Source organism: Camarhynchus parvulus, chromosome 12, assembly GCF_901933205.1.
Source record: "Camarhynchus parvulus chromosome 12, STF_HiC, whole genome shotgun sequence".
NCBI classification, from domain to species: Eukaryota; Metazoa; Chordata; class Aves; order Passeriformes; family Thraupidae; genus Camarhynchus; species Camarhynchus parvulus.
In genome coordinates this window covers 6,166,208-6,300,544 of record NC_044582.1, presented here as the reverse complement: position 1 = coordinate 6,300,544, position 134,337 = coordinate 6,166,208, and the positions used below count along the sequence as shown (strand labels likewise).

Below are 134,337 nucleotides of genomic sequence, written 5' to 3'. Positions count from 1 at the left end.
TGAGCCTTTTGGAGCATTGAGAGTCAAGCCATAAACTGAACACTGACTCGCTCCTAGATTCAGTCACCAGCTTGTTTGGGGGGTTTTGTTTGGTTTTTAAAATGGGAAATCCCAGTGCTTTCCTTCCACAGTGCAAAGTTCCAGAGGTCCATATCACAGCTGAACTGACAGTGTCAGCTAACCACTCATGAAAAATCCTTGATAACACAAAGCATTCTAGAAGAAAATTACCTTTTGCCTCTAGTCTTTGGTTAAGTTTTGTAAAAGAATTAAACCAGGCTAGAACACTGGAGCAAAATCTCTTCTACCAGAAGAGAGCAAAGCAAAGCATTAATTATTTTTCTGCACAGTACACAGAACCTGCCTCAATACTCTCTCCTAGCAAGAACAGAAAAGTATCTCTGAAGTTGTTTGGATGACACTGCTTTATTTCAGAGTACCTTTCAAATCAATTTTGCATTTGAGAGAATATTCCAATAGGTACATTTACTCATGCCACTAGCTTCCAGCATATTTTTAAAAAACCTTCCATAAAACTGGACACCATTCTTCACCTACACATCATAAAACACATTATGCCAGAAAGAAAAGCACATTTCACAGGCCAGTTATGAGACAACTGCAATGTTATAGGAAGAGTAAGAAAAAAAAAGAAAACCCCACACCTCAATTCTCTCCAGAGTGCTTGAGAGCTACAAAGCCTCTGAAAATGGGAACATATTTCATTGAAAAAGCTGGTATAATTTTTAAGAGGAACAGTGAGAGGCATTTGGACAGTGCTCTTAATTTGCTTTAACTTTCAGTCAGACCTGAACTGGTCAGGCAGTTGGACCAGATGATTAAGTCCCTTCCAATGGAAATATTCCATTCTATCCATGTGACACCAGACTTGGGTATGATCTACACCTAACATATTGCAGAAAAAACTACCTAGCTTTGGAAAGAAACAAAGAATTAAGACCTAGACTTATAGTGACAATTCCACTAAATTATGCTTCCATCTTCTGAGGATTGCTGCTTTTAGAAGGTTGTATTAGATATGCAAGGTGCTTTAAAGGTAAATAATTAACAAACACATTTGAAAAGATCTTCAGTACTCTGCAGTTACAACAGAAAGTAAAACTCCCTGTTTAAACAGCTTCTTGACAGGCAGAGCAGACTTCTTTTTAAGAATGAAAATAAACCAAGTCAAAAGTTTTCCATTTATTTGTCAGAACAAATGTCACTAAACGTGACTTCCTGTTCTCCAGTATTCTGCAGCTAGAAACAAATAAGAGCCATATTCAGAAAAGAAAACTCTTTCCAAGAAGTTCCTGATCAAATTATTGTGTCCATTAAGATGGAGGAATGGAGTCTCTAATCACCTGCAGATGTCTTTTAAACTGCATCTGACCAGCTTCCTTGTTCTCTGCCAAAGTACAGCTCATGTCATGCCACTGCACAGCAACCTCAGCACAACTCAGCTGCTGAGGAAGCACATTAATAAACCTTCCCATAGGACTCTATAGATGACTGCCCAAAAATATGGTTTGATACTATCAAAAGAAACTGAACCACAAATAAATCAAGTCTAGTCCTCCTGTACTTGGCTCTGATCATCAAACACAGAGACGGAAGAAATATCTTTTAAAACCATAAAGATGCCTGAAAATCGTTTCCCAGATCCTACTTTTATGGATATTTTTATGTATGAATTACAGTTGATCCATCTTTAGGAAAAGTCTTAAGGCACTCAAGGACCACAAGTTTAAGTGCTTGACTTTTAATGCTATCTGGGGAATACTGTAACCAGATCCTGCCCACATCCTACTCAGGTGCTGCAGTGCAGCTTCTGTGTCTCACTGACCTACTGATTTTTTTAAGATGCTGTTACATCCCACAAACCTACTATTCTGCTATATTTTAGATCTTCTTAAATATAAAAACCCCTTCAGTTATCAGGTTAACAACAGACTGACAGTTTCATAGCAATTCAAAACTTGAAAAATGTACTCTTAACTAGACCCAGAATAACCTGGCATGACAGGTCTGTAAACCAGCACAAGCTCTGAGCTCTAACCCTTTGGTAATTGCACCATTGGAAACAGCATCAGATACCACAACAAAAGAAGGCTTATGCAGACTAAGCCCAAGTGTTTTTCCAATAGCTCCCAAATCTCTTGTCAACTTTCAAATTTTTCAGCAAAGGGAGTGTGCCAGGTTTTGTGACAGCAATCAGCCAGCTCAGGAAGGAAAGCTCCCTCACTTGGAGAGGCACTGATCACTAACAGTTCCAGTTCTCCCTCTCAGCACAGACTTGCAATTCCTGAAGGTGTTACATGTTTCTCTAAAACCACATCTCCTTTACATGCTGTAATTATTTTCTCCTCTCCTGCTTCTTGCTTCCATGGGAGTTCTGTCTACTCAGCTGAGTGAAGCTGAGGTAACCCAGGTGATCCTGGGTTAACTCACCAGCCCTGAAGAGATCAGAATTTCTTACTACCTGCAATTTCTAGTCCACACTGAATGACAACATTCCAGCACTTCCTGATCTTACTTCCCTTCTGGTGCCACACTTTGCTAAGTCTTGCACACCTTGAAGTAAACCCTTACTTACAACATAGTGCTGCTTAAACATAAGTGATGTTAATTCCATACATTATATCAACACTTGGTGCAGTGATTAGTTTCTTAATGAGCCCCACAGACTGGCATTGCTCAATTTAGTCAGTACAATTGGCTAAAACTAAAATAAAAACAAAAAAACTTTTACCTATACACTTTCCAAAAAAAACAAACAACCAAAAAAAAACCCAAACAAAATGAAAATAAACACTTGTCAATTTCACCTTACAAAACAGGTTATATATTCAGAATGCATACCTGACTGCATTTGTCAACCAAAAATATGACTTACAGAACAAAACCACATATCCATCTCTTTATAAAGATTTTAAAATCACATCATTTTGGAAGAGAAAATAAGAACCACCTTACACTCCAGAGGAAGCCCCTAATCCATCTGTACTAAAAGACTCATTCTGTCCTGGAAGATAAACTAGTCTGACCAACAACTTACACTGGTCCACAAAGTACACACTACTCCATGCAATATAAAAGCACTGTACTAGTCCAAAAAGAATCATAACCTGAACAAGGTTCAGGGTTCTTGCCCCAGATAAACCATCAACTCAGAACCCCTGGACATTCAGGCATTTTGGCTGAAATACAGACAAGTTGTTCTTTCTGACAAGGTAAAAAGACATCACGTTATTATCTCCAAAGAGCTACTGAGAATCCTGTCTTAGCTGGCATCTGGCAAAATAAACCGTTTAAGTTTGATGGTGATCAAAAAATGAAACCAGGAGGAGGAGAAGTTGATTCAGCCATACTTACCTTCCTCACAATAGGCTGCTGTCCGTCTATACAGCCGTACCACGCTACTAGTTTGTTCCAGGCTTCGGTGGGCACCAGCACATAATCCAGCTCATCAATGAGGTGTTCTTTCAAACTCTGAGTTTGTGGATCTAAAAGGGAGACAGACAGCAGAGAGCAGGGCATCAATCAGCGCCTTTTCTTCTCCAGAGGCACACACGTACTGCCGGGACACCGAGGAACTCCCGGAGAGGCAGAGCCCGGCCGGTCCCCTCACGGCCAGGGCGGTGCGGCCGCGCGCCCTCTGCAGCGCCCGGCCCCGAAAGCGAAAGCAGCGCGGGGAAGTTCCCGGCCGAGCCCCAGCCCGAGCCGCGGCCCCGCTGCCCGCAGCACTCACCGCCGAACAGGCCCGAGTTGTCGATGGGCCCCGGGAACAGGCCCGCGTTGTCGACGGGGCCCGGGAAAAGGTTGGGATCGCCGGCGCCGAACATGTCCCAGCTGTCGAAGCCCACGTACTTCTTCCATTGCTTGAACCACCGGCTCTCCACCAGGTACCTGCAACACACGGCACCGCCCGGCGCGGCCCCTCAGCGGCGGCGAGGCCCGGCCCGCAGGCCCCGCCGCCCGCAGGGGAGGGGGACGGGGAGGGAGGGGAGGCGCGGGTGTGCTCACCAGGACTCGCCGGGCCGGAGGGCCGTGGCCAGGAGCGGCCCCAGCTCGGCCCGCTGTTCCGCCGGGTCCGGCCGGGCCCGTTCCCCGCCGGCCGCGGCCGCCGCCATGTCCGTGCGCGAGACCCGGCGCGGGCGGAGGTCGGAGCGCGCGCGAGCGCGCGGGCGGGCACGCGCTGGGCTAGTGGGAGGAACCCGCCCCGCCCGCGCGCGCTCCGTGACGGGGTGGGCGGGGCCGCACGCGCTATGGTGGCGGCCGCCATCTTGCGGCGGCCCCGTGAGGGCTCTTGGGAGGGGTGGGGTGGGGTGTGTGTGCCGCGCTGAGCGCCCGTACGGGGGCTGCAGGGGGAGCGCGGGGAGTAGGTGCGCTCCTCCCGCGGGGATAGACCTCGTCCCCGAGGGAGCTTCGTGGTCGAGAGGGCTCCCGGGCCAGCCTCTTTGAGTGCTCAGATAAAAACACTTCTGCGAACACTGTGCTCCCTTCCGCCTCTGCGGCAGCACCAGCCCAGCCTTCCCCAAAGCTGCCCAGGGCGGCTGCTGCCAGCCCGGTGCTCTGGGCTCCAGACACCGTGTACTTCACTTTCTCAGCAAGAATCTCCTCCCTGAATTGTCGCTCAGTGGAGATCGAACCCAAGCTGATACCTTTAGTTCTTCATAAAGAGTTTATTTTTCTTTCTCTTTGACGAAACTGGTGGCAGAACGATGTGGTTGTACTGTGGTTTCAGTTTTAGACGCTCCATTTTCTGACGTGGGGCACACTGGTGAGGGCGTTGGACTTCAAATTGTAGGAATAAGCGGGAGAACGGGTGTGTGAGACTGACTGGGATGTGCTGGGGAGGCTGGGCACTGTCTCAGGAGAGAACTGCTCCAGGAGATTCAGGCATCAATCCCTCCGGTACCATGTCCTGTCCTTGAGAAGGAGGGCTCTTGGGCAGAATTCAAAAAATCTGCCTTGAACGGATGCACCAAAGAAATCCCTTTACCTTATGTGAAAAAAAGGCGGGGGTGCTGTGACTGCCCGTGCCAGGAGCCTTCTGGCAGCACCATGGGCAGGTGGGCTCTGCCAGCCTGGCACTGCTGCAGCAACCAGGGTAACGCGATAAAAGCCTTTTATCTTCCTGACAGCAGGGCAATTCCATTCAGTTAACGCTGAAAGAACCATTTTTCTCCTTCCAGTAAGACTTGAGTGTTGTTACTTCGGTTTTTCTCAGAGGGCAGGGCCCCTTCGGGCTCTAACACACCCTATTATGGCAAGGCTGGATGTGTTTTTAAAATGAGTCAGCTATTCTGAGATAGTGCTTGGTGGCTGACCTCACTCTGCTAATGAATTACTGACTCCTCATAGAAAGTGTGGTAAACAATTAAATGGTTTAATTCAGGCCTTACTGATTCAGTGCAAGAAAATTACATTGTTCCAGTTTCACTGTAGACAGAGGTGTCTGTGTTCTCCTGGCTCCTCAAGCACTTTCCTTTCAGCCATGGACTTCTGCCCTGATCTCCACCTCATCCCAATGGCTGTGAAAGTGGCACTGACAGCCGCAAAGCCCCCTCAAGTACCACAGGACTGAGGCAGGTGTTCCCAGCCTGCCTTATGATGGCAATGATCAAACACAGTGACTGAAAGCTGCCAAGGAGAAAGGGAATTTAAATAGCTGAAAGAACCTTGTACAGGCTGAGTTAGAAAAGTCTCAGGCTGATGTCACTTCTGTTGAGTAGACACTTCTGAACACCACATCTCATCAGCCAGGATTTCAGCAGATAGCCCAGGGTTTGGTGGGCAAAAGACTAGGGAATCTGGGTGAGGGAGAAAGGGGCAGGAAGTATAATTTTTCTTGGAACTAGTTAACACTCCTGACAGCTTCAAATATTTGAACTTGTTTAGGTATTTAAGAAGTTGGTGGCAACTATCAGCAGCTAAAGGCGGGAAGAATCACTGGGAGGGGGGACAAATAGGGGACAAACACTTTCTAGGAAGGAGAGAATATACGAAACTTTGATGTGCAGAAGAATGGAAAAACAAGAACACTAACAGAGGGAATAAGTGTTTGCAATTAAAGTGTAGTGTAGGAGTGTATATGTGACAGACAGGAGATGTCGAAAGGACAACATCCTCAAGCCACAGAAGCAGCCAATTGTGCTAAAGTAGTATTTCTTTTAAGGTTGCCCTCTGAGTCAGTCTGTTTCTCTCTAGAATTACAGAAATAGAACTGGGCTGATTTATAATCCCTGAAGAATTGCCTAGGAGTCTTCATGCCTCCCCTCAGTACAGAGCTGCTGCCTGTGGTGAAATGTTCACCTCCTCTCATCACAGCACCAGCCAAGGTTTGGGGTGAGATCCTATGTGGGGACTGTGCTCCACTGTCCCTGTCACTGCCAGGGAGCTCCAGCCAGTGCCCGCTGTGCTGCAGCCCACTGAACCCCAGAGCCAGCTGCTCCAGGGAATGCTGAAATGAGACTGGGAATAACAAGGCTGGGCAGCTTTCAGCCTCACTGCAGAGTTCCTGCTGGTGTGCTTACACTGGGATTGTTTGTTTTCCTGCTGGCATGGCTCATTTTGTCCTGGAATCGTGTCACTGTGCTGCTTCTGGCACAGCTGGAGCTGTTGCTTTGTTTTTCTGCTAGCACAGCCCCAGCAGTCAGAAGGTAAATAAATCCCTTAGCCATAGGCACAGAATAAGCACAGTGCAAGGTGCAAGAGACCTTTTTTGGCATGATGGAGCTGCAGCAGGTGTTGGGCTCTGCTCCCTGTGGACCTTGGCCAGAGCCAGAGGCTGGTTAGGAACAGAGGAGGCCCCACTCAAACGCTCAAGTTTGGTGAGTCAGGAACGAGGAAGTGCCACAGCTCACGTTGAGAAAGATTTTCAGTGCCCTAGGTTTCTGCTGCTCCTGATCCCCAGTACTTTCCACCTATTTCGACATCCTGCATTAATGAGGGAAGTAGAACTAACTGAAAAAACAATCCCCTACACCATGCATCATCTGCTGCAAAGCTTCAATAGCTGCTGAAAACATCCTGTTTTGTTCTATGAAGCTGTTCTGGGTTTTAAGAAATCCCCCGGTGAGGATTGTGCAATCTGAGTTCAAAGCTCGATGACTCAGGGGTAGCAGCAAGCAGGGTGGTGCTGGTTGGAAGGTTTACCCAGTCTCTCCTCAGTCTTGAGGGATCCTTGGATATAGGTACAGTAACAAAGCCACTGTGAATTTGTGAAGTGAAAAGCTACAAACAAGAAAAAAAAAACCCTACCAAACCCTCAAATCCTGAGTGTTTTTATTATGAAAACTGTGCATGAATGCTTGAAAGCGTTATGCCTTCCCTTGGAGAGTCCAAGTTTTTAGTCTGGGTTAGGATTCCTCAGTCCCATACCAAGTTTATATGCAGTGCTACAAGGCCTTGTGAGGAGTGTCTTGCAATGAAAATGTGCTCACAGAGCAATTGAAGGAGTGAACATTTTCCTGTAGAAGGAGTTGAGCTACTGGGCAGAAGGATGGCAGGTGAAATTTGGCAGAGGCTCACGATTTCCCATGGGAAACCAATCATAATTCCAGTAGATTAGCAGCAGCCTGTAAAACCAGGATTGCTGAGCAGGGCCGATATGTCAGAATTATTACTGAATCATAGAATCATTTAGATTAGGAAAGACCTCCAGGACCATTGGGTACAATTGTAGCAACTTCTTACTAAGTACTTCTCAGCTCCATGGTTGCCAGGAGTCAAAAAACTGTTATGGAAGAAGTGAAAAGAAAAAGGAAATATTTCCTGGCAGATCTGCACTTGGGAGTGTCATGCAATTCCGGTGCCCAAAGGGAAACAAGGACACTCTGAGGCAAGGCACAGTTCCCACAGGCCAGGTGGTTGATTGGGGTGGTATTGCACTGGGAACATGAACAGACTGGTTTGTCACATGATTCCCTGCATCGTGAGCTGCTGGGGACGCACAAAGGTGCTTCGAGTCTCATGCAGTACTGGGCAAGCATGTGAGGATCTGTGCTGGGCCACCACTGATGCAAAGTGGGGTAGAGCCAGTGAGGGGACAGTGGCTCTGGGACAAGGGGAGGGACAGTGGGTGCTGCTTCTGGTCTAGGTCCCCCAGGCTGGAGAATCACTCATCTCCTGCCCTAGCAGTTATCAGCCTCTTGTAGCCTGTTGCTGGCAGCCACATGGAGCTGGGGATTCAGCCAGTGTAAAGTCCCCCCTGGCCATGTGCCAGTGTGCTCCCTCTGCACTGAAGCCTTTAAGGGGGGCCCAGTGAGCACTGGGGCAAGGTCTGTTTGTTCCCCGCTGCCCTCCCACTCTGCCAGGCTTGTTACACATGGGGCAGGACATGGTACTGATTCACAGCTTGCAGAGCTCATGCTCTCAGTTTAGTTCAGCCTGACTGCACAGCCAGGCTCGTGTGCTCCAAGTCTGCCCCTGTGAGCACCCACATGGGCTGATAAACAGGTAACAGACCCACCACGTTTTACCCAACTCTCCCAGATTTATCAAGCCACAGCCTTAAAGAAACTACACAATTTTTATTCAGAGAATCACAGTGAACTACTGAAACTCACAGCTGCTTGCCCTGGCATACCTTCCCAAACATTCCCGTGCAACTTTTGAAAACATCAGGCACACTTCAAAGATTTGGAAGATGCACCATCACAAGCAAAATCTGCACGAGACATTGGGATTTCTGCCAAAGCAGCGGCTCCCTGCAAGAAAAACAGCCATCAGCAAAGGCAAAGCGCAGAGAACTTTCTAGGCAACCTTCTGCAGAAGCAACTCAATGTCGTCCTGGATCTTGATGGTTTCGAAATGCCGGCTGTAGCGTTTGAAGGGCACGCCGTCGGGGCCAATGAGGAACTTCTCGAAGTTCCAGGAGATGTCATTGCGGCACACCGGGGACCAGATGATGTACTGCGGGTTGGTCATCAGCGACGAGGGGTCGTCGTGCGGGAAGGGCAGCGCCTCTTTCAGGAAGGTGAACAGAGGGTGCGCGTCCTTCCCGTTCACCTCGCACTTCTCGAACATCATGAAATTGGGCTTGAAGCCGCTGCCAGGACGAACGTGCTCGAGCATGAGAAGGATCTCATCGTTGGTGCAGTTTTCCTAAGGAAACAAAGGTAAAATCGTCCCGAGCCCGGCCCGTGAGAGCCCGGCGGGGGGCGGTTCTCCCCCGCTCCTCGGCCCCGCTCCCCGGCCCCGCTCCCCGGCCCCGTTCCCCGGCCCCGCTCCCGGCCCCTCTCCCGGCCCCGCCACCCGCCCTACCTGGTGGCCGAACTGGTTGCAGGGGAAACCGAGGACCTGGAGCCCGCGGGGGCCGAAGCGCTGCTGCAGCTCGTTGAGCTGCAGGAAATCGCGCTTGGTCGTGCCTCAAAGCGACGCCACGTTGACCACCAGCAGCACCTTGCCCTTGAGCGAGCCCAGCGACAGCGGCTTCGCCGCGCCCAAGGGCTTCGCCGACAGCTCCGCCAGCCCCGCCGCACGCACGCCCGCTCCTGCCGCCGCCATGGTGCGCAATGCTGAGGGAGCGGCTCCGCTCCCGCCGCTGCTTCGCTCCGCCCGCCCCGTTCCGCCGGGAGCCGCCTCCGGCCCCGCCCCGAGCCGCTCCCCAGCGCTGCCCCGCCCGGGCATCGCCCCGCGGGGCCGCCCGCACCGCCCGGGCTCGGCGGGGCCTGCCTGGAGGGCTCGGGGGCTTCGATCAGTGAAATGCACAGAGCGGGGTGGCTTTAAAGCCCACAGCTAACAGGGAAGTGTCACCGATCCTCGGAAACCTGTGGAAAAGCGGTAAAACACAGAGTGGTCCCAGGAGTTGCAGCCTTCGTAGTGACAGGGCCACCCGCACAGTGTGGCGCCAAGGCTGCAGCATTCTCCGAGGACACCACTGCCACTGAGCGTGGCGTTGGGGAGAGAAACATCTGCAGTTTGTACATCGGGAAGAGGAATGGGAAAGATGAAAGTTTGACAAGAGAGTCTCACACATGTGTATGCTTGGCAGAAAGATTTTTGAATGTAGAATCTGAAGAAGGAATGGAATTGAGAGCAAGTTTTGATATAGAAAAAAATAATTGCTGAGCCAGTCTTACTGGATAGCTAAGAAGGCAAAGGGTAGGTTAGTTAGAAGGGGGTTTTATGGCTTAGAGCAAAGGATAAACCCACCTCAAACAAGAAGGTCTTTTTACCAAGCAGAAAGATAGCAAACAAGACTGCCGATGTTGCAAGTAGAAAAAAGGTCTCAGAATTTTCCACTGCAAGAAAGCTGAAAAACAACTTCTAGCTTAAACTGTAACATACTAACTTTTAGTGATTGGAGAATAGTAACATGAATATGGTAATTATAGTAGTTATGATAGGCTATAGGTAAAAATTAGGGTGTAGATTTGTTCTTCTGTATTAAGATGCTTAGCAAAGAAAAATACATAATGCATTGTAACCAAAACTAAAGGGTCTCCAGGCCTGCCTGCAGCTGGAGCTGACAGCTGTAGGCACAGGCTCTGTCACCCACAACCCTGGGCTGCTGTAACATATTGGATGTAATAAGCTGCATTATGAAGAGCTGCCTGGAGTCCCACATCCCTCATTACGGCTCTTACAGAAGAGGAACAGGAGGAGCAGAGGAAAGAGGGGCAACAAATTCCCTTCTTCAGAGTCCTATAATTTTTCCACTTCTTTGAGGGTGGTGAAGTCTACACACAGCATTACAGCTTGGTATATCCTCGCCAGATAAAGAGAAGTAGGCTCCTTTCTGAATTTCAGGGGTTGCTTTTTCCCATCCTTGGCTTTTCCATTTCTTGCCTAACTGCTTCAGTCTGTTTGCAGGAGTATTAGATCATGCAGTATTGACTGCTCTGTTCCCCACAGACTGAAAGCAGCTCTAAGTGAGCTGGGCTGTTTCTTGTGCTCACACCAAGCAAGTGGCCCAGCTGTCCCTCCCAGGTCTGTCCCCCAGAGCACCCTGTGAAGAGGCAGGTCGGGGTCAGGCCTCGCGTCCATGTCCATGGGTTGGACCAACGGGACAGTGGAGCAGCACAGCCCAACAGGAACAAAGAGCCAGGGCCTCAGCTCCAGTGCAGCTCCCAGGGGAAGCAGGAGCCCCTGCTGAGCCTCCTGCCTGCATCTGTGCCAAGTGAGCTCCTTTCACAACAGCCCAAGGTCAGACAGCTGCTTATCAGCCCTGGCCACCAGCCAAGGCAGCCTGGGCCCCCACGCGGGGGATGCGCTCAGCCCCCCCCTGCTGTCTGCTCTCTTTTGTGCTTGGGCGCAGGGACTTGTCACGAAATGCCAGCTGTCACCAACAGGCACCACTTACTGCTGCCTCTCTGCTCTGGGTGCCCAGGTGACTGCAGGATCTGGGGGGTTGCTTTGAGTCGCTCTTGGCACTTACCCCAGTGATTGGGAACTGGAATACTTCCAGTTCCCAGCTGTGGCAAGTTTTGGGACTTTCCTGATTATCTTGCATCTTTGGGGACCTGCAGTGTGTTGCAGCAGTGATGGCAGGAGCCACATCAAGTGTCCTGAGAGAGATCAGTGCTGGAAAACGGCTGATGAGCAGAGGCACATGATCCATGTTTGCTCTTGATAAAATAGACAGTTACAGTCACCACAGACTCCTCCTCACCCACCCCTGGGCACAGCGAGCCACAGCTCCTGAAGAAGAAGAATTTCCCTTCAGGGTGATCTCCAGGGTGGGGCCACATCTCTGCTGCCACTTTTGACCTCAGACTGGCACCTTCACTTTTTTATCCCAGGGAATTACTCTGAAGTAGGGGAGTTTACTTCTGGGGCCCTGCCCTTTCCAGAGAAGCACAGGTTAGGGCTTTCCCTTCCTTGATGAGCAAGTTTTAAGGGTACAGAATGAACTTCCTTGTTGGCTCAGACCTATGGCCTGTGCCTGGACACATTCTGTGCAGCCTCCTCAGCTGGGATCCAGAGCAGTGCCAGAAACTCCAGGGGGACCTGATGGGTTCAGGGGACCCCTTTTGGGCTGTGTGACAAGCGACAGTTGTCCTACAAGGTCAAAAAATTACTATTTAACAGCTAAAACAGCGAGTAATCACAAAGGCCACCAAACCACACCTTCTGGCCTCCTGCTTACATCATGTCCCCACTCCTGGTAGGGAACTTCCTCCCCTGCCCAGGGGGCTGGCACTTGGCTCCTCACTTTTCCCCTGCCTCTTCCACAGTTCCTTGCCTGCCCAGATCATTCTCCATTAGTGCTGAGCTCTCATTCCCCAGGTCAGGTCTGGCCATCTGTGTCCTCAGTTTGGTTTCATCCAGAGCAAATGTGGTTTCACATTTGTCCAGAGGTGACAGATGTGGCAGGCACCCAGAGGGAGCCAGGCTGCCAGCCCTCAAAGGCAGGAAAGCTGACTGATAACTGAGATGATGGTGTAAGTCAGCAAAAACTTAGTCACACTGGGCTAACAGTCACTGCTGGGTTGAAGAAGAGCAGCAGATACAGAGTCATAGGCTTTGAGGAACTGGCAACCTCACTCCAAACCTCTGTAAGAGCTGTTCTGTAACTGTGGCCACAGCAAACTGCAACCCCACATCCCTGCAAGACTGAAAACCCCCAGATTTGCTCAACTGCAACCCCCCCAAAAAAGGGAACTGCAAATGAGCCACTAAACTTGTCAACAGGCCAGCAAATTAAATCCTCCCTGGCAGCCCCGCCGCAGCTGAGAACTTCCTGCTCTGTTCAACCCAGTCACCCTGCAGGGGGAGGACAAACACCCAGGAGAGGAAGGAGGGAAGGGTGGGGTGGGTGAGAGCACTGGGCTTGTCAGACAATTCACTCTGGGTGTCTGTGGCTTAAGAGGAAGGACAAGGACCAGAGGTAGAGGGCATTCTTACAGCTGTGTCTGTTTCTCCTTTGCTGCAGGAAAAGCAATCAGGAATTGTGCAGAAAAAAAAAGTTACACAGGTGTTTTGTGTGCCATTATGGGATGCAGCCAGGTGCTCAGACATGGATTGTCAGCAGCAGCTGGACTCCCTCCTACCCAGCCCAGCGAGGAGGCTCTCAGCTCAGCAGCAGCTGCTGTTCATGCCAGTGTGAGCACGGAGATGCCCACTGCTGTTCATACCAGTGTGAGCATGGGGATGCCCACTGCTGTTCATACCAGTGTGAGCATGGGGATGCCCACTGCTGTTCACACCAGGCAGTTAACAGTATACAGAACCATTGCACACATTGAGGGAATTAAGTACATTTTAAATTACTTACAGTTACAATCCCACTGCTGTAACCAGTGTAGCCGAGACCTGCTGTCAACACCAGTGTGAGCCGGATCCCACTGCTGTTCACACCAGTGTGAGCACAGAGATGCCCACTGCTGTTCACACCAGTGTGAGCACAGAGATGCCCACTGCTGTTCCCTGGCCTTTCCTCCCCAGGAGCAGCACAATCCTCTCTCCAGCATGGGTGCAGCACAGGGCCCACACCTTGAGCCCAGCCCGTGCTGCAGGGCTTGAAGGCCTCCCTTCATGCAATGCCATGGCAAACACCCTGCCTCATGCAACCTCTGCCACTGCTCCAGTGCAGCCCAGCTGCTGCAAACCATCACATGCTCCCACAGCAACACTGCATCTGCTCCTCCCTTCCTCTTGCACAGCCTCCTCCTGCTCCTCTAGTCCCAGGCTCAGGACTGACAAATCCAACTCAAGTGATGCACTGTCATCTTGCTGGTATCAAATGCTCCTGGGAAGCTTTGCTGCTCACTGTGGGGGCCAGGTGAGATACTGCAACTCGGCTCTCTGCTGCAGCGTTTGGAAAGCACCACAAGCAGCAGATGGGTGTCCCTTGCTGGGAAATAAAAATAAGTATTAAAGCACTTGCAACTGCTCAGCGAATTCTCTCTCAGCTTTATCAAAAATGCTATTTCTAATTCAGGCTGTCAAATGCTGGGACAAAAACCCAGAGTGAGGAATACAGACACCAGGATACAGGGAGCTTAGAAAACTGCCTTTATTCTATTAGTTCTTGGAAAAATGAAAATACAGAAAGAGTTTAGTTGGCTGCAGAACAGCAAGAAGTTCACAGGTTAGGAGTCTGATCACTACATGGTAACCAAACTTACACAAAAAGTTTCTTTTTTTTTTAAGTTTTGAAACTGGGTCCAGCAATGAATTTAAGGCAACTGAACAGTTCAGAAGCTTTGAGTGTGAGCAGGCTGTCTTTTCTCATCCTACAGCACATTATGGAAAAAACTCCTCCTGGGTGTGCAGACCACTCATATCATTCAAATGGGTCAGACTCTTACAAATGAACAGGGGAAGAGGATCAGCTGCTTTCCACCGGACTTTATTTTCAAATACAGTTTCTTAAAAAACCCAGAACACCTTAACGCAGAGGTTACAAGTAACAGTATTAGGAAATCCAATTATACAAAAAATACTACATCTAAGCTGGGGTAAATAGATTTATTTTTGGTAACATACATTTAAACTGGCACTAATTACACAGTAACTAAAAGGTAACTAACATGAAACCACAGAACCCTCACTTTTCCTTAGCTGAATGGGACTTGGTCATTTCAGAGTGATCACATTTTCAAATTAATGTTTTACACCAAGCCATGAAAATCAGATCTTCCTAAATGTGATAGCACTGAAGCTACTCTTGATTCCATACAGCCATGTAACGGTTGTACTCAATTAGAATAGGACGTTAGTTATAAAGTAGTTACAGACCAATCCTCTGCTGACAGCTTTTTCTCTTTATAGAGACAAGAAAGAAGATAGAGAATTGTCTTCAATTAGCGCCTGGCATATCCTGTGAGTGCAGAAAAGGTTTGTTAGAGGAATGTTGAGGTTAACCTTGGGTGCACAGATGAATTTGATGCAGATTGTTATAAAAATCATGGTTGGCTTCTAAATACTGGTAGCAAGATGACTCGATTTTTAAATCTCTTAAGTAAATTATAGATAATGAAAAAGGCCAGTAATCATACACTAAGATTAATAAACAGCACTTCAAAATTACTCAAGTGCAGGGTGCTGCTTTGGCCATCTTCCTCTGGCCACGCTTTATAAGAGAAGGCACCCGGACTTTTTCTTGCCACGCCGGGCTTGCAAAGCAGCTCTAGTGGCCATTTCAAACACCTCCCTGACACCGTCTTTGGTCTTTGCCGAACACTCCATGTACCCGAATGCACCAATGCGGTTTGCCATGTCCCGGCCTTCCTCGGGTTTGACAGGCTCCTGCAACAGCACAAAACCAGCAGGTGAGAACAGCCCAAAGCCACACTGCTCCTCCCCTTCCCACCCAGTTTCCCAACAAATGCAAAGGAATTTCTGGATTAAGCATACATAATGAACTGGTTAGTTAAAAATCCAATGCCAGAGGACAAAATCAGTTTTCTGATATCTCTGAGCTTGAAAGCTGCAAGAAAAGCTTTTTGAAACAAGCGATCGCCTATTTCTGATGAAGCATTTATGCAATTCTTTGCTACCACTGTAAAAAAGCCTATGAACAAATCCCCAAATCAATGCCTCAGTCTTTGTATATAGGTGTTGCTCAGACAGCCCACAGAAACCAGGAGCCATGATGTGGGTGCCTGTTTAATGCTCAGCTTCAACCACCACACACTTCTGTGTAATACACCATTTATTGTAAGGCTCTGGGAGGAACCTGCCTGCTTCATTTTGGCCAGCTCTCGTCTTGTGTGCTCGTCATTCCTCAGGTCCTTCTTGTTTCCTACCAAGATGATAGGCACGTTGGGGCAGAAATGCTTCACCTCCGGGGTCCACTTCTCTGGGATGTTTTCTGAAGAAAATAAATAGAGACATGACTGTACAAAACCCCACTTCTGGGGAGAGTTTTATTTTAAAGCTTTTACACACTGCCTGAGTCATTGTAACTTGATAATCCACACTGATGCCCTTTTTTCTGCTCTTCATAAGGAAGCAGATAGACCTGTTCTGGTGTTACCAAAAGAGACAAGCCTGTCTGTGGTAATTTGAAGGCTGAAACACATGTAATATTTTGGCTTCTCTCAGCAGCTACCTGACAAGGGCTAGCACAAGAGACTTTGAAGAACAGCATGCAGATTTTTGGACTGGAAAGTTATGGAATATTTTGCTTCAAGAGAAACATTTTATTTATCTCCAGAAGCTAGAGGTGGGCACAATAATGAAGTGTAAGTTTTAACCTCACTTCTTTTCCTAAAGCAACACAAAACAACCCCTCTCAGCTCTCCCCTTACTGCAGCAGAACTGTTCAACACACTAATTACAGATACACAGAAACAAAGATTTGGGGTAAGTAATTTTCAATCTGCTATTTCTCCCTACATGCAGCAAATGAATTTGTTCTCATATACAAGCAACCTCCTCCTCACATCCCTATGTGACTTTAGTTTTTTAGTGAAAGAAGGACTTGGGGGTTTTTTGAAAGCAAAACCTTGACAAGTTCTGTATAGCAGGAAGTGCTGAACAGCCTAAAACATCTGTCTGTGCTTTCATAAGCTCTTAGACATTTAAGATTCACCAGTGGATGTACCTGCAGGCTGCATAACCACTTTTTATCTTCATGAAATTCCATTCAGCTTTTGAAGAGACATTCACTATTATGTAATATGGCATATTTTCTTGCTTGAAGGAACAACTTAGACAAGAGTTTTGAAGCCAGTTTTTGCACTACAGCCAAAATACCAATTCTGCAGCTGCACCTGGAGTGCTCAGGTGTGCTGGCCTCTTAGATGCTGCACACCTAAAAAGCTGCCTGGCAGTTCACTGCTCCCAGGGACCCTGGCATCATCCAAATACTGGTGAGCAGGAAGGGAGGAGAGGGAAGAGAATTTTTACAATCTGGGCAAACACAGAGAGCTGCTGCAGCTCTCAGTGTTGCTGCAGAATTCCCTAATGTCTGAAAACTACACACTCAAAGCAGCAACAATTCTGAAACTAGGAAAACTCCCAAGGGAAAATACATTCTAAGTGCAATTTCCAAGGGGAATATATTGATATAGAGAAGTGGTTCTGATTCAGTTAGAGGTCTACTTACCTAAACTATCAGGACTATCAATTGAAAAACACATAAGTATAACATCAGTATCTGGATAAGAAAGCGGTCTAAGTCGATCGTAGTCTTCCTGTCCTGCTGTATCCCACAAAGCCAACTCAACCTGCAAAATTAAGATAAGGGGTTAGTCAGATCACCAGGGAAGTTCTGATTCAGAAGCCAGGTACACAACAGGAGTGAATAAAATATTTCAGTCAATACCACTCAAAAGGAGGAGACTACAAGTTCTCCTTTGCCAGGAGAACTATTAGGAATTTTACATTCTGTAACTCCAAAAAATCAACTTATTGCTGCTTATGAGTATTTTCTTTATACCTATGACCACTGTCTATTCTCTAAAAGGACATAAAAGCTACCAGCAGGAAAGCAAGACAGAAGAATCGAAAGGAATCAGCTCCAAAGGGCTGGGAACTCTCTGACAACCATCCCAGAAATACCAGTTTTCAGTGAAAGTGGACTAAGAATATGCTTTTTAGGATTATGCACATTTTCAATGGGTTTACAGCTGGAACATTTAGTGACTAAGAAATGTCAAGATTGTACTTATTTGTGCACAAATTTAACAAAACTGATTTGTGTGTAAAGCTTCTTGTCACTAAGAAGTAAAGTACTTAATGTTCTCAATTTTTCTACTTTTGCTGGAGCTAGGTGAGAACACCCCAATAGGATTGTTTAAAACTGTAAAAGGACTAACCAACATTTAAAGCAAAGGACTTTAAAAACTATAATCAAGCTCTTTAGGTACATATACTCTTGCTTAAGATTCTCTGATGAGTCTGCCTTCACAATGGAGTGGGTGACTTCTTGAAACCCTTGCATTCAAAAATTCCAGGAAAAAAGTCCACAGCAGCTCAGATGAAGACAGATGGGCAGAACTGGAACCCAAACATGAGCCTGCATGTGCAATGCAACTGTCTGTTTAAACTGTGAAGAGACAAAGCTTTGAGTTGCACATAGACAAAAATAATCTTCTGTCCTTCAGTCAGAAATACTCCTCCTCTCAGAGTCACCTCTGCAGCTGCAAATGTGAATTCTGTGGCAAATGTTGATATTTTTAAAGAGATGTCTATGACACTAGAATCAGCTCCTAAAACACCATATCTCCTACCATCACCTCTTTGTCTTCGTATGACTTCTGGACATTTCTGGTAATGCTTTTCTACGAAGACAAGAGGTGAGAGGCTGTCAAACAGAAGAGGCTTAAGCACTGCTCTCCTACAAACTTTTGTAATCACATTTTCTAAAGATCAAGAGCTTAGGTAAAATATATCCTCTAGTTACAAAAATAAAATCAGCTGATACTGCTCAAGCTGTTGATGCTATTTTCCTTTAGCTACTGGCTGCATCTAGCTGATAGGGCATGACTCCCTATTCTCTTATTCAGAGATGCAGAGATTCAGGCAGAAAGGAATGAGGAAGTTACACTTGGTGATGAGACAGAGAAATGAATATCATACATATTTCAAACAATAGTCCTTAGAGTCTAAAATACAATATAGAAACTGTAGAACCTGTCACTTGGGGAAAAAGCGTGTCCTAATATTAGTCTAAAAGTAAATTTTCTTTTACTGATTCACATTATGGGAGAGGAAAACTCTTTTTAGATTCAAATAGCAAGAACTATCATCACTAAATCCATAAATAACCCATCCCTGCAACACCAGAAAATCAAATTTAACATAAAGTCCAAAACTAGCTCAAAAACTTCTTTTTCTCCAGTCAGGATTGACAGTCACTGCATCTGAACTGGAATGGACAGAAAAATGTCCTGGCTGTACATGCCCAGAGCCAAGGCAATGTCCCACAGGGACAAAACAGGGAAGCTCAGCACCATCAGCACCAAAACCTGCCACATGCCTCAGTCCCATGGCAGTCAGCTCTGTGTGGTTACAGCACCCACAGAGACACAGGCTGTACCTGCCTGAGAGGGTTTGTCAATAGCTGAGCTTTTAAGGTGCAAAGCTCTTACTTTGTGTGCTTCTGGAGCATCCTGGAAAGGGACAATTTTGCACATCACCCAGCACCCTGCTGACAGAAGTGCAGAAGACAACCTACCCAGGGATCAGCACCTACAGCTGCCCCCTGGAGCAGGTCTGACATGTCTCCTGTATGGTAAACAAAGGACTCGAGAGGTTCCACTGATTAAAATCTGATTTTCAAAATATTTAAAACTAAAATGAAATATTTTATTAGTTTACTGAAGTACAAACTGAAGATGAAGCTTAGTGAGCTGTGGCTACACTTGGGTGCTAAGAATTGTGTTCCTTCAGACAAACAGGACAGGTGATGCTGATGTACACTACATAAATCAACCCTCTTAACCTGTCATCTGTTCTCAGAAGCATGATGTATGTTGCCAGGAGCAGGTATAAAAAAAAACCTCTCCAGGAATTAGTCTTTGTTAATTACAATATCAGGTACCTATTAGAACAGGGACTCTGTTCCAAAGGCCAGGAGCCCCAATGCCCTCAGCATCTTTGCACTGCTCCATCCCCTCCCACCTGCTGCAACATTCTCCTCAGACTGACTGCATGGCTTTTAGAACCTCAGCTGGTGTACAGTTAGAAGCACCTTGTTAGACAGACACTGGATATGAGCATGTTCTAGCAAGGCCAGTATTTTTTTCCACAGGAACATCCTTAATATGTGGCTAGTGCTTATATTGTAAATATATTTTTGACTATGAAGTAGGTGTGAAGATGACCATGCTATTCTGAACAAACACCAGTTCATTCTGGCTCTTAGAGAAGGGTTCACATACCTGCTTTCCATCCACTTCAATATCTGCTACGTAATTTTCAAAGACAGTGGGAACATACACTTCAGGGAACTGGTCTTTGCTAAATACAATCAGCAGACAGGTCTTTCCACAGGCACCATCTCCCACTATAACCAGCTTTTTTCGAATGGCTGCCATAGCTGAAAAACAAAACAATGACTTGTTAATTCAACTGTTACAGCTTTTAACCGAGATGCTAATAATTAATAATCACCAAGTCTTCAATTAATAAGACCTTTTAAATTGATTTTACATGTTCCATTAGAGAGACAGACATATCTGGACTTGGTAAGTTCAGATTTCCATCCTTTTAAGAAAAAACACTCCCCAGCACTTATCAACACACCAGTGAGCCCACTAGATGATAGAAAGGAGAGGAGATGGGCCTGGTTTAGCATTTATTGATCTGTCCTAAAGGCTGAGATGGCAGCACCCAGAGACATTGAGGGAGTGAGCAGCAGTGTCCCAGGGTACCCTCTCAGAAGTGGATTCCAGGTAATCAAATCCAAGATGCTTCCATTGAAGGGCAGTAACATTTTCTTATCACACTGAGCTGTGTTAACTACAAAGTGCCAGTCAGCTGCACTGAGGAGCACCCGCTGCCACCTCAGAGCACCAAGAGAAGGATCTCAACCAGTTCCTCAGATCACAACCACCACTCTGCAAAGGATTTTGGCAGGATACATCTCACTCCTCAAGCCACTTTCCTGGACATTAACCTGCTCCCAGGTTAACAGAGCCTGCTGTCAGCTGGCAGTAAGAGAAGGGGGTACTCAGAAGTGGAGACCCCCGTGGTATTCCATGCAGATCTCTGCTGTGCAATGAACTGATCAATGATTAATTGATTGGTCTGTATCAGGACCATAGAAATCCATGTCCTGCTCATGAGCAACTCTGGCCTCAAAAAGACAGTACAAAAGCTTGGAAAGCTTTAAGGAAAGCCTGGAGTCAGGGTGGGGCCGAAGGAGATGGTTGTTTTGGATCTGGCAAAGCAAACAAACCAGCACTGTGTATGTGCCTGCCCTCTCTTTTCTCCAGGTGTTTATTTGTGACTGCTGCAGGGAGAAGCCAGGGATTCAGGGAGTGACCTGCCTACAGCAGAGTGCAGTGAGGACAGACCCATAAGGACTTTCCTCTCCAGAACACAAAGGCACTCCGGGGGAAGCCGCTTAGTCATCCCATGAAGCTTCCTGGAGATGGAGCAAACAGCAACCTCACCACAATACCTATGACTGCATGACCAAAACAGCACAGAGGGAGCACCCTGTGAGTTCACTTTGCCATGACAAACTCAGAAAAAAGTTCTATGAGGATGACCAGGACTGCTGGCAAGGGGAGAAGGCCTCAAAGAAGCACAGGAGAGATTTAAAGGACACAGCAAAAACTTTGTATCCTTTTCACCTCTTCTCTTGCCTCATGAAATCAAGTAAAAAGGTAAAACTACCATCTAAAAGCAAACTTTGGTACTGTTAGGTGGTGAGGAAGCACTGGATATTACAGAAATTCTGTACTTCTGCTCCAGGCACAGAGAATGTTCCAGGTACCACTTCAACCCACCAAGCAGCAAGAGTCAAGGACAGCCTTGTCAGACACCACTGCTCAAGTGATCCAATTCCATGTCTAAAGTGAGTTTCTTTTACCTTGCAAATATATATGTACACAAGTTAATATTATTTAGCTTAGGGACTTGGGGTAATTTTTACATTTGTGGAAGGTTTTAAATGAGCCAAGCCTTACAAAAGTTTTCTTTGCATTGTTTGAGATGATTTTGAATCCTTTCTAGCAATGGTAGTATTTGAATTTTACAGAACTGGAAATTATCTGTCCTCTGTACCAACTCAAGATCAACTACTTGTAACTTCTATTTAATGTCAGTTTTGGCTAATCTGCCCTTCAAGTCCTTCAAAACCTCTGAAGTAATCCACTCATGTGCTCCACAACATTTACAATGAGAAAATGTCCCTCAGTGTGTACCCTCGCCCTTCTTTGATGTAATATAAGCCCATTACTGTTTATGCTGGTTTTTGTGGCCATAAGGAAATTGATTATTCCCTTTCCCCAGTGCAGTTGAGACTACATGCCTTCATTTAGTCTTCTCTTCAGGCAAAACAATGCCAGTTTATTCAAGCCTTGTCTGTAAATCATATTTCCTATACTTTCCCATTGCTCCCTTCTGGGCAGAGTCCAACTGGCACAAATTTACCCAAGTGTAGATGGAGCCCAAAAGCTGGATGCAGTATTTCTCCTAGGGCTCTGTGAAGAGTGCCCAGAGCTGAAGGATTAATTTCATTGATCTTCTGGGATACCCTGCTTAAACACCAATCTGGAATTGTGTCTTCTTCTTTCTTCTTCCCCTCTCCTGAAGACTGTATCAACACTGTTGATACACTCAGCTTTTAATCCCTGATAGCTCACAGACTTTTTTTCATTCTGATGTCTCCACAGTGAGTAGTTCTCTCTTCACACAGCTGAGTATCCACTGCCACACTTATTTGTCCTTATAGTGACTGATTGTTTATTCTACCTTCAGGTTCTAGCTCTGTCCTTCAGTTTAATCACGGTCTGTTGGATGCAAGTTTAATAGCAGTGATTTCCAGATAATTATCCAGGCCATTGATGAAACCAGCCTGGAGACACAGTGGGTGGCTGACATAACCTGTCCTTCCCTGCCATCCTCCCTCCTTCTCCCTCCTGTGCTGGTGGCTGGGACTGCCTTGAGTTCCCTGCAGTATCACCCAGGGTAGGTGACCTTTTGGCATCACCTACAGATAACTATTTTTCAATAGAGTATCACATCAACTCTATCTTCTTCTAAATACTTCCATCACTCAGATTATTTTTTAAGTATTCCTTGCCAGTTAAATTTTATGCTTTGGCCTTCTACATACCTATGCTTAAGGTCTACAAGGAAACTACAACTGTGTAAAAAAACCCCACAAACCCATTATTTAATGTAGATCTTTCTACAAATCCTTCCCCAAAAAAGCTTGAAAAATTTATGGATAGATATATCAAAATTATTTCAGGAGCTTTATTTTATCTCCTCAGTATCTTTTTCCTGAGAAAAGCCTATAATGAAACTCCCTGCCTGAATGCTTCCTGAGATGTGTTGACATCATTTGGACCCAAGATGCCCTTCAGCAGTGTCTGCTCAACCACTTCCTTCCCATTGCTCAGGACCTGCCCCATGAGGCTCTCCAGCTCACAGTTCTGTGCAGGACCATCACCAGGACAGATCAAACCTGCCCAACAGTCCCCTCCATCTAGTACATTCAAAATCTAGGGAATTAAAATTCCCACCACATCAGCTTCTAGAGGTTCCTTCTGGACCATCACAAAAAGCCTTAACCACATTATCATTTTTTGGTGACCCATGGCATCCTCATATTTTTACCTTTAGTTTCACCTTCCACAGCATTACCACAAAACAATTCCTTCTAGAACAAGTGTGTTGTATAAAATTCAATTCAGGAGGCAAAGATCACCACTTAAAATCTCCAATTTTCAGAAGCAGCCCAGATTATAAATGCTGGGTAGACATAAACACCTCAGGATGCCAGCTCTGATCACAGACAGACACCTCCACCCACCTCGGAAGGAAGTCACCAAACATCACAACCACTTCTTTCTACTTATTATCAATGAACCATAGAATGGTTTGGGTTGGAAGGAACTTCCAAGATCATGTAATTCCAACCCCTGGCACAGGCAGGGACACCTTTCACTAGACCAGGTTGCTCAAAGCCTCATCCAACCTCAATCCAACACTTTCTAATTTAGGAATTCCCTGAATTTCCTGATTTAGAGGATTCAGTGTACAGATCAGCATATTTCAGCTAGTTATTTTTAGCTAAAATAAATACACTCCTCTCCAGTGGACAGCTGTAAGGAGTTGTCAGGTCTGGCAAAGATTCAGAAAAACAACATCTTGGTAGCACAATAGAGAAAAAATGGATTGTTAGAATGGAGCTGCATCTTAGTGGTGCGTGCAGCAAGGACAACACTAACAGCATTCACAGCAGCTGGGTCTTTCTGGTGCACTCTGACATGCTCTGGTTTTCTTCATCAAGTATTCCGAAACATGGAAATACATCAAATTTCTACCAGCAGCATGTGGGAATCAAAGCACTTTATTGGCCTAAAGAGTTTAATTTAAGATGCATATTACATACAATTTACTATTTGCTGCAGCACAGCTTTTCACCAGTGCTAAAAAACCTCTATGAGCTGCCTGAGAGGGTGTAACAAACAGACCAAACCCAAGCTACTACTGCCTCCTGTAACTGAATGAAAGTACATTTATCCTTTCACACAACACACAGAGCAGGGAGAGTCCAATAAACCCAGAAAGCTGCTGGGACTGCATCACTGATGATGCACACAGAACATTGAGCAAGAAATAATTTATCCCAATTAGTGTAGCAGAACGGCCGCAGTGATCTTCTAGGAGAATCTGTGCTGTCTTCTGCAGCAAGGCAAGAGATCTGCAATTTTTCCTACTCTTAAATAAACCACTCTTCCCTCCTCCTTTGCATTTACAGGATTCTCAAAACCAGCTAGTTTGCTAGATTCAAAGTGGAAACTCTCACAACATGACTCAAGTGACTCATCTGAATGGAAGAGATTCAATTATGACATTTCCCCAGTCTCAGCCAGTGTCTTTCACAGGTATTACAGGAGCTTTAGACATCATTTGCTCAATCCCACTAACATCACAGGAGGTTACAACACAAGGAGCTCCTGTTTGCAGAGTTGCCACACTAATATCCTTGTTACAGGAGGCTGCTGTTTCTAAGTGCAGTGAGGCTCCAAGACTCCTGCAGCATAAAGCCCTGCTTGTTAAGGGAATCCACCAAATACTCCAGAAGAATTAGAAATGGGGAAAATATTTTTTCCCATGTTTTAAACATACTCCCCCCCAAGTATTACTCTTTACTGCAAGGGTATTTGCCTCTTCAGCAAGCTATTTATTTTTCCAAGGAACAACTTTTCTAGTGCCACCTCTCTGGCAGGTCCCAAGGCCACACAGCATGAGTGAGGATTGTGGACACTGTTGACATTATGAAGTTGGATAGGCTGACAACAAACATGCCAGGTTTGTCTATCTCACTCTGGATCTCATCCTGGAGAAACTAAGTGATGGAAGAAACAGCCCTTTACCATCACATAGGTATCACAACTATATTTAATTTTAATTACCATTAACTACTAGTAACTTTATGTTGCCTGCTATGCTATAGAGGCAGATCCTTTGCACAATGCAGAATTTTGTAAAAAAAAAAATTCTGGATTATTGCATGTCAGCAAGAACTCAGCAGAAGCAGTTCAGAAGCAGTTCACCATGCAGTAAGGATGCTGCAGGGGATGGGGGGAGAACATCCTTTAAATTCTTTCCCGCCTAATCTTGCTGAAGTCCTTAAAACCAGAATGTTGGAAGGTAAAGGTTTTGAAATCTTAGAAAGACTGCCTTGCTGCTGACTCCTCTACACAGCACTGAAGCAGATTGCTGCTGAGTGAATTACAGCCTGGCACTCTTCTCACTTGCTTTATTTCCCTTCATTCAGTCAGCCCTGCCCTGGGCAGCAGGAGGAACAAGAGCTGGGCTGAGGGACCAGAAGAAGAAACCCTGCTCAAGTCTCCCACCCTGACCAGTGAGGCCCTGCCCTCTACCTACCACAGGGGAGAACTGACTCTGTCCGAGTCCCTCAGCTCCTTCTGCCTCAGTACCTGCATTTACTCCTAAAATATACTCACCTTTGTTCAAGTCTGAGGTGGAGGAACAAAGAGTTTTCCCCAAAGACTCCAGGGATCAAGAGGGGATGAGCAGGCTTTTCTCAGTTTTCTTCTGGCCATTTAGCAAGGTCGGGCATTAACACTGAGAACTAGCAAAGCAGTTTGGAGCCCAAAGTAGATCAGCCCCAAAGCAAACAGGTCTGATTTTAGAGCAGCTGTGTACAGTGAAGAAAGAGACTGAACACAGAGCATCTGAGTGGGTGAAGGGGATCAAAGACTATGACCAGGGAAGGGGTCAGACAAACAGGCCAGGAGGAGAACAGCAGAAGGATGTAACCACTCCTCTAGAGCAGAATCCAAGATTCCCACATCTCCAATAGCAGGCAAGAGTCTCAATCTCCTCCTCCACTGAAGTCCCAATGGAGAATGCCAGCAACTATACATTCTATAATCCTTTTTTGCTGCTCACTTCTCATTAGTGAAAGCACATATAAACAAATACCAGAAATACTGCAGCTTGCTGCTGAAATGCTAATCCTGCTACCTTAAATCAGCTTCCTTCAGCATATGTAGGCCTGTGTGTGCTATCTTGCCATTTTCCCCCACAAAACCAACACAGGATGGCCCTGCTCTTCCATAGCAGTAGTTGAGAAGTAAAAGAAACTGTGACCCAAATTCACCTCTTAAGAGAAGCTGCGAACTGAAAAATCAACAGCCTTGAGACTGAAATAAAAGTAAGAAAAAAAATTATGGAAAAACGTGACTCAATCACATAAAGGAGTCAGATACAACCCATGTTTCTGCTCCAGGGTTCCTAAAAGATCCTGGAAGATGTACATACCCCAAAACATGCAGCAAGTGACCACTTATTTATTGTCTGAACTGATCTGTACAGCCAGACACACTGAGCTCAGAGTGATCTGCTCTTCTGACACCATGAACAACCTGAAATCAAGCATTACTGGCATGGAACCTCAGTTCAATTCCAAGCCACCAGAATCAAAACACTAAAAACATGAATATGGTCAATACATTCCATTGCAATGGTTGAGATTTTCTTCATTCTGTGCAAGTTTGCCTGTAGACACTTCCACTCATAAACCAAAAAGCCACATTATTTAAAGTGTTGCTAACAAGGCCTTTGAGAAATAGCTATATTTATATTCCTTACTGCAGCCAGTATATAAAGCAGTTTGACAGTACTGCAAAATAGACTATTTCTAACTACAGCACTATGTGGGAGCAGTTGGGGAGAAAAAGCGATCTGCTGGTGCTTTTGGGGAGGGTTACTTATGAAATCTACACTTGAAAAAGTTCCAAAGGTGGCAAAGCATAGGGCAGGCTACTGATATTGCACATTAAATTTAACCCAGAGAGAAATGGAATTTTTCTGTTGTAAGAGTGAAGTACAATTGAAAAACTGACACAGAAGGTCAGCATAGTATCCAATGGGACTAAACACTGAACACAGGTCCTTTGGGAAGGTCTTTGGACAAGGCAAGCTGAGTGTTCAGCTTTCTGATAACAGTTCTTTCAGCCTACATCAACCAGGCTCAAGTCTGGCATGTTTTACTACTCAAAAGTGCCTTGCAAATAGAGCTGTACATTTCCAGAGGCAGCTTTAAATCTGGAGCAGCATAGCTGTGCTCAGGCCCAGCTAATAAACCTCCCCAGGTCTCAGCTAACTCCACAAATAACCAGCTCAAGCCTCTTTGCACTACATCACCAGAACTGGGAACAGGGTCAGCTTAACTGCATTAGGTCTTAGCAACACTGGTTGCCAGCCCCAGTGAACCCTTAATGACTGATTAATTTTATACAGTCATTAAGAGTTATCCAAAAGTACACAGTAGGTGTTTAATAGACATGGGCATACAGTGCATCTTCATTAAGGACACAGAGTGTTGTTCATGCTGCCTCTGCAATGGCTGTGATGGGGCAGGAGGTTCCTCATGCAGTATAAAGCTGCCAGTGCAATGTTTTGGAGGAAACCTGAATCAGCTGTCAGCACTAGATCCGTGCTGAGTGTCATGCAGACACAGCACGTCTAATCTGAGATATCATGTGAAGTCTCAAAGTAGGATTCATCCTATGAAATTACAGCCTTTGCCCTTGCCTTCCTCTTCAGGAAAAATCCTGTGTGACAACACACAATTCATCTTCCTCAGAGAAGAAAATTGTTTTGGATTCTAATAAATTTGCTTGAAAACATTTTGCTTTGCTCTCCTTCCCTGTACAGAGCACCTGTCCATGCTTTACAGGAATGAGCCTCAGCACTGCCAAGTGCTCCCAGGAACACACAAACTATCTTCTGTGAAAACACCCAAAACACGACCTGTGCAACCCTTTACACCCAGCACTGTGTCCCACAAGCAGCTCCAACATGGACACTGATCACTGCACCAACTTGTTTCTGTACCTAAACTTACACCTAGAGACTCACAGACCATCTGCTACTGCAGGTCTACACACATGGAAATGGGGACATTGACTTAGGAGTTAGGTCTCTCCACCTCAGTGCCCAGCATTTCAGATAAACTCAGGACTGGATTCTTGCACTAAAGAAGAGGAAAAATGAACAAGAAGCTTCTCCCTGCATGTTCTCCAGCCTTCAGCTCAGGAGCTTCTTGGGTCAGATGTGGTTCCCATGAATTTGGTAACCTCAAACAGATTTCTCCTCCATGAGCTTGTCCAGACTCCCTTTGAACCCATGTAAACTTCCAGCACACACAACATCCTGTGGAGGGAGTTCCCACAACTTAATTACACATTGTCTAAAGCCACTTCCTTCAAATTCAAGATTGTCCCTATTAGTTTCTTTACTGCCTCCTAATTCCGAAATGGAAAGGGAGTGAACAATTTACCTCTGCTCACCCTCTTCCTGCTGCTCACAGAACAGCCTTTCCAGACTGCAGCACCCTAACACACAGAACACAGAGCTGGTTGTTTGTTTTTTTTTTAATTACCTTTACACCTCTGACAGTAGTGCCTGTCTATTCGTGGCATAAGGAGTAACAAAGTGGTAGAGGTGTCACCATCCCACATTATCCATCCCAGCTCCAAATGCCCCAGGGCTGCTGCAGCACCGCTCCAGGAGAGGAGCCTTAAACCCATTCACTCAGGATCAGAGAACCACACCCTGAGATGCGTTTCAAGTGCAAACAAGCCACTGCTTGGTCATTCCCCAGTATATTTCACCCCGTACATTAATTCAAGTGCAGATCATCTTGACTTTAAAATAGTAACAGAGCATGCCATACTATGCTCCTCACTCCAGCAGTCAACTACATTTTCTGCATTATGATGAAGTCACTTCCTCACTTCTTCAGCCTCTACAAATTTCCCATTACTGGCATTTTGCATTTCTTCCTGGTGACCACTCAAAAACACAGCCCAAGAGTCCAACTCCTTCATGTTTTCACTACACACAGACTCACTTGAGCCTCCACTTGCCTTTCACAGTTGCCCTCTTTCTACTAAATTTAATATGAACCATATTGATTTTGTTCTGGATTCTTTTCTCACTGAAAACGACATGCAATTACTGTCAAGTACTAACTGAAGGTTAAGATGAACACTTGCACTTAAAAACCAAACTAAAACAATTAACACCTCTTGTTTCTATTTCCCCCAGTCCAGGCTGAGTGACAGTGCCTTAATTCTTTCCTGAACACTTTGTTACTTATTCCATTATTGTACCTGGGATTGATGTCTTAAATCTGATGGGATTACAATCATTAAGATTGTCCTACTTCTCTTTATTATTACTGCATATTAGCATTCTTTCAAACTCAAACTGCTGCAGTATGTAAAGAGCTTTCTGGAAAAAAAAAATTACATTGCCCCCCTCAATTTTCAGGCCAGAGATCTTCAGAGCTAAGATATATATCAAAACAGAGGTGTCAATTACCAAATCTGGTCAGATTAGGTGTGCAATATCATTCAACTTTTTTTTTTTTTAACTTAATGAGATAATCAGAATACCTGATTACACGGAAGTTCTCTGTGTATAGATAAATGAGTGCCAAAAGATAGGAAACCAGGCAGAAGGAAATGCTCAGCGCTCTCAGAAAAACACCCGTGGAACCTGCACAGCTCAACGTTCATAAATGACCTGAAAAAGCGAAGAAAAATAGCTATACAACAAAATTTACTGGTGATGTCAATAAAGGCACGGGCTAACTGTGATGGATTTCAGAACTTTAACAGGCTCTGTGCCTTGGCAATAAAACTTGAAAGAGAGAAATGTGAAGTAATATGCAATGTAAAAACCAGACTCAACTTTCTATATGAAATGATGGACTGGGAGCTGATCACTGCCACTCAAGGACAGCATTCAAAAGTTATATAGTTAATTCCTTTAAAATAAAAGCTCAATACTCCAAAGTGCCACAGTTTTAAAGATTCCAGTATTAAGAACGAGGAGAAAAGGAACAAACCAGAAACCATTACGATGATGTCGGAATCCATCGCATGACTGCATCTTCTGATGTGTGCAGCTGTGATCCTCCCATGTCAAAAGGCTATAAATGAACTGGAAATGACTCAGAGCAGGGCACACGGATGATTAAACTACACAGCAGTGACCATATGAGGAACAACTACAGCAGAACTGGAAAAAGGACAGTCTGGAAGAGACACAGCCACAGAAGAAAACAACTGGATGCTTCTCTCAAACCCTAAAGAGAGCTGAGCAAAGCTGGGGCCTGAAACAAGGACAAGAGCAAATGGGATGAGGCAGCTTGAAAGCAAAGGCAAGCAGGCCTCCCAGCAGGACACATGGCAAGGCCTCACCACATTTCTACTTTTTAGATCCATAATTTCATAGTTATTTGAGCTCCTTTTTCCTCTCAGTTACTTTCCACAATTTTGAGCTTCTGTTTTCTATTTTCTATGTTCAGTTACTACTTTTCTCTTATTTCATCTGTAGGACGTTCTTGCACTTTTTTTTAAGCATGAACAAAACAGATGCCTTCATTTCCTTTCCAAGCCAGGTTATTTAATTCACATTAAACACTTGGAAGGAGAAAAACACTGCAAAAGAAGGTTCCGAAAGACCTATTTTAAGCATGTTTAAGTCCAATTTTTTAAAAACTAAACCAGCAATATGTGCAAGCAAAACTCTGTCTTAACACTGTCAACATGCATCCTGTTTTGTTAACACCAAACTTAGCAGGGTGCTCCTGATAACTGCCTGCAAAGTTCACCCCTATACTGTTCACCTCCCTATTGGTACATAATTAGTAAATCAACACCATTTCAGAACCCAGGGAAGAAGACTAATTCGAGCATTTCTCCCTTGTCTTCCCCTACCATGACAAGTCCCTCTCCAAGGCTGAAGGCAAAGTTTGGATTTTGGGGGCAGAAAGAAGGATTCTGTCCTCAGGAGCTGTGGCTGCTGTTGCTGTCCTTGCACCCCCCAGAACATTCTTGCTCATTTGCCCCCACTGACTCCATTTTTGCTATCTGCAGGCACAACGACTTACAAGCACTTCTCTTATGCAATGCCGAGTCCCAAGATTACTTTGCACAAAATGAGATTAGGGCTTAATATTGAGGTAATTATAGTAGATCTGTGGATTTCCATGCGTGTGTAATCTGCAAAAAGCTTTGCATTTCAGCCAGTTTTTTCTTGCTGTCCCCTCCTCCCAGACACCTCCTGCATGTCAGATGGGCTGTGGGGCACCTCACGCTGAGCAAGGCAGGCTTCTGCTGGGGTGTGGTGGCTCTGTCTTCAGGTGCTGGCAGTAAAGCACATATGGACAATAAAAACTAACACTAACTTCTCCAGACAGCCACTTGTACCCACAACTGACACTCACCTGTGCTCCTTCCTCCTCTTCTCTCACCACAAGACATCTGTTGAAACTGCACTGGTTCAGATCAAACACCAGCAAGCCCAACACTGCCTGACACTGCAGGTATCTCAGAGTAAAAGGAGCAAATGCACTGATATCACCACAAGTGTATTTTCTGAGTAGATGGCTTGGGGGTCATTATTTCTTTTTATTCTTTATGCCCAACAGCCCAACATTTGACAGTGTTTTCTGCTGTCATTCCACCTGTTTGGTTCTGGAGCCACGTAAATCACTGTCATTCAAAGCACTCTGTGGTCTCAGGGCAGACTGAGGGAGAGGCACCATCAGTTTTGATCTAGACCAGACTGCTTGGTCATGTCTTTGCCAAGCTAAGGAGTTCAAATATTTTTAAGCATCCCTTGTATGGAATCCATTCCTTATCTCTGATCACTATTTTCAGCCTCCTCATCTTTGCTTTTCCAGTTGCAATGTATCTCAAAGCCCATCTTTCTCTGTGCCACCCCACTGTAATCAGTGTGTTGAGGACCAGGAGCCATGATGCTATCCCTGTTTTTATTCCTTTCCCAAAGCCCCTCATACAAACTCATATGATGACTGTTGAACACTAAACTTCCATTTTCACAGAATTATGGCAAGCTCTTCCTTCTAAGTGGCAATAATTAACTTTCACCCCATCAGTGCATAAACAAATTAAGATTACCCCCCTGCTTTGTATTTATCTGGAACAAATTTCATTTGGCATTTTGCTGCCTGTAATTCAGTATGAGAAGGGCAAGCTGCAATTCTTCCTAATCAGCTCTGGTCTTTTCTTCCCTTCATCCTCACCACCTTTCTCACAAGATCATTTATGAATATGCTGAACAGTAGAGATGTAACACAGATCCCTCTTCTTCTCCCAAACTTCCCTTCTTTATGCTTCTCAAGTAATTAAAAACCTCCAGCAGCTATGAGCTGCACCATTTCCTTTGCAAAAGCCACACTGGCTTTCTGCTACTCTAAGTTGTTGGTCCATCTGGTTAGCTTTTTTTTGTTTTCTACTTTTTAAAAAGGCACTGAACTGTGATATCCTGCTGAACTATCTTTAAGAACTGCTACCACATAAATCCTCCTCTATTTCTGTGGCTTCAAGGTATTGAGAAGTTACACAGTGTAATTAGTAATTCGGTCATTTCAGGCCTGAGTTTCCTTTGGAACCCTTGGGCAAGCACCATCTGGTCTTGGCATCTTGTAACTGTATTTATTACTTTGCTCTATAAATTATTTTGCTGACAATTCAAGCAGAGACAGATCTTCCAATGAGTCCTGTTCTCCATAACGAGAATATCTGGCACAGGGAACCTCTTCGGACTCCTGGACTCCTCCACAGGAAACAGGAATAAGTCATATTCCTACTCATGGATTCATCATCAAATATTTCTTTCACTTTTCCATCTATTGGCCCTCCAGAATCCCGAACCTTTCTTGTTTCTGATGAACTTGGAATTTTTATTTTTTTTTAGTATGATGTTTCTCAGAGTCTCTCTAGCAGGTCCTTGTATTTTTCATTTGACTTGCCAGACTTCACGTTCTTATTTACTTTTCTGGTCAACTTCATGACTTAAACTTTCTGAAGGCTGTATTCTTATTTCTAATACTTTCTTTATCCCAAACTGCATGCTCATTCTCATCTGTCAACATTCCACAGTATAATTTAAAATCCTCCCAACGACATTTTCAATTTCAAGCGCAGAAGCCTAGTTCTGCTGTGGTTTACATGGAACCCAGCCTTTCCAAACAGCTCTTGGACTGAGGTTCAAAAAATGAGCCAATTCACTTGGTCAGCACCCAGTCAAGATCCCACTGTGAGACAGCCTTCTCACTTCACACAATTTCAACAGGGCAGACCTGAGGTGAAGAATAAAGAATCTCCAGGTGTAAAATAGAAGAAAAATGAAATGCTAGCGAAGAATGCAAACAGAGATAACTGGTACTTGGACAGCTGCTAGTTCTTTCAAATCACTAACACATGCAAAGACAATCTTCCTCAAAACTGTGAAGATGAGGAGGAGGAATCCCTTTGTACACATCCACACTAGCAACCTGCTCCAAATGTGACAGTTCAGGCCAGGTGAGACAGAACTATTTATGGTTGCAAAACACTGCTAATTAACTGTGCAAAGAGACTGAATTGAGCTCTGTTTCTGATTAAAAAACAACAATAAAAAAGCAAGCAGAAAACCCACAACTGTCAGAGCCTGAGGAAAGCAAAACCTCATATTTGGTGTACTGCCCAATTTTACTGGGTATACTTGTGACTCTCCATCTGTTTGTTTTACAAGGGACCTTGGTCGTGAAAGGTGGTCAGAGAAAGACAGCAAACCTTCTTCTGATTAGTTTAATTAGCTGACTCACTTAGAAGGACTGGTTGTTAGTTGTGTGGATGGCAAATATCTTAATTAAAAGGTGGTCTATAGATATTTTAGTTCAACTTTTATAGTCTCAAATGTCCTTTCCAAATGAAAATATGGTGATAGGAAAAGGACAAAAGAGAGGACGGACAGGGCAGTGTCACTCTACCAACTCCAATCAGCCTTTGTTACTTTATTCGCTCTTCAGAAGGAGTGGTAACAGATCCCACCAAGACCAGAAGGCACCAGACATCCAACAGTAGTGTAAAAGTAGTAGTAACTTAACCAGTGTACCACAGGCAGTATTTTGGGATATTTTTGCTTATTTTTGAGATTTACCAAAAAGTAATAAGCAACTACCTCTTTCTATTTAGGTACCCACTATTTATAGCAGGAGAGGAATTACACCAAAAGGCAAGGAGCAGAGGATTTTCATCATGCACCCAGGTGTGTGCAGGTGCATAGCTGTACCCTGGGAATGGAATGAAGGTCAACTGTCATTTGGCACATTTATTTTGCATTGCACTGTTCTCCATTAGAGCTTCACCCTTATTATGTGTTTTACTAGGACAAGCTCATCATGGATTAATTTAAAATTTCAAGGGCACACTTGCTGTACTTTATCAACATGCTAACTTCCTCAAACTCACCCAATTACACTTCTCCTCCACATTAGTTCAAACTGCATTTAAAGACACTTTGTAAGGCAACAGAGCAGAACAAGAGAGAGATGAGATTTAGTATTCAAGGTAAAAGATGGTGGCTGAGTGGAGAACCTGATGATGCCACAGCAGCAGGGAATAAAATGTTAGAGAAACTGAGAAGGTACACTTGGCTAATGAAAAGGTAGCCAAGGTCAGAAATATCTAGCAGAGAGCAGAACACAGACATGGTGTGAAGAAGAGCCCACAGGGTTCTGGGCAACTTAAATACATTGAGAGAAAAAGATTAAGTGTAAAAAACAGAAAACCCAAGAGTTACTGTCAGAAAAATGAGGAAAGATGATGATACTTCCAAGACCCCTCCAAAAGGTTTTCATTTGGAATTTGCTTATCTGAAGAGCCATCCCCAGCCCTACATCCTGGTGGCAGTTAAGATCATTTAGGATGTTTTTACTGTCAATTCCTGGCTCAGAGAACTCCCCGCCTCTGGCGCTTGGCTGCTGTGGCACTCGGCCAGAGCCTGAGCCTGGTGAACGAGGAGGGACAACATGAGAGCTGCTCAGCTCACTTCTGCTGTGACTGAATTTATTTTGCCCCTCGTGTGACTGTGGAATCATGTCTTGAAAAATTATTTTTGGAAAACCCATGTATTCTAGTGTTAAATAATACAAAGCACCCAAATTTACGGGTGATTGTACAAATCATACACATTTATGTCAAACATTTATGCTGAATATACTGTTAAACATTCCAGTGAACTAATTAAAGTGAAATAAAGCTAACGTTTTTCTTTTTTTAAACTTGCAGCCTTGGTCCAAATCAGTGCCAGAATTAGACTCTGTACATTTGAATGAGAAATGCCAGTGCTGTGTGGCTGGAGACCTGGATAAGACCAGAAGAGGGCAGGAAGAAAGCACACATGTATCAGAAAAGCCTTTAAACAGCAAGCAAATATTTTCACAAACAATCTTTTCAGGGAGGGAAAGACTTAATATTTCCATACTGGGAAAAAATCCGCAAATAAAGCCATCAGAGAACTTAATACTTTGAGTCACAAACAACATTTAGGGCACATAAAATTAACTTTTGAGATTTCTGAGACAAAAAGAAGATCAAGAGAATTCTGCTTCTGGAAGAAGTTCACCATTTCAAAGTCACACAGATGGCAGAATTGACACTTAGGCTAAGCTCTGGAGGGGGGAAAAGGCAACAGCAAACTTAACATTACCTATAGAGGGCTTAGTGTTTAATTTTCTCTAAATACTGTATCACACAGAGAAAGGGTGGGTGGGAACCGCTGCTCCTGAAGGGTTCCCTGCAACAAACAGGTGAACTGTACCAGGAGAGAAACAAAAGCTGGATATGAGGCAGCAACTAAAAACAAACAAACGCCCGTTCCAGACACCTCTTAAAGGGATATCGAAGTAGATGTGGTATCATTGGACTGGGAACAATACTTCATCCTGAGGATCTGTAAGAACTAACTCTCCAGACCTCTGGGAGAAGTTTTTAGGTTTTATTTTTAAAAGCCAAACAGTAGTCTCGGGGTTCCTCTCGCCCCCGAAGGAATGGGTTTCCTGGCAGAAAAGGTTTATGGAGCATTTCGTTTAACACCGGGCAGCTCTCAGCCCGGTGAGGCTGTCGGGGCTCCGGTCGTGTCAAACCACCCCCGGCGTTTCCCCGGCCTGCTGCAGCCGCCCCACTGAAAAAACACCGCCCAAACTTTCCAGTTTCGCTCCAAAGGCCGATTCCTCCCCAAGATAAAAGTTCAACGGCGCACAAATCCCTGGCAGCCCTTCCGCAGGCACCCCGGCGCGGCCCCGTGTGCCGCGGGGGGCCCGGGGCGACCCCCGCCTGCGACCCCGGGCCGGGCGGGGCGCGGCCCCGCCGCTGGTGACGTCACACAACGCTGCCACTCACCGGGGCAGCCCCGGTGCCGCCCGTGTCACCCCGCGGGGCCGGGGGCAGCGCCGCCGCCGCCTCCCTCCCGCGCCGCCCACGGCCGGGCGGCGGTACCGGGGCCGGGCGGGGCGCGGGCGGCTCCCGCGGGAGAGCCTCGGGGCCGCGCCCCTTCCTCCCCTCCCCGCTCCCGCGGCCCGGAAAAGGCCCCGTTACCGGCCCCGGGAACTCACGGAGGGGCCACCCCAGCCAGCCCTCCCCTTTTGTGCGCGGCGGTGGCGGCGAGAGGCCCGGCCGGGCCCGGCCGCCCCCGCCCGCAGGCCGCGGACTCCCGGCGGGGGCGGGCGGGCCCCACCCGGAGACGGCGGCGGGAAGGGGGGAGAGGAGAAGAGAAACCGGCGATCCGCTCCCATCCGCGCCCCCCGGTCGGCCGAGAGCCCCCCGGTACCTGCGGCCTGCGCTGGTCCGGCTCCCGCCGCCTCCTGCTCCACAGGCCCGAGCGCGAGCGGCGGCGGCGGCGGAAACGGGCGGGGCGGGGCGGGCCGTGCGCGCTCCCGGACCCCGCGCGCCCCGCGCTCCCGAGCCGCCCCCCGGCCGCGCGCCCGCCCGCCCCGCGGCCAATCGGCGCGGCCACGCGCGGGGGCTGCCGGGAAGGGCCGCTATAAAAACGCCGGTGCTATTTACATCGCGCCAGTTGGGGAGCGGCGGGGCTGGCTTGTCCGGATGTATGTGTTGCTTTGGGGGAGCTGCCCGCCTCCTTGCGGCCTCATTGGTGCCCGCCACGAGAGGAGCTATCGATGCTGGGCACGGCCCCTCCACACCTACTGGGGGAAAGGTGGCTGTGGTGGGGACCTGAATCGCGATGCCCAGTTTGCCTGTGGGTGATTCGTTTCCCCTTTTCTTCCGGCGGAGTCACACCGCGGGTCCCGTGCGTGGTTCTGGGCCCTCAGCTCAGAAGAAGATTTAAGGGGCTGGAGCGGGTCCAGAGAAGGGCAGAGAAGCTGGTGAGGGGTGTGAAGCACAAGTTGTGTCAGGAGCAGCTGGGGGTGTTTAGCCTGGAGAAAAGGAGGCTCAGGGATGACTCTGCCGCTCTGCACAACTCCTGGCAGAAAGCTGTACCGGGGGGAATTGGCCTCCCCTGCCTGGGAACTCGTGATGGGGTGAGAAGATGCAGTTTTAAGCTGCTCTGTGCTGGGCATCAGGAAGAATTTCTTGACAGCACAGGTGATCAGACCTTGGAGCAGGCTGCTCAGGGAGGTGTGGGGTCACTGTCCCTGGGGGTGTTCAAGGAAAGGCTGGCTGTGGCACTCAGTGCCATGGTCTGGCTCACATCCAGGAGTTTGGTCATAGGTTGGATTTGATGACCTCAGGTCTTTTACAACCTAATTGATTCAGTTAAAAGTGGGTGGGGGCAGTGGTATCAAAGTGCCCTGTTTGTCTGTGGGCCTGTTTATTCCCGTGGAGCAGATGAGCTCTGCTCCTAGCAGGTACTGAGCTGTGCTGTTGGGGCTGGAGAAAGCTGAGGGGCTCACAGGCAGCGCAAGGCAGGGCCTGGAAGGCTTGGACTCCCTGACAGTATCTCCTGAGCATGTCTGTGGTGAGCTTAGTGGCAAGGATTGCCTTCATCCCAGGGTGGAGAGCCCTCTGGCTGATGCACTGGAGGAAGGGTACTACTTCATAGTTTCCTTCCTTGCCCACCTGAGAAGGTTCAATATGTGGAACTGGCCTCAGGGGACCTGGGGTGGGGACATCACTGCAAAGGGAATGTGTGCAAGGAGAGGGGTGATGACAAGCAGCCTTTGTCTCTCAGGGCTCCCTTGTGAACAGGCACAGCAGCCTTCAGCTGGCACTTTGGGATGGCCTGTTTAACCTGGGCACTGTGAGAGAAACCAGTGCTGTGCTGCTTCTGCTGTGTGATCCACAGTGTTTGTCCCCATTCCCTCATTTGACAACATTTGCATTGCCAGCTAACTTTAGCCTGACCTTTTTATGGGCTACTCTGGTGCCTGTAGAGGAAAAGTGCTGCTTAGCTCCTCTCAATAAGCAGCTCCCTGGGACTGGCTTGTTCTGTAAAGCATTGCAAGGGAGGTGGCTTTCTTACCAAGCAGACATTTGATTCAATGGGGTAAATGGTTTTTACAGCTTGGTACCAGTTCTTGATGGGTGACTGGCAGTGTGCACAGTCAGAGGGCCATGATGGTTTATTCTGTGGCTGACCAGTATACCTCCATCTCTGATGCTGAGACAGAAATTCATTTTCCTGAAGTCCATAGGGAAATTACCTGTGATTTGGACACTGGGTTGGTGGGGCTTGAACCAGAAATCAGTTATTTCTAGGCCATAGGTTATTTTCATAATTGTTTTTTATTGCTGTTTGATAGAGATCCTTGTGGCCTACTGGTTATTTTTCATGATCCATTGGGAAATTTGGCTTTGTTTACAAAACACAGTCAGGTGTTTTGATCACAGTGTGTGTGCTTCCTTTTCCTGCCAGTAGCTCCTTGCCCAAGGGAGAGCACTCATTGAATTTGGTTCTGTGGCCCCAGGTCCTGCTCTCTCAGGTGGGTACTGTTGGGTGTGATGTTAATGAAAGTACTTCAGGAGCTGACTTTTCCCAATTTGGTGAATAGGTAGCTTTTAATGGATTCAAAACTGATTTTAATCAAGGTGGCTAACAAGCTCTACTGCCAGCAATGAGGATCCTCAGCCTAGCTCGCTGTAAACCACATCTTTTGAAGGTGTCTGTAGTGTGAGCTTGCCACCTTCTCTTGTCTTGTGTCTGTTATTGTTGAAAACAGTCTTCATCCTGACCTTCGTGATGGCCAGGACCCCAGGAAGTTTTTTGTGCCAAGGGTGAGAAGGTGCTGCACAAGGGCAGCTCTTCTCACACAACATTTGGGGACTTTGTTTATGAATTAAAGCAATGTGTTCTGAAACTATTAGTTTGGTCATAAACATAAGCCCCTCCCTCCCTCTCTCCTCCTCCCCTCAATTAATTTTTTGCCAAGGTAAGGGCCCATACAGGGGAAAAATGGTTTATTAACTGAAGAGCTAAAACATCCCTGAATAACTTTTGCAGATATTCTTATTGCAGAGTTACCTTTTACAATCAGTTCTGTTTAAGTCACACAGTCTTTCAAGTGTGTTTACAGCTATCAGAAAAAAAAAAAGAACTGAGAAGAAATAATAGGATGCAGTAGCTGGTAAGTTTTTTCCCTTAGGGAATATACCATGGCTTATATTTTTGGTCAAGCTATATGCTTGACTGAAGAGTAAATGTAGTTTCTGTGCCAGGAAACTGAGAGCTTCCTTCAAACACCACAGCATTGACATGATTTACTAAGAGTGCTTCCATAACTTGCCCATTAGTTAATTGCATTATAATTTGCTTCTAAAAGTCTTGTCAGAAACTGGGAGTAGTATCTAGAAGTGCTTGCCAACCAAACATGATGGGATGTCAATGTTGTCTTTGTTCTGGGGCTATAAGCTAAGCAGTGTAAAGTATCTGTCTACCACAATAAAAATGTGGGTTTGTGTCTGCTGTAGAAAAAACAAAACCAACCCAAAAATCCCCAACACCTATCCTTCCTAGCTGATTTGGATATCCAGCTCCTAATGTCAAGAGCTTTTATCTGAACCCAGGTGGCTCAGATTAATAAACAATGAAAATTACCAGGTCAAGCCAAATATGCCAAGTGTCTTTCCTGTTTCCTCATATGTGGCCTAATTAAGCAAATGGGAACTCTCCCAATGGTGCCAATAAAAAAAAAAAGTAAAACCAGCAGAGTCCAAACCAAAAGGAGTTCTATTTCTTCCATGTAGGACATCAGTCTTCCTCTCTGCACAGTCTACACCACATTTAGGCCAAGTGCAGGCCTTGATGAATTTAGTTTTTGATCTACCTCACAGATAAAGAATCCTGAAGGGCAAGTCACCTGTCTGAAGTCCTAAAGGAAGTGGCCACCTTAAAAGCCAGTCCTTTAGCCTCCTCCTTCCCTCTTGCTGTAGCAATTAGCTCACTTGTGTCTGCCCATGGGTGGTAGTTTGCTGGGCCCATGGGTGCTTTGATGTGTTGCTGTCATGACAGCCCTGATGAAGGGCGAATTCCTGTGCTCTGGATAGGATTTAACAGAAGAAAATTTTACTGTTCACACAGATAGGGAATTCCAAAGCCTTTGATATGCAGAGGGGGAGCAGAAGCTCCCAAAATTTGCTGGCCTCTAGCAGTGGTTGGGGGAAGGATGCCCATGAGCCCCAGATCAGTGCTGCTGAAGTGTTGGGCACAGGCACCTCCTGTTGCAGAACTACTGCAGCAGAAGAAAGCAGCTCAGTGTTCCTGCTGAGAGAATCCTGGTTGGAAGGCCTTGAGGCTCAGAGGAACACCAGCCCTCCATGAACTGTGTGTCTCCAAGCCTGTCCTCTGCCTCCATGGGTGCAGCAAGCACTCTTTAAAATCCTGCAGCCAATCCATCAGAGCACTCTGGGGTCTGTGCTCCCTGTCCAAGTGTGGGTTCCTGCTGGTCTCGTGTGAAGGTGATTTACTGCCTGAACTGAAAGTTTATTTTGTCCTTATCTGGGAATATGTGTCCAGGAGGCTGCACCTCTCAGGGACCCTGGCTGGCTCTTGGGCTCAACAGCTCCAGACTGCAGTGACTTGCACGAGCTCATCCCTTAATCCTAGTGTGACCCACCTTCCTGTGTTCCACAAATAGGGCACAAGCTCCTCCTGCAGCTCTGAAAATCTTTCCTATATTCCACTATCATCTTGTTGCAAGTCATTTATTTTTCTACACAATTCTTTCTGTTTGTGTCTCAGTTGAAAGCTGAATTATGTAGTTTATTTCACACCAACACGGCAGCTTTGCTTTAAGCTTGTACATGGCATTTTGCTGCCTTTCAGTGAGCAGTAGCTGCTGTGGCAAGAAAATGAAATGGCAATAACTTTGTGGTATGTTCAGAGAAACTTAATTGAATTAAAAACCATATCAGAGAAATGTAGTTTGACTAACAGGCAGCAAACAAGACCAGTGAAGTTCAGTTTATGTTCAAACCCAAAATAATTCCAGAACTTTGAGTTTGAAAATGGAGCAGAACAGAGAAAAATCAGAGATGTTTTGTAGACTCCAGCAATAACTCTATTAGACAAATATTAATGCTTTGTAAAACAAAAGAATATGGGATAGAAAGGGAATATAATATTTCAATTGTACAGTAAGGCATTTAATATTAAAATCATTCTGTGCACTTTGAGATAATTTGTTTTCTTCCTCTTTTCTAAATTTAGAAATACTTGGAAGAGCTCTAGTAAATTGTGCTAGAAATAAAAGTGAAGTAAAACCCCTTTCCCTTTTAGTTTTAAAGGATAAACAGAAGAGAACATAATGCTGCAACTTGACCCTGAAATAATTAAATTTCTACAACATTTTACAATGCCAAAAGTGGTTTTTCTGTGAAGTGCTCATGCTTCCCTTTTCCAGTTTTGTTTCAAGAACCAGCAAAAAACACCTTGGCCTTAAGTGTGGGGCACAAACATTCAGCACATGCAACACTTCACTTAATCCTAGCAGAGGGAGCACATCAAGGATAGCAGCTAAGTTTTCATATGTGATTTTGTCCTGCCATTAAATGCTCATTAAATCAAATATTTCCCTCACAGTCAGAAGCAAAGGACTGGTGGTATCCTCTCAGTGTGAAACTGAGTGGGAAGGACAGACAGACCTGCCAGTGACCTACAGGAGCCTGCAGTCTTGCCTGAGCAGGACACTGCCTGTGCTCTGCTGCCTTCCTGCTGCATCCTGAAGAAGCCAAAGCACAGCAGGACCACAGCAGGACCCCTGGCATGTGCTGACACAGCTGGAGGGCCTGGCCATGCCCTGCTGCTGTGTAAGGTTCCCCCTGATCAGCTGCAGCAGGGCAGGATGAGAGCTGAAGTTCTAATAGCTGGTTGTGTTTGGCTGGGGAGCCCTGTACCACTGGGAGACTTCCCTGCCTGCATTCAAAAAATAGGAGAAAATGCATAATATCCTCGGTTATTCAGGTCCCCTGCTCCGAGGGACACTCGGACAGACTTTAGGCCGCTTTTATTACTTTCTGACAGAGGAGGGAGCTGTCAGCTCAGCGTTGAGCTTTTCAGCAGGCAGAGGTGCCCACCTGGGAGCTGGCTAAGCTGCCTGGGCAGCCCACTGAAGGGACGTGTTCAGCTTGATGTGCAGGAGATGGAGCTAATTTGGAAGTGCTTAAATCTTCTGCTTTAAGTGCATGTATGGAGTGTTTGTGTCCCTGTACAATGGAAACCACAGCCATGAGTCTGCAGGGACAGTGGGAGCAGTGGGGCTGAGAAGCTGTTTGGAGATGAAACATTTGGCAGTGGGACCTTGCAGTTTTTGTTGCTGTAGCAGTGTCCCCTTCTGTTGTACCAGGAGTCCCCAGAAACCTGGACAACACCTTCCCATCCAGAGCCAGAGCACCCTCCTCTGTGCCACTGCAATGCAAGCAGCCTTTTTATCCGGGAGACCTGCCGGGCAGCAGAAACAGGCAAGGAAACAGCTACATTAAACTGGTCTGAGGTTGGCTCAAGCCAACGTGGACTGGTCTGAAGTGGAATAACAACCTGATTCCATCTCCTGTTTCTCCTGGTACAACCCACAGCAGCCTTCCTGCCTCAGCCAGTGGCAGTGTTGCGAGGTATGGCTTAATTACAGCCCTGAAATAAAAAGAATTTCTTCATTAGATGTTGTTTTACAACTGTATCAGTCATCTTCTGTCCAGCTGCTGGTGGCAGAGCTCCAAGTGGGCTGAATGGGGCTGGTTTGGCAGGTATGTGGAGTGGTGGTGGTGGTTGGAGCGTGCAGCCAGGCAGAGCAGGGTTAAGTCAGAAGCCTCCAGTGACGTTGCTAAATTCAGTTTGCCACAAAGATCTTTTTCTCCTTCGTGCTGGAGCTGTGTTTCTGCAGTCTTTCTGCCTTCAGAAACGTGGCTCAGCCCCAGTTTCTGCGAGTCACAGGCGTTCATTTGCTGGCCATTGGAAAAAGGGGAGTGAGGAAATGTGTCTGCGTTACATGTTTGGGACTGGTTTCCACCATGCTTGTCCTCTGGCAGCAGTTAGGTGACAAAGATTGAAAGCATGTCTTCCCACCCAGGGTATTGTCCTTTATTTCTGAAGCCACAGAGATAATCCCTGTCAGATGACTCCATTTTAAATTGCAGTGAGACCCTGAACTGATGATTTAAGGAGCACACACTCTCTTTGTTGTGGTTCTGGGTTTGGTGTGTTGCTTTGTGCCCAAGAAAGATGGATTGTTACTCAGCCAAGGCTAAATGTGGAGGTAATACCAAACGCTGTAGGAAATGGAATCTCTTCCCAGCCCCAGTGAGTCCTCCAATCCCAAATTCTTCTTTCCCCCAGGAACTGGTGCTAGAAACCAGCAGCCTTTCCTCTGCCCCAGTTAATGTACCAGCATCAACTTAGTGTTCTGAACTGGTCTGGATTAATGAAAAACCTTGTGTGTCATGTACAGCAGAGACTGACTCACATCAGCTCACTTGATCACTTATTCCAGGAAAAGTAACACTCAAGTTTGCCAGAGAACTGTCCCTGACACAATGAAATATTTGTGAATTCAAAGCTTTTGCAACTCAGAATGACAATTTCTGGACATTTTCCTCTAAAATCGTTTATACTGAAATGTGAGGATTGTACAGAGAGTCTTGACAGACTCTTCAATTTGAGAAGAGTTTAAAATTGATCACTTGAACCAATAGGAGCCTTTGTTGTAGATAACGCAGCTCAGACTAATGTAGAGTTGCACAAAAACCTCCCAAGGAAAAACCAAGGCATAAACTTAGGATTTAATCTCTCAATTTCATGGAGAGTTTTTTTTAAACAATATTTTAGCCTCAGTAACCCAGGAAAGGGCTGTATCTATCTGCAAAATATTGTTTTCTCAGTGACAGACTTGATGTCGTTCTTTCATGTTGGGTATTATTTTTTCTTTTTTTTTTTTTTTTGACAAGAGGAAAAAGTTACAGAGGCAAACACTGCACAGACATAAAACTTGCCCTCTTGTATGCAAGGAGCAGAAGTTTCATAATTAAATGGAAAAACGAGTTGCTTTTGGGCTTCTGAGTTTTGGCAGAAGCTCCTGTGGGATCTGTGTGACTGGCCCTCCCCAGCCTCTGCACAGTGCTGCATTTCTTTACAAAAATAGGAGCTTTGCTGGTACTGGAGTAAACAGAGGAAAATGCAGGGGAAATGCACCGGGAAAGGGGGAGCAAACTGGGTGTGAGGTGCAGTGGATGGCTCTGAGTTAACTGCTACAGCTGTGTACCTCCTTTTCATTTACTTAGTAAGGCCATATCCCAAGGCTGGAGACCCTCCTGCACTTCCAAAGTGATTCTGTAAGGGTTGCTCAGACGTGGCTGACTGATCCTTGACTGGTAGCAGGACCAGAACTGCCTCATAAACTTCTGAAGTCTTAGGAAATTGATTTATCTGCAAAAACAACAACAAAAAATCAAAATATGCAAAGTTGAGCCTATGGCTGTGACACTTGGAGGAGATGAAGGTCACATTGAGGTGGAATAATGTCAGAAATCCTCTGTGTTTAGTAGCTTTTATTATGAATAGTGTGTCCACTACAACATGAGGTAGTAGGAAGGAAAAGAAAGGGAAATATGACAGTATAAATAATCAGGGTTTCTGAAAGTCCTTTTGGAAGCCTTCCCCCTCCTCAGATTTACAGCAGCTCTCCACAGATGTTCTGTAGCTGGAGGAGTCTCGGAAGTATTTTTGCAAGACAGTTTTTTTTTTTGCCAGAAAGGAGATGAAAATCTTATACCAAAAATGTCTTTTGACTTTAAATTTGGAGCTGTTGTCGCAATGTAATTCTTTAGAGAGCTGCCAGAGAGGTTTTAAAAAGCGCTATTTATACATGTGCATTAAAAACAGGAGTACAACATGGCTATAAGAAATTAATTTTCTGGTTTTGAAGCTAGCAATTAAGGTCGGAACAAATGTTCCTGCTTGTTGTTTTTTCTGCAGTCACTCTTGTAAAACTAAAGGAGAGCCATTGACATGAAAGCTCTGTCGGTGTCATTACTGCTGGGCTGCTTTGCTTTGTGGAGTGCCAGACTGGTTACAATGACATTGTGTAAGGCTCTTAAAATCCTGCTGAGATCCCTGAATCCTGTTAAGGGATTCCTCATTACAAATTCTGGAAGACAGTCTGAATTGTCACTTGCTGTAGAGAATGAGCTTGTTGACAAGTCCACATTAAACCCAGCACTTTTTATGAGCACAGTTTGCAAACCCAGAGAGACAAAGCGTGGTGTGTTCCTGATTCCCTTCTTGGTTCTGTTTGGGTGGAAAATGGAAAAACACTCTGGGTAAGCCATCTCATGTTTTCAGCACGAAAAACACCCTAAACTTAATCTAGACTTCATGTACAAGAGAGGAGGTTAAGACAAAAGAGGAAGGAAGGGCCTGGCTGGCCTGGTTTGTTACTGTGTATTCTGTAGCTCAAATGGAAGATAATCCTCAGGGTAAAGAAGGAAGTACACAGTTGCTGCTAAGGCAATGCAAGTAGACGGCATGCCAGAGGAGGAGAAACAAGAGAATATTTCAATGCAATGTCTGTGTAAAATACATTTTTCACCAGGAAAAGGTGTGGATAGCCCCGTGCTTTGTGTGTGTGTGACCCAGTGCAGTAGGAGGTAGCAATATTCCCAGCATGGGCAAAGGGAGGTGCTGTGCTCTGGATCAAACACAGGTGTCTATGAGAACCATTGCTACCAAGGTAAGAACAGATCCTCCTGAGCACTGGCCCCTGCCTGGCACCTCAGGAGGAATTTGGCCAGACCTGTTTGGCCGTGAGTCAAAGTTGCGCACCCAAGTTCCAAGTGACTGGAGCTATAAACAGCTTAAAATTATTTTCAGGGTAGTTCAAAGATGAATAATGCATCTTTTCAGGCTTGTAAGTGATCTTTTATTCACAGAAAATCAAAGCAATGTACAAAGGTAGTTGCTGGCCTTGGGGACAGGAGTCTGAATGACTCCTTGTCATTCACAGTAGCTACCAGAGATTATGTGACATCTGAAAGGAAGAGATGAAAGCTCCATTGCAATTTGTTAAATAAAAACCACCTCAGTATCTTGCTAAATAGATGATGATCAGAGGTGCAGAATTCCAATCTGCTATTTAGGGCTTTGGTAGCAAAAAGAGGAGCTCATAGGCTACAACCTACAGATGTTTTTCTTCCATAACTTTATGGAAGTTTGCTTGTAGTATCCATGGAAATTCCCCATGACAGAATTACTTGTCCTGCCACTCTGTGTCATGGCATTACTGAGTGTTTTGCCTGTCACTGCCATCCATTCTGTTTGGTTTGGTGGCTAGTTTTGTTTTAGCCACTGGATCCTACAACACCCAGGTTTGTGTGGTTCAGGACTGGGATCTGAACACAAGGTGAGAATCTAAACTTGACCCTTCTGGTTTCCAAAGGCAGGAAGTAGGAAAGGTTATGTGTCTGTCTGAAAAATTCCTTCATACCTTAAAACCTGCATTTAATTACAAGACAATTTTTTGCTAATAGATCCTGGGGGGAAATAGTTTGCTGTTCAGCATTTGTGACCTAAATAGACAGTTAACCATAAGAATAATTTGCATATTTCTTAGCACTTTAAAGTTTGTCTGAAAAGATGTGTATGCCTTTTCTTACTCTGTAACACTGAAATTTTTATTCCTGTCATGAGAAAGAAACATTCCTGTCCTGCAGTGAGAAATGAATGTAAATCTGAGGGCAACCCAGTGGACCAACAGCTAATCCTTCAGTGCATCTCCTCTTTTGTGTTAGCAGAGGCACCAAAAGGTCAGGGGCTGAAGTGCTGCTGAGCTCTTCGTGCTGTTTGCATTTCACAGCCCTGGCCCTTATGGGATGCCAGGTTGTATGTGAGCCCTTCCTGGTCTCACCTTGAGGCTTTCCCATCAACAGCAGCTGCATTTCAACAAATGAATGATCTTTAGAAAATAGACGGATCATACAAGAAGCTCCACATTGGCAAATATTAAAACTTTATGTGTGAGTACCGGGTGCTTAGAGGTGGAATCTGTTATGCAGAGGGGTAAACCTGTCCTGTCTTGTGCAGCCTTTGTGAAGGATTCCCAGGGAGCCTCCTGCTCCCAGCACCACTAACCCTGTGTTTAGGGTGGCCAGTGGCCAAAACTTTACTGAGTGAGCCACGCCCTGGTCCTGGCACACTGGACCAAGCAGCCCCCAAACAGCCCTTTGTGCCCTCACTCTGCCCACACAGCCTAGTCCTGCCCTCTGCCAGCACAGTCCCTGCCCTCTCCAGTGTCTCTCCTCTGAAGGGGACCTGCCAGGGAGCATTTCAATGTGCCTGTGCTGCCTTCCTTCCAGTTTTCCCCACAACTGATGGTCTCCTTCGGTTTCAAGGAACAAAGTGCCAGTCTTGGTTCATCAACAGTAATGCAGAGTTGCTGTTATAAGCCTCCAGGAAGGACTTGGGAGTGGAGCCCATCTGTGTCTGTGCTGATGGAAATTCCTCAGGGCTGTGTGATCTGTTCTGGCCTCTTGCCTGCCCCTCTAGGGAGGGTATTTCCATGCAGAGTTAGTCAGAGCCCTTTGTGTTTTGCCATGTTCCCAAGGTGATCAGAATCCTTATCACACCTATTTGCTTACTGCACACCTCAGGTGACCTTTGCAAAGCTCAGCTCACCTTGTCCAGCAGGTGAAGGCAACTGAGAGAGGAAGGACAATGAAGTATCTTGTCCTGGAGCAGAGGATGGAGGGTTCAGCAGGTGTGAGCAGAACTGGAAAGCCAAGGACTGGGCCAAGGCTGAGCTGAATATCCCAGCACAGGTACCTTGCTGAGACAATGTGGAGTATTGCAGGAGTCAGATGAGGTCACTGCCCAATTGAACTTCATTTCTGCCTGCTAATGCTGGGATGAAGCTGGAGTCCCTCCATAGAGAGGCTACAGGAGATGGAGAAATGTTGGCTGGAGGTTGAGAGGTGGGGCAGCTCGCCCATATCTGCTTCTGCTCACAACCCACCTCCACTTCTGACTGCCACTTAGAATTCAAATGAGAATGGGCTGATCTGCATTCCCTGTTAGAGATGTTAGGGCTCAAACAAATCTGCTGAGACCGAGTGCCTGCTATACCCTGGCACACAGGGCCCTGCTGGAGAGCACATTTTACCTGCCTCACCTCTCCCCAAGGTACTGGTTCAGGGTGAAGGCATGGAGCTGTTAAATGAGATCCAAATTTTAGTGTTTGCTGTTGTAATGGAGAAATGTATGCGTTATGTACTAAATGTTTGCAGATTTAAAGAACTTTGAGGCTGGAGAAAGGAGAGGTTTCTGATGGCCAGAGCTGGCAGCTGCTGGGCTTTTGAGTTCTGTTCCTCTTCTTGCCAGTGATTCACTGCATGGCTCCAGGCAAGACACGTAACCAAGCTGGAATATTTTCTTCCAGCTGCAAAAGAGTTATAATGCCAAATACAAGGAGGGCCTCTGAGGTTTAACTAATTTCAGGTTATGGAAAGCCTCGAGATCCTCACAAGGAAGCTGCTGGAGAAAGGCAAGTATTGAAGTACTGCAGTATTTCACATTGCTGTTCATAAATGAGCACACTGGTGAAAAGCAGTGGCTGGGCTCCCTCTGCAAACAAAACAAAAAAACAACCCCAGTGAAGGGGGTTGGGATGCAGGGAAATGGATGTGAAACCACAGCAGGAGAGGCCACAGCAAGCTCCACTGCTCCTTGTTGCTGCATCTGGAGGTGGCTCATGGACCAACGTAGAGCAAACTTTTCCTGCTAAGAGGGTTGAAGAGGCTGAAGACAGTTCAGAGAGGTGTGAAGGTTGCTCCTTAGCCCTCCTGGTGCTCCCCTTGTTGGGCAGTGCTGTCTGACATGTCTGGCTGATTTTCCTTCCAGCTGGGCAGTGGGAAAACCCCAGCACAGGCAGAAGCCAAGATGTTTCTGCCAGGTTCCAACAGCCCCAGCAATGGAACCTGTGAGCAGCTGCTGAAAACCCTCTCTGGGTTTGTTGGGAAGGGTTTGGGTGCAGCAGAGCAGCTCTGCCCACTGCCCGGACCGGCCAGGCCAGGCCGTGCGCTCAGCGCCGTGACCTCGGCTGCACGCTCAGGGCACCTGTTCGCCCAGCACCCCGGGGAAGGAAGGAAGGGCCCATTCACCGGGGCTCCGCATCAGGCCGCGGGCAGCCTGAGGCGCGGCTCAGCCGGCAGAGACGTGCCGCAGCCCCGGCAGGCTGCAGGACACGGCGTTGGTTGGCGATCAGCAGTGCCCTGAGGAGCAGGGCTGAGGGGGGAGGGGAGAGAAGAGCCCTCCATCCACAGCCCTCCTGCTGGCGCAGGGTGGGGCTCCCGGGCTGCAGGGCTGGGCAGCCGGGGCGGTGTTGGAAGGTTGGGGGAGCAGCCGGGAGCTGTGAGGAGCCTCGGCGGGGGATCCAACCCTCCCTGAGGCCGGGCCGTGCCGCCGCCCGTCCGCCAGAGGGCGCACTCCCCGCGGGGCGCGCAAGCCCTCGGGCTGCCCCGCCCAGGCCCCGCCCCCGCCGGAAGCCCCGCCCATCATGCTGGTACCGCGGCCCTACGCCCCTCCCATCCCGCCGGCCCCGCCCCCAGGCCCGGCGCGCAGCCGCCCCTGGCGGCGGGGGCGGGCGGGGCGGCGCCGGGATCGCTCCGGGCCGGCCGCGCCGGAGCCCCGGTGAGAGCGCGGGGGTGCCCGGGGACCCCGCCCGGCACCGCGGCGGGGGCGGCTCTGCGGAGATCCGCGGGGCCCGGCGGGCAGCGCCGCGCCGATCCGGTCCGGTCCCCCAGGCTGCGGCCTGCTTGGAGCCGGAGGGCGCCGGCCGGGTCCCGCAGCGCTCCGGCGGTGGGCACGCCCGTGGCGGGGGCTGCACCGGTGCCGGTGCGAGGGGCGCTGCCTGAGGGCAGGCGGGGCCCAGGGCTGCGGCTCCCGGCAGGCAGGCCGGACTGCGGGGCCGCTCGGGGCAGACCCCCACCCTCGGCCGGGCACGGGCACCGGGAGGGTCGGCATCCCGGGCGGAAAGGGGAGGTGACATCCCCGGCCCGTGAGGAGGGCTGGGGGGAACCGGCAGTGCCTGCCAGTGCCGGCGGGGAACGAGCCACGGGAACCGGGAAGAACAGCCAAAAATACCCTGCTCTCCTCTGGGGCGGCTGCCATCAGGGCCCTGGGGCTGGGCGTGGGGCTGGCAGCTCGGGGGAATCACCGGGCCGTGATTGAAGTGCCGGGTCTGTGTTGGTTACCGGGAGGAGCGGAGGCGCTGCGGGAGCGGGTGAATCCCTCCGGGAGCTCTCTGCTGCCAGGGCACCCGGGAGTGGCTCCGGCTGCGGCTCCGGTGTCCCTGGGGCCGGCCGGGCTGGGACACCCAACCGAGGCAGGACATCGTCCTCTTTCACCGTTCCTTTCCCGTTTCCATGTTTCTTGGTGCCCGTGCATTCAGCCGCAGAGTTTTGGGAAGAAACCTTGGCCTGCGAGGTCCTGCAGGAGCAGGTTCTCCTCAGGACACCTCCTCCTGTGGGGAGCAGGTCCGAGGTGACCGGGCGCCTTTCGGCTGCACTGCTGCAGCTGTGTTGCCTTTGGTCCCGTGAGTTTGAGAGGAAGCAATGATCCTTATTTTTTCCTGCTGCAGCGCCACAGATCCTGCACCCCAGTGGATCAGATGTCTTGAAGCATTTCTGGGCTGAGCTGGTTTTTCAGGTGAGTGGGGTCATGGTGTGAGATGGTGCCTGGCCCAGGAGCGTGGCCCCACTTTGGGCTCAGCAGGGTTTGGTTTTGCTGTGTATCTGCTTGCTGGGCCAAAGCAGAGCCGCCTGCGCTTCCTACCAGGATGTGGCTTTTCTCTTGTAAAGCTCAGTGAACAAGCAGCAGCCTTGGTGAATGACACTTTGTGGACAAAGTGTGTTTATAACGCACAGAGGTAAAGGTGGATTGTTTGCTTCAGCGCTCACTTCCAAACCTGCCTTCTGTGAAAGTCCCAGGGGAGCATCGCAACCGTTCCCTGTGTGAGCAGAGCTGTGTCTCAAGGGAGTGTAAAACACAAACAACTCTTCTGGAATGGGTTGGATTGCAACTCCCCTGAGTGGTTGCACTTGGTGGGTGAAAACAAGCAGGAGGCATTCACCAGGCTGCTGTGTCCCACAGTCAGCACAAGAGAAAAGATGCCAAACAAAACAGGAAGCCTTTGTTGAAGTTATAAAAACTCTTTTAGTTTACAAAAAGCTATCTAAAAGAAATACCAGTAATTCGTTGTACCCAATGCTTTTTCTAGCTGGGTTTTCAGGTTCCTCTGAACCTCTCTGGGTGCTTGAATCTGGATCTGAACTGGTGTGGTCCTCATTTGGATCATGGCAGGAAGGTTTAGGCTTCTGGATATATTGACAAAGGGGCTGCCCTGCTTAGAGTAGGCCTGATATCCATAAATGATAAAATATTTTATTATGGTTCCCTGATCCTTAGCCCAGTGTTGTGTATGTGTTATGTGTTGCGTGATGCAGGCTCCCAGGGTGGTTTTTAGGTCTCTCCTGGATACAAAACTGTATTTGAACAGTTTTGAGGAGCTGGAGATGATGCCTCTCTGTCCTCCCTTCCAAACCACCTCATTCCCAAGTGGCACTGAAGCAATATAATTTGTACCTGGTGACCAATTGGGACAGGCTGATGCAACGTAGCGCTAATATACAGCAGGCTTCTGGAGGGGTTCCACTCTGTTAAGCTTCACACATAAGAAGAACGGCAAGAGAGTGCATTTTGCTGCAAATAAATCATTTTAGAAAGCTTTTCTTTGCCCAAGTGGTAGCTTGACTGCCCTTCTTTTTCTCCTCTGCTCTTGCTCCAGTGCCAGAGGAGCTATGGTGCACCAGGTGTCCATCATGACCGACTGGGTGCTGCTGGGGCTGATCGCGGCGCTGGTCGTGCTGCTGCTGCTCACCGTCTTCGGCTTCGTCGTCTACTCGGGGCTCTTCACCGAGGTGGTTGTGAGTGCTGGCTCCCCCCCTGTGGGCAGCATGACTCTGGCCTACAAGTTCAGGGTGGGCCCGTATGGAGAGTCCGGGCAGCTCTTCACGGACGGCTGCAGCATCTCCTCGAAGCTCTGCTCCATCGGTGTCTACTATGACAACCCTCACACGGTAAGGTGTGCCCAGCACGCTCCCGTGGCTCCCAGCTCGGGATGCTCCCTAAATGTGCTTCAAGCACGTGCAGCTCATCCTCTGTAGGTGAGCACTGGGGTTCACAAGGTCTCCCAGATCTACAGAGCACCCTGTGTGGGGAAAAGCACCTGAAATTTGCATCAGGATTTGCATAATCCCGATTGAAAGGCATTGGGTGAGCAAAGCTTGGTATCTTCTGGTAGCCTCTGCTGAACAGGGTATCAGCAGGATAACAGAGCTGGTTATGGAGCAGAAACCAGTGTTCACGACCCCAAGGTGAGGCATTCCTTGGCATGTTCTTTGGAAGTGCAGCCAAGGCTCCTTCTGGACTTGCAGCTCTGTGGTTGAAAGCAGATGGTCGCTTCTCAAAAGCTCGGTCTGTTCTCATCCATACTCCTTCTCTCATTTCTAGTGTTCTCATGTGTTTCTGAGCTTCCCTGTAGTTCTTCCATCCCCTGAGAGTTCTTACTGAAAGCTCAGGTGCTGCGTGCTGAGGGCTCCTGTCTGATGAAACAGTTGCTCCATGATGCTCCTGGGCTGAGAGGTGAGCAGAAAGCACGCTGCCTGGTGGCTGCCAGCCAGAGCCCAGTACTCCATGGGAACAGTTAAAGACAAGGAACAAACAAAAGTGCATCAGAACTTGCTGGGGGGGGGTGGAACCTGGCTGCTGATGCTGAATGACTCTGGGGTTTCCAAATAATGGCATGTGGGCATTTGTCTGGGGCAGACAGCCTGGCTCCCTGGTAATTCTGCAGTAGCTCGTGTGACCGTGGAGGAATCCTTGGGGAGGAGGGACAAAAGAGTGGCCAGCAGCTGTGCATGTGTGCTTGGGCTCGTGTGCTGGGGGCTGGTGCAGGGCACAGGGCTTGGGCTGATAGCTCTCACCCAGTGCTTCTGCTCTGGGGGTGTGTGGTCCTGTTTTAGAAACCTTGTTTTGATGGTTGCAAGATGGTTCTCCCAAGGATTGGACCTGCTTTGAGGGAAGAACTTGTCCATGAAAACATAGTGCTGAGTGAGCTGTGACAGGAAGATACTGGAGGTGAGAAAACTGAGCTTGGCTGAGCACAGAGGAGCCTGCTGTGTTCAGCCACCTTGTGTCCTTGTGTCCTGTGGTGCCCTGACTTGTCTCTACCTACCTGGATCATGGGAGGCAGAGAAGACACCATGGTGCCTCTTCCTGGCCTGGGAAAGTTGATGGCAAGGATGACTTCTCTGCTTAGGACGAGCTGGGCAGAGGCAGGGTTTGACTAGGCATGCTTGGACACTTTTGTCTGGAGGAAGTGTCATGTTTGGAGCTGGAGCCATGGTGCCCAAGTGGTCAGAGTGACCATTTCATTGCCACTAATTTGTATCCTTGTGCTGAGGGTCTCACCTGGAGCTGAGAACCCTGATGGTGCTGCTTGTTCTGCCTTGGTCTCTGGGCACAGAGCAGGCAGTCAGTGCTGTGGGAAGGGCTCAGTGTCCGTTCCCAATGCTGTCCTGCTCCAGGGATATGATGTGCACGTGCCTGTGGTTGCCCTGCAGCCTTTCAGCTGACATTGTATCAAGGGCCTTGGCTCTTTGTTTGCTAAAGCCTGGGCTAGTAAAAGCCTGTACTGTACTGGCTCATGGATACTGATAAGGCTGTTTGTGCTAACTCCTGCCCTGGCTGGCACAGGGAATGCTTTCTTTCCCTGGTAGCACCAGGTGAGGCTAGGAAGGATTAACTCTGACCTGACCCTGAAAATTTGGGCTGTCAATGCATGGCCAAACTGCCTCCCCTTCCAGGTCTTGTCTTTTTTTCTCCTCTTCCTATACATGCTGCATCTCTGCCTTCACCCTGTGGCTGGAGAAGGCAGTGGGGCTGTGGGCCTTGTCTCTGGTGGCCATCCAGGCTTTTGGAAGCCAACTGTTCCTCCTTGTGCAAGAGTCTAACCTGCCCTCCAAGGTTTGGCAGGCAGCCCCATGGACCTTGCCCTTCTCTGTACCAGCTGCCTTTGCTCATGGCACTGAGCAGGTGACACTGGCCTGAGCCTCCTGTCCCTGTAGCCACGGCGGTGGCTGGGGCACAGGGGGGCTGTGCAGGATGTAGCTGCAGTGCCTGCAGCTCTGCATAGTGGCAGGAGCCTTGCCTGCCATCCATGAGCACAGTGTCAGACCTGGTCTGCTGGAGCAGCTGGGGTGCTGGTGGGACCTTCCACATGCTGATCTTTGGCTCCCCACAGAGATCCACATCTCGCCCACAGGCAGGTCAGGCCAGGCAGGGTGCTGGGAGTGAGAATGTGTTTGAGCAGATGGTTCTCTTGCCTCTGGGCAGGTGAAGAAAGGGCCAGCTGTGGCTTGGTCTCTTGGCTGGAGACTGCAGTGCTCATACTTGATGTGCTGGCTCAGGTGCAGACACCCCAGTGTCCTCTCTGTGTGCTCCTATCCACTGAGCCATGATGGCTTGGGAGATGCTGGGCACTGCTGGCTCCTCATTCCTGGAGGTTCCACAGGGTGGGATTGCTCACCCAGGCTGCCTTTCCCCTGGGAGGAAGAAATGATTTCCTCCTCTTCCTTCTCATTCTCAGTGCTCTGCTGACCTCGATGAAGCATCCTCTGGCAGAGCTGGCCCGCCCAGAGCTGGCCACTTGCCACGGATGTTGACTTGTCTCTAAAAATAGACCTTTGTCATCAGGCAGCAGAAGGTGCTGGCTAAATCCTGCGTCCGGCGGTGTTGGCGGTGGAGCACTGGAGGGCTCTGGCCAGACAGCCAGCCCAGCCATGGCTCCTGGGGGCTTTGGTGCCCCCAACACTGGGAAGGAAGGGGCTGGTGGCCAGCAAGTGCCATGTGGCAATTACTGTGCTGGTGGGCTCATGGTCAAAGGAAGCTCTGGCTAGGAGAAAGGGTGGGAATGCTGAGCTGGAGAGCAGCAGCAGTATGCTGCTCTTGGCTGGGAGTGGGGCTGGGGGGAGCCCCATGGCCTGGAGCATGTGGGCTGCCTCAGGGTCATGCCAGTCCTCAGGGCAGCCACTGCCACCAGCGTCCCTGGGGCTCCCTGCTGACTCCTGGCTCTCCCAACATTCACACAAGGATGCTCCCAGAGTGCTGCCAAAACCCTGCCAGCCATGTTTTATGTGTTTTAGTGGACGAGATTAATATTAATTTAATCTTCTTTTTTTTCCCTTTTTCCTTTTTATTTAATATTTAGCAGCCCAGAGGACTTCTCCCTCCTTTTCCTACCTCTGTCAGGAACAAAAATAACTCCTCAGCAAGGACTGGATGTGGCGGGTGGGTTTGTGCTCAGCTCCAGCCAAGCTCCTGCTCACATATAGCTGTGGGCACATGCCAGGGACTTTTCCTTCGGTCCATTTGCTCAGCCACAAGCCCGTGCCCAAGTGTTGGATGGATAAGACCAAAATGCTCTGTGAATGCAGAAATAGGTTTTGTTCCAACTGGCAAAGCTGATGGATAGGTTAAGCAATAATTTCCAGAACTCCTCAGTCAGGATGCTTGGGGGACCAGAGGCTTTGATCAGCACTTGCCTACTGGAAAAGATAAATGTGTTAGGGAAAGGCTGGTTTTAAGTGGAGTTTTTCCTTTTTTTTTTTTTTTTTTTCCTTTTTCCTTTTTCCTTTTTCCTTTTTCCTTTTTCCTTTCCATTCCATTCCAAGGAGGCAAATCTGCCTTGTTGCTACCCTTGGAAAGATGTCTGTGGAGGTACATGCTGTGAAAAGGAAAGGTGAAAGGAGGAGGGAGGAAGCAAACATGCCTGGCCTAGCATTGCTGCTCTGGTCCCTCCGACAGTTGCTCCAGGGCTGGGATTGAGCTGTTTTTGTTCAGGACATAAATGGAGATTGAATGTTTAAAGGAATTTAATCGAGATTTCCATATCTCCTTGTTTCATCTGGCTCTTTTCCCAGGGATGCCATTTATGGCTGCGTCTTGCTGTCTTTGGGGTGGATCTGCTTCTCCTTTCCTGCCCGGAGCAGTGATGGATGCTGGGCACAGCCCTGTCTGCAGCTCCCTCTTGCAGCACAGGAGGGCAAGAGCGAGCCGTGAGACTGTCCCCAGCCTGGTGGATGCTGCTCCACAGGCTGCTGGCCTCCTTCCACTTACATCTGCTCCTGTTCCCTCTCTGGAATGGTCCTGCCCTGCCACATCAGAAGGTGTTTAGAGAAAGGCAGGGCAAGGAGTGCAGAGAGGGTGATTACACTGCAGGAGGAAGCTTTGGTGGACTTTAGTACAGCAAAGTTAGGGAAGAGATCAGGGAGCACAGATCCCCTTGTGGTGCTGCACGGGAATGGGAACCTGTAAAATGCTGGCCTTGGTGCATCCTCTGTCTGCTTCACATCGTCCCTGTGAGAGTTTTGTGACACCTTTGTGTCCCTAGGTTATATCAGGGAAAGTGGCTAGGTTGTCCATCCCCCTCCCACATTGCTGCCCAGGGCTGTGGGTAAGCTTGAGCTCAAGTGGTGGGATTCTGTTCAAAACTAGAAATGAAAGTTGTGTATGGGGTCAGCTTTGGTGTTGAGATGGTTGGAGTCCTGTGGGTCATCACTGTGCTGCTGGCAGGGCTTTGAGCACCCCCATTGCTGGGCTGAGAGCCCCGCACCCCTGTCTTAATGGGAGGCATCCTCAAATCTGTAAAGAGAGCATGCTCTAGGTTTCCTGTGTTGTTGGGGTTCAGGATAGAAGTGAATATATTTCTCTTTGTGTTACTATGAACAGCTGGGTGACTGCATGCAGGTTTTACCTGCCTCAGTTTCCCCACCCCAAAACTACCATACTTGGTGTGCCTGCTTTGGAAGGACCTGGGAGCCTCTGTATTTGTCTCCAGCTTAGTGCCAGTGGCCCATGGTGGTTGGTGGCATGTGCACATGGCTGCCAGGGGACTTCCTCAGGAGTGGGGTGGAGGCAAACTTGGCAAGCTGTGACCACATCTCTAATCCCCCTCCCTGAGCTGCAGGGGTGTCCTGCAGGAGGGGATGGCTGTGACCAGTTGTTGGCAGAAAGGTGTCTGATGTGGGATCAAGAGAGACACTTCCTGCAGTGACTGTCACCTGGGACAGGCTTGAGTGAGCAGCTTGGTGGGGTTTAGCTCTTGTCTGCTGGAAGTCCCTCTGCCCTCCAAGGAGAGGAGCAGCACCTTCCCCACTGGGCTGTGCATTCAGGCTAGGAAGGAGTGTAGATGATTTAGGCCTGGATCAACCTGGGTTAGGACTGGGCGCCTGCTTTGGTGTGCCTGATCATGCTGGGCCATTGCTTTTACTGGTTTATGGTCATCTCCTGCCTCCAACCTCAGCAAGTTGAGGTTTTGGCCAGTTCCAAGCCTCTGTCTTCTTCTGATGCTGTCTGTCTGTCCCCTTCCATCAGGTGTCTCCAGAGAAGTGCCGCTTCGCCATAGGCCGCATCCTGAGTGAGGGGGACGCGAAGCCGTCGGAAGAGCAGATCAAACGGTTCCAGAAGTATGGCTTCAAGATCTTCAGCTTCCCTGCTCCCAGCCACGTGGTCATGGCCACCTTCCCCTTCACTACACCGTTGTCCATCCATCTGGCAGTCAACCGTGTCCACCCAGCCCTTGACACTTACATCAAGGTAAGCGAGTGTGGCGTGAGGAGCGTTGCCTGTGTTCAGTGGGCTGTCAGAGGCTTCTCTTCCTGACAGCTGATGGGGCTGCTCTGACGTGCCATGTCTTGATATTTTCCCTTGGGCACTACCATCAAGATCTCCTCCTTTTGCGATCTGGCAGGTAGTTCCCCAGCAGGGATGTCCTTCCATTCGCTCAGTAGGCACAGGGGTGTCTTTTCTGCTGTTTTGTGTTTATGAGAAACAAGTTCTCGTCTAATAACTTGCTGTTTTTCTCCTTAACACAGAGATAAAAGCTGATTTTCTCCTTGAGTTTCTTTCTTGTTGTTAGGATCTGGCAGGTATGTGCCCTTCGGTGTAATGTTTTGTGCTATGGAACTTCTGTTTTGAGTGCCAACCTCACCAGTGGGGCAGCTTGTCTTCTTCAGGAACAGGAGGAGAAGTTAGAGACTTTCTGGCCTGCGGGCTTATGAAAACTTTCTTTCAAGCAATACATTGAAATTTGTGGGTCTTGGCTCTGGCTGGGCAGCTGGCTGCTGTAGGCTGTGTTTGCCCTTGCCCCAAGTGGCCATCCCTGCTGCTTGTGGTCCTTTTGAAGCCAGCTCTGCTGCCTTGCTCTCTCTGGCTACCAGAGCAGCTGTGGCAAGGGTGTTCCCAAGCAGCACATCTGCCACAGGCACCTCCAGATGCAGGTTTTCCAGAGAGCAAGGAAGATCCTGGCTAGCTGGATGATGGAGGGAAGGGACTGTCCTTCCCAGTGGGGGAGGATGCTGTGGAGGGGCCATGCTCAGCCCTTGGCTTATCTGACTGTCGAGTTCTGACGCTTTGGTTTGTTCGTGTTGAAACACACTATTTATAAACTTGCTTTTCCTGGCGAAACTCCCAGCCTTGTGGGGGAACCGTGTGAATCCCTCCAGCCTGCGCTGTGCTGCAGCATGGCTGCCTGGGTGCCAATCCTGGAACTTCAGCTGGGGGCTCTCTGCCGACCCTCTTGTCCACCCCGGCCACAGGGAGCTGCCCACTGCTCCTGGCACAACATGCATTAGTGCTGGCAGTAGGTGACACCAGCACTGCTGTTCCCCACATTGTGGAAAGCAGAACCAGTCCCCTGTTCTCATCCTCTGGCTCCATCGTGTGTCTCCTGCTGGAGCTGTGCCCGTTTCTCTGTGGGGGCATCAGGCAGTGCTGCCAGCCCTGTGACGGGCGTGCACGGCGGGGGCTGAGCGGGCGGGAGCGTCAGCTTGGCCGCGGGAGTGCTCGGAGACACCGGGCTGAGGCTGCCTGAGCTGGGGAAAGGGCCCAGCAGCACATCTGTCTCAGGGGAGATGGAGCTGTTAGAGCTCAAAAGGGAACCACAGGCTGCTCTGGGAGCGCCTGGTAGTGTGTAATGGGAGCGGTCCATTTGGATTTACAATAACTGAAATCATAGGGAAACAGACACCCACAGGCACTTGCGGAGGGAGGGGACACATTCTGATCTTGCCCCAGTCCCAGCAGCATGGGGGTCAGGGTGCCTGTGTCTGTCTGAATGTCCTGCAGCACGACGGGACCCCTGCCCGTCTGGCACTGACTGTGGGGGCACAGGCAGGAGGAGGGTGGATTTGCCATGCTGGGAGGGGCAGAGGGCAGTGGGTGCTGCTGCTCCCTGCACCCTGGGGATGCCCTGCCTTTCTCCAGTGTGGCACAGGGCACTCAGGAGGCTGTTTGCAGCCCTGCCAGCAGCATCCCTGCCTCTTCTGTGTCTTTGCTGCTTCTCCCTCAGCCTGGACTGTCTGCACCCCTGGGGCTGTGCTGGCACTTCCTGGGATAGAGGGATGGGGAGAGAAGGGGGAAACTTTCATGGAAACAGGTGACCTGTGCCCGCTCAGTGGTGGGAATGGGGGTTGCCATGGAGACAGCTTCTCCAAATAGCATCCTTCATCCCACCCCCAGAGCCCAACTCCCTTAAGCAACCCGAGAGAGCAGCGAGACAGATTTGCTTTATTTATTTATTTTTCTTTCCTGTGTGCCTGCTTTGGGAAAGGTGCTGTTAATGAGAGCTGGGGGTCAGGCCTGCCAAGAGCAGGTCCCTCACAGCTCTCCCATCTCAGGAGGTCGGAAGGCAAAAGCCATGAGGCATGAAAGGGGACTCAGGGGCAGGGGTGAAATGCTGGCTCCCATGGAGAGAGGGAATTAGCTGAAGTGCAGGGAGGATGACATGGCTGCCTAGTCCTAGAAAGAAGGTGTGGGAGAGCTGGGGATGGAGAGGGAGCTCAAGGAGGCAGAAAGTTGCAAGGTGGGGAGGGAGAGTGGAGAAAGCTTTGGAGATGCTGAAAAATAGAGGAGAGGAATGGGAGGAGAAGAGGACTGGAGGGGGACATGCAGGGCAAAGGTGCTGAGGATTTGGAGTCCAGCTCAGGGATCAGGGCAGCGAGAGCTTGGGGGGAGCTCTGGGCCAGAGTTGAAAGAAGCTTTACCACAGATGGCACTCCAGCAGCCTTCCCATGGCATCCCCTGGCGTTAACTTGGGGACATCTAGTTCCAAAGGCTGGTGGATGAGGCATGTGGCTCCCTCTGGGCTTGCTGGTGCTGTGCAGAAGTTACCAGGAATGTTTGTGGCTCATGTTTCCCAAGCAGGGGGTGCAGTGGTGCTGGCTTTTGGCAGTCTGAACTTTGTGTTTCCCAGTCTCCCATGGCTTTGGAGGGACAGGAAATGTTAAAAACAAATTTATAACAAGAATTAAAGAAGAGCAGTAGGGTGACAGTCTCCTTTCATTAAGCGTGGAAGGGAGATGAGCTGGCATGGAGCAGGTCTCATGTCCAGGCTGTCCTTGCAGCCTGCATCTGTGCCCCCCTGGCTCTTGTAAGCACAAGAGCTGGCATTTCTGTCAGGCTTTTGGTGCAGGCCTGGCTTTTGGGAGCTGAGGGGAAATGGCTGCAGCCATCCTTGGCAGTAAGAGGACATCCTTCCCCTGGGATGGCAGTGACTTACTGGCTAGAATTGCCTTCTGAGGAGCCCAGGAGGGGCTGCTGGCTCATTACTCTGAACATGGGTTATTTAAGGCATAGGCTGGGGTTATTTATTGTCCCTTAAAAGCATTTCCTCCTTAATAACCTCTGATGTTGCTTCTCTCTGCCTCCAGGCAGGTGTGCCCTGCTTTCCTGGGATGTGCACTCCTGGCCCACAGCACAGCTGCCTGTCAGACCAGGCACTCCCAGCTCCTGGGAGCCAAGGAGAAAGCTCTTCTCTGGTGGGGACCCTTTCTGACAGCTCTGGGAGCAGATTATTCACCTGTAACCTCCTGCCATTTCAAGGAGTGTTCCTTCTGCTTTAGGTATAATGAGCTCTCTGTGGTGCGCTGTGTGTCCCTGCATCTCTCTGCATCCATTCTGGCACCTAGTGGGCACTGCCAGGTGGGTGGGCTTGGCTCTCCTGGCTGTTGGTCTCCTCTGGCATAGAGAGGTGGCTAATTGTAGAGCTGGCAGGTGTCTCCACTACAGCCCTAGAAGTGCCTGCTTCAACATGGCCTCTTTTTGTGGTTTTTTTGGATCAGTTTTGTGGTCTTCAGCCAAGACAGATGTGGAACTGGATGCCAGTATCATCCTGACTGCCTTGCACCCTCCAGAGCACCAGCTGACTGACCTCAAACTCTGACTGTGCCTAACTTGGAAAACTGGCGTTTTATCTCTTTGGATGGTCTTGTAAAAGTATCCTCCAAGTTCAGCTAAACTCCCAGCTTTTTTCCTTCCTCTGGTCTCTGTAATCACAAGTTTCCCACTTCCACAGGCTTGTGAATCACTCCTTTACAATGCAGATCTCAGGCAAGAATGGCTGGCATGGACTCTGTGATGCCAGGAAATATTTGGGAACTGTCAGGTTGGCTCCTGCCTGACAGAGGCTGTCATGTTCCTCCACACCTCAGCTCCCCATAAAAGGAGCTCCACAAGGTGCTGGAAAGATGTGGCTTGTTCCTGTTTACAGCCAGGGAAATGTGTTATTCCTTGGACCATCAGCTTGGAGCAAGCTTTTCTCCCCTTGTCAGCTATGGCAGTTTAGGATGTGGTCACCTCTTGCCTCTCTCTTTGCTAAGCTAAATACAAAAACCTTTTAAAGTTCCCACATTTTCCAATGTTTTCCTTATTTTCTGACCTTAATTTCTGGTTTCTCTTTTGGACCTATTTTCAGCTTAGAAAGTTCTGTGACTTGTCAGTAGCTCAAACAGATGCTTTATTTCAGCAATGGTCATATTGCTGTAGCACATGAATCCCTGGTGGAGACCTTGTCCCCTGCCTGGGTTTGATCTGAGCCAGCTAACAGCAACTTCAGACACGTGCCTCTGCCCTTTGATGGAGTTGTAGTTCCTCAGTTGAAGATGGGAAATGATGCCAAGTCCTGCATCTCCTCTGAGCTGGATTGAATGGCACGAGTGCTGGTTTGTTTATCAGTCAAGCCCGCCCTCCCCACTAAAACAAATCCTGTTTGCCAACAGGATCTGACAGCTGTAAACGAGTGTTGGTTGGCATTAATTATGCTGATCTCCTTTGCTTCCTGGTGATCTGGCCCAGTTGCAGCCATCCGTGTATTTTGTCTTGGCTGACTTTGCCTGGGCAGTCTGTGCTTGTTCAAGTCAGTTATTTACCCACTGAATGTTGGCAGGTACAGGCTGCTGTCTCTCCTGGGACATTTTAGCATCTCCAGCTGGCCAGAGATCACCCTTTGACATGTGGACAGCTTGTCAGCAGGGACTTCAGCATGTTGAAATGTGTGTTTTCTGGGCCTGCGAGCCATGTGTTTTATCTTGTCATGAAGAACAAACATTTCACCCGCATCCTCTGCCCATGTCGTCTGACTTTGCCCTAATTTCAGTGCAGAATTACTGAGTGAACACTCCTCCCTTCTCACTGGTGCTGCTGAGGTTTCCCCTGGCTGACCTATCCAGGATCTGTGCCATCCTTCAGACACTTCTCCCCTACCTGGTGCCCCAAACAGCTCCATAACATGGATACTTCTGTCTGGGGGGAGCTGGGGGGAGCTGGGAGCCTAAGTGGTCCTTTATGGCAGCTGAGCCTCAGCACCCTTGTGAGGCTGCACCTCATCTTTCCCCTCTGGCTCGCCTGACCACACTGCTGAGTCTGCTGCCTTTGCTCAGATCTGTTGGAAACCCTTTTCTCCCAGCAGTTTTAAATGAAGGTCTGTGGAGCTGTGTTCCCATCCCAGGTGGTCTGTGCTTTAAAGGCCATCCTTTTGCTTGGCTGTGTTGGGAGGCTGGGATTGGGGGTTGGGAGCTGATAAAACATTTACAAAAAGAGCTCAATTATTGGGACGTTTTTCCACTTAAATTCTTTCTCCTGGATGATTTAGTTTATTTATTCCAGGCTCTGTGCATGAAGCATTTTTAAATGCCAGCTTGTCGTGTGTGAGCAGCTCAGGCTTCAGGCTGCACGTGCGTGAGAGCTGATCACAGTGGCTGCTTCAGCCAATCATCTGCTGACTGAATTTTCCTCCAGAGGTCCAGGAATTACTAACAGATGCTCAGTCCCGTGTTCTTGGACCACAGCTTCATTTGTCCTCATGAATTCCTTGGCTCTCCTGCAAGCCCTGGGGACCAGAGGCTGAAGACTACTGCCCAAGGTGGAGCCCTTGCTGAGCCAGGGCCACTCAAAGCCACATATCCATCTCTCTAGAGAGAAGGAGGAGCAGGATACCTTTATCCAGAACTTATCACCTCTGACCTGGGGCTTTGCTGCCCACAGTGTCTCATCATGTGGGTCTGGCAAGACTCATCCTGTTGATGTTCTTCTTCCTCTTTGCATCAGTGGGTTATGCTGCAGAATATACCAATGGCTTTCTGGGAAATGGAGCCCTGGATCCTTCTCCTGCCTTTTTCCCATGCCCCAGTGTGACTGTGGGAATTGATTTGCTTAAAGAGGGTGCTGGGGTTAGGAGTGGTGGCTCAACTGCCTGGCTGGGTGGGATGGCCTTCAGTTTAAGCCCGTGTGCTCATGGGTGTAGGTCTTTAGGGTTCCCAGGAAGACAGGAGGTTACCTGACCCTGCTGGGAAGTGATCCTCACACATCAAATAATAACGGGGGGAAAAAATCCTAGAGAGTTATAGAGGATTTGATGTGTCCATCTTCTGTTGATATCAGGGATGAGACCAGAGCTGACAGTGTGACAGGCTGCTTGGCTGTGGGCTGTTGTACATTTGGAGTGAGGATACAGGCTCCACAGAAAGTGTTTTGGGAGCCCTTGCATGGTCCCAAGCTGGGCTGTAGGTCACGTCACGTGTGGCTTGTGCACTATTCATAGACCATTCTTGGTTGTCCACCAGCCTGGTTGATGTTGAGGACAAGGACCAGAGTGGCTTGGTCAGCAGTGCTGGAGAACACCCTTGGCTGGTGTGTGCTCTCTGCCAGGATCCATTGAAGCTCTGGATCTCAGGCTGGGCAGGAGGAGCAGGCACTGTGGGCACTGTAATGCTCGAGCCTGTCCCAAAGGTGACATGCCACGGCAGGGAGCAGAGAGGGACCCCGGGGTGTCTGTGCCTGTGCGAGCACGTTCATCTCTCACTGACCTGCCCTGACAGCTGGTTTTCAGTGGGCTCTCTGCAGCAAGGCTGCCTGCTCACTGCTGGTTGGCACCCCCCAGCTGGATGTCACATCACATCAGTTCTCGCGTTTGCAGCGACTTTTAGTTATTAAATATTTTTAGCAACAAAACCATCCAAAGACGTTTCAGTCCTGCGAGCGTGAGCGACCTCACCTTCAGCGTGGAGCGGGCAGGGGAGGGCAGGATGCCCACGAGGTCAGGCTGGGGGCTGAGCCAGGTGAAGGGGGTTTGGTGGCAGGGTTGTGCAGTGCTTTGGAGCAGGTCTGTTTAACCTGTGTCTGCAGGGACTGCGCTCCTCCTGCGCGGCTAATGGAACATATGGGACCCGGGGCTCTGCGTCACGGCTCCTGCCACTCGCAGCAGGCAGCCCCACTGTCCCTTCCCCAGAGGAATGTGGCAGCCCCAGGCCACTATTCATCTGCTGTCACCTTCTCTCTGGTCCTTGCAGGCAGGCTGTGAATTAACACTGGCCATGCTTCATGTTCAGTGCTGCCTGTGCCGGGCACGTTGGTGTGCACCAGTCAGTGTGTGCTGGTTTCCCAGCCTGTGCTGGTGCCATTGCTGCTGCCTGTGCCTGCACACACCTTTCCTTCTGCAAGCAAACTGTGCAGCTTCTGTTTTGGCTCTGCTATTCGGCTCTTGCATGGGAGCAGGTGCAAACTGCAGCTCTGACAGCATTGCTGCTTTGAGCAGGAAAGGTTTGCTGACCAGCTTTGAGTTTTGGTAGCTTAAAAGACTCCTTCCCTGCCTCTGCAGTTTGTGACATGTGTGAAATCACCCAGGTTTTCCTCAACTTTTTGTTGACTCTGTGCAAGAGCCTGCTCTAGCAGCAGGCAGGGGAGTCCTGATTCTAGGGAAGCAGCTGGTGTGGGATGCAGGCTCCTGCCACTGTGGCCTCCCAGTTCTAATTGATCACAAAATGGGAACAGACCAGGTTGGAAGGGGCATGCAAAGAGAGTCTGGTACAGCCTTTTATGAGAAAGAGAGTGTGGTTATGTAGCACACAATTGCATCTTGAAAGCCTCTGGCTATGGGGCCTCCACCACATTCCTGTGGAGGCTTTTCCAGCTGGCAGATCAGCCCCAGATCTCTGCTACAGTGGGCACTTTCCTGTGACATCCAGCATTTTGACCCCGTTGCTGTCCCAGCTCCTTTTTCAGGAACATTTCCAAAGGCAGCTCCTTGAAGAAGAGTGAACTTCAAGTGCCTGCCCCCCCATGCATGCCAAACTGTGTGGGCATCCCTGATGGCCTGGCAGCCAAAAGCCTGAACTGGTGTTATCTGTCAGTCATTGGTCCTGTTTGGAGTGATTTTGGTCCCAGAAGGGAGTAGGAAACCACCTCATGTTCCCAAGCTGCTGCTTTGGAAAGTTGGGAGAGCAGCCTTGTAATGACTTGCTCAACCTTGCAGAATTCTCACACAGAGATTAATCTTCTCAGACAAAAGATTTGCTTCTCCTTCTTCTTTGCAGTGAGGATTAATGATCACAGGAGAAGGTGGGGATATTTCATATGGCTGTCCAAGGAAGAGAAAGAACTGAAATGGTTTGCCTTGGGCTAGGAGGGAGAGTAAAACACTACAGTGCTTTTCTGTCAGATCTCTTTATTGACTTGATCTGTATGTATACTCTCCCCATGTATTTATAGAGAATCCCAGAGGATGCATTTGGTTCAGAAGGTTTTCTTTGTCAGGCATTGGAGACGTGTCCAGCTCTTTCCAGCAGCGACAGTGTCCTGAACCTTGGGGTCTTCCCTTCTTGACAGCTAGTTAATTAATTCAAGGATGAGATTAATCTGCCTCTCTGCAATTATTTTAGCTGAGTCCTAATGAGTTTTGTCTGGACAGGTTCTTCCCCATAGCCCTCTGAGCCAGACCTTGCCAGCTGTGCCAGGCTTAAGAAATAGCAAAATGAACCCGATCAAATGCGAAACAGCTTCATAGAAATATTGCTCTTTTCCAACAAATGCTGTTGGCCCAGTTTCCCTGGCTGTGAAGCTCCCACTTTGAAACCTGTGGAGCAGGCAGATAATACACTTGAAAGCAGTGGCATTTTTACCTTCAGAAAAGGGACCATTGTGCTATGACTAACTTGCACTTTTTCAATTCTAGTTAGGTATAAAACGGTAGGAAAGGCCCTGCTCTGGGGAGGGCAGGAGAGTGAAAACATTTCTCTTCCGCAGTGAGTCAAAATATGGATGGATGAGTCGCGAGGTTGGGTGGTGATCGGATCACAGGGATGAAAGAACAAAATCAGTTCTTCCTCCTCCTCCTCCTGCCTCGAGCGTGTGCCATAGGCAAGGCACAGCTTTGGGGCTGCACCGGTGGCTGGGGCACCAGTGAGGTGGCTGAGCCCAGCTGTTTGCTCTGAAGCAAAGGGTCACACGGGGAGTCCCTCGGGGTCTCTTTGTTTGACAGGGAGATACACACAGCTCTGTCAGCTCTGCCTGCCTGCAGCAGCTGCTGCCCTGTGGATGCTGTTGGAATTGATGCTGCTGTGTGCTGGTGGCCCTGGGCAGAGGCAGCAAGCTGGGGGTGTCCAGAGTGGCCACTCCTCCTGACAGTGACAGGTGTGGAGTTCTGTAGAGCTGCTCACATCTTGGGGAGGCCTCTGTGGGCTCAGGATGTGCTTTCCCTCTCTCTGTGCTGTTGCCTGCTGGCTGTCACTCTGCCTGGACCCACAGGGACTCAGAGCCTTTGGGGAGTGGATGCAGGGTATGGAGAGGTGCATGGTTCAGTGCAGACCCACACACAGCCAGTATATCCCATCCTGCTTTAAGGAGCAAACACCCACTGCCTGTTTACTGTCAGGACAACTTGGATTGTCCCAATAGGCTGCCAGTTCCTGGCCCTCTGAACTCCTCTGCATTTGCCAGGACTGGGATCATCTTCATGTTATCCAGCTGCCTCAGCTGTTGAGGGCTCCAGAGCAGTTTGCAGACTGGTCTGTGAGCTCCTTGAAAGAGGAAGGTTGAGCTATGCTTAATTATTGGCTTGCAGGCTTTTGGGAGTGTCTGTGAGCCCTCAACTCTAGGATTCCTTTTGTGTCTTTTCCAGCATGTGGCAGTTTATTTCAGCCTGTGCTTCAGCCACACCAGGGAAAATCAGAGCCTGTAATAGAAGTGTTGACAGTGTCTAACTACACCACTCATGCCTGAGGCTGGGAGGGATTACTCCAGATCAGACCTGCCCTGAGGCAGCTGATGAGAGGTCTGCAGCATGGCAGGATGTCCAAGCTTCCTGAGCTGTTTCCCCTGCTCCATCCCAAGTGAGCAACAAGTCATGGCAATTCTTTTCACCTTCATGGCCATTGTGCTGGGTGGGTCACCTGGCATCTCTCTGATTGCATGGGAACAAGGAAAGGCATTTGTTCCCCTGCTGTCAGACCACAGTGGGCAGAGGGGCCAGTCTGCCTGGGGAGCATGAGCCAGTGCTTGTCCTCTGTCACCCTTGAGCTGATTTCTCTCAGGATCTAGTGCAGTGCCTGGTGTTGGTGAGAGATGGAAGGTGCCCATTGCCCTCAAGAGTGATCAGCAGCACCTGATGGTGCCTCTAGTCCAACCCATTTCTTTGTCCCCAGCCCACCCAACATTCACATTTCTTGGGCTCCTCAGTGCTGTGGTGAGTGTGAGGAGGCAGAGGCTCACACCTGGCTTGAGCAGATGCATTTCTGCTGGGTTTCTCAGAGACAAGGTCTCCCTTAGGCAGGATGCCTCTGCCCTGCCGGGTCTGCTAGGCTGGGTGTATAATCCAAAAAAGGATGTGCTTCCAGTATGGAGGAGAGGAACAAACCTTCCTAAGAGGGGAAATGATGATGGGAAGTCAGCTCTCCTGGGTACTAGAGAGAAACTAGTAGTGATGTGGAGCAAAGGCTCAATACAGCTTTTGGGACAGAATCAGCCTCCTCTAGCACTGGGATGGCAAAAGAGAGATGCTGGGGCCATGAAATCCATGAAATGGAGTTACTGATGAAGCTTGGAGTATGCTTGTCTTCCAGGCCACTGACATCTGAATCTTGCACATGTATGTTTTGCATGGCTGCCTCCTCCTAAAGCTCAGCAAGGCTCTGCTGATCTGAGGCTGAGCTCCAAATTAAATGACACCAAACAGCATGGCTTTACATTTCAAAGGCTCAGAGCAGAAGGATGCCTGGGACTTGCTGTCGCTGTGGAGTAATTGGAATGATTTTTTTTTTTTTTGGTGGCTTGTACAATGACCACTGGGTGCTTGCTCCACAGACAGATGGTTTTACCTGCATCTTCTGCTAATGGGAGGAATTATAACAACCCTGCAGGGATGAAGAGGAGTGACAGAGCTGAGTACAGTGGAGACAGCAAGTTAGTAGCTGCTCTGAGTCCCTGGCTCTGGCTGCTTATCACAGTGGTAACTTGTGGATGGGCACATTTACATCACACAACCCCTGGAAATTTCTGCTTCTGTTCCCCCATTCCACACACCACCAACCAGAAAATCTCCTGGTACATTTTAAGTTGCTACTGTGTCTCTTTCCCTTATCTTCACAGGGATGGACTCAGCAAAGGGGCTGCTCGAAGGTCAAAGATGGAGCTCTAAGGCAGCTGGGAGAGTGGTTGGTCTTGGAGCCCCAGTCCCAGCATGGCACTGGGGGCTGTTGCCTTTCAAATGAAACCTGAAGGGGTGTCCTGGCCCTGGGGGAGGAAGAGAATGTGCCGTGGCTGATCACAGAGTGGCCCTGTCTGCGGCTGCCTGTTGGCTTCATTCAGCATTGCTGACAGGCTCTGTTCCTACTCTCTAAGGCTGTAACATAACAACACCCTGGGAAGGCTGCAGGGAGGGAAACAAGGGCCTCATTCCCACTGTGGACACCTGCATTTTTTCCCTGCTAGTGGATGGCCGGTTGCTGTCATTAACTCAGGGGTTTATTTCTGCCTGGAGCTGATGGCAGGTCCTTGACATGCAGGAAGGTAGATATCTATCATCTGCTGGAGCCAGCTGCTCTGCTCTTCATGCTGTGCAGATTCACAGCTTGGGGTAAGGTCCTCCCAGTGATTCAGTAACCAGCCCGTGAGTTGGCAAAAGCTTAACAAGAGGTCAATGTGGAGAAAGACTTGCTCAGGTACATCTCAGTACAGGAATGAGCAAAGCAGAGTGGTGCTGTGGCTGCAGGAGCTGCCAGATGTTGTGGGCTCACAGTGGAGGAACACAGCCATCAGCTCCTCTCTGTTCTTGCATCTTCCTCCTCCTCTCTCACGTGCATCTCTAGGTGCCGAGTTCACATGTCCCGCCCGGGTCCTGCCACCCCAAGAAGCCGCTGCCTTCATCTGCCAGCAGTTCCCCTTCAAAGCTGTGTCTCCTGGGAGCTACTTTGGGACCCATAGCATTGGCTCAGCTCTGGCTTTCTGCTATGCCCTGGGGCACAGGACCAATGTGCTGGGACAGAGCTGCACAGGCAGAGTACATTGCCTGCCCATGGAAAGCTGTGGCTGCTTGGGGAAGGGCAGAATGGGACAGAGGTGTAGATATGCTGCACCTCCCCATCCTCCAGGTATCCAGAGTGTGAGGAGGGGCATCAGCACTGGGAAGAGAAGGGATGTCCTGCAGGTCTCAGGGCACTAATGAGGATCTGGGGCAGCTCTGATGGCTGCAGGTTTGTCTGCTGTGCTGCCATCAGTGGTGGTACAGAGGGCTGTGTGTAGTTTGGGGTGCCTGGGGGGACAGTGCAGTGGTACAGATGGGGAGTTGGCTTCCCAGGAGAGAAAGATCTGGAAAGCTGAGTGGTGTGATCCATCTCCAGAGCATTACCAGCTCATGGAGCACATCTGGGAACATATGGGATCCTTGTGGAAGGACAGAGTCAGGCTGGGCTCTGTCCTTGCCTAACTGCTTTGATTTCTCCTCCTGATTGATCTGCACAGTCAAACTCACGATCCTGTGCTGGCAGAGGAGCAATTGCCAGACTGCAAAGGTCGCTGGAAGCAGCTGCTCCCCTCCCCTGCTGCCTGTGTTGCCGGCAACAGAGCCCGGCTTTGGAGGCGCTCAGCTTGTGTCAGAAGAGCTGGCTTTGGAGGCGCTCAGCTTGTGTCCCTGCTGGCCCCGCAGCCGCTGGCTCCCCGCACTCAGCACACCGCGGCGGCTGCTCAGCAGGTGCTCTGCTCTCCACACCAAGGTAATGAGCCCGCTGGGACCTGCTCTGGGTCCCTGGTGAGCCGGGGAGGAGGAGGTGAAAGCTGCAGAGGAAAGGCAGCCTCGCCTCGCCTTGCCATGCCCACTCGCAGCGGGGCTGATGGAGAAGTGCGGCCAGCACGTGTGGCCGCTGAAATGGCGTGTTTGGGGACACCTGGAGCTGTCCCTGGTGAATCTCCCTGGTGCTGCTGGTTCACCTCCCTCACACCTCCTGCTCGCCTGGCCCGTGTTGCCGGCTCGTCCCGCATTGCAGCAGCCTGCCCGGCCGTGTTCACTCCGTGCCCGCCGGCGCTGTGGATGCGCTGGGGATTTCCCCGGGCGAGTCGCTACCGCCCGCGGCTGCAGCGCTGCGGGCTCCGGGGGCTTCATTAGCCCAGCTCACCATGGGGATTGTCAGCACACAGGAGCCCGCCGGATTCGCTGTCTCTTTGCCCTTTGCCGGGCTTTTGGGGAAGAGAGGTGCAAGCTCTTGGATGTGGGGGGTTGAAGGTGGCTTTGCTGGAAGCCTGCAGGGAAATGCCTCTTGTTCATTTGTAAGCATTCAGGAAGGAACTTGTTCCAAGCCCTGGCTTGCATTTAAAATATGGAGATAGCTGTCGCTGGGGCAAGGGAAGGAGGAGCAGGAGGGGCAGTGAGCCGAAGGTAACCAGTGGCCCATGGGTGTCTGCCCTACAGAGAGCCTGGTTGGGATCCCTGTCACCCAAGACAAGCCTGTGAGTACAGGGTTTCCCTGAGCCAGAGCTCAAACAATCTTTCTGCATAGTTGGCTGCACTTAACTGATAGTGTTGAAGATCCTCCTGTCCTGGAAACTTGCTTTCTGACATCAGATTTGCCAATGTTGTAATTGAGATGTGCTTAGGGATGTCGTGATCAGCTTACCTATTCCTCCTCAGCAAACCAGGCTGAAACCCACTTGATCTCTTCCTCTGGATCTTCTTGCCTTCTAAATGAGGCCAACAAGCCTGACAGTAAGTCCCCGTGGGTGGGGAGGGAGGACTATTTTGTCTGGGAATCAGGCAGTTGCATCGTGGCTTTGCCCTGAGCTGCTGGTGGCTTTATCTGTGCAAGTTCAACAAGGTTAAGTTCTTCAGCTTCCCTTTTTGGCTTTCTCAGTTGTGAAGGGATGGTGTGAGGCTGAGCTTAGCTCATCGTGAAATATATTCCATGAAGCCTGGGAGCTGGGGGCGTTGCAGAAAGACAAAGTTGTTCAAGGAGGTAGGAAGGGACAGGGAGGGTATTTATTCCACTCGTCCATTTTCCTCCTGGGGCCATTGATGTGACACCTGAGTTTGTTGTGGTGATTGAGGCTGTGAAAGAACAGCTAGAGATGCCTGCAATCCAAAGAGCAAGAAGAAAGGTTTGAGGTTTGGAAGGGGCAGCTCAGACCTTGTCTCAGGAGACTGAGAGCCCCCATGTGCTGTGGGCACCAGGCTCTGCTGCTCCTGCTCTGTGGCTGTTGCTTTGGCTTTGCTGCAAGAGGATTTCATGACAGGACACATTGCAGGTGAGGACGTGTGAGAAGGCTGTGAACCACAAGCCTCCAGCTTGTCTGGACATTCTTGTTGTAGAAGGGCAAGTGCTCAAGTGAATGGTGGCCCAGGAGAGAAAGCCATCAAGGTGGGTTGGGAATGTCCACCTGGATGAGGAGCTCTCCAAGCTATCGTGGAAGAAGATCTGTCACCACAAGAGTCTCATGGCAGGGTGGAGCAGGTTGCTCTAGGTTAGGAGTTACTGTCCCTCTGAGCAACATGACAAAGATACAAGTTTTGGAGAGGCTCTTTTTACCTGTGTGTGTCCCATGCAGGGTAGGAGGCTGCAGTGCAGAGGGCTGCCTGGCTGAGGCAGAACAGCAGGAGATGATCTTGGATGATGATCCCTTTCCTGAAAGACCCTGCCTTGACAGGAGACAGAGAAATTGCCACAGCTGCTGCTCCTGGCAGCCTCGCCAAGGCAACAGAGCAGGCAAAGCGGTTTAGCATTGCTCCAGTCATCCGTGGTGGCAGAGATCATTGCATCAACCCCTTCAGCATTGTGATTAATGCTGAAGAAGCATCCTGTGAGGGCTGGGAGGAGTGTGTAGGTCCCTGGAGATCTCTCTCTGAAGCAGAGGCAGCCCTCTCCAGCTGTGGTCCTCCTCTCTCACAGTCTCATCCTCCTCCTTTTGTGTGCAGGTGTTGATCCATGTGCTCCCATAGTGATGGAGTTCCTAGGAACTGGGACAGGAACCCAGCACTGGTTCCTCAGGAGAGGGGAGATTATGTGGATTTACACAGATTCCTTGTCTTGTGATGAAAATCTGGTGTTTGAGCTTCAGAACGGTTAAAATCAAAGTCCCCTACAGAGAGCTTGTGCGTGGCTGTGATGGGAAAGGAGGAGAAGAAGATGGGAGGTGGTGGGGTCGGGTAGGAGGAAGAGTGTGAGAATGTTATTATGGAGCTCTGGGAAGCTGGTGAGTACCATCTCCCCAGCTGGTGTTTTATCCATTGTGGGTATAGGAGCAAGGCAGAACTTGGGAAAGTGGAAAGCACTGAGTCTTTAGGAAAACGAATTTTTTTTAATGCAAAAGTTTCCTTTACTTCTGCAACTCTCTGCCTCAGGACTAATTACCAACAAATAACCGTAACACCAGGGGGGACCCAAGCCCCATGAATTGTGTTTGTTTGCACCATCTGCTCTTTATTCTGCAGGTGACATTCCCATAGTTGGGGGCATTACCATCCATCCCTGCAAGCACACGGACTGATGTACCTGAACGTGTCTGGGCTGGCAGTTTTGTCCAAGGCTTGTCCTGCCCCCGTGCTGGGGGCTCTGACTGCCTGTGGCTACTTTCTGAGAGGTTTTATCTCACTGGGACTTGGTACCTGGCTCATCTCTGAAGATGATGGATGCTCCTTTGTGTGCTGCAGGATTTCTCTTGCAGCTCAAGTGGGTGCTGGAAGAGGAAAAGGTCCAGACTGTGTCAGGGCCTCTAGTGAGGTAGGGCTGGAGCTTATTCCCTGTTGCTGGAGAACAGGATGGAATCTCCATCCCAGGGAGGAGAGCAGTGTTCATGACTCTTGCAGTAGCTGCCAGCATGACCTGGGAGCCTGTGCCTGATCCCTTCCAGCCCTCCCAGCGTGCTGGGATCTCCTGAACCCACCAACTCCCCCGGGCTCATTCCTTTAGCTCTCAGTTTGTCCGTGCCTGGCAGCTGCCACTCTGCAGGTCCTGCCTGGAGGAGCCATGGGAGCCGCTGGGTGGCTCGGCCTGGGAAGCGCGGGCGGGCAAGGTGTAAATTGCATGGCGGGCTGCCTTCGCTGAGGTGAAAATGAAAAACTCTCCCAAGCTATCAAGCCCAGTGTTTCACAGCTCCCACGGTCCAAATGCCCTCCCACTCCCTCTCACTGCTGCAGGGAGGATCTCGGGGGCTGGTTCTCTCCTGCCTGTCCTGGAGCCATGGCACTGCCGCATCAGCAGGGAGGGTGTCCTGGTTGCAGGCAGGATGGGGGGCCTGCCGTGGGAAGGGGGAGGTGTGCTGAGGGCAGGCGAGGATGCTGATGGTGTGGGAGGTGCTAATTGCCAGGCTCTGTATTCTGCTACCTGGAGGATTTGTTATCCTTTGGCGAGACTTTGTTTTCTGCTGCCGTAGTGCTGGTGGTGGCACTCGTTCTTGCTGCTGCCTGATGGAAATGGCCTTTTCCTGATTGCAATAATATCACCTTCTGTTTCTGAAACACCTCACAGCCCAGAGGATTTGAAAGTAAAGCGCACGTGTGTGGGAGCAGTCTCACCAGCCCTGAAGTGTGAGTTTCTCCAGGCTGGGAGGCAGCAGCTGTTCCCCAGCCCTTGGCAGCCTGGTGCTGCTGTGCCATGTGCTGGAGCTGGCTCTGGCCTGCCTGGCTCCATGTGCACCCTGCTGGAGCTGCTAGCTGAGATGTTGGGGTTTCCTTGATGTTTGAGGTATTACTGGTGTAAAGCATGTCTGCCTGCCTCTCCCTCCAGCAATTTGTCTTTGCTTCTGCTCAGCTGTCTCTGGGGCTGATGGTTCTGCCCCAGCCTCTGGCTGCTCTTCACTGAACAGCCCTGAGCACCCCGGCTTCATCCCTGTCTCCCATTGTTAGGCTGTGGCTCAGCAGAGAGGATCAGAATCTGGGTTGGGTTTGGAAGGGACATTTAAAGGTCATCCAGTCCAGTCCCCCTGCAGTGGGCAGGGACATCTTTCACTAGGGAAGTTTGCTTAAAGCCTCATCCAGCCTGGCCTTGAACTCCTGGCTATGTCCAGGGATGGGGCATCCACAGCTTCTCTGGACAACCTGTTCCAGTGCCTAACAACCTTCAGCACAAGGCGTTTTATGTCCAGTCTAACCTGCTAGCTTTTGCTTTAAAACCAGTGCCCCTTGCCCTGTCACTGCAGGCCCTGGTAAAAAATCTACATCTCTTACACTTTAGGGCTCCTCAAAGGCTTCTCCTCTCCAGGCTGAACAACCACAACTCCCTCAGCCTGTCTCCATGGCAGAGTTGTTCCAGCCCTTGGACTGTTTCTGTGGCCTCCTCTAGACCTGCCCTGGCAAGTCCATGGCTGTCTCATGCAGGGGTCCCCAGAGCTGGAGGCAATATTCCAGGTGGAATTACAAGAGCAGAACTGAGGGGAAGCATCCCCTTCAGGCTGCTGTCCACACCACTTGTAGTGCAGCCCAGGAGACCCTTCACCCCAGGAGGAAGAGGTGCCTCTGTTTCCTTGCTTTCATCAGCTCACATGGGTGACTTGAAGCAGTGTCTAACCTCAAGCTGCTGTCTCAGCAAAGAGGAATAGAAACAGGGACATTCCCAGTCTGGGCCTGGGACAGAGGGATGGCCCAGCAAGGAGGAGAACACCAAAGGGGGCTGAGTGCTGTGCAAATGAATTGCAAAGCCTCTCAGGACTACCTAGCACCCGTGTTCTAAGATAAGCAGGGATGACACACTGAGCATGGAGCGTGTGAGGAAGCGAGGAGGATGTGGCACACAGCACAGCTCCCCCCAGTCCTAGCTGGTGGCTCAGTTTCAGCTTTTAATTTTAGCAACTGATTTAGGGCCGTTCAGTTCCACGCAGTTTTGTTGTTCCTTTAAAATCCCTGGGACTGAAGCGTCCGACTCCATCGCTGGGAGATGGAGAGGATGGCTGCCTCCAGCTGGAAGGAAGGTGTGGGGGAGTTGTGTTGTCTGGCGTGTGAGGACAGGGCTGGTGGGTCGCCTGGGGGTCTCCCCACACTCTCCCAGGTGCCAGCTGACTTGCTGGCAGTGCCCAGAGCAGCCCCAGTGCCAGCAGCACAGGCAAGGGGAGCCTTGTGGCAGGGAGGCTGTGGTGGTGCCCTGGTGGCTGGGGGGATGCTGGTGAGCCCCCCCAACAGGCAGCAATCCCCAGCGGTGGTCACAAGCCCCCTGTGTGTTTGCACCCTCCATCTGTTCCTTCTTCAGGTGTGGCAGCATAATAAACAGAAGGGACTGAGCTCAGCTGCCTGTGGAAAAGCTCCTCATGTGGTTGGTGTTGCTCCAGTGTCACTGCAGGATGTGGATGGAAGCAGCTCCATGTGCCCTTCTGCTTCCCTGCAATGGCAGCAGCACATCCTGTCACAACAGGAGCAAGGGTTCTAGGCACAGTTGCACTGAGCAGCAGTTCCAAAATGAAGTTTAGACAATCTCTGTGAACAATCCACAGCTTCTCCTTGAGTCTGGCCCTCCTGAGCACGTGTCCATTGGCCCCTCTGGGAAGTTGTTCTCTGGACTGGCTCTGTGCAGAGAGCAGTCAGTGCTGAGGCTGGACCCTGCACTGTCACCACTGTTGGCTTTCCCAGCGGCTCTGGGCAGGTGGCCAGGAGGGCAGCTCGGGGCTGCCTGGTTCTCCTAAGGGAGAAGAGTTTTTATCTGCTGGGTGACCAACTTCTTGCTCCCCATGGTTTTTCCAGTCCTGGCTGGGGTTTAACAAGCAAGTTTTTCATGTGTTGCAGGCAGAAGGTGCTGTGGCAGGGATGGGTGACAGGCACAAGCAATGGCTGTGTTCCTATGGCACACAGGTGGCTGGAGCATGAAGTGGACATCTCTGCAGTGGAGCCAGGAGCTGCTGGGCAGCATGAACAGCTCAGCCTCCAGCTCTGCTCCAGCAGGAAGCTTGGTGGTGGCATGAAAAACTTCTCTTCAACTGCTCCTACAGCATCAGTCCTGAAACAGGGACTCAGTAGGCTGGTGTGACTTAACCATCATCTTGTAAGTCATTCCAGGAGGTCACAGTAAGGAGTCAAGGGTGACAGGGAGCTTGTGGGGTGAAGTGGGGTGAGGACAGCAGCTGCCTCCCCACTGCCTTCCTGGCAACACTGGAAGTGTTGTGGATTCAGCTGGAGCCTGATTGCCAGCATGCCTGTGCATGGCAAGGATCCAGAGAGCATCCACAAGGCTCGTTTGTGGTCTCCTAACAAGATGAATTCTTGCAGCAGTGGGAGATGAAGCAAATCCAGTTAGTGACATTTGAATTCCTGAGCAGTTGAACCTGGCAGAGTGGCAAAGACAGTCCCTGCAGTGCCCCAGCTCATTTTCTGCTTCCCAGCAGGTGCTGAGGGCCATGGTGTGACACGAGCACCCTGCCACCTCCTTCTGCCTTTGCAGAATTCTGCTGGGATTTTAATGACTGCAGGTCATGGCTTGGACACCTTGTCATGTCCTCTGTAGCCCAGGGACTGCTCTTGTGCTCACCCAGGAAAGTGGGGGCATCTTCCCCCTGGGAGGCTGTGCCCAAGCCATATCATGAGCACACAGTGTGACCTTATGGACAAGTAGGGGGAGGAAGATTCGTCAGCTATGTGCTGACAAATAGCTGGCACCTCCTGCTGCTGGGGAGGGTCTCCCAAAAACCTGGTCATTGCATAATCCCGTCCTTTCTGATGCATGAGGCATGGGGATGCTCCATTCCTAGCAGGATGAGAGTGACCTGGAGGAAATCCTGCAGTCAGTACGTGGTGGGAGGTGATATGGTACCCGAGGTTAAAGATTGGGCGAGGTGCTGTTCCATCTGGGAAAGAGGAGTGCAAGAGTCTTCCCTTACGTAACGCCTTGCTCCCGAGAAGGTGGTGAGCAGCACCCCACCACGTTCCTCACATGGGCTGAGAAGGAGTTGGCTTCATGGGAAGCATGGGTCTGATGTGGCAGCAGTATGCTGGAGCTGCTCTTCTGTCAGAACTGAACTTGTGGACTCCGGATGCATTTGTGTGTGTAGATGGGCTGCATGGATTGTGTGCATTCCCTGTTTCAGGTGCCATGGGGAGGGTCCTGCATAGAAATCAGCCCTGAATGCTGCACTGCTGCCTCTGTCTTTGTTGGCCATAGGAAGGGAGAGCTCCTGGCAGAGGCTGAGGAGGGAGGTGGCACTGCACGACCTTGCAAAGGAACAAGTCCTCTTTCCTGCCCCACTTACTGGTCCTGTTGTCACAGCCAGCAGCCTGACCCTGACAGTGTCCCACTGTTCAGCTCTCGCTGAGCTCCTCCAGCCGTGTGAGGCTGCATTGGATTTGACTGGAGGGCTCTGCCTTGCAAACTCCACGTTCCCCTTGCTGCTCCATCTGTTGGCTTGGTGGCACAGCCAGCCAGGGGCTCCCTTCTCAGTGGCAGTGCTATGCTGCCTGTTGAGCCTTTCTGTTGTTTTGCCATGTTGTTGAGCCTTTGCTAATTCGCTCTCTTCCCACACCTTTGCCTTTGGGCTCTGCTCTCCAGTCTCTCTGGGTTGTTTCTTTTCATTGCAGTGTTTCTCTCCATGGGGATAATCCCAAACTCCTTGTGTCACCAGCCTCTTTTGCACTTTGCTGCACTATTCTTGCCTGGCCTCTGCCTGCTTCCTAATCTCCTTTGGTATGATCACAGGAATGATCTCCTATCCCCTTTAGATGATCCCCTTATCCATTTCCGTTGTCATGGCCTCCCACCTCATTGCCTCTGCCTGTTTCTCAAGCCTTTCTGCAGCCTCAACCCTTTGTCCCAGGCTGGACAGGACAGCATCCCCAGCTTCTTGGGGACATTGTCCTCTCCTGAGCCCACCTGCCAGTGCTGGGCTCTGCAGCAGCCCTGCCAGAGGCTGGGTTTCTCTGGGAAGAAGTGTAGAAGCAGAGGCCAGCTCACTACCCTGGCTTCCAGATTAATTTGTACAGACATAAACTAGCACCCCCAAGCTCTGGTTTCCCTCCATTTCATTTTGGGAAAAACCCCAGATGAATTGGAAAGAAATCAAATATTGTCCCTAATGAGGCAGGCATGGCTATTGACAATGAGTGTCCAGCCACTTTGGCATGATCCCACCATGGTCCCCAGCCATGGGCTTTGGGCTGGACACCTGGGCTCTTCTGGCTTCAGGGACACAGAGCTGCTTCTGGCAGGGTGGAAGGAACATTCTTGTCTCTCTTATAGGATAATCTTGGGTGTGAAGCAGCATTTGGCTCAAGAGCCAGTCCTGCCCTTCATTCACGTGCACATTTTTTTCCTTAAAAAGCCAAGATTCCCACATTTTGTATGGGCAGAGGGGGTGTTGTTTGTGTTTTGGGGGTGCCACTTCTATGCCTGCGTAATTGGAAGTTGTAGCAGCCTAGAGTAGATTGTATGGAGAGGTTATGCCCCAGATCCACTCTTTTGGAACCTTAGGAGGTGCTTTGGAAAGTCACCTTGGGATGTCTTGAAGGCCAGACTGGAGCCCTGGTTGGAGACCTCACATGAAGTTAATGAAGGTCTCTTTGCTCTAAGATCCTTTGAGTTGTCCTTGTCTGCATGAAGCGATGGAGGGCCAGCTGGATTTGTCCAAAAAACCCTGCAAATCCTGGAAGTACCCATCTCTGGTGTGTGTTGCAGTAACCTAAATTAAGGAGCTGAGCTGGAGGTTGGCGGATGGGTTTGTGGTTGGCAGAGCAAGGGGCAGAGCGGCGGGGAGGGCTCTTGTCTGCCTTGGTGCTGAAAAAGCAGGAGTGATATGAGCCGCCTCTGCTCTGCTGCTAAAAACAACCCAGCTTGTTGTTATTTAATGCAGTTTTGATCTGCAGGCCCCAGTGTTTCACCTGCCTGCAAGTGGGAACTCCAAACTCCAAGTGCCTTGGAAGCCCGCCTGCGTCCCTGCGTGTCCCTGCAGCGCTGGGATAGGAAATGTGGTTCCTCCTCGGCTGGAGGAGGCACTGCTGAAATTCAGGCTGGGAGGCATTGGGGTGGCACAGGTGAAGCTTCTCTTGGGGACATGTTTCTGCCACTGAGGTGTTTCTGGGTCAACTGGGCCTCTGCATTGCCAGATCCTGCAGGCTTTCCCAGGAAAATGGACCCAAAAACTGCTCCTGTGGGATTTCTGCCTGTATTTCTTGTACAGCATCCTTGCAGCATGGAGGTGGCTCTTCAGGTGGTACAGCTGCCAGCACCAGGAGAGGGTCAGTGTTGGCTCATGTCTGTTACGGATCCTGCCTGGTGCCAGCATTAGTCTGGGAAATAAATGACTCTTAGATGACATTGGTCCATCCCCAGGGCCAAAGGGAGTCAGGTTTTTGTAAGGTCATGATTGATGTGTCCATAGAGCTCATTCTTGGTGTGGGGCCAGCTCTGGCAACAGAGAGCCCCAGAGGGATGAGGACCCTGCTGGAGGATGTGCAAACAAGCCACAGCAGCAGGCCATGACAGAGGAGAATAGTTGAGGCAGGGAGGAAAATCACTGGGTCAAGGAAGAAGAAGAGGATAATCAGGGCAAGAGGGAGGAAGAGAATTGCTGGGGCAGGGAGGAGGAGGAGCAGGAGGAGGAGGATGATAACCAAGGTGGTTGCAGGGTTAAATAAAAGCTGTCAGTGATTTGAAAAGGGGAAAGAAAGAAAACGAAAACCCGCTAAAGAGACACTCTCTCACCCGGCTTGTAATCAGCCGCCCCCTCTGCCAGCGAGCAGCTGGCGGGCGGGCGGGCGAGGAGGGGGTGGCAGGAGGGTCCAGCTGCTCCTCACCGGCCCCGGCACCCCAGGAGTCCCCAGAGCCCCGGCTCAGCCCCTGTCATGGGTCCCTGACAGGCTGGGGTCTTGGGGGGCACTGCCAGGGGGAGCTGGGGTGAGTAAAAGGAGGAGGGAGACTTGTCTGAAATGCCAGGGATTCATCTCCCACTCCCCCTGCCCTCGCCGTTCTTCAAGGAGCTGCTTGAGCTGTCGGCTCTGGATTATATTAATTAGCAGAGAAGTGCCTGTTCATGGGGCTGTGCTGCTCATGGGGCTGTGCTGTCAGCAGGAACTGGAGATCTGGCAGGTCTGTGTGAAGCAGCTGCCTGGCTCCCCAAAACCTCTCACTCCAGCCCAAAATAAGCGCATCAAAACCAAGACTGAGCTGGGGGTCTTCAGCATCTCCTCCTGGAGCCCAGCTGGCTGCTTACCTTCAGGGCCAAACCTGCCTGCCCTGGTACCTGGGGCTGGTGTGGTAGGGAAAGCAGCACTGTGGTTTGGGATGGCACCGTCTGCTCCTCCCTAGGCCTCCACGCCTGTGGCAAAGAGGACCAGGCTGACCTGGCTGGGCTGGCAGGTCAGTATGGTGGGGGAGCTGCTGGGCTGGGGGACAAGGACACATCCCTGCCCATGGCTGCTTTGTGTCTTCCAGGAGAGGAAGCTGTGTGCCCACCCCCGGATCGAGATCTACAAGCAGGACCGCATCTACTTTGTGTGTCCCCTTGCCCGCCAAGGAGACTTCTATGTGCCTGAAATGAAAGAACTGGAGAGGAAGAGCAGGGCTGCTGCAGCTGTGGCTGAGGACGCCCAGACAGACATCACAGGTATCTGTGGCTTGTGCACAGGCTCCATCTTCATCAACCCTCACAGAGGTGGGGTCCTGGTATCCCCAGTCCTGCTGCCTGAGCAGAGAGGGACTGGCCTGTGCCCACCTGGTACCCAGCCAGAGTCTCAGCACACCTCTTCCCCTCACCCTGTGCTAATCCCCAGGGATCTGAGCTGTCATGGCATGCCTCGGGGAGCACCCAGGAACCCTTGCAGTTTTGGGTTAAGCCACTGTTGTCAGCACAGAGCTGGATCTCACAGCTTTTAGTTGCAGCTGGGCTTGTTTTTCTCTTTGTCATATACATCTTCCTTGATCTCATCTTCATCTGTTACATATTGGGATTGCAAAGAGCTTAAATACCAGGTTGCTGTAGCTCGTGGTGGAGTTGCCTGAGAGCATCTGCTCAGCAAGATTTGTTGGAGCCTGGATGTATTCATACAGGAAGGGACCACAATGGCTGTAGGCGCAGAGCAGCAGTGCTATAGTAACCCAAAATGCTAGTTGCCTTCAGCAGCCCACATGCTCCTGTGCCTGTGAGATGTAAGAGCTGGCTGTCCAAGCATTCCCAGGCACTGGACAGCACATCTGAGCTGGCTGCTGGCAGGGGCCTCCCCCCTGCCCCACGGGTTGCCCACACTTGTGTAATGGGCATGAAAAAACCATGAGGGCTGTGCTCGCCTCGCGGGCACTTGGGTCATTTGCTTCAACACATCTTCAGGTTTGGGTTGCTTTAATTCTTAATCACATAAAAGCAAGCCTGGGAATTGCTTTCTGGGAGCTGTGTCCATTTAGTGTTGCAATGAGGAGTCTAATTGGAGCTGTTTCCCAGCCCTTCCAGGGCCCCTGTTAGCACGGTGCTCACTTGGCTCTTCTCCTCTTTGCCTTGTGTTGGGGTGGCACCAGCCCTGCTTGGGCAGAGGTGCCCAAAGCCCCCTCACTCTGACAGCTTCCTGTGGTCACCCCTTGGTTTGGAGAGGGATGGCAGGATCCATGGGAGCAAAAGCAGCTGGAGGGTGGTGCCTCATAGCTGTGTGTGCTCATGTGCCTGCTCGGGGGGTGCAAGATCCCACAGCACAGCCAGGGGTGCTCGGAGCAGCCACTGCCCTGTGGCTGCCTCGCTGCCTTCCCTGGGGTACCACTGCCAGCATGCCCACAGTGGGGGACTCCTCTGCCCTGCTGGAAGAAGGACTAGGAACGTCTTCCCAGTTTTAGAAGGCAAATTACACTGGACTTTCTCACTCTGGGTTGGGCTCTCCAGCAGCAGCTCTGGGCCAGCTCCTCCACCACCCCTTCCCCTCCATGCATATAGATGAACTTTTGTCAGTGCAATCTGATGCAGTGCCATCTGCTGAGTCTGCACAAAACCAACTTCAAATAATAATACCTGTGAGGCTGGCCCTGCCTGCGAGACTAAAGAGTTGGGCTTGGATGTTGCTGTGATTGTCACTGCTGGGCACAGTGGCAGAACCACATCTGATGCAGTGTCACATCCTTGCTCTGGCTGAACATGTAGCAAGCCTATGGGTGGCTTGAACAGCTCCTGCCTGAGGGCTTTGGTGGTCCCATGAAGACTTCACCTTATGAAATGAGACTGATCCTCCCTTCTCAACAATTTTATGTGCTGGGATCTGTGCAACCACCTCTGAGTTGGAGAAAGAGAAGCCTCTTTTCCCATCCTTTTTAGCCTTCTTTCCTGGGCAGTCCCTCTAGAAGCAAGCTCCAGTTAGTCACAGCCCCTTCAACAGGCATGATGAACATGAGATCTTGATGACCCAGGAGATCCTGGGATGTCTGTGACAGTTTTCAAGCTTTCCTCTGCCATCTGGAGGGTGGGCACAGCAATGTCCCCATCTGCCTGTCAGTATGATCTCTGCTCAACCCCAGTTGCTTGTATTTGGGTTATTTCTTGATCCTTCTCAGGTTTGAGTGGATGTTTCAAAGGGTCCTGCTCTGCTGGAGGCTCAGGAAGTGCTCCTGGGACAGTGGGGGCAGGTGGCAGTCCTTGATGGTGGCTCTCAGATCCTCTGGCTGTGCCTGAGCTGCACAAATCCAGGTGTAGGGCCTTGATACCCAGTTGTGCCTCAATGGATAAGTGGAGACTGCGATGGTTCTGAGCCCCATTTCCTCTCCCAAAGGCAGCTGAGGCTGCTTTGTGCACAGAAGCTTTGGCCTGTATGTCCTCATGTGGTAGCAAAAGAAGCCTTCTCTTTCCCCCTCCCAAAATACTGAGATAAGGGCACTGTGATTTCAGCAAGGACATCATGTTGAGTAACACTCTGTGTGAACACACCACTGGTCAGTCACAGCTCAAGAAACTCCCCACCAGCAGCTGGATTGTGCTTTCTTTGAATTAAAGACTTGAGAAGTTCCAAGTGGAAGGTGTTGCCATTTCTCCTCACCTGTCACTGTGGCTGGTGCCAGACGTTACCAAGCGACTTGAAAGTGTAAGAAAAGCTTGGATTTGTTTTCTCAAGCCTCCTGACCTTGGAGCACATCTCTCCGTTTGGGCTGTCACCTGCTGTCCTTGCTCCTGAAATCACCCTGGGAGGTGCTGGGTGCCTGTGGCTGTGAGCAAGCGGCACAAAGGCTGTGGGACGTGGTCTGGGCTCTCTGCTTTCTGTGGTGCTCTGCACAGAGCAGCTGCTGGCAGCTCTGCTGAGGACAGACACACTCAGCACACAGGGAACGGGCCGGGGGCTGTGGCTGCCTCTGCACCAATTCCGTCCCTTCTTCGCCATGGTCAGGGTCATTGGAAAGACAGGAAGCGTTTTAGGAAGGCGGCTGATGGGTCTGCAGGGGGCCAGTGTCAATCAGGATCAGTTGTTTTGTACTTAATTGTTTTCTGGGGCGGGTCCTGGCTGCCGGCTCCCTCCCAGCGGCGCTCTGCGGTGACCCCGCTGCTGTGCCTGGAAGGTGAAAGCAAACAAAAGCAGCCTCTCCACACGGGCTGGCTGGCATGGACACAGATGGTTCCCGAGCATGTGGCTCTGCCCAGAATCTCAGGTGCTCATTTTCATGGAGCAGAGTCTGTCCCACGGCATTCAGGTACAACTGATGGCATCACACAGTGAGCTCCAGTGCCACAGAAGAGCAACTTTCCCGGTGTGTTCTGCCTCATCCTTGCTTGCTTCCATCCTTCAAAGAGCCCTGCCTGTTCCTGCCTGCCTCTACATCCTGGGAAGGGCCCCAGTCCCTCTCCTGGTGGCTTGTGTGTGAGCTTCAGCAGTCATGGACGAGCTGAGCCCCCTGGCAGCACACTGTATTCAGGGGTGATGAATATTTGATGGAATGAGGGGAAGGAAAGCACCAGGAGTGGAGCACTGCTCAGACATCCGTGTGGCACAGGGGTGGTGCTGCCCTCATTCTGGATTTGGGAATGTCAGTGCCTGGTATGGCACAGGGCTGAGCTGTCTGGGGAGGCAGCTCCCCACCAGGCTCACTGGCAGTGTGGGGTGAGTGATTCCCATTGCACCCATCCCTGGCTGGCCTCTTGGAGTTGGCTGCTTGATATCCCTTCTTCCTGGCTTTTGAGGGACTCCTTAACACCCTATCATGGTTCACCCCAGGCTGTGCCTATTTCCCAAATGAAAACTCCTGGGTTCCATGTTCCTGCTGAGTGAGAGTGCAGTGGGATGGCTGTGCCATCCTTGAGGGAGCAAGGTCAAGGGCGAGTTTCAGTAGAGGATGGCTCCTACCTCACGATGTGCCAGAGGGAAAAGCCATGCTGGATCAGGGTGCTGGACTGGTTCCTGGTGTAAGGGAAAGCCTTGGGAAAAGTAAATGCAAGGAATGGATCGTGGGAGGACCAAACAAGGTGTGTGGGAGGATGGACAAGTGGGTGTAACAGCTGCTGGAAGTGTGTGCCTGTGAGATGGGGGCTGAATCCCTGCTTGCCCTCCGCCAGGGCTCTGGTTGCCCTCTCAGAGCCCCTTGCACCGCCTTCCTGGCCTCCCTCTTAGGACAGCTGCGTGTTCCTGCCACATTGCCCTGCCAGAGCTGGCCCCACATGGTCCCTGGCAGCAGCAGCTCTGTTGCCCTGCTCACCCCAGACATTTACCCTGGCCAGGCTGAGTGGCCATGCCAGAGCCAAGCTTTTCCTGTGCAGAGGAGAGCGAGGCTGCTGAACTGGGCAGATTTGCCAGCTGAGGCTGCTCAAACATGATCAGAAGTGACAGAGCAGTGACAAAGTGCCTGGCTGAAGGGAAACAGGACTGGATTTATTGTCACCCTTGGAGCAAGGGAGAGGAAGGTGGCCATGAGAGCAAGGACAGCAGTGCTTTCCAACAGTGGTGGCTTGGAGCAGTGTGTAGGTCAACTTCATCCCTGTCTTCTTCTTCTTCCTGAGCTGCTGCTCCTCTCCTCAGGAGCTTCTTTGCTTTGTGTCATGGGGTTACATGACAGCTTCTGAGCCAAAATGTTCCTTGGGGTGCCAGGGGAGAGGTGCTGAGCAGGAAGGGCTGTGCTTGGGGGGCTGGTGTCACTCCTGTCCCCTGGGATCTTAGAGGGACACAAGATGGCCACACATGACATAAGCTGTCATGAAGCCATGGTGGGAACATGTCCATGTCACCTCAGGCCACCAGTTTGGCCAAATCAGATTATTTCTTCTTTTCAGATCGCCACTAAAGACCTTGCAAGCCCTAATTTGTCTTCAAGGCTCAGGGTCTTCATCTCCCTTTCATCCCCCACAGCTCTTGATCTTCCCAGAGGCTCCCTGCTGACCCAGTGCCCTGCTGAGGTCCTGTCAGGTGGGACAGGACAGGACAGCACCTCCCACCTTTGTGCTGCCCACTCAGTGGCTGCTGTCCCCTTCAGCGAGCGCCTCGCTGCAGCGTGCACAACATCCTTTTTAACTTAGAGTAAATGTAGTTTCCATGTCAGCTGCTCCCTGATGCTGCAGCAAAGGCAGTGTGTGTTAGTGGGCAGTGGTTTTTTTTTTCCTCCTTTCCATGGGAGGGGTCACCTGGCATTGTCTGGGGAAGGACCAAGGGCTCATTTTGTGCCAACTGCCCAACGGGTCGCCGAGGTGAGAGGGTGGAGGCTCAGGTTCCTTTCCAGGATGAAGCCATCCAGGTGGGATGAAGCAGTGGGTGCACTGTGTCTGTGGATCTTTTCTGGCTGCCCCTCATCCTGCTGCCACTGCTGGGTCCTGGGAGCGGCCGTCACTCAGGCGGCAGGGCCGTGGGATGATGATGATGCTGCTCAGGAGGCAGAGTTCTGCCATTTACAAGCAGCTCTGCTGGCAGCTGCCCAGGCTGGGAAGAAAAACAGCACAGAAAAAGGATTTAAGGATGTTTGGAAGGAAAGTTCCCTCCTTGGTGAATCTCCTTCAGGAGATCAGTGGCTGCCACACAGCTGCAGGAGAGCAAGCAGCCCAGCCCTGGGCAGCCTGGCTGCAGGAGCTGGAGGAGGCTGGAAATGCCTGTGGAAACCCAAGGCAGCCCCATGCCAGCAGCTGGGGATGGAGCTGCACCAGCAGGAGACAGTGTGGAGAAGAGGGCTCTCCTCTCCCACCTAGGATGGTGATGACTGCAAAGAGGCTCCCATTTGTCACTTCCCAGCCCTGCTGGTGGCAAGCCCCAGTCCTCCAGGAGTGCTGCTGCTGAGTGGGGCTCCTCCTGATTTCCCTCCTGGTGTGGGCATGATCCTCAGCAGGGATGTTCAGTCCAGCATGGATGGAGGTGCTGGGCAGTGACAGAGCCTGGCACTCACTTCCCACTGATACAAGGCAGGCAGGGAGGAGATGGAGCAGGCAGGGCCCTGATGGAAGAGCCTGCCCAGCGTTTGCAGACATATCGTAATTAACAATGAGGATCTGTGATGTCATAATAAACCACATGAATCTGTGATGTCATAATTAACAATAATTAATGTTTAACAGGAGGGTTTTGTCTCCTGGCTGGTTGCTCTGGCAACAGCACCGAGCTGCTGGTCTCAGTCTGACACGTTCCTCTCCTTGTGGACTCCTTAATTGTATTGTCGATGGAGCTAATGAGGCAGGGGTCTGGGGAGGAGGAGCTGGGCCAAGGGGCCCACCTGGGCAGGCAGGGACAGCCCCGGGGGGCCTGATCATGAGATGGGGTGTGGCTGGCAGCCAGGTCATGTGCAGAAGCACAGAATGAGCTGGGAAGGCTCCCCCTATCCTCTGGCACCTGAGACCTGCCTGCTGCTCCCCTGCCTATCTTCACACTGCTGCCAGAGCTGCCAGCTGTGGGGGAGCCATGGAGGGAGTGGGAGCAGCCTGTCAGGTGCTGAAGGCACCAGGATGCCCTGGCATGAGGCTGGACATCCATACCTGCTTCTGACAGCAGAACATCTGAGGATTTGCACTTGTACCATCATCCCCTTGGGTGCTTAAACAATGCTGCAGCTCCACACCACCCTCACAGCACAGTGTCCTTCCTGCCCTTTGTCTCATTCACCAGGACAGGCATGCATTCTCCCCAAGGAAGGGCTTGGCAGGTCCTTGTTGTGTGCACAAGGAGCAGCTGTGGGACCATGGTGTGGCCAGGTCGGGGTATGGCTGGAAGATGGTGCTTGTTTGGGGGTTCCTGATTTCTGGGAGCAGTTTGAGCTCAGCCCATGCTTGACCTGGTCACATCTCAATGGCATAGGAGGTGACAAGAGGTAGGAGCTGGTCTCTGATATCTCAGAGGCTTCTGGTGGCTTTGAAGGCTGTTGCCCCCATCCCCACTGCCTCCTTCCCACAGCATTCACTCTTCCCCATTCTCTCTCCATCCCAGGGGTCGACACCATGAGCGAGACGAGCTCCATCAGCGTGGAGGCCACAACTGACAGCAGGGACACTTCGGTGGCCACGTCCATCCTGCTGCCCCTCGCGGGCAGCCGCGGCCGGGAGGAGGCGGACACGCGCAGCGAGCACAGCTACAGCGAGTCGGGAGCCAGCGGCTCCTCCTTCGAGGAGCTGGACCTGGAGGCTGCGGGGGACGGGGAGGGAGCCCCGGGGCTGCTGCCTGACGTGGGCAGCCAGGAGCCCACAGACAAGTGGACCAAGGAGCCCATTGCTGCTGAGAGAGGAGAGGAGTGAGGAGAGACCCGGCTGCCTCACCTCCCACCGGGGTCTGAGTTACTGGGAACCAGTTGCCTTTCCCACCTCCTTCCTCTCCAGCCAAGAGATTTTGGCTGCTGATTCCCCCCAGGACCTGCTCTCCCTCTTTGCAGAAAGGGTGTTTGACTGTTTTTGGGGGTGCTGGGAGGTGGGGGGGGATTTCTGTGGTGCTTGGTGGCGCAGGGTTAGGTGCAGGCTGGGGGGACAGTGAGATGCATTTGCTGTGTGTGTCCAGGCATGTGGCAGGGTCCTTGCAGGTGTCTGGGGGATGGTGGTGGATGTCAGAGGTGTCCCCCCTCGTCTCCGCTGGTGCCCCTCTCACCCACAGCTTCTCTCTGCTGCACCACCACGTTTTCTAGCACCAAAGAGCTGTGAGTTGGGTCAGCTGGGTTTGTTCCCCTCTTCTCTTCCCCTTGCTGAACAATGGAAACATCCTGTGTAAATGTGGCCCTCCTGGCACTGCCACAGGCGCTTTGGGATCTGTAATAAAGTGGATGCTTTTCCTCACTGGTGGCTGGTGCATTGCTGACTTGTCCTTTGGCCAATTGTGCCATCCTGTCCCATGGTGGGGAGTGGGCTGTGGATGGGAGCTGCCCCCACAGCCCTCAGCTGAGCCAAAGAGCTGCCCAGGGGCTCTGCATCCCTGCTGCTCAGGCTTTCTCCCTGCCTGGGCAGCCCAGCAGGGCACGGGCTCTGTGCCCAGCTTGTGCAAGCTGCAGGGGAAGGGGGAAGGAAGGGTCCCAGCTGCCCTGCTGAGCTGGGCAGAGCTGGAGGGAGGTGGCATCCCCACTCCTCCTGGGAACCTGTGGAGAGTAAAACCAGTATAAAGCCAGATATAAAACTGCTGCTGGACCTCCTCCTGTGGCAGGGGACACCAGGCTGCCTGCACTGTGCCTTCCTGACATCCCATCTGTCTGTCCTGCTGCTGTGGAATGCAGGCAGGGAGGGTAGCCTGTGGTGGTCCCTGTTCCCTGTCTCTCAGCTTGGGACGAGGGAGCAGCCTGGACATCATGGTCACGGTGCCACAGGGCAATGCCAGGTGCCAGAGCACCTGCTGAGTGCCCTTGGTGCCTCCAGCAGCCCAGGGATTGTTCCTGGTGGTCAAACGTGGCAGCCCAAAACTGGGACTTGGGGTGGAGGTGTCAGGGCCGGGGGAGGTCTGACTGTCTCTCCATGATGGGAATGTGTCCTCCCTGGCTTGGAAAGGTCATGATTAGTCCTCAGCCAGTGATTGACATGAGATTGTTCATAAATATTTTGTGCTCTGAGTGATAAAATATTAAACTCCTCCAGCCCACATGGAAAAATATTGCTCTTCCCGGTGTTTATCTTTGTTACTGGTTATTACAAAACTGCCAAGCCCCCTGAAATATTTATGCTTGGCTGAGGCTCCCGGGGGATTGGAGCCGGCAGTGGATGGATACTGACGGTGCTTGTCCCCTAACCCCACTGAAGCTGGGCACCAGGGGGCTTTGCCATCGTTCTGGAGCAGCAGCCAGTGCCGAGGTGTGTGTGAGGCTGGAGCCAGGACCCACCTGCTGGGGGGAAGTGGGACCACGGCACTGCCACATCCCTTGGCACAGGACACCTCCCTCCAGTCCTCCTCATCGCCTCTGTCCACCCTGGCCTGCAGCAGTGAGGTCCCCCAGCCCAGGCACCCTCCTCTGCCCAGTGTCCCACTCTGTCTGTGCCAACAGTCTTGAAAGGACAGGGCTGGTGGGGTCTGGTGTCCTGCTGCTGTGGGACTCCAGGGGGGACCTTGCCACGGATGTTCTCGGTTATCCCTCCCCAAACCAGGATTGCCAAGGGGAGGGAGTCCAGCAGGGTCTGACTTGCTGCAGTGCCCTTAACCCACAGCCTGCAAGTGCAGAAGGTGGCAGAGGGGAAACTGAGGCACACGGTGTTGAGGTGGTTGCTTGGGGCAGTGCCCAGAAACACCCTTGACCCCTGTGTCATCCCCTGTCCCGTTCTTGTCTCTGAGTGATGGAGATGCCACAGGATCCTGGGCAGCTGAACGGCTCTAGGAAGAGTTTGGGCAATTGGTGGGTATCTGGGGCACAGCCCTGCCCTGCCCATGCCTCTTTTTGTACGGTCCAAGGCCTTTTCCAGCTGGGTGCTTGGGCTGCCGGGGAGCGCTGGGGCTGTGTGGAATGCAGAGGTGAGCAGTGGGATAATGCCAGGCACTTCAACTCCTCCCAAGGACTTGGGGAGCTGGGGGCAGGCCAGCCAAGGGGCGAACAAACCCTGGGGCAGCAGCTTGTGGCTGTGGAATTGGTTTGGGGCTGGGTCCCCTCTCACTGTCTGGGAATGAGCTGAGGGCTCTGGGGCCGGGGGAGCAGGTGCTGAGCTGCGCCTTGCCAGGTCTGCCGGCGTTCAGAGCAGCTCCTGCCTGCTCTGGCCATGTCCTGCCTGCATGCTGACGGTGCTCTGGCTCAGTCTGAGCATCCCTTGCCGGACCTGGCTGTGTCTTGCCAGTGTTTTACCTTCTCTGTCCATGTCCTGCCCGTGTCCTGCCCGTTCTCCGCCTGGACCTGGCCATCTGCCCCCGGCTTTGCCCCAGCCCCGGCCGTGCCGTGCCCGGCTCAGCCGGTGCCGGAGCGAGCGGGGGGCAGTCGGGGCGGCCCCGGGGGTGCCGCTGCCCACCGGGCCGGGCCGGACCGGGGCGGGGGCCGGGGCCGGGCCGGGCGGGGGGCGGAGCGGCTCCGCTGTGCTGGGGCTGGCGGAGTGTCAGAGGCGGCGGCGGGAGGCGGTGGCAGCCGCAGCTCCGAGACAGCCGCGGCACCGGCACTGGCACCGGCTCCCGGCACAGTCCGCCGGGCCCAGGTAAGGGCTGCGCTCCCACCCCGGCGCTCCCATCGCCGTGACTTCGGTTCACGCCGTGCCCCGGCGGCGCGTCGCCGTCTCCAGAGCCCCGGTGCCGGCGGCGGAGCCGCACGGAGACCGGCGATACCCCGCTGCCGTCGGGGTCGCGCCACGGCGGGAATCGGAGACCGGTGCCCGGTGCAGGGGCTCCAGGAGCTGCGGGACGAGAGCAGAGCAGGGGCACGGGCACCGGCACAGCAGGGGCCGGGGACGCGGGCGGTCGGGGCGGCACTGGGGCTGCTCCCGCCGCTCACCCTTGCCCGGCGCAAGAGGCGGCGCTCCGGGAGAACAGCTTGGGGGGTTCTGGCCCCCGGTGATCCGGCAGCCCCGAGCCCCGCGGTGGCGCTCAGCAGGACCCGCCGCCCCTCCGGCCGGGGCTGTCCGCCGGCACCGCGGCGGGGACGCGGGGTCACCGCCCGGCCCGGCGGGGACAGACGCCGGTCCCTGCTGTTCCCCCGGTCCCCCGTCCGGCTGTCCGGGCCGGGGAGAGCCTGGGCTCTGAGGGGGCTGTGAGGGGGCAGCCGGCTCTCGGGGAGCGCTCGGGACGGGATGTGGGGCGGTCGCGGGGCCGGGGGAGCGCCCCGGGGAGGCGGCTTGGCCCCGCGGGGTCTCGGGACTGGCAGCCCTTGACCAGGGGACAGCCAGGGGCTCCTGGCAGAGCTCGGTGGCGGTGGGACCTCCGGGACCTCCGCGGGAGGTGACGCTGTCCCTGCGCCCCCGCAGCACTGCCGCTCTCGCACACGCCCCAGGTGTCGCACGGCCCCTGGGATGCGGTGTCGGAGGGGTCGGGGCTCCTGGCACGGGTGGGAAGCGCTCCGAGCACGGGGGAGTCGCGGCCCCCTCTCACCCGCCCCACTCGCGGTGCCAGGGGAGGCTGCCCGCAGCTGCCAGGAGCTTCCCGCCGGGCCGTGGCTGTCGGGCTGGACTTGGTTCTGCCCTAGCCGGTGCTTCAATTCCCCGGACGCTCTCCAGCGGTTCCCGCGGGCTGTCAAACCCCCGGCACCGAACCAACCGAGCAGAGCAGCTGTGGGAATGGCAGGAGCCCTGCTCACTGTCCATCGTGGCTCGCTGCTGGGTGGGTGGTGGTTTGCCCTTCACAGGAGCTTGGCCTGAAGGTGCCTTTCATCTGGTGGGTCCTGTCAGCTGCCCCAAATGATCTGGACCACAGGGACCCGGGTTTCCAGCGCCACAGACCCCTGTGCCAGGCTCAGCCTGCCACTGATGAGCTCCATCAATAATCCATGTGCCTGTGGCCTCTTCCCTGCCTGAGGAAACCCCAGGTCCCTTAGAAGCATTTATTCCTGAAATAAGGCAGGAACCCTTCCTTCTCGCATCTCCAAAGTCCTTCACACTGAGGGGTCAGATAGGAGATGCCCTGAGACAGATGGGGACTCAGCAGCAGCAGACAGCACCTGAGAACAGGCACTTAGGGGCATGGAGGAAGAGGAGGAGGTCTGCATGTGTCACCCCACCCCATTAGGCTCTGTGCCACACTGCTGCCTGCAGCCCCCCGGGCATCACTGCCAGCTCTGGCTGCTTGCTGGAGGCTCCCCCAGCACAGCCATCACCTGTCTGGGAGCAGCACGGGGGCATCAAGGGGTCCCCTCCTCCTGCTCAGGGAGAGCAGCCTCAGTACGGGCTGCAGGGAACTGCAGGGGGGGCAGCACTCCCTGGCATCCCCCTCCCACCCTCTGTGCCCCCACAAGCCCTGCTGGGCTGTGCAAGAGGCTGTGGCCCAGTCACAGCCTCAGCAGCTTCCCGTTCCAGAGCAGCCCGAGGCTTCTGGACTGCCAGGGGGTCTCCTTCTCCCATGGTCCCTGAAATGCCAGCCCCGAGGGATTTCAGCAGTCAGCTTCAAGTGGGAAACAAATCTCTCCTGTGATTTGGGAAAAGACAACCAATCTCGGAGGGGACTGCATCCTCTGCCAAAACAAGGCCTGCCTGCTGCAAAAGCCTTTGATTCCCCCGCGCCTCCGTGCTTTCTGCAGAGGGAGTCAGCAAACCTGGCTCTTACTTTTACTGAAATCTCTGAATTTAGTATACAGGGAAGGAAGGGGCGGTGGTGAGAGAACAGACTCTGAAGCACCGCGACTGCCAGAACCTGCGCCTTGCTGTGTGAGGGTGAATCCAGTGGAGAGTCCCTGCTCCAGCCCGGTGCCGTGGACAGCTCTGGGGGCAGCAGCAGCCCCATGGCTATGGGATGGAGATTAAAATACTGTGGGCACGGTGGGCTCATGGCTGGCTGGTTTTGGCAGGGCTCTCGGCTGGAGGGTGGGATCTGTCATCACCCCTGATGCTGCTGCGTGGGTCGGGGGCTCGGCTTGGAGCTGGCCTTGGCTCTGTCTGCCCAGCCTGGTCTGCCTGTGCCAGGTGACATCCCTGGCTCTTTCCCCCTCTGTGATATTTTAGGGCTGCCAAGCTGTCCCCCTGCAGGCTGCTCTGCCTGATGCTGCCAGAGGGGCCAGCTCTGTGCCCCCCCTATGCCAGTGTGTCCCTGGGAGTGCTGTGGGGAGGCTGGTCCCTGTGCCCCTCCATGTGCCCTGCGATCTGTGCCACTTGTGTGTGTCCTGGGGGTTCTGGGTCACTGTGGGAGCTATTGCATCGGTTCATCTTGCCTTTCTGCAGGGGATTTCTTCCTAAGGGTATACCGGGTGGGGGGCACAGGCAGGCTCATGGCCTGGCTCTCCTGTGCAGCACTGACTGTCCCTGTCCCTGTCCCTGTCCCTGTCCCTGTCCCTGTCCCTGTCCCTGTCCCTGTCCCTGTCCCTGTCATTCCTTGCATCCCACAGATCCAGCAGCTTTTCCCTTTGCTTTTCCAGGTGCTGAGGGCTCTGCTGGGGTGACACCACTCTCTCCCACCGACACCACGCCGTGCCACCCCCCACCACCCAATGCCTGGGAACTGCCCGCCCTCGCCTTGACGGGTGGCAGCGGGTGACACGGGGTGGCGTGGGTCCCCCAGCCAGCACCAGCACACCCCATGGCGGTGCCCTTGGCCGCCTGGCTGGGGCTGATGCACCTGGCCACCTGTCTGGCTGCTGGGCACGGCATGGCTGGCAAGAAGGAGATCAGCATGGATGGGGACCTGGTGATTGGGGGCCTCTTCCCCGTGCATGAGAAAGGAGTGGGGAGCGAAGACTGTGGCAAGATAAACGAGCACCGGGGCATTCAGCGCCTGGAGGCCATGCTCTTCGCCCTGGACGAGATCAACAAGGACGGGAGCATCCTGCCGGGGGTGAAGCTGGGTGCTCACATCCTGGACACCTGTTCCAAGGACACCTATGCCCTAGAGCAGTCCCTTGACTTCGTCCGTGCCTCCCTTACCAGGGTGGATGGTTCCGAGCACATTTGCCCCGACGGCTCCTACGCCGTCCACGATGACGTTCCCACTGCCATCACCGGCGTCATCGGCGGCTCCTACAGCGACGTTTCCATCCAGGTACCTCCCCGAGGGGCAAGAGGGGCTCCAATGGGGCTGGGGCTTTGAAGTGCGGGAGGGGGGTAAAACCTTGGCAGCAGTGCAGTGATGCCACTGCCAGCGTGGCACAGGGAAGCTCACTCATCCCTCACAGTGATGCTCTGCCCCTTCCTCCAGTGGGGAGGGAATGCTGGGTGGCCACCTGAATGAGCCAGCTCTCTGTGGCTCTGGGGGATGTGCCCAGGGTCTCCTTGGGGGCTGCATGAATCCCCCAACAGTCCATTAGCTGTAGGAGCCAAGCCTCACATGGGACAGGTGTTTATTCCTCTCCTGGGTTCAAGGGGGCAAGTGCAGCTCCTCAGTCCAGCTCATGTCTGGATTGTGCCAGGCAGAGCAGACCAGTGTGAGGGGGCACTGGACAGGCACCTCAGCCTTCAGACCTGGCTGTGACCCTGGCTGGGGTGCGTCTCAGCCCCAAAAACCATGGCTCTGTGCTCCTGGAGGTTGGTTTCAGCAGGGAGAAGAGCATCCCCTGAGGATGCAGGACTCAGCAGGACCAGCTGAGTCACAGGGGTGGCTGGTGGGCCACACACTTGCTGAGATTTAATGAGTCCCCAGCGTGTGCCAGACTGTGTGTCCTGGTCCCTGGGGCCCCTGCATCCCCCAGCATGGAGTAGAAGAAGCTGGGACTGTGTGATGGAGGCAGCATCCCAGCCCACCTGGGCACTTGTCCCTTCCCTTGCTGGGAACCCAGCATGTCCCCATGTCCCAACCCCAGGCAGGCAGGGTCAGCAGGGGCAGAATGTGGGCTGGCTGGGCAGCTCAAGGGGCACTGGAGGGGCATAGCAGGCTGGCAGCTCCCATGCATGGTGAGGACAGGCAGCAGCATCACTGCGCTCGGGGACACTCTTGCCATTAGGGGAATTTGTCGTCAAGATAATTTGTCCACGTTAATTAAGCCTTGTCTCCTGCCTGGGGAGCAGTGAGATGTGGGCAGGCTTGGCAGCCCCGCTGGCACACCCGAGGTCCCCTTGCTGCCCCCAGAGCCTGGGTTTAACAGCCTCATTAGTGGGGATTTTTCCCCTTTGAAGCTAACGAGGGATTCTGCTGAGTGGCTGGAAGGTGCCAGTCCCACTGAGCTCCTGATGTGGGATGCGCAGGCGCCGCTCCCCTGACCCACTTCTGCAGCATCCCCCAGCCTGCTGGGGGCCTCTGCCCTGGCTCCCAGCCCCTAGAACCCCTTTCCCCTGTGCTGTAGGGCTGCCAGGCATCCTGGCTTTCTCCTTGCCATCAAGAATTTCCCACAGGTCACCTATGGCAGACTTTCTGCTTTTGTCCCCTCCTCAGACCTGAATTTCGAAGTGTAGTGCTTGAAACACTAAAAAATTATAAAAATAAAGATAAATGAGCATGTCTGAGGGCTCAGGCACTCCATGAATGTGCCATCCATTCTTCTCCAGTCCCTCCACAGATCAGGATGCTCTGGGATGGGATGGGCTGCTCCTCAGCCCAGTGGTTGTGTTTGGGAGCATCACGCAGCACTGGGTACAGGACAGGGGTCCCCCCACAGGAATGTCCCTTGCTGACCACCCCTTCAGGCACTCACCTCTCCTCCTGCATGCAGGTGGCCAACCTGCTGCGGCTCTTCCAGATCCCACAGATCAGCTATGCCTCCACCAGTGCCAAGCTCAGTGACAAGTCCCGCTATGACTACTTCGCCCGCACTGTCCCTCCAGACTTCTACCAAGCCAAAGCCATGGCAGAGATCCTCCGCTTCTTCAACTGGACCTACGTGTCCACTGTGGCCTCGGAGGGTGACTACGGGGAGACGGGGATCGAGGCCTTCGAGCAGGAAGCCCGCATGCGCAACATCTGCATCGCCACCTCCGAGAAGGTGGGGCGCTCCATGAACAAGAAGACCTACGATGGAGTGGTGCGGGCTCTGCTGCAGAAGCCCAATGCCAGAGTGGTCGTGCTGTTCACCCGAAGTGAAGATGCCCGGGAGCTGCTGGCAGCTGCCCAGAGAGCTAACGTGTCCTTCATGTGGGTGGCCAGTGATGGGTGGGGAGCCCTGGAGAGCGTGGTGGCCGGCAGCGAAGCGGTGGCAGAGGGGGCCATCACCATTGAACTGGCAGCCTACCCCATCAAGGAGTTTGCTTCCTACTTCCGTAGCCTCCACCCCTACAATAACAGCCGAAATCCCTGGTTCCGGGAGTTTTGGGAGCAGAAGTTTAGGTGCAGCTTCCACACGCAGGACTGCAGCCGGTACTCCCTCAAGACAGGCAAGTTTGAGCCAGAGTCCAAGATCACGTTTGTGGTCAATGCAGTCTATGCCATGGCTCACTCTCTGCACAACATGCACCGGACACTGTGCCCCAACTCCACCAAGCTCTGTGATGCCATGAAGCCTGTCAATGGCAAGAGGTTTTACAAGGACTTTATACTCAATGTTAATTTTGATGGTGAGTCCAAAGTGGAGAGGGGGTTTGGCTGCCAAACTGGAAAGGGATGGGTGGAGGATAGGAAACAAGGAGGCCCAAATTTGACCTAAAACCCTCCAGTTCCTCCAGCCTGTCCATGCCCAGGGCTGTGGGTTGTTCTGAGGTGCCAACAGCCAGCCCACCATCATCCTTGGGAGGCAATCCAGGCCTTCTGTCCCCAGTGGAAACATGGAGAAGCTGGCCACCAGCTCCATCCTGCTACAGCTGGGTGGGACCAGCCCCACCCAGCCCCAGGGACTCTCGAGAACAGGAGTCCTTGCAACCATCATGATTTATTGACATTTCAGGGATTAAACTGGTGGGATACCCTTGATCAGGGACCCATGCAATTTGGGGTGAATTAGAAGCATGTCCTCTGTAACTTGGGCTGAGGATGTCTTGGCTACCAGGAGTCACTGAGAGCCATGGAGGCTGCACAACCACCCTCTGCCCTGCAGAGCTGGCTGGGGCTCTCAGGCTCTCAGGCAGGTGGATAGTTCTCCACCTTTGCTTTCCTGCTCCCTAACATGTACACGGGCAGCAAGGATGGGAGTCAAGGCAGGAACCAGGTTGGGCATTTTTCTGTGGCCGTGGTGGGATGTGACCCTTTGGAGGAGCCCTGCCTCGAGGCCTGGAGTGAGTGTTCTCCTGCCCTGAGGCAGTGACTGTCTTCCCTTCTCCTCCCTGCAGCTCCTTTCAGGCCAGCGGACACGGAGAGCGTCGTTCGGTTTGACCGCTACGGCGACGGCATCGGGCGCTACAACATCTTCAACTACCACCACATGGACGGGCGGTACCGGTACCAGAAAGTGGGCTACTGGGCAGAGGGGCTCATGCTGGACACCAGCCTCATCCCCTGGGCTGAGACCTCCATTCCTGTGTCCCAGTGCAGCGACCCCTGCAAGAAAAACGAGATCAAGAGCATGCAGCCCGGAGACATTTGCTGCTGGATCTGCATCCCCTGCCAGCCCTACGAGTACCTGCTGGATGAGTTCACCTGCATGGACTGTGGTCTTGGTTACTGGCCCAACGAGACCCTGAATGGCTGCTACGAGCTGCCCCAAGAGTACATCCGCTGGAAAGATGTCTGGGCCATTGGTCCCGTCACTATCTCCTGCCTGGGCTTTATCTCCACCCTCTTCGTTATCGGGGTCTTCGTGAAGAACAACGACACTCCCATCGTGAAGGCCTCTGGACGGGAGCTGTGCTACATTCTGCTGACTGGGGTCCTCATGTGCTACAGCATGACCTTCATCTTCATCGCCAAGCCCTCCACGGGGGTGTGCACGCTGCGGCGCCTGGGGCTGGGCACCTCCTTCGCCGTCTGCTACTCGGCCCTCCTGACCAAGACGAATCGCATCGCCAGGATCTTCAGCGGGGTGAAGGAGGGCGTCCAGCGCCCCCGCTTCATCAGCCCAACGTCACAGGTGGTCATCTGCATGGCCCTCATCTCCTGCCAGCTGATCATCGTCATCATCTGGCTGCTGGTGGAGACCCCTGGCACAGGCAAGGAGACTGAGCCTGACAAGAGGTACATTGTCACCCTCAAGTGCAACAACCGTGACTCCAACATGCTCATTTCGCTCACCTATAATGTCCTCTTGATTGTCCTCTGCACGGTCTACGCCTTCAAGACACGGAAATGTCCCGAAAACTTCAACGAGGCCAAGTTCATTGGGTTCACCATGTACACGACCTGCATCATCTGGCTGGCCTTCCTGCCCATCTTCTACGTGACCTCCAGCGACTACCGTGTAAGAGCTGGAGCTCTGAGGGGCTCTGACAGGGCTTGATCTAAATGGTCCTGGAGATCTGGGCCACGCAGGGTCCATGATTAGGAGATGCATGGGCCTGGGGATGGGTCTGCACCCACACACCTGGTGATGGTCACCTTGCACTGGGTAATTCAGGACCAGGTGAAGGGTCCTGAGGGGCTGTGGCTGATGGGGCAATGAGTCCTGGAGAGAGGACCTGCCCCCCTCACTTCTTTGCTAGGATGAGGATGGGAAATGGCCCTGAGACCTCCAGAGATCCCCCATAGCCATGACTGTCATGGAGGAATGATAGTCATCCTTCAGCCTGCTGACACAACAGCATGAGACATCCCCTGGCTCATCCAGGCACCACAGCCCAGGGCGTGAATGCCAGCCCCAGAGCGAGCCTGGTCCCTGGGCTGGAAGCAGGGCCAGGAACTGGGTAGCATGGGATGCATCCTGGCATGGGCAACCAAACATATTCTTGATGGGTCTTGAGGAGTTGGGGGGGCAGTTAGTCAGGGGGTCCCAGAGAGAGTGGGCACCGGGGTGGGGGAGTGCAGGCTCTGGCCCCGGGCAGTGCCCCAGAGCAGCATGTGGGCAGGGCTGGGGTGTACCTGCTTTGCAGGAGCAACTTGTCTCCACCAGGGCAGTGTCCCCACTCTGCCCATGGCTCCTCTGCAGGACCACCCTGACAGAGGGATGTGGTGTGGGGTGGAATGTGCCTGCAGGGTGCAGCCTGTGCCCACTGGGGCTGGCCAGTGCCACAGCATGGGCTTCATCCTGCCCTGCTTGGGGCAGAGGGCTGACGGGTGGAGCACCTGATGCCCACCCCTGTCTCCAGGTCCAGACCACCACCATGTGCATCTCGGTGAGCCTCAGCGGCACCGTGGTCCTCGGCTGCCTCTTCACCCCCAAGCTGCACATCATCCTCTTCCAGCCGCAGAAGAACGTGGCCAGCCACCGCGTGGGGACCGCTCGGTTCAGCGTGGCAGCAGCCAGCTCCAGCCAGTCCCACGGTGAGCACGCTGGGGCTGCGGCAGGGCTGGGGCACAGCGCCCCTTTCCTGCTGGGGGGTGTGTGTGGGCACCCCAGCATGGGCTCCTGAAGAAAATGGGGTGTGGGGTAGGGCAAAGCAGGAAATGGGGAGGAATGGCGGATGTGTCCCCAGGGGCTCTTCCCTGTCCTCTGTCCCAATGCCTCATCTCCCAGCACAGCACAGCTGCCAGAGGGGTACTGGTCCTGAGGGGCCCTGGAGCAGGGCCCATTGCTCTGAGGGGACACTCTCCACCCCAACACAGGGGGTTCAGCTGCCCCCATGTGCCCGTCACTACCCGAGGCACTCTCCCCTTTAGCTCCAGGGAATATGACTGCCCTAGGCACCTGGGGGGACATGGCCATCCTGGGCACCCACCACCCCAACTCCCTGGGCACCGCTGCCATGGGATGCTGGGCGGTGCTGCTGCCAGACCCCAACCCAGCCCTGACTGCTGCCTTCCTGTGCAGGCTCAGCCTCGCCGTACGTGCCCACGGTGTGCAATGGCCGTGAGGTGGTGGATTCCACAACGTCATCCTTGTGAAGGACGGGGGGCCAGGCTGTGGTGCTGCCACACAGCACCCCCACTGCTCCCCAGGGAGAGCAGTGCCCGCAGCACGGCCTGCTGAGGTGCCAGGTGCAGCCGGGAGGCTCGGTCCCTGCCCCAGCACGAGCTACACATCCCACATGTCGGGTCATGGTACGTGTCACCCTTCCCTTGCACTGAGCCACCTTACATGTACCCTGTCCTCCACACCCTGCACTGAGCCATGGTGAACATCCCCCTCCCTGAGCTGAGCCACGGCGCACGTCCCCGGGTCCCCAGCACTGAGCCACGGCACGTCCCTCTGTCACCTGCACTGAGCCATGTGCCCCCACAGCCCTGCACTGAGCCACGGTGAATGTCCCCACGTCCCCCAGCCCTGCACTGAGCCGTAGCGCACATGGCACGGACCTCGCACTGAGCTGTGCACAAATACCCTGTCCCTGTCCCTTGCACTGAGCCCTGGTGCAGACACATCCCCTGCCCCTTGTCCCCAGCCCCCGGGCACACCTCCACTCCCTCTCAAGCCACATTCCACCTCCTGCTTTTGGCTTGCACCAATCCCACTCCCTCGCTGTGGTGCCACACACTGCCCTCGCCCCAAAGCCCACCCCGGCTTCCCAGGGATGCCTTTCCCATCCCCTCCTGTGCCAAGCCTTGGACCACATCAGCCTTTCCCCAGTGCTTTGCATTTTCATGTTTTCCTCCTGGTTTTGGCCTCAGGAGAGCCACCGAGCGTGGCTGGGCTGGGCCTAAGCCTCCCCCCTCACTTCCCTCACTGGGTGTGGCGCTTCTCATCCCTTACCGGGAGACAGGGCAGGAGTGGGGGCAGACAAATTCCTGCTGACCCCAGCCCCTGCAGAGCCCTGGGGGGCGTTGGAGGCTCAGGGCAAGCAACAGGACCCAGGTATTTGAGCCCAACCAAGTTTTTAAGAGTAGACTTTTTCTGTGAACAAAAGTGTGATTTTTTTTTTTTTTTTGTAATTTATGTAAATAAAGTGGTTTTGGTGTTGTTTTTTTTTTACAAAATGGATTGTTCCAGAGCTCAGGTACAGCCAAACCTGAGAGAAGGGAACAGACCCTCGCAGAGGGCAGAGCCACATCAAGACATGGGAACAGCAGAATCAGGGGCCGTGTGACAACCCCCAGGCACAGCCTGCCAAGCACAGTGGTGGCTGCACCAAGGAGGGAGGCACAGCTCCAGCGACAGAATGACCTGCTCCAGTGGCTCCAGGGACTGAGGGCTAGGAGCTGCCAGGGGATTCAGGGCTGGAGGCTGTGGTCTTCTGCTTCAGGGGGATGATGCAGATGCTGTTTTTGGCCTCTTTGATTCTCCACCACCGTCCCAGCCTGTGGGTGAGAGAGATGGGGGGGTCACCATCCAACAAGACTCCAAGGAGGGGGAAGCTGCACCTGCAGGCAGCTACACCAGGGAGGGGGGACAGTACCGGTGCTCCTGCCCGATGCCAGCCACCAGGAAGTCACCAGCTGCTGAGAACTTGAGGCTGTTGACAAAACCCACCTGGAGGGGACAGGGCAGGGTGAGGGGCTCCCACAGGCTTCTCCTGCAGCCCAAGAAGGGCAGTCCCTGCTGAGAGACCCTCCAGCCCAGCTCCAGAATTCCCAGCCTGCCCATCCATCCATACCAAGGGGATGTCCAAGAGGTGCTCCAGCTTCCGAAATCCTTCACCACACTTCCAGAGCTTCACGCTGCCGCTGTGGGACCCTGGGGCGCAGAGAGGAGCCCGTCATGCACCCCAGCCCAGGGATGGGAGCAGGACTGGTTTCCCCCCCAGGCTGCCACCCCACACACCTGTGGCCAGGAGGTCACTGTTGCGCAGGGCAGCCACGGCTGAGATCCAGCAGGGCTGCTGCAGGCCCTGGGTGCCCTGCTCCCCGTGCGCCTGCCGGGCCAGCGCCAGCGGCTTCTTCTTCGTCAGCCCCCACAGGGCTACAGACCTGCGGGGATGGGAGGGATGAGGGGGCTGAGGGGACACCCTGCCCACCCCAGGCATCATCCTGGCCCTGTGCTCACCCATCATCTGCACCAGACACCATGTGCTCCTCGTTGATGAGCTGGATACAGTCGATGGAACCCCTGCGAGGAGAAGAGGCAATGGCCAGCAGTTACAGGTGTGCTTTGGGATCCTGCAGGGCTCCTGGCACCCACACAGCACTACCCCAGCAGGACACACCTGCCCAGAGCCCCCTCTCGCACCCCAGACCTACTGGTGCCCAGAGAAGACGAGCTGTGACTCCTCAGGGATCTTCCAGAGCCGCACGGTGCCGTCGCGTCCCCCCGCTGTCACACAGCACTCCCGGCTCAGGCTGTCCAGCCCTGTGATGATGTCCTGGTGCCCAAACCTGCACAAGGAGATGACAAACAGCTGTGGCAAGCAGGGCCCTCTGCCCCCTCACCTCCTCAGGGCTGCTGGGCACCCCTTGGCGGGTCAGTGGGATTTCCCCAGGTCTTACAGGGTCTCCACGTATGCGTTCTCAGCCACGTCCCAGACCTTGACGCAGCGGTCGTGGGAAGCGCTGTACAGCTGGTGTGTGCCCTTTCGGAAGGACAGGCCCTGGGGACAGACAGACGGACACAGCACAGCAGTGAGGGATGCCGAGCAGGACACAGCTGCCTGGCCCCACCGGCACTGTGCCCAGTGCCCCCAGCTCACCGAGACGGCGTCGCGGTGCCCCGTGAAGATGTGCAGGCGCTTGCAGGTGGCTGCATCCCAGATCATGATCAGCTTGTTCCTGTCTCCCGTAGCCTGGCAGGCAGCAGGGGACACCTGAGACCTGCACCCTGGACACCCACAGCCCACCCCTGCCTCCACTCCCACTCCATGGGCTTTGGCTGTCCCAGGGACCCGTTCTTGGCCCAGCAGGGGACAGGGGCTGCTTTAACCCAGCAAGGCACATCTGGGCATGAGGCTGTACCCCCAGGACGAACACTCCCCAGGGCCATCCCAACCCCCCTGTGCCCGTACCAGGTACTTGCCGTCCGATGAAATGGCCATGCAAAGGACCTGGGACGCGTGCCCCATGTGCCGCTCCTCCGTGCCCTTCTTCCCCCCGGGCACCACGCACAGCCTCTTCCCACTGTCCACCTCCCCTGCGGGAAAATCGTCACAATCACCCTCTGGGAGCCTCCCACCACTCCCCAAAGTGTCAGTGAGCCTTCCACAGAGCCTGGAATTATGCACAATCCAAGAACAGCCACGGGCCAAGCCACCTCAGAGGACACCTGGGTCCCTGCAGGGGTTGGGATTGGGAACAGCCAGCCACAGCCCCAGGTGAACACTTGCATTTGATGAGGGAGCCGTCCTTGGAAGCAGAAAAAATGAATCTGTCATCAGGAGAGATGACGAGGCAGGTAACAGGCAGCTGGTGTCCCCGCAGCACACGGATCCTGGCTGGATCTGGAGGCTGTACCTGCAGGAAGAGCAGGGTGTGAGCTGGGCTGCCCAGGACCCCTCCCCAGGCACGGGAGCACCCCAGCACAGCACCCTGACTTCTCCAGGGAGAAAGGCTGTACTGTGCTGGCCGTGCCTTAGCGTCCCCGAGGCTGGCACTGGCAGTCGGGCACCCCCAGCACTCACATCTTTGGCGACCAGGCGCTGCAGCCGGCCTCTCTGCTCCAGCTGGGGAAGAAGGGGGACGATCAGCAGAGGTGGTGGCCTCAGTCCCGGTCCCGCGGGAAGGGGACAGAGCCCGCTGCCGCCCAGGGGACCGAGAGGCCGCGCCCGCCTCCCCGCTCACCACGTCCTCCTTCAGGCGGTCGCCGATGAGATCCGCCGGCTCGAGCTCCTCCTCGTCCTCCGCCCGCTCCTCCTCTGCGGCGGGACAGTGCGTGAGGCTCGGGCTCAGCGCCCGGGGCCGCCCCGCGGGGCACCGCTACCGGGCGGGACTCACCGAGCTGCCGGAGCTCCTCCAGGTACTGCTTGGCCAAGCGCAGCTTCTTCTCCTGCGGCGTCTCCTCCACCTCCTCCTCCGCTGCCTCTCGCCGCCGCCGCCCCAGCAACGGGCTGCGGGGACACGCGTGCGTGAGCATCGGTACCGGCACCCCCTCCGGTACGGGCATCCTGCGGTCCCGGATCTCTCCGGTACAGGCAGCCCCAGGTCCGACACCCACTCCGGTACCGGCATCCCCTGGTCCAGTATCTCTCCGGTACAGGCATCCCCCGGTCCGGGATCCCTCCGGTACAAGCATCCCCCGGTCCGGGATCCCTCCGGTACAAGCATCCCCCGGTCCGGCATCTCTCCAGTACAGGCATCTCCCGGTACCGGCGCCCCGCTACGGTAGCGGCACTCCCCAGGCGCAGCCCTTACCTCTCTGTCTCGGAATCACTGGACACTTCCTCGTCGGCGGGCCGACCGGCCGTCGCCCGCGGTCTCCCATCGGCGCCCGGTGCCTGCGGAACAAAATGGGGCGATCGACGGGACGGGAATGGGGATGGGGACGGGCGCAGCGAAAGTCCCACGGCAGCGACCCCGGCGAGGCAGCCCTTCCTCGCCGGTCTCGCTGTCCCCCTCCGGCCCGGCCCTTACCGCCGGCCGTGTCCGCCGCCGCGCCGCCGCTCCGCGCGGAGCCTTGGCCCGCCTGCCGCCCGCCGCCGCCGCCATGCTGCTGCCGCACGTGGGCGCCCCCGGCCGCCGGCGGGGCCCAGGCCACGCCCCCTACAGCGCCTATTGGCTGTGGCCGGCAGGATCCCGCCTCCTATTGGCCCCGCGGCACCGCCTCCCGGTCCCGGAAGCGCGCCCTGCCCTGCCCCGGTCCGACGGCCGCGCTGTCACTCGAGCGTGACGTCACGCGGAAGCTCCGCCCCCTACTCGTAGCCACGCCCCCATTGTTTGGCCACGTCCCCCCGGTGCCGGTGCCGGGGGTCCCTGCGGCCGGGACCGGCCACTCGTGCCGGGGACCCGCAGCCCCGGAGCGGCTGTCAGAGCCCCAGGGCCCCCAGGCTGCCTCCTCTGCCCCCCATGGTCCTTCGGGCCCAGTCCCGCAGCTGGCAGCCCCCGTGGTGACAGTGACAGTGACGGTGGGTTGGTACTTCCGAAACCATGATCGGCTCGTTCTGCCCCTGAGGGACCCTTAACCAGCCTCCACTGCTGGGCATGGCCTCTGCTCCCTTCCCGTGTCCTTTGTGGAGTGCCAGGGACCCGTCCTTGGCCGTGCTGGGGTGGCATCTGTCTGTCTGGGACGGGTAGTGCTCTAAAAAACTAAAAACCGCTTTTGTACAGAAATTTTATTATGTGCAAACAATCTCTTTTCTCTTTGGCACAGGGGGAGTCAGGGAAGGACAGTGGGAATGCCCTGCACTGGTCTCTGCAAGGCAACAGGCCCAAGGAGAGCCTGTCCCAGCCTGTGCAATGGATGCACCAGTGGGGAGCGATGCTGCTCTCAGGCTCAGCACCCCAGGGCATGACAAGAGGAGCCACCATCTCTGGCTGAAAGCCTATCCAGGCTACGAAGTTTTGGTCTTAGTGGCCCCAGGCTGCTGTGGAGCTGCTGCTCAGTCCCTGAGGCTGCAGGAACCCATGCCAGGGGCAGTGCGGAAGGAGCTGGGTGGACAAGGAACCCACCCCTCATCCATCCGGGCAGCAGGAGCAGCAAGGCAGCTGTGGTCGTGGAGGACAGCTCTGCCGAGGAACTGAGCAAGCTAGAACTCATGGGGACACATCTGAAGGATCCAAACTGCAGTGTCCAAAAGGCAGAGCTGGGTTGGGAATCCCACCTTGGCCTCGTCTGTGCCGGGTCATGCAAGTGAAGGAGCTGCCCTGCACCTCCTGCTTCATCATCTTCTTGGTGCTGCCCTCTGTAAGCCCCATCATGACCTGAAGGAGCGGGATGGAGAGCTCCTGCACGGTGTATCACTCCTTGGGGTGAGGGGAGGGCGTGAAGACGGACATCCCTAGAACAGCCTCGGGCAACCCAGCTCCAGAAGGGAGGCAGCTGCAGCACCGCACGTTTGTCCACTGGAGCTTGGTGTCCCTGCGGAGGGCTGGGCAGGTCAGGGTAGGGTGCTCCGCCGTCCCGCCGCGGCCCGGGGTGGGTCGGTGTGTCCGTGCGGGAGCGGCCGGAGCCGAGCGGCAGCGCGGGGCACGGACCGTGCGCCCTCCGGCCGCCAGGGGGCGCGGGCGGGCCCGGCCGGGCCCGGGAAGTGACGGCGGCAGCGGGGCCGGAGAGCGGTACGGGCAGGACCGGGCCGGGCAGGGCGCAGAGCGGGGAGACGGGCAGGGACAGGGGCTCGGCCGTGCCCCAGGGATGGGCCAGTGATGGGTCAATGTTGGGGTCACTGGTGGGGTCAGTGACGGGTTGGTGGGGGGCGTCGGTGATGGGGTCAATGATGGGTCAGTGATGGGGTCAGTGATGGGTGAGCGGTGGGGTGAGTGATGGGTCAGAGGTGGGTGAGTGGTGGGGTCAGTGATGGTTCAGTGATGGGTTGGTGGTGGGGTCAGTGCTGGGGTCAGCGATGGGGTCAATGGCAGGTCAAACGACGGGTCAATAATGAGGTGACTATTGGGTCAGTGTTGGTCAGTGAGGGTCAGCGGTGGGGTGGGGACCCATGTTCAGGAGGTGCAGCCGTGCAGCGGGAGCAGCGATCAGCTGGTGATGCCGTTCCAGTGTCTGTGTGTGAGTTTGCAGTGTGGTTTGCAGCAATCGGGGTGCGGGCAGGCTGAGTGCCCCGTGTGGGGGTGCAGCGTGGGAAGTGGGGCGTGCTGTGTGGGGCCCTGGACAGACGTGTCATTCACACCGGGGAAGCAGAACCAGGCGCTGTGGTTGGTCATGAGCCTGGGCTGCTTCCTGCTGCGCTGGCACCCGGGGGAAAGGAGCCAGCAGCGGTGGGCAGGGTGAGTGTGAGCAGGGTGGGTGTGAGCAGGGTGAGTGTGAGCAGGGTGAGCGTGAGCAGGGTGAGCGTGAGCAGGGTGAGTGTGAGCAGGGTGGGTGTGAGCAGGTTGGGTGTGAACAGGGTGAGCGTGAGCAGGGTGGGTGTGAGCAGGGTGGGTGTGAGCAGGTTGGGTGTGAGCAGGTTGGGTGTGAACAGGGTGAGCGTGAGCAGGGTGGGCGTGAGCAGGGTGAGTGTGAGCAGGGTGGGTGTGAGCAGGGTGAGTATGGGCAGGGTGAGTGTGAGCAGGGTGGGTGTGAGCAGGGTGAGCGTGAGCAGGGTGGGTGTGAGCAGGGTGAGTATGGGCAGGGTGAGTGTGAGCAGGGTGGGTGTGAGCAGGGTGAGTATGGGCAGGGTGAGTGTGAGCAGGTTGGGTGTGAACAGGGTGAGCGTGAGCAGGGTGGGTGTGGGCAGGGTGAGCGTGAGCAGGGTGGGTGTGAGCAGGGTGGGTGTGAGCAGGGTGGGCGTGAGCAGGGTGAGTGTGAGCAGGTTGGGTGTGAGCAGGTTGGGTGTGAACAGGGTGAGCGTGAGCAGGGTGAGTGTGCGCAGGGTGGGTGTGAGCAGGTTGGGTGTGAACAGGGTGAGCGTGACCAGGGTGAGTGTGAGCAGGGTGAGTGTGGGCAGGGTGGGTGTGAGCAGGTTGGGTGTGAACAGGGTGGTGTGGGCAGGGTGAGTGTGAGCAGGGTGAGTGTGAGCAGGTTGGGTGTGAGCAGGGTGAGCGTGAGCAGGGTGAGCGTGAGCAGGGTGGGTGTGAGCAGGTTGGGTGTGAGCAGGGTGAGCGTGACCAGGGTGAGTGTGAGCAGGGTGAGTGTGGGCAGGGTGAGTGTGAGCAGGGTGAGTGTGAGCAGGGTGGGTGTGAGCAGGGTGGGCGTGAGCAGGGTGAGTGTGAGCAGGGTGGGTGTGGGCAGGGTGAGTGTGGGCAGGGTGGGTGTGAGCAGGGTGAGTGTGAGCAGGGTGGGTGTGAGCAGGGTGGGTGTGAGCAGGGTGAGTGTGAGCAGGGTGAGTGTGAGCAGGGTGAGTGTGAGCAGGGTGGGTGTGAGCAGGGTGAGCGTGAGCAGGGTGGGTGTGAGCAGGGTGAGTATGGGCAGGGTGAGTGTGAGCAGGGTGGGTGTGAACAGGGTGAGTGTGGGTAGGGTGAGTGTGAGCAGGGTGGGTGTGAGCAGGGTGGGTGTGAGCAGGGTGAGGGTGAGCAGGGTGGGTGTGAGCAGGGTGAGCGTGAGCAGGGTGAATGTGGGCAGGGGTGAGCAGGGTGTGAGCAGGGTGACTGTGGGCAGGGTGAGTGCAGACAGGGTGGGTGGGTCACGGCAGGCTGAGTGTGGGCAGGTGGGTGGCAGGCTGTTGGAATCCTGGAGTGGCTTTGCTGGGCCGGCAGAAGGAAACCATCACCTCCTCACGAGTGCTGGTGGGGTCTGGCCTCTGAAGGGGACAGTGCAGGCTGGGCTGTGGGTCAGGAGTCTGGAGCTAGAGGGGTGACCCCACCATGCCTCCTGGAGGCACCTAGGGTGTGGGAGGGCAGGCTTAGGCCCTCCCTAATCCCCAGAGGGGAAGTGGGGCAGTTTGCTCAATCCTAGTTAATCAACTGGCGTGGTGGTTGCTCCTGCCTTCTGCCTGTGGCTTCTCCTTTGCAAGGGGAACTGCCAGGCTGAGAGAGGGGACCTCACAGCATGCTGTAGGATAGGGGTTTTCTGACCCCTCAGAGGCTATTTGGGCTCCTCAGAACCCTGACTCTGAGGACATGTGTGATGAGCTAGCTGGTCTGATGGGTGCCAAGGTGGCAGGGGCTGGTGGCAGGGGCTGGGGAGGAAGCACTGTGCCTCCTGCCCCTCAGCTGATTTGGCAGTGCTAGACCTTTCTGTGGGTCTCATGGCATGATTTCCCAGAGCTGCCACCATGTGCCACTTCCCTGCCATGAGTCTCTTGTTTGACCTTGAACCCGCCAAACCTCCATGAACTCATCTGGCTGTGCTGGGGAACCACACCTGTACTGGGGCCAGTGGTGGGCTGGGGGGACCACACAGGCACAAGGTCTGTGCCTTACTGCCTCTAAGCTGTGACCTGCTTGGTTTCCCGTCAGTGAGAAGAATGGGTTCTGTGTCAGAGGAGCTCAGCTTGGTCCCCTTGCACCAGAGGCCGGAGCTGCTGGAAGCCTGTGCCGAGCTGCTGGGCGAGGAGTGGGGCAAGAGCCGTGCGTCGCGGCTGCACTCGCTGCAGCGCTCCTCGGACGCCTTTCCCGCCTGCCTGCTGCTGCTGCGGAGCCCCGCCGCCCCCCGCGAGGGGCCCTGCGAGCTCGTGGGCCACGTCCGACTGTCCCGCGTGCTCAGCCGTCCCCATGACCTCTTCGTGGAGAGCGTGGTGGTGGCGCGGGCGCTGCGGGGCCGGGGCTATGGGCGGCGCCTGATGGAGGCCGCTGAGCAGTGGGCCCGGGCCCGGGGCTTTCGCTGCCTGCGCCTCACCACCCACGACAAGCAGCATTTCTATGCCCACCTGGGCTATGTCCTGGGTGAGCCGGTGCAGAGCGTGGCCTTTCTCAGCCCGGCTATATCCTCTGAGGTGCTGCGGCTCTTCTCCGCCCCTTCTGGGGCTGCAGCTGCCACTGCCACCAGGCCGTGGGTACCCGCTGCTCCCCTGCCACCCCCGCCGCCCCTCACCGTGCCCCCACCGCCTCCCCCACCGACTGTGATCTGGGCGAGGGGTGTCCTGGCTGAGGGCAGCGAGCAGCAGAGCCTCCTGCAGTCCCCGCACCGCGATGCCAAAGGGCTCCCCATCTTCTGGATGAAGAAGGACATCTGAGGGACCCCGAGCCAGTGATTAAAGCAGTGCGGGTGGGAGCTGCCCACCGCAGCCCTGCCTGACTGCCTGCCATTCTTCAGGGCTGGCACCAGCTCCCCCAGCCTCCGTGGTTCACCCTGGCCCCGTTGCTGGGGGCAGGGAACGGGCTGAGTTCCCATACCCTGCCCTACCTGGGCACGCTGCCTCTGCTCCCACCTGGCCCCCAGCTCGCCTGGCTGGGGCTCTGGGACCACCAGCATGGTGGGGAGTCAGGCCCACCCCAGGCTGTGGGGTTGGCACTAGTCCCCAGGAGCACCAGTTGTCTCCTCCACTGAGGATTTGCTGTGCGGCAGCTGGGGCTGACAGGAAGTGGTGGCCTCCAGCATGGCCACAGCTGTCCTCACTGAGCAGTCTGGGGAAACTGAGGCACAGGACGGCTGGGGGGGCACTGTGGGAGTAGGGCATGGTGGTGGGGCTGCAGAATCGGGTCCCCTGCACTGCACAGCGAGGGGGGCAGGTGGCCAAACCCCCCTAAGGCAGCGGGTGTCAGTGAGGGCCAGAGGTATGGGAGTGGGAAGGTCAGAGAGAGCGTCCGGCCCGGGAGCGAGGGATTAGCGCTGTCCTTGCTGTGTCACGCGGCCCTGGGCCCATTCCCCGCCTAATCCCCTCATTCTGGGCAGCTGGCCAGTGCTGGGCAGGGGCACCAGACCCCTCTGGCCCTGCCTGGGCTGTGAGGGACAGAGCTGCCCCTTTGGCTCCACCATGCCTCTTGGGAGGACTCAGTCCTTCAGCAGGTCACCCAGCCTGGCTCAGCATTGTGCTGAAATGGGGACCAGGGAGTTTTGGTGCCTCCACTGCAGGCAGGACTGGGATCCAGCAGGGAAATTGAGGCATAAGGGTCAGTGGCTTGCAGTGCCACTCCAGAGCTGAGCCATGGCTGTGGTGGTGCAAGCAGGATCCCAGCACCAGAGGGAGAGCAGCAGGCAGAGGCAGCACTGGCAGTGCTGAGGCAGGACAGGTCTCAAAGCCCCAAGTGTACTCAATCCTGTCAGGTTTTGGGGTGGGCAACATGTGCTTGCAAGACAGCCCAGCCCCTATGGGCAGTCCTAGTCCACCATGTGCCAGGGGGCAGTGCCTGCATTGCTGAATGCCCGCTGCATCCCACAGCCTCACCCCTATGGCTCTCCTTTCCTCACAGGGTGCCGGCCCTGCAAGCAGCTGGTGAGGCGGGATGGTGCTGGTGCTGGCACTGTGGGCCTGCCTGGCACTGGGCACAGCCAGTGAGGAGAGCCCGGCACCCGAGCCCCTGGCAGGCGGGATGCCCTTTGCCGTGGTGTGGAACGTCCCCACCGAGCGCTGCCAGCGCCGCTTTGGCATAGGGCTGCCCCTCGGTGACTATGGCATCGTGGAGAACCAGGGTGGCCACTTTGCTGGCCAGAACATCACCATCTTCTACAAGAACAAGTTTGGGCTGTACCCCTACCTGTCACAGCACGGTGTCCCCCATAATGGGGGCCTCCCCCAGCGAGTCTCCCTGGACGCACACATCAACAGGGTGGCTGAGGACATCCGCCTCCTCCTGCGACCTGCTTTCCATGGCTTGGCCGTGGTGGACTGGGAGGAGTGGAGGCCCCTGTGGGCCCAGAACTGGGGAGCCAAAAGGATGTACCGGACAGCCTCGGAGCAGTGGGTGCGGGAGCAGCACGGCTTCCTGCCGGCATGGCAGCAGCTCCGGCTGGCCCAGCTGGAGTTCGAGCGGGCGGCACAGGCTCTGATGGAGGAGACGCTTCTGGTGGGCCGAGCCCTGCGCCCCAGGGGGCTCTGGGGTTTCTACCGCTTTCCCGACTGCCTCAACAGCAACTGGGCCAAGGAGGCAAACTACACCGGGCAGTGCCAGCCGGCAGAGGTGCAGCGGAACAACCGTCTGGGCTGGCTCTGGGCCGCCTCTTCTGCCCTGTACCCCAGCATCTACCTGCCGCTGGCGCTGCCGCCCGCGCTGCGCCGCCGCTTCGTGCACCACCGGCTGCGCGAGGCCCTGCGTGTGGCCGCCCGCGGGGCCCACGGCCTCCTGCCCGTGATCGCCTACTCCCGCCTCTCCTTCCGCCGCTCCGCACGTTTCCTGCAGCTGGTAAGCACTGTGGGGTGCTGGCCACGGCTGCCATGCGGGGCTCTGGTTGGCGCAGGGACAGAGGCCGTGTCCCCCAGAGGGGTCACGTCTGCGTTCCTGGCAGGCTGACCTGGTGCACACCATCGGGGAGAGCGCGGCGCTGGGAGCGGCTGGACTTGTGCTCTGGGGAGACCTGTCCTACTCCCACTCGGCTGTGAGTATGGTCCCTGCAGCACCACAGGCTGTGGGCTGTATGGGGTGGCCACATCCCCTGTGCCCACCAGGGAGGGCTGGCCAGGTCTCTGTCGCTGGGCCGGGTTCTCACTGGTGCTTCTTCCCCAGGAAAGCTGTGCCAACCTGCGCCACTACCTCGTGTCCACCTTGGGTCCCTACGTGGCCAACGTGACGGCAGCAGCCCGAGAGTGCAGCTACGGGCAGTGCCACGGGCACGGGCGCTGTGTGCGCCGGCAGCCCCAGGAGCTGGGCAGCCTCCTGCACCTCAGCCCCGGGGCCAACCCGTGGGCTGCTTTCCGCTGCCACTGCTACCATGGCTGGGCAGGGGAGGGCTGTGCCCAGCGGGTATGGCTCAGCCCTGCCACCTCCTGCCAGGTGCCCGCCCATGCTCACAGCCTCTATGGGCACAAGGATCTCACATCCTCTGACACCTGCCTGCCGCAGGGCACGTGGGGCTGGTGACAAAGGCCAGGGACCGCCATGGTCCCCTACCCCAGCAGTGCTGCTGCTGGCACTTTCTATGGTCTCATTAACCTAAATAAATTCTCCTGGCACAGCTAGCATGGTCTTTGTGGGCAAAACTGGGGGACTCTGTGGTGTCCCCATGCTGGGCACAGTTGCCATTGCTGCTGAGAGGCAGCACAGCCCCCAGTTTGGCTCTGGATGGGTCCAACAGTGCGTCAGTTTTCCTGAATGGGCTCCCGTGAGCTGGCAGCCGCTGTACCCTGGGAAAGGGGGCATGGGGCACTGCCACAACCTGCTGTCCCTTTGCCACTGGCACTGTGCTGCCTGCAGCCCTGTCCACGCCACCAGGCCCCCCTCCCCACAGCTATTTTTATCGCTCCCCAACCATGTTTCTCACTGTCCTATTTTAAGCGGCGCAGTTGGCGCACCGGGAGCCCAGTGCCCAGCTCCTGGGGGCCCTGCACCACCTCACTGCCCGCTCACGCTGCCCAGGCACAGGCAGCCATGCCCAGGGAGGCTGCAGAAGGTACTCTGGGGAGTGGGCTTGGGGCTGGCGGGGGCTTTGGCACCCCAGGGGATACCGGGTGATGCAAGGCTGTGGGGTTGGGATGGGAGCAGTGGACAGATGGAGCCCTCTGCCATGGGGGCTGTGGGCAGAGATGCCTGCCCAGGGAAGAAGGGGGTCCTGCAGGGCTGCAGGTGTAGGGCAGCAGGGTTTGGGGAGGGTACAGGCAGCTGGCACGCACAGCCCCCTGCAGCAAACCTACGTGACAAGCTGTCCCCCCCCACCGGGGGCAAGTGGGCACAGGGGTGATGTGGGTGTCTGTGCAGCAGTCCCTGGCCAAGGGTAGGGCTGTGGGGAGGGTCTGAGGGGGCCCTGGGTACCGGCTGAGGCCCCCCAGCCCTGATGCCTGCCAGCCCTGTGGGTGACACACAGTCTGGACAGCAGCAGCACGGCGCCACGCTGCCCTGCGACATGCCACTGACCCCGGGAGGGATTGGGAGCGGGCACGCTGCCAGCCTGCCATGCTCTGCCAAGGGCACAGTGCGTGGGCCCTGCCCACTGCTCAAAAATACACAAACACCTAGAAAATAATCTTTTCCCTCTACCCCACTGCAGGCATCGTTGCTTCCCAAAACAGTGCTGGAGCAATGCCTACTTCCAAAAAGCCTTTTCAGTCCCGTGTGACGTGCTCACTAGGGCAATGGGTACCAGGACCCCCTGGCACAGCATACACCCCACATCTCCATCTGTGCACCCCCAAGCAGCACAGTACCTGCAGGGCAAGCCGGGCCACATGGCAGACTGGCACTGCCCTGCACCTGCCCACCAGCTTCCAGCTGGCCCTTGGAGCCCCAGCCAGTCCCACAGCGCCTGGGCTATCCTGGCTGGGGGGTGGCACATTCCTGCCCCCAAGCCAGGGCCAGATTCCAGCCCCACTAACAAGGCTCCGGGATCGTGGCCACCAGGCACCCGCTAACTGCTGCGATGACAGCGGTGGGGCCGGGGGGGCACAGCCAGTGCTTGCCCACTGTGGCTGCAGGGCTGGGCCAAGGGAGCACCAGCCTTGGCTGCCTGCCCTGTGCAGCACGGGGCTGCCATGGCTGAGATCCCCCCGGCAGGGCTCTGGTCCCACAGGGGTGCCCAGGGCAGGGCACAGGATGACCCTTTGCCTCTGTTCCAGCAGACACCATGGGAAGGGCAGAGGGTGCTGCACCAGCAGAGCCTGGGGAACCCGACAGCAGCGAGTCTGGAGCCATCAGCCTGCGCCCCGTGGAGTCCATCAGCGACCTGTACTGGGCCTCGGGCGGGCACAAGGGCACAGAGGGTGAGAGGGGGGCAGGGGGGCTGTGCAAGGCCCGGCTGTGCCCGTGGCCAGGCTCTGACCCCTCCTCTCCCCCGCCTGCAGGCAATGGCCCGGCTCCCTCCAGCAGCCTGCACCGGCCCCCAGCTCGGCCCGTGTCCCCCGTGCCCCCGCCGCTCCTGCCCACCCTGCGCCCCGTGCCCCCCGCCAGCCCCTGCCCCTGCCTCGGCCCTGGCCACCCCCTGCTGCTGGCCCTGCTGGCGCTCCTGGCACTGTCGAGCCTGGTCCTGGCCACGCTGGCCATCTACCTGAGTGGTACGTGGCACTGGCAGGGTGGGAGATGGGGAATGTGGGGGACCAGACTGCCCCCCTCAGCACGTTGCCGTCCTGTCCCCGCAGTCCTGCAGAGCCAGTCGGTGCGGGCGCTGGCCCAGTGGCTGCAGAGCCAGGAGGACGCCGTGCACCAGCTGCGGGCAGCCAGCAGGCAGCTCTGGGCTCGCCTCAACGCCAGTGCCCAGCCTGGCGGGCACCGCTGAGCTGCCCCTGGCCTCACCATGGGCTCTGGGCCACCACGGGAAGGGGCACCGAAGGGCAGGAGGGGGGAGCGGGCAGCCTCACCCGCTGAGACCTGGCAGCATTGCCCCTTGGGACACAGGGGCAATCCCAAACCCTGTCCCAGGCTGTGAGAGAAAGGAACTGGGCTGTAAGGACCTGCATCCACCCCAGTGACAGCCCTTCCTCTTAACAAGGCAGAAGGCATACTTTATTTAGCCTTTTAATTACCTCTTACAATCAAAGTCTTAGAAAATCACCATGATAGATACATTCCCAGGGTGGCAGGCACTGCCAACTGGCATGGCCCCATGCCCGCCTGGGCAGTGGCCCCCTGTAATTAATTTCCCACAAGATTACTATTTCATATAAAGCATTTGGCTGCAAAAGGATTGAGAGTGGGCAGCTGGCAGGACTGGGCAGAGCTTCCCACTCCACACTGCTCTGCCACCATCACTGATGCCAGGCTGGCTGGGGAGGCAGGGGCTGTACCCAGCATGGCAGGGTGGGGAGAATGCTCCTGCCACAGGCACAGACACCAGGACCAGCTGCTCTGCAGCCCTGCACAGCTCTGCCCTCCCACCCACCCTTCAGGCTGTGCCAGGCCACCCTGGTGCCCCTGCAGGACAAGGGAGGGTATACACAAGCCCTGCCACTGAAAGTGGCTGCAGGAGCCTGCGTGAGACCCCCTCCCACTGTGCCACATGGATGCCCAGCCACAGAGCAGGCACACAGCAGCACGCCACCACCTCCCCCTGCTCTTCTTTTATCCTTCCTATTTTTTTGGTTAAAAAAATTAAAGAGGGGGCAGCCCCCCCTTGGGGCAGCTCCAGGCATTAAATACTCTGCTGTACATGAATAAAAGCCCAAGGGCTGGGGGCACCTGCCCCTCACAGTGCTGGGTCTGCAGTCCAGGTGGGCTGGGGGCTCTGCCCCCTGTGCCCATCACAGCACATCCGCCCGCTTGTCCCGCATGCGGCTTCGCGCTTTCGTTTCGCGGCGCGCTTTGAAGGCAGCTGAGTTGTAGAGGTGCTGCAAGGAGAGGGAAGGAGATTAGGGTAGGGGATGCCACTCTGCCCACCTCCCCAGCAGCGCCCACCACACTCAGGCACTCGGCTGGAGCCCCCGGTGGCAGAGGAGGGGACTGTGGGCACAAATGTGGGAGGTGGCACCGACCTTCTCGAAGCGGGAGACCTTGCTGGCTTTCAGAGCAGCAGCATCCAGCACCAAGGGGGGCCCAAGGCTGAAGATCTCCCGTAGCAGCTCATTGTTCTGTGAAAGCAGGGGTCTGTCAACACCCACCAGCACCAGCCCAGCACTCCCTGGTGCATCTGCTCAGCCTGTACCTGGAGGTGGTGGTGGATGCCGGAGCCCAGCACCTCCTTAAAGACTTGGTAGGTGCGCTGGCGTGCCCAGCTGTCCAGGTACATGCACTCCAGGCCAAATCGGACCGTCTCCTCCTGGTACTCCCCAGTCTGAGCAGAGAGAGGGGCATCAGCAATAACCTGGGCACCAGCCCTGTGTGTCCCCTGGCTCTCCAGACAGGAATCATCAGGCAGCTGGGAAGCAGGCACACAGGGGCAGAGCAGGGCAGCACCAGGCCCCGGTACCTCGATGAAACGCAGGATGTCCCGGAAGATGGATCGCTGCCTCCGTCGGTCTGTCTTGGCTCGGTACTTGCTGCTCTCAGTAGCCAAGACCTTGAGTTGGGTACACAGGAACTCTGTATCTTGGTGGCACAAGTCCTCCTGCCAAAAAGCAGGGGATTTAGAGGGATGAGCTCCAGGCACTGCCCACTGCCATGGCCAGGACAGAGCTGGGCGATCACTGGGGCCAGCCCCTCTGCCTGGGTGCCTGCTGGTCAATGCCAGCTTGGCCAGGGCATGTCAGGGTGTCACAGCAGCTCCCTCCCTGCTGCCTACTTAGTGCCCACCCACTGCTCCCATTGCCACAGCCCATGCCTTACCTCCAGGTCCTGGGCCAGCTCGAAGAGCAGCGCAATGGTTTCCCCAGCCAGGATGCGCAGGGCAACGCTGCTGCTGGTCAGCAGTGGGGGCAGCTGCAGCCAGTGACTGAGACAGGGAGGCAAGAGGGCATCAGAGGGGCCAAGCACTGCTCCAAGGGCTCCGTGCTCCACAGCTGGCTGCCCCACACCAGCCTCCACTCACTTCACACCCCACTCACTTGTCCAAAATGCTCCTGAGGTGGGAGGGGGGGCAGATGGTGAGGAGCAAGGACCATGACTGGAGGGCACTGCAGTGCAGAGGCCCATGCTTGGCAGGTGCTGAGCCCCCTTCGCCTGTGCTGGGGGGGCTGAAGATGCCCTCCAAGCAGGACAGGCATGAAACCAGGTCCTGGAGGAGAGAAACTGTGCCAGTCAGACCACAGCTGCCACGGAGATGCCACACTGAGCTGTGCACTGGGGACCAAAGGGGACCCACCATACCAAGGGGTGCCAGGTGCCCCTTGGGACAGGGGAGGCTACTCCACCCACAACACCCCCAGCTGGCTCCCCCCAGCTCAGCTCCAGGCTGCCCAGGGAAGGGGGCTGGGCTGTCACTCATGTCCCCGTACCCCTACTCCAGCTCAGCTCCAGGCTGCTCTGGCACTGTGGGCTGAGGGCAGGTGGCATGGCAGCCCCTGGGTGCTCTCCTGCAGGGGTACAGACAACACCCAGACGCAGTTACCTCGAGGTCAGCAGCAGCAATGTAGCAGCACATGCCCAGGGCTGTGGCACACTGGCAAGAGAAGTTAGGGAAACACAGTTAGATCAGGCCCAGCTGGATCATGCCGGGCCTGACCCAGCACCCAGCCAAGGGGCAGCCAGGTCGGGGTGCCCCTGCTCTGCCCCAGTGCACTCCACAGCACCCAGTCCTGTCACCCTCCCGGGACTGCAGGGGCTCCCAAAGGCATTGCCTGGGCTCTCCCCAGCACGGAGGTGTCCCCAGGAGGAAAGGGGCCAGGCTTACGCTCTGCCGGGCGCTGGGGCTGGCTGCACTGTCTGTCAGGACGCTGACGAGCAGCGGCTTCAGGCTGCGGAACACCTCTTCTCCCTCCGGGCCGGAGCCCATCTGGAGGCAGAGGAGGGTGAGGACGGTGCCCGCCAGCGCCTGTTCTTCCCCTTTACCTGTGGGCAGCACCAGAGACCGGCCTCAGACACGGCCCACCAGCCCCGCCGCCCCCCGCCCGCCCGCCTGCACCCTGACCTTTCTTGAGGCACTTCTCCAGGGAGTCGGCGAGCGTGAGACGGCGCTCCAGCAGGAACTCGGACAGGGTTCTGCAGGACAGGGCCAGGCGCAGGCCCTGCAGTGCCGCCTGCCGCGCCTTGGCGCTGCGAGACACCGCGGCACGTCACGGGCTGGGCTGTCCCGGCACGGGGCACGTCCCTGCCCGCGGCCGGCAGCGCTGGGCAGCGCGCCCGGAGCGCCCGCGGGGGGACAGCCGCTCCTCACCTCTTGTCCAGGAGGTTGTCCATGTGCTCCTTCAGCCTGTCCTCCACCTCCTCCTCCTCCTGGCCGTGCTCACTCGCCGCCTCGCTCCCTGCCCGGGCGGCACCACGTGAAGCCGGGAAGGCCGAGGGCGGGGCACAGCGCGACCCACGTGGGGGTCACCAAGGGGTCCGCACGGCTCACCTGCTCCCTCCTCAGCGGGGCCGGCGCTCTCGCTGGCACTGCTGCAGTGGCTCAGCACCTCGCTGCCGGCCTCCTCCTCGCTGCCGGGCGAGCTCGCCCGGGCGCTGCCGGTGCCGCCTGCGGGGGTTGGGAGCAGACTCGTGTGAGCCCGGCGGTGCCAGCCCGGCGCTGTGAGCCCGGCAGTGCCAGCCCGGCGCTGTCACACTCAGCCCCGACCCCCGCTCCCCTCTCCCGGCCCCCCCTCACTCACGGCGCGCGGCGCGGCGGGAGCGCGGCATGGCCGGCGCGCGCGGACCCCGCGCCCCGCCCCCGCCGGGAGGGCCCCGCCCACACCCCGCCCCCGCCCGCCCCCGGGAGCGCCCCCCGCCATCTGCGCATGCGCCGCCGGAGCTGCCCAAGAGCCGTGTCCCTGTCCCTGTCCCCGTCCCTGTCCGTGTCCCTGTCCTTGCTCGCCTCCCGGCCCCTTTCTCTGGCCCTCTCCCTGTCCGGGCGCTATGTTCATCCCTGCTCCCTCAGCATCCCTGCCCATACTCTCCCTGTCCTGACGCTATCTTAATCCCTGGTCCCTGATAGGAAAGACGCCTACTGATGTATTTACAAACAATTCGATGGGTGAGGATCTTTAGGAGAAATGGGAGTTCGTGTCTTTGAAGTGGGTCTTAATGTCTCTACCAAGCCACACGGGTTTGGTACAGAACCCAGACAGTTTGACTGCAGCTCGAATTCCTGAACTTTAGGGCAATAGACAAACGGGTTAGCACAAAAGTCTATTGCAGAACTCAGCCTGAACTTCTGAATTTCATGGGCAAATGACAGGTTTAGGGGCGGAACACGTGGTAGGTGGTTCGGGAAGGCTGTACCTTCTAGTACCTCAGCCAATGGGGAAAGGAAGAGGGCAACATGCGGCCGGGAGTTAGGATAAAAGGATGATGCATCGTGAACGTCAGGAGAGAAATTCCGTGGGGATATGGCCCAGTGGAGTCTCTCCCTTTATTCGAATAAAGGGATTCCTCTGTCTCTTTTACGGACACTGGCTTCTCCTAATGTGATTTTCTGCACATCCCTGCCCTGTCTCTCTGTCCTGGCTCTATCTTCATCCCCAGCCACTCACTATCCCTGCCGTATCCCTTCTTCTGTCCCTGCCCCTGCCTGCATCTCGCTAGGAAAATCTCATTCCCTAAGTAATGTACCAATTAGTCTTTCTAGTATGAAATGGTTTGGCCCTCATTAAGATCTATATACCTCCTGTACTGCTGCACACTGCCTAGCTGTGGTTGGGTAGGCAGGCAGAGAAGGCCCACAGCCTGGGCCCTCCCACCATCTGGCCTCACAGATAAGTACCCCTTGGCATAGTGAGACTGACTCCAGAACGAGGAAAGAAGGATGCCAAAGCCACACAACTGCACTGGCTTTACAAAGCCATGGGGACAGCAGGAATCTGTGGAGCCTTGTTGTACCCCAACACTTGAAGGGTGTGAGACCCACATGTGAACCACATTCAGGGTGTCTCAGTTTGGCTGGGACACCCCCTGGGTGTGAATAAAGAATGTCTCTTGTCATGCTCATCTTGGTGTCCTGGTCTTGCTCCTCAGGTGTGAAAGGTTCACGACACCTGTCCCTGCCCACAGCTCTGCCCCTGCCTGTAACCCTGTCCCCAGTGCTGGTCCTCTCCCTGCCTCTCCTCCTAATATCCCTGCCCCTGCCTGTATTCCTGCCTTGTTGTCACCCAATATCAGGGGACACCTATCCCTGCTCCTGCCTGCATCCCTGACCTGGCCATTTGCTGCTGCTGCCAATCACAGAATCACAGGGTTGGAAGAGACCTTTAAGATCATCAAGTCCAACCCAGCCCTAACACCTCATCTAAACCATGGCACATCCAGTCTTTTTTTAAACACATCCAGGGATGGTGACTCCACCACCTCCCTGGTGACTCCACCACCTCCCCAGTACTTTATCACTCTTTCTGTAAAAAACTTTCTCCTGATATCCAATATCTCTACTTCTGTCCTTGTCCCTGCTACTGACTGTACCCCTGTAACCCTGCCCATCTCTCCTCTGTTCCATCTGTACCCCTATCCCTGTCCCTGACCCCAAATGGACCCTATCTCCTTCTTGTTCATATCCCTGCTCCTGTTGCTGACCTTTCCCTGCCCCGTCCTTGTCCCTATCCCTTCCCCTCCCTCCCTGTCTCCCTCTCCCCAGCCTCTGCCTGTCTCCTGCCCACGTCCTGACTCCCTGCCCCGTTTTGCTCCTGCCCCTATTCCCCCTCCTGTTCTCTTCCAGCCCCTGCCCCAGGAGCACACCCCGCTCTGCCTGCAGCCCCCGCCCGTCCGCCTGGCCCCGAGCCGAGTTCCCAGGTGTGTTTCTGTCATTTGGCTCTTCCCTGTTTATTTGGGCCAGGGCGGCAGTCGCGGGCTCCTTCGCACTTTCGTTTCCAGCTTGGCAGAGCCAGAAACTGAAATTGAGTCGGGAACAGAAACCGAAACTCCCGATCTCCCAGCTTAAGGCAGCACGGGCTGCAAACATCGTGCCTCCTGCCTGTGCCTCCTGCTCCCGGCATCGAGGGGCACCAGGGGCTCTGCTGGTGCTGCGCCGGCCGCATCCCACTGCAGGGGAGGGCACAGCCTCCCTGGGGATGCCGGCATCAGCCGTGTCCCACCGACGGTGCTGGCACCAGGAGCCTCGGTGAAACTGGCTATGTCTGCGCTCATTGCCTACAGCGATGCCGGGCACCTGCTGGCACTGGTGACAGCTCACTCCATTGCCCGTGGTGACACCAAGGCAGCTGGTGGCACTGCCACATCCCTTGCCCCTGCTTTCACCGTGGCACAGCGTGAGCCGTGTCCCAGCACTGGCTGTGCCCCAGCCCGGACACCTGAGCCCCCAGCGGGGAACTGGTGCCTGCGGTGGGGCTCTGCCTTCCGGGGGAGACCCTGTGTCACCGAAGGCACCGGGGCTGTGAGGCCCCCCAGCACCCCGCAGCCAGCCTGCAGGCTGCTGCCTCTCTGCCACCGCCAGCCGAGCTGGATGTCAGGGTCACCCGCAGCCGCTCCTGCCCCCTCCCAGCCCCCGCAGCGGCGGCACCGGAGACACCCGGAGCGTCCCGCGGAAACGACCGGGGGCCACCTTAAGTTCCCAGCGGTGACGCATCGGGCGGTGGCCCGGGAAGGTTTAAAAGCTGCTGCAGATAGACGCAGCCTGTTGGGGTGGAGTGTTGCGGGCGGGAGTAGAGGTAGGAGGCAGCACGTCAGAAGAGAGCAAAGGGAGCGATACACCTGTCAGCATGGATGTGGACCCAGCGGCATCCATGAACGGACTGAGAGCAGTAACCGCCAGGGAGCTGGATGGCTGGATCGCCAGAACCCTGCAGCCCAGCCCAGAGTTCTCCATGCAGGTGAAGGGGACAGTGTGGCAAATCTGTGAATTCCTGAAGAGAAAGTGCTTTGAGCATAATATCCACGTCCAAAAGACCGTCAAGGTGAGTGCTGCCTGGCTTGGGGGCCAGCTGACACCCCTGCTGCCACCCTTCCCACTGCCCCATGCTCCAGCTCCTGCCCTGCCTCAGTTTCCCTTGGCAGCTCCGGGAGTGGTGGCAGCCGATCCTGGTGCTGGCAGTGGTGCTGAGCAGGCAGGGTCTCTCTCTGCAGGGTGGATCAGCCGGGAAGGGCACAGCTCTGAAGAACAACTCTGATGCTGATGTAGTGCTCTTCCTCAGCTGCTTATCCAGCTACGAGGACCAGAAGAACAAGAGAAAGGAAATCCTGGATTTGATCATGATAAAGCTGAGGGACTGCAGGGAGAGCTTGCAGTTTGATGTGTGCATTGGTGAGCCCAGGTACAAAGGTCCTGGCAGCACACCACGCTCCCTCAGCCTTACTCTGTCCTCCTGGGAGACTCGAGAGTCCATTGATGTGGACATCCTGCCTGCCTATGATGCTTTGGGTAAGGGCTGCAGGCTGGCACAGGGACAGGCAGTGGTGTCAGTGCTGGGATGGCTCTCACCCTCCTTCTCACCCTCCTTCTCACCCCACAGGACAGGTGACCCAGGATGCCCCACCAAACCCAGAAGTGTATGTGAGGCTCCTGGATGCCTGCAGAGACCCCGGGGAGTTTTCCCCCTGCTTCACTGAGCTGCAGAAGATGTTTGTGAAGCATTACCCTGCCAAGCTGAAGGACCTCCTGCGCCTGGTCAAGTACTGGTACAAGGAGGTGAGGGCTGCCCAGCTTTCCCAGTTCCCAACAGCCACCCATCCCAGCCAGCTCTCACCTCCATCTGTTCTTCTCCCCAGCTGAATCTGCAGGACCCCAATGCACACCTGCCCCCTAAGTATGCCCTGGAGCTGCTGACCATCTATGCCTGGGAGGAGGGCACAGGCTCCTCCTGCAGCTTTGACATGGCTCAGGGCTTCCGCACCGTGCTGGAGCTGCTGGGCCGGCACCAGGACATCTGCATCTACTGGGAGAAGTACTACTCACTGCAGCACAGAGGCATTGGTGCCCACGTCAAGGGCTTGCTGAGGAGTCCCCGGTGAGGACTGTGCCCAGTGGGATTGTGCCTGCTGGCCCCATGGTACTGCCCAGGGCTCACAGCGCTGCCCACTCTGTGTTTGCAGCCCTGTGATCCTGGACCCTGCTGACCCCACGGGGATCCTGGGCCAAGACAAGAACTGGAACTTGATGGCACAGGCAGCTGCCATCTACTGCCGCTCACTGCCCTGCCTTGCAAACGTCCAGCCCTGGAATGTGCAGGTAAGGCTGCCTGAGCCTGTGAGCATCATGTCCCCCACCCCATCCCTGCTGTCTTTGCCCACCTGCTCTCCTGTCCCTGCAGCCAGCCCGGCCCGTGACCATTGAGGTGATGCAGCTGTCAGGCACCAGGCTGACGCAGCGTGTCAGCCCCTACACCACCATCGGGCAGCTGAAGGACATGATCCACCAGAAATGGGGCATCTCACCATACACACAGCGCCTGGCACAGCAGGAGCCAGGCAGGAACAACATCACCCTACAGGACAGCGATACCCTGGCCACACACGGCATCTTCTACAACACCACGCTGGCGCTGCTGCAGACCCAGAGGATGCAGGTCTTGGTCAAGGACGATAAGAACCGGACCACGACCTACACGGTGCTGCCCACCGACACTGTCCGACAGCTGAAGGAGCAGATCCAGGCCCGGCAGGGGCCCTCTGCCAACGAGCAGCGCCTGACCTACGGCTCCAGGGAGCTGCAGGACCAGCACACGCTGGAGCACTACGATGTGAGGCCCATGAGCACAATCTACATGCTCCTGCGGCTCCGGGGGGGTGCAGGCCCCCAGCTCCCCCAGCTCCCTGCCTGCTTGCCCTCCTGAGCACTGCCCTCAGCACCAGCCCATGCACCTCTGTACCCTCCTGTCATGCTGGAAATAAATACTTACTAGATCCTTGTGCTGCTTGCTCTGTTGGGGACAGTGACAGGTGTCACATGGGGTAGTCAAAGAAGTTGGGGTCACCAGCACTTTGAGGGGGGACCTCAATGCCACAAGCTGCAGGGATGGCACAGGGACATAGAGGTGCAGTAAAGCAGTGCTCCCTGACCCCAGGGTGCTTGGTGGGGTCAAGGATGCCAGCCTGCTGCCAGCTGGACCTCAGGAGAAAAAACCAGCTCCTTTATCTGCCCGCTCCTGCCTGCACCACTGCCTGCCTGTCCTCAGGCTGGGGAGCAACCAGTGCTGGGACATGGTTTGTGCTGGTAGCATGGTGTCACCACAGGCCATGGGATGTGGCCAGTGCCACCAGGGGTCCTGATGCCAGCGCAGACAGCAGGAGGCAGCAGACTCCGAGGTCGCCTTCGGTCACTGCCTTAATTGCTGCCTGCTGGCACCGGGGAAGTTTTGTTTTCATTTTCCAGAAATCAAAGTGGAGCTGAAAGCACGGGGAGCTGGAAACCTGGGGGAACCCCATCAACCTTGGCAATGTCCCTGCAGGTCTTGTCTCCTCTCAGCCCTCCAGTGTCGCCAGGCATGCCCCCCCTCCAGGCTTGGGTGCCAGAGTGGGTCTGTGCTATGGGGCACTGGGCTGCCCCCGAGCGCTTCTGGGGGCTCTGGGTCAGACGCGGGAGCCTGGGCGGCTGAATCTGCTTTATTGTGCTCAGTTAGTACAAGGTCCCCTGTGCCACTGTTCTACACCCAGAGCGGTGGGTGCCCCCTTTATGCCTCCCAACATCTCCCCTTTATGCCCCCCTCCTCCTGCGTCCCACCAGTGCCTGTGCTGCCCCTCCGTGCCCCCACTGCTGCCCGTGGCCCTTCTGGGACCCGAGCGTGACCCTGCTGTGCCGTCCTCCTGCAGTGCCATGCTGGGGGGGGCACTGCCTGGCCCCGCAGTTTACATTCATAGTAACAGTCGTTAATAAATATTTCGGTGACTCTGCGATGCCGGCAGCCGGCTGGGTCCCCACCGGTGCTGGAGCCGGTGGCAAGGGCGGTCGGCAGCCCCTCGGGGGGCTGCTCAGCCCGGCTGCCCTCCTGCGGCCCCGGAGCTGCAGCCCCCCGCCCGGCACTGCCCACGGCAGAGCTGCCGAGGCCGTGCCCCACCTGCGCCCCGCTCCTAGGCAGAGCCCGGCGCCGGGGCCGGCCCCCGGGTCACCAGGGGGATGCGCTGCGGGGCCCCGCCGGCCCGCGGCCCCTCGTCGCGTCGCCGGGCGGGCTCTCTTGCGGCTCCTCGCCCTGCCCGCGGCCGGGGGGCCCGGCGGCACTGCGGGCCGGTGTCGGGGGTCTGCCCCGGCTCCACAGCCTCTGGCACACCTTGTCCGTGGCTCCCAGCGGCGGGCGCTCCACCAGCTGGAGGAAGTCCCGGTACCAGACCTTGCGGCCGGGGATCCCGGCGGCGAGCTGGGGCTCTCCGGCAGACGCCGCGCCCGTGGCCTGCCGGGCGCCGATCACCTCCAGGGAGAGCCGCAGCAGGGGCTGGGTGAAGCCGTGCTCCGTGGCGTGGCAGAGGTAGAGGCCGGCGTCGGAGCGCTGCACGCTGCGCAGCAGGACACCCCGCTCCGTCCGCACCACCCGCTCGTCCATCTGCACCTGCAGTACCCGCGGGGATGGGCGGTCAGCTCGGCACGGCACGGCAAGGCACAGCCCCGCCGGCGGAACCTGGCCAGGGAGAGCCTACCTCTCGCTGGGGATCATTCAGGTTGTGCTGGTATGTCCAGAGGATGCGGGCTTGCAGGGATTTGGGGATGCACTCCAGAAAGACGGTGCTTCCCTCCACCCCGTAGAGCTGCTTCTGGGGCACGGCGTCCCGCCTGGGATCTGGGGGGACACAGCCTGGCTGTCAGCCCCCACCATGGCAGGACTGAACCCAGACTCGGGCTGGGTCCCGGCTCACCTTCAGAGCAGAGCACGTTGGGGTCACCGTTGCGGACGTCCTGCCGGCGGAAACGCCTGTGGGAGGGTGATGGAGGAGCAGGGGCTGCACAGCCTGACCTGCTCCTCACCATGGCCTTGGGGCAGGCCCGCTGCCCCAGCACTGCATCCCGGCATGGCACCTACCTCTTGGTGTTGGGCACGTAGCGGGTGCAGGTGTTGCCATCCCAGGCGCAGTATGGGTCCCGGGCCAGGCAGCACTCGGCACAGGCTTTGCCATAGGCACTGCAGCGGTGCAGGGGCAGCTGGGCCAGCGCTGTGCTTGAGCCAGCGTAGAGCTGATGCTGGGGGAAGAGCAGAGCTGAGCACCCCATGCTGTGGCACAGGGCGAGGCAGAGCCATGGTGGACCTGGGAATGCCCAGGGGTCTCCCTTACCCGCTTGGAGGAGAGCTGCAGGCTGATGATGGGGGAGGAGTCCTGTGGGCAGTGCATGGGCAGGAGTTAAGGGTGCATGGGGCAGCCTAGGAATGCAGCATCCTGGCTCCCACATGCTGGCAGCTGGAGTGCCCTGGCACAACCCAGAGCACGGACAGCACATGGGGATACTGTGGGGAAATCTGACTGGTGGGATGTGGAGCCCTGACCCTCACCTGGAAGACCTGCAGCTCCTCCAGCAGCAGCGGCTCCATGCGGTGCCAGCTCTCCTTGGGCACTGAGACCACCTTCAGCACTGTGCCCACATCTGCAGGCAGGGAGGTGTGAGGCCACGGGTCCCAGCCCCAGCATCTCCCCGCTCTCCCTCACTGCCCCATCCCTTGGGTCACTACGTGCCTGTGCCAATGAAGAGGACGTCGTAGTGGCCATCAGCAGCAGTGACACGGTCCACAGCGATGCGGGTGAAAGTGTAGGGCACGGTGGCTTGCAGGAACAGGGGGCGCTGGCCATGGGGCAAGACAGGGTTATACATCAGTGGGTGGTGACGGGCAAACTGGATCACCTCGTCTGGGAAGTCCTTGGTGGAGCCGAAGGTGCCAAAGGTTTTGCTGGGGCACTGCAGGGAGACAGCACTGGCTAAGCAGGGTCTCACAGCCCACTGTCCCCACCCCATGTATTGGCATGCCACTGGTTGGCAGCGGCCAGGACACTCCTACACCACGTACCATGCCTGGGCGGGGGTATGGCACACGGCCCTGGTAAGACACCCACTGGTAGTTGGGACCTTCCTTGTGTGCAAAGGGGCCCAGGAAAGCCCGGCGGATGTCAGCCATGGTGTAGACACAGACAGCTGAGCCTTGGAAAACAGAGCTGGTGGAAAAGAGAGGGGAAGGATATGAGGGGGCAAGGGGGGCACCACTGGGTGTGTGCAGGGTCCTGGGGAAGGGGCTTGACCTGGAGGTGGAGAAGATGGCGTAGATCAGAGGGTTGCGCTTGTCTCTTGTCTGCAACAGGAAAACATCCCCTGCAAGCAGGGAAGGCATCAGTGCTGCCAGTGCTGCCCACAGCTACACTGCTGGGGTCACATCCCCGTTCACTCACGGAGCTCATCAAAGTGGGTGTCTGCCCCATCAGGCCCTGGCACAGCGCACACTAGCCGAGCCTTCAGGAATGTCGTCCACTTGTTCACCAGGCTGCGCTGCCCGCCCATGTCGTTCTGCCAGGGCAAGGAGGACACCGGTGTCAGCAGCAGCAGCAGGTGGCACCCCTGGGCACCCTGGCCCTCAGCCCCCCTGCCTGTGCACGCTCTCACCCGGCAGATTTGGCCGATGCGGGCGAAGCTGGTCTTGCCCAGCCCCTGCTGCCGTTCCACCGCCGTCTCACGGAAGAAGAAGTAGATCTTGTCATCGTCGGGGTCCTCACTCTCCGGCACCAAAAAAACGGCCACAAACTTGGGCTCTGGGGACAGAGAGGTGGTGCTTCCAATGCCTCCACTGGCTGTGCTCCCCAGGAACCCTGGAGTACCCTGGGGTCCCAGGGGAGGGTGCAGAACCAACCCTGCCCAGCTGCAGAGCACAGGCAGAGTGAGGATGGGACTCCACCAGACACTGAGGGTCTGGAGGCAGCACACGAACCCCTGAAATCACCCTCTGGAGGCAGTGAAGGACAGTGCACATCTGAGCCTGAAGGAGTCCTTGCACTGCTGTGCCAGGGTGCCAGTGGCCCCCCTGTCCCCCACCTTCCCAGTGCCCAGCACTGACCATTGAGCCAGCGAGAGTCGTGCTGCTCCGTGCGGATGGAGGGACGCCGGCCCAGGCTGCGGAAGATGGTAAAGTCACGGCCCATCAGATCGGTGGCCACCCCAGAGTAGAGCTCCTCGCCTGGCAGGCACCGAGGGAAGTGTTATAGGGGCCCCCCTGCACCCCTGTGCCACGCTGCACCCAGCACCAGGCTCAGAATGCCCTTACCCACAAGGACAGAGGCAGCTGTGTGCCGGGGGTCATACGGGCTCTTCCCCTTGCCATCCTCAATGTGGTGGGGGTCCAGCTTGAAAACGGGCTCCTGGAGAGGGGTAAGGATGGGAGGTGGGCAGGTGGCAGCAGCTGGAGGCTGTGGTGGTGCCAGGGGAGGCTCACTTCTGCATGCTGGCCAGCCTCGATGAAGGCACAGACTGGGTGGAAGGCCCCAGTGCCACAGGCGTACAGGTGGGTCCGGTTGTAGGGGTGCAGGATCTTCACAAAGTTCATGCACTCAGCCTGGGGATGGAGGGAATGAGGGGTGAGGTAGTGCTGGGGCAGATCCCTGGCACAGTCCTGGCATCCCACAACACTCCCCACCACTCACAGTGATGTCCTTGCCGGCCCAGTTGCATTCTTCCCTCCACTCCACGGGAGCCGGCCAGTAGATCTGCGGGTGGAGAAGGGGATGCTCACCGCACCTGGAGCACCCAGCACTGCCCCGCCAGTGTGCTCCCCCCGCCCCGTTACCTTCCTGCCCCGCTGGCTGATGTCATCCAGGGCCAAAGAGAGGAGGTGGTTCTTGGCGCCCACGAAGAGACGGCCGCGCTCCTCGTCCAGCAGCAGGGCCTCGTAGCAGCAGGAGTGCTCCAGCGAGAAGTGGTGCAGCCCATGGCGAGCCCGCAGCTCTGCCGGGACCCAGCGGCACTGCTCAGCCCGGCCCCGCCGCTGCCTGTCCATCTCCACTGCCCCGGACACGCTCCAAGGCAGCCCGGGTCAGGCCACGGCCCCCTGCCACGCCATCCCCTCCCCCAAACCTGTCCCACTGGCTTGACTAGCTTCACCAAGCCCTTGCCTGCCCAGCATTCATCCCCTCTCCAGCCCCACACCCATCCCCGTGTCCCCCGAGACTCATCCCCAAACCACTCAGCAGTGATTCCCATGCCCTCGGCACCCATGTCTGCACCGCTCACCCGGCAGCGGGGGAGAAGGGGCCATTCCTTGCCCCGCGGAGCTAATCCCACCGTGGCGGGAACAAACAGCCCTTTGTCAGGCTGCGAGGAGGGCTCTTGCTGAGCCCCGCCGCTGGACAAAGCCCCCCGCGCCGTGCTGGAGCCCCTGGAGTGGCCAGTCGGGACACGGCAGCAGCTCTCCAGCTGGCACAACATTCCCAACAGGTATGGCACAGCCGAGGCCAGGGAGTGCCACCACGGTGCACACAGGGATGGGGCACCTGCGCCTGCACATGCCGGCGGCTGGGAGCGAGGTCCCAAGCACAGGCATGGCCCCAGGGACAGGCAGGTGGCCCTGGAGGGGCTGGCATCAGGTAAGGAGCAGTGCCAACACCTGATAGCCCGCGGGGAGGGCGGCGGCAGCGCTGGGGATGCGCCGCTGCTGGGACTGGCACCCGCCCCACCGTGCTGCCCCCCAGGAGCCTCCCGTCCCTCTGATGATGCTGGCCGTACTGACACGTAACCAGGGCACCCAGAGCTGACCCCACACCCCCGCCCTGCCCGTGTCCCGTGCTCACCGGGGAACGACAGCTTGAGGCGCGGGGTGGCAGCGGCTGCGGGCCGGCCCGCGGCGAGCCCGCGCAGCAGGAGCAGGAGCAGGAGCGGCGTGCGGCTCATGGCCGGGGTCTGGCTGGTGGCGCCGCGGCTGGGGCAGAGAAACAAGACCTCAGCTCGGGTTACAGCCCCCTCCCCACAGCCCCCAGACCACGATCCCTCCCCGATGCTGCCGAGTGTCTGCAGAGCCCTGAGCATCAGCACAGGGCAACTCCACGCACGGCATAAGGGGATCCCCCACTGGGCTCGACCTGGTAGTTGGAGGGGATGTGAGCCAGCTACGTCCCTCCCTATTTTAAAGTCCCCATTAATCTAATCCCAAACATAATGGGCTTCAGAAACACCCCTCCTGCTCCTGCCCGTGGGGAAACAGAGGCAGCCCAGCCAAGCAGCATCCAGCCCTGCCCATGCCTGTCTGAGCCCATCAGCACGAGTGTGCCGGGCTCTGCCCATTCCTGCCTGCAAGCACGGAGCTGTGCTATAGGAATGGGGACAAGGACAGAGCAAGCACCGAAGTGGTGACAACCAGATAGGGCACCCTGGGCAGTCAGTAGGCTTCTGAGCACTGGGCAAGCTGTCCATGATGGTAGTCATGGGGATCCACGCTTCAGTTTCCCCCACTGCTACAGCCCCACCATTAGCCCTTGGCATTTCTTGTACCACCATGCAAATGGGAGCAGGATTTGGGGGCTCTGGCTAAGCAGGTGCTCACAATACCCTGAGGGGCCCATGCTGCTGTGTCTGCCACTCTGATGGGTGCACAGCACGAGGTAGGAAAGTTCTCCCCTGACTCTGGCAGCAGCAGCCCTCCCCTGGGGAGTGGGAGGTGATGGTTATCAGGGCACTGTGCCAGAACACAGATCCCACCTTGCCTCCTGGCCGTGCTGCAGTGCCTTGTGCAAGGCACAGACTGAGCCAGGCCGATCATCAGCCCCTGTGGGTTTCACCCGTGGCACAGCCACTGGGGCCTCACCAGGACACCAGTGACAACCAAAGCCCCACCACAGCCCGGGGCTCGGTGCAATCACCGCAGGCTCGGCTGCCCTGCCTGAGCTGGGAGCTGGTGGATGCTGGCCGGGAGGGTCACACATACACGCGGCACGGAAGGGGCTCCTGCGGGCAGGGCAGCCCCCTCCAGGCTGGCCGGTGAGCCCGGGGCGGGCAGCGGGCAGGGCCTGGCTGGGCGCAGTGCCGGCTACGGCTGCCCGGTGTCCCGGCACGAAGGCGGTCGGCGCTAATGGCATTTACAGAGGCGCCGAGATGAGGCGCGGGACCCGCCGGGCTCTGGCAGCCCCGACGGCTGCCGCCGGCCCGGGCCGTGCCGGGGCACGGGGGGCTCCCGCCTGCCCTCGCTGGCGGAGCGGCCGGGGCAGACCCCGGGCACGGACCCGCGGGGCTCTGACCCGCCTGGCACGGGGGGCGGGCGGGGGGCGGGCAGCAGCGGCAGCACCACAGACCCTCGGTGCCAACCCTGGCAGATCCAGCCCGCGAAACTCCCCGCGCCAACCCCGACGCCAGCCCGCCGGTGCCCTCCGGTGCCGGAGGGGTCACGAACCCCGCCGCGAGCCCCCCAGTACCAGCACGGGCCGCCCCCGCGACGGCAGCGCAGAGACCCCGTCACCCCGGGACACTCCCCGGCCACCCCCGTACCCTGCCGGCCCGCGGACCCTGGCACCCACCTGTGTCCCGGCTCGGCTCGGTCCGGCCCGGCCCCGCCCGCCGCGTCCGCCGGGAGGGGAGGGACCCCGCGGGGCGGGGCGGGGCGGGGCCGGGGGCGCGCTCAGGGACACGCACACGAGTGTGCGAGCACACGCTCACGAGCGGACACGCGGGCACCTCACACATGTACACATACACACGCACACACAGGCGAACACCCACGGCCCCTCACACACACACACACACACACACACACACACACACACACAGCCGTGCTGCCGCCCCAGCTGCCCGGGGTGACACTCACGGGGACACCCGCGGTGACACCCGCTGCCCCCGGGGCAGAGCTGAGGATGCCAAGCTCAGCACACGTGTGGCTCAGCCCACGAGCGGTGCCGGGGCTCCCCCCTCCCCGGGACAGGCACTTGCTTGCCCGAGCGTGGGGGCCGTGCCGGGGGTGCCGGGGCCGTACCGGGGGTACCGGGGGCCGGTCCCGCGCCCCGCCCAGCTGCAGCCCAGATGTCTGGCCCGGGCCCAGCCCGGAGCAAACAAAATTCCTCCGCTGCCTCCCATTTTCCAGCTGCCGCTGCCAAGAATAGCAAGTGCCGAGTGGTGCCGGCAGCGGGGCCACGCGTGCCTCGGCGGGCAGGGCTCGGGGCGGGGGATCACGAGCTGCCTTGGGGGCCGCACCTGCCTTGCTCTCCCCGTGCCCCTGACTGTCCCTACCTGCTGGTGCAGGAGTGCAGGAAGGCAGGTCCGGAACGCGTGGGGAGGCAGAGCTGCAGGCGGGCAGGCAGGCAGGGGTGCAGGGAGCAGGGGTGCAGGCAGGTGCAGGGTGAGCAGGAGCGCGGGCAGAAGCGGGTGCGGGCAGGTGCGGGCAGTGGGTGCCAGCAGGCAGCGAGCGCAGGTGGGTTGGCAGGGAGTGCGGGCGGGCCGGCAGCGGGTGCGGGCAGGTCAGGTGCAGGTGCAGGCAGGCAGCTGGCACAGGCAGGCAGTGAGTTCAGCAGGAAGCCAGAGCCGTGCAGTAGGCAGAAACTGTGCCAGGCAGGGTGCCCGGGAAATGCCCTTCTGTACCGCTGCCAGTAACCCTCGTGCTGCCAGCCCCGGAACTCTGGCATGCTGGCAGGCTCTGTTCCAGCACCACATCTTGTTCTTCTCCTGGCTGTGCCACGGTGCTGAGTGCCATTCAGCCCAGCCCAGCCCAGCTTTATGGGCAGCAAGGAGAACAGAGACAACGAGGGGACGGGTGGGGCAGCAGGGGAGCTGGGACCGGCACGGCAGGGGTTACTCTGCTCTAAGACTTTGACCAGGCACCAGCAGGACTTCGGGCTGGGTGGCCCCCACACGGGCATTGTGTCCCTGTGCCTGCTGTTACAAGGACGGCGCTGAGATGGTGGGGACAGGGATGTCGTGCCCAGCCCTGCACAATGGGCACCTTCCTATTCCAGCACCGTGCCTCAGTTTCCCTTCACCCAGTTGGGACTTTTCCAGCCACCGCCGCTCCCGGCAAGCGTGGCAAGGTGACCAGGTGACGTCACCATCGCCCCAGCCCTGGAGCCCTGAGGGGACCCTGCTGGCAGCGGCTCCGCCTGGAGAAACCATCAAGCGTCAGGAGGGCCGGGCTTCCATCCCGGAAAAAGCGGCGCGGGAGGGATGCGCCACGTCGCCCGCCGGCCACCCCTTCCCGCCCCACGGGGTGTTCCTGGCCAGCCCCGCAGCCACTGGCCGCTGGCACGGTGACGGTCCCCATCTGGAACGGGCATCGCCGCTGGCATGCCGCCATCATCCCCGCGCTCCGCAGCCCGAGGAGGGTTTCACAGCCAGGTGCCGGTGGCCTGGCTCCCCGCCAGCGCGGGGGTGTCGCTGCCGACGGCACCAGCAGGTGCTGCCGCTGTCGCTCTTTGATCCCGACCCTGCCGCTGGCAGATCCGCACCCGGGGATCGCCGCCTCGGCCAAATCTCCCCCGGCGGTTCCGGCTCCGGCAAGCATCTGTAGCTCCGCCGGCAGCGCCCGGGCCCGCAGCGGTGTCAGCGGGAGGAAACGGCTCCTCTGCTCCCCCGCAGGGCCCCGCAGCAGGCAGCGCCAGGGCTCCTGCATCTCCCGTGCCGGGGCTGAGCCAGCGGGGCACGGGAGGTACCCATGCCATCAAACGGGTGACCAGGACCTGCTGGATAGCCT

At 54.7% G+C, this 134,337-nt stretch overlaps 12 protein-coding genes across 16 annotated transcripts in view; 6 read left to right on the top strand and 6 right to left on the bottom strand.

Moving 5' to 3' along the window:
* The window catches only part of USP4 (ubiquitin specific peptidase 4), a 33,997-nt gene extending 29,835 nt beyond the window's left edge, over positions 1-4,162 (bottom strand). For both annotated transcript variants that reach the window (XM_030956607.1, XM_030956608.1), the window contains exons 1-3: positions 4,027-4,162; positions 3,752-3,909; positions 3,376-3,506 (exon numbers count right to left, since the gene is read on the bottom strand). In XM_030956607.1, the coding sequence (XP_030812467.1) occupies positions 3,376-3,506; positions 3,752-3,909; positions 4,027-4,133 (396 nt within the window). In that variant the 5' untranslated portion in view covers positions 4,134-4,162. The remainder of the gene's footprint in view (positions 1-3,375; positions 3,507-3,751; positions 3,910-4,026) is intronic.
* Positions 4,163-8,522: 4,360 nt separating this feature from the next.
* On the bottom strand, positions 8,523-9,548 carry GPX1 (glutathione peroxidase 1). The gene is made up of 2 exons (XM_030956718.1): positions 9,271-9,548; positions 8,523-9,111 (listed from the first exon to the last, which is right to left on the bottom strand). The coding sequence occupies exons 1-2, from the start codon at positions 9,511-9,513 to the stop codon at positions 8,761-8,763; spliced, it is 594 nt and encodes a 197-aa protein (XP_030812578.1). The 5' UTR covers positions 9,514-9,548; the 3' UTR covers positions 8,523-8,760.
* A 4,394-nt stretch (positions 9,549-13,942) lies between these two features.
* RHOA (ras homolog family member A) lies at positions 13,943-36,871 on the bottom strand. 2 transcript variants are annotated; one of them, XM_030956481.1, is made up of 6 exons: positions 36,751-36,863; positions 29,520-29,649; positions 19,785-19,942; positions 17,006-17,126; positions 15,636-15,766; positions 13,943-15,201 (listed from the first exon to the last, which is right to left on the bottom strand). In XM_030956481.1, the coding sequence occupies exons 3-6, from the start codon at positions 19,938-19,940 to the stop codon at positions 15,028-15,030; spliced, it is 582 nt and encodes a 193-aa protein (XP_030812341.1). In that variant the 5' UTR covers positions 19,941-19,942; positions 29,520-29,649; positions 36,751-36,863; the 3' UTR covers positions 13,943-15,027. The 2 variants fall into 2 exon arrangements, with proteins under 2 accessions (XP_030812341.1, XP_030812340.1); XM_030956480.1 differs by lacking the exon at positions 29,520-29,649 and having other exon boundaries at positions 36,751-36,871.
* Positions 36,872-49,988: 13,117 nt separating this feature from the next.
* On the top strand, positions 49,989-89,157 carry TEX264 (testis expressed 264, ER-phagy receptor). Its single transcript, XM_030956790.1, has 6 exons — positions 49,989-50,046; positions 50,996-51,063; positions 52,202-52,493; positions 57,850-58,071; positions 81,408-81,579; positions 88,325-89,157. Exons 3-6 carry the CDS (start codon positions 52,215-52,217, stop codon positions 88,627-88,629), a joined length of 978 nt encoding a protein of 325 aa, XP_030812650.1. The 5' UTR covers positions 49,989-50,046; positions 50,996-51,063; positions 52,202-52,214; the 3' UTR covers positions 88,630-89,157.
* A 5,317-nt stretch (positions 89,158-94,474) lies between these two features.
* Positions 94,475-100,744, top strand: GRM2 (glutamate metabotropic receptor 2). The gene is made up of 5 exons (XM_030956789.1): positions 94,475-94,951; positions 96,555-97,392; positions 98,101-99,164; positions 100,009-100,183; positions 100,671-100,744. The coding sequence occupies exons 1-5, from the start codon at positions 94,493-94,495 to the stop codon at positions 100,742-100,744; spliced, it is 2,610 nt and encodes an 869-aa protein (XP_030812649.1). The 5' UTR covers positions 94,475-94,492.
* A 988-nt stretch (positions 100,745-101,732) lies between these two features.
* On the bottom strand, positions 101,733-105,367 carry RRP9 (ribosomal RNA processing 9, U3 small nucleolar RNA binding protein). Its single transcript, XM_030956961.1, has 15 exons — positions 105,293-105,367; positions 105,074-105,156; positions 104,657-104,769; positions 104,504-104,577; positions 104,344-104,385; positions 104,050-104,176; positions 103,732-103,856; positions 103,420-103,512; positions 103,220-103,320; positions 102,974-103,108; positions 102,780-102,842; positions 102,558-102,703; positions 102,391-102,470; positions 102,193-102,266; positions 101,733-102,094 (listed from the first exon to the last, which is right to left on the bottom strand). Exons 1-15 carry the CDS (start codon positions 105,365-105,367, stop codon positions 101,989-101,991), a joined length of 1,437 nt encoding a protein of 478 aa, XP_030812821.1. The 3' UTR covers positions 101,733-101,988.
* A 255-nt stretch (positions 105,368-105,622) lies between these two features.
* HYAL3 (hyaluronidase 3) lies at positions 105,623-113,290 on the top strand. 3 transcript variants are annotated; one of them, XM_030957014.1, is made up of 5 exons: positions 105,623-105,783; positions 106,029-106,627; positions 111,599-112,528; positions 112,632-112,721; positions 112,850-113,290. In XM_030957014.1, exons 3-5 carry the CDS (start codon positions 111,632-111,634, stop codon positions 113,201-113,203), a joined length of 1,341 nt encoding a protein of 446 aa, XP_030812874.1. In that variant the 5' UTR covers positions 105,623-105,783; positions 106,029-106,627; positions 111,599-111,631; the 3' UTR covers positions 113,204-113,290. The 3 variants fall into 3 exon arrangements, with proteins under 3 accessions (XP_030812874.1, XP_030812876.1, XP_030812875.1); XM_030957016.1 differs by lacking the exons at positions 105,623-105,783; positions 106,029-106,627 and adding an exon at positions 107,082-107,130; XM_030957015.1 differs by lacking the exons at positions 105,623-105,783; positions 106,029-106,627 and adding an exon at positions 107,252-107,378.
* On the top strand, positions 106,899-111,631 carry NAA80 (N(alpha)-acetyltransferase 80, NatH catalytic subunit). The gene is made up of 2 exons (XM_030957018.1): positions 106,899-106,933; positions 109,706-111,631. The coding sequence occupies exon 2, from the start codon at positions 109,714-109,716 to the stop codon at positions 110,419-110,421; it is 708 nt and encodes a 235-aa protein (XP_030812878.1). The 5' UTR covers positions 106,899-106,933; positions 109,706-109,713; the 3' UTR covers positions 110,422-111,631.
* Positions 113,291-113,710: 420 nt separating the features above from the next.
* LSMEM2 (leucine rich single-pass membrane protein 2) lies at positions 113,711-115,547 on the top strand. Its single transcript, XM_030957068.1, has 4 exons — positions 113,711-113,732; positions 114,892-115,035; positions 115,117-115,326; positions 115,411-115,547. The coding sequence occupies exons 1-4, from the start codon at positions 113,711-113,713 to the stop codon at positions 115,545-115,547; spliced, it is 513 nt and encodes a 170-aa protein (XP_030812928.1).
* Positions 115,548-115,770: 223 nt separating this feature from the next.
* IFRD2 (interferon related developmental regulator 2) lies at positions 115,771-119,473 on the bottom strand. Its single transcript, XM_030956751.1, has 12 exons — positions 119,446-119,473; positions 119,196-119,312; positions 119,016-119,103; positions 118,770-118,894; positions 118,533-118,690; positions 118,251-118,301; positions 117,748-117,917; positions 117,530-117,635; positions 117,174-117,311; positions 116,910-117,038; positions 116,740-116,835; positions 115,771-116,595 (listed from the first exon to the last, which is right to left on the bottom strand). The coding sequence occupies exons 1-12, from the start codon at positions 119,471-119,473 to the stop codon at positions 116,509-116,511; spliced, it is 1,293 nt and encodes a 430-aa protein (XP_030812611.1). The 3' UTR covers positions 115,771-116,508.
* A 3,008-nt stretch (positions 119,474-122,481) lies between these two features.
* On the top strand, positions 122,482-124,551 carry OAS1 (2'-5'-oligoadenylate synthetase 1). Its single transcript, XM_030956959.1, has 6 exons — positions 122,482-122,676; positions 122,846-123,140; positions 123,232-123,407; positions 123,488-123,726; positions 123,812-123,947; positions 124,030-124,551. Exons 1-6 carry the CDS (start codon positions 122,482-122,484, stop codon positions 124,549-124,551), a joined length of 1,563 nt encoding a protein of 520 aa, XP_030812819.1.
* A 1,269-nt stretch (positions 124,552-125,820) lies between these two features.
* Positions 125,821-133,510, bottom strand: SEMA3B (semaphorin 3B). The gene is made up of 19 exons (XM_030956956.1): positions 133,447-133,510; positions 132,179-132,278; positions 130,463-130,590; positions 129,463-129,620; positions 129,320-129,382; positions 129,112-129,231; positions 128,944-129,037; positions 128,737-128,856; positions 128,289-128,434; positions 128,078-128,192; positions 127,931-128,000; positions 127,702-127,846; positions 127,373-127,592; positions 127,192-127,283; positions 126,977-127,018; positions 126,727-126,884; positions 126,563-126,618; positions 126,347-126,486; positions 125,821-126,258 (listed from the first exon to the last, which is right to left on the bottom strand). The coding sequence occupies exons 1-19, from the start codon at positions 133,508-133,510 to the stop codon at positions 125,821-125,823; spliced, it is 2,469 nt and encodes an 822-aa protein (XP_030812816.1).
* Positions 133,511-134,337: the final 827 nt, after the last annotated feature.

Coding starts and splice junctions, on each gene's coding strand:
- RRP9 (XM_030956961.1), bottom strand. CDS start 105,367: ATGGCGGCGGCGGCGGGCGGCAGGCGGGCCAAGGCTCCGCGCGGAGCG. Junction 104,578..104,656: donor GGAGGAGCTCCGGCAGCTCG/GTGAGTCCCGCC, acceptor GTCCCGCCGCAG/AGGAGGAGCGGGCGGAGGAC. Junction 103,321..103,419: donor GGCACCGCGACGCCGTCTCG/GTGAGCTGGGGG, acceptor GTCTGTCCCCAG/GGCCTGTCCTTCCGAAAGGG.
- HYAL3 (XM_030957014.1), top strand. CDS start 111,632: ATGGTGCTGGTGCTGGCACTGTGGGCCTGCCTGGCACTGGGCACAGCC. Junction 112,529..112,631: donor CCGCACGTTTCCTGCAGCTG/GTAAGCACTGTG, acceptor CGTTCCTGGCAG/GCTGACCTGGTGCACACCAT. Junction 112,722..112,849: donor TGTCCTACTCCCACTCGGCT/GTGAGTATGGTC, acceptor CTTCTTCCCCAG/GAAAGCTGTGCCAACCTGCG.
- TEX264 (XM_030956790.1), top strand. CDS start 52,215: ATGGTGCACCAGGTGTCCATCATGACCGACTGGGTGCTGCTGGGGCTG. Junction 58,072..81,407: donor CCCTTGACACTTACATCAAG/GTAAGCGAGTGT, acceptor TGTGTCTTCCAG/GAGAGGAAGCTGTGTGCCCA. Junction 81,580..88,324: donor CGCCCAGACAGACATCACAG/GTATCTGTGGCT, acceptor TCTCCATCCCAG/GGGTCGACACCATGAGCGAG.
- IFRD2 (XM_030956751.1), bottom strand. CDS start 119,473: ATGCCGCGCTCCCGCCGCGCCGCGCGCC. Junction 118,895..119,015: donor GACAACCTCCTGGACAAGAG/GTGAGGAGCGGC, acceptor GGTGTCTCGCAG/CGCCAAGGCGCGGCAGGCGG. Junction 117,636..117,747: donor CTCAGGAGCATTTTGGACAA/GTGAGTGGGGTG, acceptor TCCCTGTCTCAG/TCACTGGCTGCAGCTGCCCC.
- NAA80 (XM_030957018.1), top strand. CDS start 109,714: ATGGGTTCTGTGTCAGAGGAGCTCAGCTTGGTCCCCTTGCACCAGAGG.
- SEMA3B (XM_030956956.1), bottom strand. CDS start 133,510: ATGCCCGTGTGGGGGCCACCCAGCCCGAAGTCCTGCTGGTGCCTGGTC. Junction 129,621..130,462: donor CCTCAAGCTGTCGTTCCCCG/GTGAGCACGGGA, acceptor GGGTCCCGGCAG/AGCTGCGGGCTCGCCATGGG. Junction 129,232..129,319: donor GGGCCGGCAAGGACATCACT/GTGAGTGGTGGG, acceptor CTCCATCCCCAG/GCTGAGTGCATGAACTTTGT.
- RHOA (XM_030956480.1), bottom strand. CDS start 19,940: ATGGCAGCCATTCGAAAAAAGCTGGTTATAGTGGGAGATGGTGCCTGT. Junction 17,127..19,784: donor TTGAAGTGGATGGAAAGCAG/GTATGTGAACCC, acceptor TTAATTTTGCAG/GTTGAGTTGGCTTTGTGGGA. Junction 15,767..17,005: donor TGATAGTCCTGATAGTTTAG/GTAAGTAGACCT, acceptor TATTTTCTTCAG/AAAACATCCCAGAGAAGTGG.
- GRM2 (XM_030956789.1), top strand. CDS start 94,493: ATGGCGGTGCCCTTGGCCGCCTGGCTGGGGCTGATGCACCTGGCCACC. Junction 97,393..98,100: donor ACTCAATGTTAATTTTGATG/GTGAGTCCAAAG, acceptor TCCTCCCTGCAG/CTCCTTTCAGGCCAGCGGAC. Junction 99,165..100,008: donor TGACCTCCAGCGACTACCGT/GTAAGAGCTGGA, acceptor CCCTGTCTCCAG/GTCCAGACCACCACCATGTG.
- OAS1 (XM_030956959.1), top strand. CDS start 122,482: ATGGATGTGGACCCAGCGGCATCCATGAACGGACTGAGAGCAGTAACC. Junction 122,677..122,845: donor ACGTCCAAAAGACCGTCAAG/GTGAGTGCTGCC, acceptor CTCTCTCTGCAG/GGTGGATCAGCCGGGAAGGG. Junction 123,141..123,231: donor GCCTGCCTATGATGCTTTGG/GTAAGGGCTGCA, acceptor CTCACCCCACAG/GACAGGTGACCCAGGATGCC.
- LSMEM2 (XM_030957068.1), top strand. CDS start 113,711: ATGCCCAGGGAGGCTGCAGAAG. Junction 113,733..114,891: donor GCCCAGGGAGGCTGCAGAAG/GTACTCTGGGGA, acceptor CCTCTGTTCCAG/CAGACACCATGGGAAGGGCA. Junction 115,036..115,116: donor CGGGCACAAGGGCACAGAGG/GTGAGAGGGGGG, acceptor CCCCGCCTGCAG/GCAATGGCCCGGCTCCCTCC.